Genomic DNA, 144179 nt, shown 5'->3' on the forward strand with positions numbered 1-144179 from the left:
CAAAAAGCATGTAGCCGATCGCTGCAGAGGTTCCCTTGAGTAAGTATAGAGGGATGTACATGTGACACAAGGTTAATAATTTAAGGTACAGTAGTGGCATTTTTCTTCTTCATCAGTAAAATAAACCTTGGAGACTTGTGTAGTGCTTTTTGAGATGGCAACGTTCAAAATAAAGCAAGTATATTCATTGTTTTGATGAGATTAATGACAAATGTGAGCTTTGCAGTTTGTACTATTGCTGAGCTGCTGTTTTTCACTTGACTATGTATTCCAGTAAAATTAATTTCCAATTAACTTTCCAAAAGGAGAGTGAAGCCCATTTCTTTCTTGCTTTTGGTGTTAGCAGTGGGATTGCATCCTCTGATCTGTTAGGGAGCCTCATCTGATTTGGTATGACAGTAATGATCATCATTACAGCTGGCAAAATCAAAAGTGGAGAGCCTTTTTAAACTCCTACTACGCTCCTTTGTCTTCTTCAGTGTCAGAGTCATCTTTGCTATCATAGAGCACACAGTTGTGTCTTATGTTCGGAAATGAGTCAGAAACCCCTGTAATAGGACAAAGCCTTTGGATATGGGTGAATGTTGTAACTATAACTTATAAAGAACAAGATTTTACTGTAATGTCATTATTTAAAACTATTTACTCTATATTTTATACATTGTACAAATAATTGCCAAGCTTCATCTCCAACATACATCTTTCTTGAATGTGCTAAAGAAGCCGAAATGGTGGGAATTTTAAACGGTGCCCTGATAATTTTCTCAAAGTATTAAGCATAGAACATCTGGATCCTCTGCAGTTTGCCTGTCAGACACATACAGGTACAGTATAGGTCTAGAGGATGCTTTCATCTACAAGCTCCACAGAGCCTACTCTCACTTGGACAAAGCTGGCACCACAGACACGATAATGTTCTTTGACTTTTCCATGCCTTTAGCACTATTCTCCCTCATTGACAGGGGAAAAAGCTCGTCTTTCCATCTTGATGCCCCCACAATCTCCTGATTCATGGACAACGTAACGTGATCAACAAATAGTTTATCGGGCTGAGGGACTGTGTGTCAGAAATGGCAATGTGTAATATGGGAGCACCTCAGGGTGTAGTGGTGCAGCTAAGATTCATACCGTCATAGGGACAGTGATTTATTTATTTTTTCAGTGGGGACCCCAGGAACGCAACGAGCCTTGGCCCAGCTTGCACACACTCACTCACATAGACACCATTACATAGCAGATTAAAGCAGTGATAAAGTGGAATAGTAAATGAAATGTAAATATAAATAATAATTATAGTTAACCCTCCCTTCTCCCCTGCAGCTAACAGTAAACAATCCCCCCCCCCCCCCAATAATTCCCAGCTGGAGGGTCTCACATATAACAAAACTCATAAATGACAACAAGCACAACAAACACAACAAAGTTCAGAACAAAGTCCAAATTTAGCGTCAACAGATGAAGATTGGAGATTGAGATGAATATTAAGTTTGCCCTACTGTTTCCTGACATGGCGCAGGATGCGGTGAATGGGAGCGCTCCCTTAGATGAAGTCAGACCATATATCCAACCAGGAACAGTAATCCAAGGCTAATAGAGGGTAATCAACCAGGTGAAAACAGCAATAGAATAGTCAGACAAAAAACAGCGATTCTCCAGCATCTTGCCAGTTCCCCCCCCCCCCCCATTTAAAGAGCCCAATTTCCTCCCAGCAGCCCCCACTTCCTCCTCTGACGGCCAATAGAGCAACAACCTCAGGGCAGCTGGGATTTGCAGTCTATTACTCTGTAGCACTGCTACAAGGGAACTGTACTGTCTCCCTTCCTGCTTACCTTCTACACAACAGACATCCAGCACAATACCAGCGTTTGCCATCTACAACAATTTTCAGATGGCTAGTCCATCATAGGTGGCATTAATAATGGAGAGGAGTCAGAGTACAAGAAGGCTGTGGAGGACTTAGTCTTGTGGTGCAGGGACATCAACCTAACAACCTAAAACTCAACATCAGCAAGACAAAAGAGTTGGTTGTGGACTTCCAGCATGCCAAGGAACCTCTGATACCAGTCACCATTCACAGGAAGGAGGTGGAAGTGGTGCAGAGCTACAAGTACCTGATAGTCCATATAAGCAACAAACTGGACTAATCTGACAACACAGTGGCACCGTACAAGAAGGGCCAGAGCAGATTGTACTTCCCAAGAATACTTTTTGATGTATGCAGCAAACTGCTGGAAATGTTCTACCAGTCAATAGTAGCTAGTGTGGTTCTCTATGCTGGAGTCTCCTGGGGAAGCAACTTGAGCACAAGAAGCACAATGTCCAAACACATTTATCAGGAAAACCCCATTCATCACAGGGCAAACCCTGGACACACTGGAAACTGTTAAGGAAAAGAGGATGATGGCAAAATTGCGTGACATATGAAAAGTCCCCTCCATCCCCTCCAGGAGGCGCTGTCTCAGAACACTTTTAGCTACAGGCTCAGTACACCACAATGTGCTAAGAAGTGTCTCTGGGGGTCTTTTCTGCTCGCTGCTATCAGGCAGTTCAGTGCTTCCTCCCGGGGCACTCATTAAGTTCATTTTGAAATATCTGCACAATATACATTTATTTAATTATTTTCTTATTTTTTAATACACATTCTTGTTTTTTGCTGCAGTATGCATCTGAATTTCCTCATGGGGTGAATAAAGTGCATCTATTCTAATCTGAATAGACACCTTGAACCTTGAGTAGTGTTTTGAATTTGACCTACGTATTCTTGACTGTCTAGTAAATCAGGTGAACTTTTCACTTTGTCCATCTCCTAGTCTTCTCTCATTAAAATTTTTTTCTGATTCAAACATGAGTCAGAAGATACTGTATGTGTGCCAGCAAGAAATGTGTCTGTACATTTGATGATAAGTCAATTTGTTTACAGTGAACATATTACTCTGCTAAGGGTATAATTTGTGTATGTTCCTTTAAAAGCTTTATCAGATTGGATGTTGTAAAAGGATTCATGAAACTTATTCAGATTTTATTAATAAATTCTATAAGTCTGTTGTCAGTGTAAATCTTTGAGAAGTAAGAATGTTCAAATTCTGTAACCTTCACCTTTAATATGTAAATCTTTCTAAGCTTTCTTCATGAAGCTTTGATGTTTTCAGCTTTTATTGATAGAATTATTTGCTGCCCTTCTTAAAACACACTGTGCTGGCTCGTAAACAAACTCACCTTTTACAGATGTTTGCAGCTAAACAGATCAAAGAATACAGTAATTACTGCCATTTTAAGGGGTAAATGTGTAGTGTACAAGAAGAAAGAGGATGCTAGACCCTACTGAAGTGTCAGGAACTCCTCTTTTATTTTTCTTTCCTGCTTTCTCCCTAGCACCACTTTGTCATGCCTCATACTGGCATGGCATCAGAAATACTACACTCTCTTGGGCTGGCTTGAGTTGAACATTAAACACCACAAGTTACTTTCCCAAAATTAGATTTATCCATGCTCTGTGTACAGATCTCATTCTTGGGTTATCAAGGAGAGAAATGTTTGCTTTCTCCATAAATCTTTGGCTTCAGAAGTGGTGGGGATGTATCCAACCATTAGGCAGGCTCCAGGACAGTGACAACAGACCTGACAAAGCATCCAGCTCTCATACATAAAAGCTATGGGGCATCTTTAAAAAATCCTCTTTTTTAGTCTGTGTCATCCTGATTGTCACCTGCCAGTGTTGGGGAATTCCCGCTCTGCTTGCTTTTTCTTTGGATGAAAGTTCTCGAGTCCCCCTAAGATCTTATCTGCTTTTTGGTAGCAGCTCTCAATCACACTCTTCCAGATGCTTAATACTAGAATTACCAGAGCCTACGAGAAAACTCATAAATCCGGCCCACCTTAAATCCTTTCACATTTCTCCGTCAGCATCTTTTGTCCTGTAAATGTGCCGATTAAAACAAGCAGTAAGCAGCCTGCTATTCCATCCCCCACAGCTGAAGAACGTGCACAAAGTTCTCCCAGCTCATGCCTTGTTTGATTATCTGGGAGTGAACTGCTGGAGTTTTAGAGTGGAAATAACAGATCGTTATTTGGAACACATGCATTTCATGTGTGTTCCGTTTCTACAGTAATCTGTATAAACACATTGTTAAAACAGAAACTTTTTCATATTTTAGTAATACAGTGGTGTGAAAAACTATTTGCCCCCTTCCTGATTTCTTATTCTTTTGCATGTTTGTCACACAAAATGTTTCTGATCATCAAACACATTTAACCATTAGTCAAATATAACACAAGTAAACACAAAATGCAGTTTGTAAATGGTGGTTTTTATTATTTAGGGAGAAAAAAAAATCCAAACCTTCATGGCCCTGTGTGAAAAAGTAATTGCCCCCTGAACCTAATAACTGGTTGGGCCACCCTTAGCAGCAATAACTGCAATCAAGCGTTTGCGATAACTTGCAATGAGTCTTTTACAGTGCTCTGGAGGAATTTTGGCCCACTCATCTTTGCAAAATTGTTGTAATTCAGCTTTATTTGAGGGTTTTCTAGCATGAACCGCCTTTTTAAGGTCATGCCATAGCATCTCAATTGGATTCAGGTCAGGACTTTGACTAGGCCACTCCAAAGTCTTCATTTTGTTTTTCTTCAGCCATTCAGAGGTGGATTTGCTGGTGTGTTTTGGGTCATTGTCCTGTTGCAGCACCCAAGATCGCTTCAGCTTGAGTTGACGAACAGATGGCCGGACATTCTCCTTCAGGATTTTTTGGTAGACAGTAGAATTCATGGTTCCATCTATCACAGCAAGCCTTCCAGGTCCTGAAGCAGCAAAACAACCCCAGACCATCACACTACCACCACCATATTTTACTGTTGGTATGATGTTCTTTTTCTGAAATGCTGTGCTCCTTTTACGCCAGATGTAACGGGACATTTGCCTTCCAAAAAGTTCAACTTTTGACTCATCAGTCCACAAGGTATTTTCCCAAAAGTCTTGGCAATCATTGAGATGTTTCTTAGCAAAATTGAGACGAGCCCTAATGTTCTTTTTGCTTAACAGTGGTTTGCGTCTTGGAAATCTGCCATGCAGGCCGTTTTTGCCCAGTCTCTTTCTTATGGTGGAGTCGTGAACACTGACCGTAATAGAGGCAAGTGAGGCCTGCAGTTCTTTAGACGTTGTCCTGGGGTCTTTTGTGACCTCTCGGATGAGTCGTCTCTGCGCTCTTGGGGTAATTTTGGTCGGCCAGCCACTCCTGGGAAGGTTCACCACTGTTCCATGTTTTTGCCATTTGTGGATAATGGCTCTCACTGTGGTTCGCTGGAGTCCCAAAGCTTTAGAAATGGCTTTATAACCTTTACCAGACTGATAGATCTCAATTACTTCTGTTCTCATTTGTTCCTGAATTTCTTTGGATCTTGGCATGATGTCTGTCTTTTGAGGTGCTTTTGGTCTACTTCTCTGTGTCAGGCAGCTCCTATTTAAGTGATTTCTTGATTGAAACAGGTGTGGCAGTAATCAGGCCTGGGGGTGGCTACGGAAATTGAACTCAGGTGTGATACACCACAGTTAGGTTATTTTTTAACAAGGGGGCAATTACTTTTTCACACAGGGCCATGTAGGTTTGGATTTTTTTTCTCCCTAAATAATAAACACCATCATTTAAAAACTGCATTTTGTGTTTACTTGTGTTATATTTGACTAATGGTTAAATGTGTTTGATGATCAGAAACATTTTGTGTGACAAACATGCAAAAGAATAAGAAATCAGGAAGGGGGCAAATAGTTTTTCACACCACTGTAAATGTTACAAAATATAAGCATAAACTATAGAATGTGGGAAGTCCAAAGATCAAATAAACACTTTCACAAACGGTTCAAAGACACTACAACAGCTTCCATGGCATAGCGGTAAGATTTGCTGACGTGTAATCAAGGGACCACCAGTTTGATCCTGACTGCCTCCTGTATTTGCCGTTTTCAGTAGTGAGCTGCTCTTATTGTTAATATTATACAGTACACACATACATTTGGTTTTAACAGAAAACAGAAAGTCATCCACCACGAGCCGCCCGCATATATTCATCCAGTGAACGGCGGCTGGTGACAGAGGGTGGCTGTTCACACAGCATTTGCGGTGACAGAGCAAGCTGAGTGTGGGTGCATAAAGAAATAAGTGCGTGAGAAATAGAAAGCGATTTGTGTGCCACCATTCTTTGTTGTATATCAAGATGTAATTCAAACGGCTGAAATCAGAAAGTGCTGGTCAACAAAACGTTTACCATATGGATAGAAAAATCACAAGTGAGTGACGTTTCAGTTTATCTCTCAGGTGTCTGCTTTTTGTTGAAAGCAATTCACCTGCCACTTCGCACAGGAGAAATTGTTTTTACTTTCTCATATATGAAGTATAGAGAAAGTATAGTAATCATGAAAAAATTCGACCTCGATATTTTGATGAATCTTGATGTTATAGACCTCAGAGTCCAAAAATACTGTTTTTTGGAATTGTGTGTGTGCGTGTGTTTGTGTGTGTGTAAACAAATTAACTCAAAAACGCAACCAGATAGACGGATGGAATTCGGCATGTGCTAGTTACACCACAATTATAGATCTGTATTAACTTTTGGGCAAATTCCATCACCCGGAAGTGGTACTTTACCTGAACACATACTCGATTTTTTTTTATTCATGCAGAGTCCGATTTATTCAACTTTACTTTTATAACAATTGTTCAATATATTATTAATTTGATTTGTTGTTGATGGTTCCTTAATGTACATAATATAAAAATGTAATTAATGTCTTGCGGTTTACTCCTCAAATATCCATCCCCATATCCGAGTATACAATAAAGTCGAGGGGAGACCACTCTCGGTTTTTGAATATAAAACGGCGCTGATCGAGAGACTGACTAGGTCATCATATAAGATCAGCGTATTGTTGCTGACCAATCACTTTTGCTTTAAAAACATCATTTAACAATGAAGCGATACAAACAAAGGTAGAGTCTGACAAGTGATGAAAAACTAAACATACTAACAGGTTTTTGTATTTTTTCTATATTTATGAATTTATCTTTTTTAGTTCCTAGTCACAACTCTAAATACCTGATATTGTGAAAATAATCCATTAGCAGAATTATATTTTAAAATATTTGTCTCCCTTTTTTCAATGTTTTTCTCTCTCTCTCAAATAGATAGTTCTTTTTGTTCTTAACATCAGCCTTATCATACATATTGCACACCAGGGATTTTTCCTGCCTTGCATACAAACCTGCTTGGGTAAACTCCAGATTTTCTGCAGTCCTAACCTGGATAAACAGGTTTAGATAATGTATATGTTGTTCTTAATTTCAGACTTTATGCCTGTCCGTACTCCTATTACCTGCTCTTGCTCTGCTCATTATGGGTTTACTGTCCTTTATGGTGGCCTATTCACGTCTCACAGCCCCTAACCTTGACACTACATGCTTATTTTTCTTTGTTTCCCTCAATACATCTAGATGGGGTCTGCACACTCATTCAAGTCTAAGAGCCCTGTTCTTCCTAAGCCCCTGTGATTTTCATGAGAAAATATTTAAAAAATTATAAAATTGTGTAAAATTGTTCATATTCAGTGTCTAGTTTTGATTATGCTTGTTTTTATCAGACAAAAACAAAACCAGATAGTAAACCAGGCAGTGTAGTAAGCTTCCACTAACATTAAACTCATATCCAGATCTGTTAAGTGTACAGTTCTGTCTGATTGTGACACAAAACTAACTCCGTAGGCGCTCCATGCCATAATTATTAAAACTAAAACTGAAACTAATATATATAAAAATAAACTAGAAATGTCTTTGTGAAATACAAACTAAACTAAAACTGAAAATACATGATGAAGGAAAACTAAAACTAAACTGAATTTCCAAGTAAGGTCAGAAAAAATATAGAAATAAAAACTAATATAAAAAGGCAAAACTATAATAACCTTGATCCTAGGTTAAGAAATGAGGTGATGATTAGTGAGCAGCAGTATGATTTCATGCCAAGAAAGAGCACCACAGATACGATGTTTGCTCTGAGGATGTTGATGGTGAAGTTTAGAGAAGGCCAGAAGGAGTTACATTGCATCTTTGTGGACCTGGAGAAAGCATGTGACAAGGTGCCTCAAGAGGAATTGTGGTATTGTATGAGGAAGTCAGGAATGGTAGAGAAGTATGTAAGAGTTGTACAGGATATGTACGAGGGAAGTGTGACTGTGGTGAGGTCTGTGGTAGGAGTGATGGATCATTCAAGTTGGAGGTGGGATTACATCAGGGATCAGCTCTAAGCCCTTTCTTATTTGCAATGGTAATGGACAGGTTGACAGACGAGATTAGACAGTAGTCCCCGTGGACTATGATGTTTGCTGATGACATTGTGATCTGTAGCAATAGTAGTGAGCAGGTTGAGGAGACCCTGGAGAGGTGAAGATATGCTCTAGATAGGAGAGGAATGAAGGTCAGTAGGAACAAGACAGAATACATGTGTGTAAATGAGAAGGAGGTCAGTGGAATGGTGAGGATGCACGGAGTAGAGTTGGCGAAGGTAGATGAGTTTAAATACTTGGGATGAACAGTACAGAATAATAGGGATTGTGTAAGAGAGGTGAAAAAGAGAGTGCAGGCAGGGTAAAATGGTTTGGAGAAGAGTGTCAGGAATAATTTGTGACAGACGGATATCAGCAAGAGTGAAAGGGAAGGTCTACAGGACGGTAGCGAGACCAGCTATGTCATAGGGGTTGGAGATGGTGGCACTGACCAGAAAGCAGGAGACAGAGCTGGAGGTGGCAGAGTTAAAGATGCTAAGATTTGCACTGGGTGTGACGAGGATGGATAGGATTAGAAATGAGTACATTAGAGGGTCAGCTCAAGTTGGACGGTGGGGAGACAAAGTCAGAGAGGCGAGATTGCGTTGGTTTGGACATGTGCAGAGGAGAGATGCTGGGTATATTGGGAGAAGGATGCGAAGGATAGAGCTGCCAGGCAAGAGGAAAAGAGGAAGGCCTAAGAGAAGGTTTATGGATGTGGTGAGAGAGGACATGCAGGTGATGGGTGTAAAAGAACAAGATGCAGAGGACAGAAAGATATGGAAGAAGGTGATCCGCTGTGGTAACCCCTAATGGGAGCAGCCAAAAGAAGAAGAAGGACTTCAGCCTTCACACATTGTACAGTTCATGTTGACATTTTGTTATTTATTACTAAAACATGAAAAACGTTTGTTTTAACAATGTGATTACATAGATCGTTGTAGACACGGAACACACATGAAATGCATGTGTTCCAAATAACGATCTATTATTTCCCCTCTAAGACTCCAGCATTTCACTCCAAGATAATCAAGGCTTGAGCTGAGAAACCTTTTTGCCTTTTCTGTACTGGTGGGGGGGATGTGATAGCAGGCTGCTTGCTGCTTGTGTTGGTCAACACATTTACAAGACAAAATACGCTGATGGAGAGGTGCAAAGGAATGTAAGGTGGGCCGGAATTATAAGTTTTTTCGTAGGCTTTGGTAATTCTAGTGTTAACTGTACTCTTTCTTCCTCCCACCTCAACCCTTTATTTAATATGTCTCTGATTATCATGTTGCTTAAATGGGGCTTTGACCCAGGCTTCATAAACATACTTGAAATCCTTTATTCTTCCCTCTCTTCTATCCTTCTTCCTAATGCCAACCCCCATGTTTGTGTGTTTCAATGAGCCAGACAAGACTGTCCTCTTTCCCCTTTTCTCTTTGTTCTTTCATTAGAGCCTCTAGCAGTAGCTTTCTTCAACTCAGACAATATTAGTCTCAAATTGATTAAAGATATACTCCAAAAAGTTTCATTGTACGTGGATGTTGTTCTTCTCAACTTCTTTAATGTCCCTGCTGATCTTCAACATATCCTTGATCTCTTTAATATCTATGAAGCCCTGACCTGTTCTAAAATTAACTGGTCTAAATCTGCTCTTTTCCTACTAAATTCTTCCCATTCACATCTCTACATTTCCCTCATTCATTCTCCGGACGGTGTCTTTCAGATACCTGGGACTGGACATCTATGCCAGGGTCCAGGTGTTTGCAGCTGCCAACTTTTGCTGTTGTTCTGAAGGGTGTCAGAGACTCCATTTCTTCTTGGTCTCACCTTTCTCTCTCATTCCAATGAAAACTGGCAATTATTAAAATGAATTTGATCCCTAGAATTAACTATTAGCTCCCATTTAAGTTCTAGCAATATGTAGTCTCTGGTGTCTTCATTCCTTTGGAATCGCAGGTGACCATCTACTAAACATTGCACTTTGATCCACAACAGGTCGGAGGGTGGCGTTTCCTGCTCTGCTTTCAAGCTGTACCACCTTGCCTTTACCCTAAGGTCAGCTCAGAACTGGGTCTGCCCTCCCAAGCATCCTCCTTCCTGGTTGCCCATAAAGAGAAAATATATTTTCCTGCATTGCTCAACTTCATTTCCATTTTTTTTTCTAATAAACCTAAACTCCCTCTCTCCTATTGTTGGCCCCATCGTGGCTTATTCAGATATGGAAAAGTGTTGAAAAATTGATGGGTCCTCTGCCAAGATGGCACTGCCACACTCCTTTATTTTGCAATTCTGCCTTAAATATTGGAGGCCATTCAATTTCCTACTCCCTTTGGTGTCAGTCTGGAACATCTGTGCTAGGAGATACACAGTATTTAATGAGTCAGGGCTGGAAGCAGTTCTTTCGCTTTGATCTTCACATCCTATCCCTTCCATTCTCTACATTTTCTATTTGCAACTGAGGTTTGTACTCGGGACATGTGGCATTCCCCCCTCTTCCAATGCATCCCCTGTACTCGTTTGCTTCATCCCTTTCTCATAAATCCAAACCAGTATCTAGTCTCTGTTCCCTCCTCCACAAAGCTTACCTCAAAACTCTCCCAATAATGTCTAATTGGCTAGCAGACCTTTCCCCATCCACTGTGCTGTGCTGGCAAAATGTCTTTCTAAATTTCAAAAATTGCTCTACAGCACTAGGGGGTTTTACCATTATGAATGTAGTGAGAAGTATGGCAACATGGCTAACTAAAAAGATTACAATATGCAAGCTTTCGAGGTAACTCAGGCCCCTTGCATATTGTAATCTTTTTAGTTAGCCAATAAAAGGAGTCATTTTGCTTGACTTCTCATAAAAATTGCTCTACAAATCACCAGCATACACAATTTAAATTTGTTGACTGTACCCAACTCACCAGAGACAGCACCTAATGGGAACAGAATTACCAGTAGATTCCCTGTGTCTCCTTTGTCCTCTTAAAGTCCCTGGCAGTTTCCCCCACACATTCTGGGAATGTCGTCCGGCTATGCTATGTGGCTGAATCCCTCTCTGCGATTCTTTCTTTCCTATTCCTTTGTCCTCTCAAGCTCTCCTCCTCCTGGACCTTTTTCTCTTTCCCTTTCTCTCTCCCAGCAGAGGCTTTTATAGACTGCTACCCTTGCAGCTAAATTGCTTTTAGCCTGGCGCTGGGCATCTCTTTCCCTTGTCTCTCCTGCAATCTGGAAGTCTTCATTTTACCATTTTTAACTTTCTGCATCCCGGATCAACAACTGCCTTCATGCTGTTCAGTTAGTGAAGAGCTGGTTGGGGTTGCTCCATGACGTAGTTTTTCCAGTTCACATTTCCATGGTTTTGTTTCTTTTTTTTTTGCTTACTTTGCCTTCTACTTCTGCATGGTGTGTGTGCCAGTTTACCCGCTGACTTGCGGTAAAGATCTTCCTTCTTCTCATCTTTTTGTGTTTTTGCTTGAATAGACACCTCAGACGGGGTGGTGTGGGGGTGTTTTGTGTTTGTTCTTATACAGCTCAACAATCTGTTATTTTTGTTGGTTTTCTTTTGTTGTATTCCTTTTATCAATAACAAAAAAGTAATGAGCCTTATCTGGGGTGGTTGTTGGGCCAGTGACAGGGAGTAAAAGTCCAGAGGTAAGAACATAAACGTAAAAAGCTCATTGGCGCAGACCATGAAAGGTAGAGCAGTGGTGATGGTCAGGCCCATGTAAATGGGTAAAAGCGGGCGCAGGCTCTTCAGAGTATTGACAGGATATTAGAATGCTGTTGACGTGTTAGTGCCATTTCTATACTGTGACTGGTGCGGAAGCCAGACTGGAGATTACCAAATAAATTGTGACGTGCAAGGTGAGACTGAAGTGATGTACTTTTTAAGTATTTTAGAGAGAAAGAGTAAATCAGAAATGGGTCAATAAATATTAAATGTATGCGGGTCTAGCTGTGGCTTTTTAAGTAATGGCCTGATAACTGACACTTTTACTTCATCAGCAATTGCATTATTTAGTAATGAATGTTTGATAATGCCAAGAATGGGTACAGCCAGGACATCCTTTGAGCTTTTTACCAGTTTAGTTGGTACTGGGTCTAAGGAACAAGTAGTAGGTTTGATCTTAGAAATGTAAGACTTCCTGTTCCTTTACAAGATTAAGATTACTAAAGTGGTGTGGGCAAAGTGAGACAGGGTTTGCCAATCTAGTACTAAGAGTACACGTGACGCTGAAATCTGGGACCTTATATTGTCTCATTAAAGAAGTTCATAAAGTCTGCACCACTAATGTCTGTAACTATTTTGCACTGTAGTTTAGTATTCTCGTTTGTTAAAGTAGCTACTGTTCTAAACAGCACATGAGGATTATTACTACTGTTATCTATTAATCTAAATTAGAAGACCTTTTTAAATATTTTTAACACTCTGTGCTCATGTAATTTGGATGATCTGCAGCTTTGTTGCTCTCCATCTACGCTGCAGTTTTCAACATTTGAATTTAAGAGCTCGAAGGCTCTCATTAAACCAGGATATGCGTCCTATGTACTTCAATCACTTTTTTTAGGGGAGGCCACTGTAAGCCTCTCTCAAGGTTACATTAAAATTTGATGTTAGCTGATCTAAATTGTTTTCTACAATTACGCTTGACTTTGTCAAAATATCCACAAATTTTAATGCAGTTACAATTAAGATGTCACACTCTCCTTGTTTAAATCTGTTAATGTACTGGTAAGGGGCAAAGCCAAATCAAACATAATTAAGTAGTGATCAGAAATAAATTAATTTAATGGAGTAATATTTAAATGTTGAATCTCAACTCTGCAACTAATAATTCCATCTAATCCATGGCTATGATTATGATTTGGTGTTGACGTTGACAATCTGACAAAATCCTATTGAGTTTAACAAATAAGTAAAATATTTGTTCAAAGTGTCAGTTTCCATTCAAGTTTCCTACCAACAGTATTTAGTTATGATTTACAACTAATTTGGATTAAAGGCTGCAAAATTCAGTCGTGAACAATAAGCATGGCTCTGGTGCTCTGTAGTACTACAGTTATCTGTTTTAATGTCTAACATGAGTGCCCCAAAGGATGTAAAGTCACACATTTTTGGAGGTGGTTTGTAGTTCATCACATATAATTACCTCAAGGCCACCTCCTTGACCAGCATCTCCAGATTTATGAAGGACTGTGATCACTCAGCTAAAGGAATAAGGTCAGATTTACTAAGCCAGGTTTCAGTGAGAAGACCCATAGCATATTTAGTACTTAATATAATTTACCAAAGTAGCTTTATTTCTAAGAAAGCAAATGTTTAGTAAGTCACACTGCAAATATGTTTCTGAACTGGTGTTATTTTTTGTTTTAATTTGAATTAAATTACTACCTTGTTTCCCCAAAAATAAGACAGGGTCTTATATTAATTTTTGCTCCAAAAGATGCATTAGGGCTTATTTTCAGGGGTTTATTTATTTATTCATGCACAATAATATACATGTATCCAAATACAGTCATGCCATCTTCTTCTAGAATATCGTCATAACTCTCCACATTCAAACCCTGAATTTCTTGCTACTCCAGCCGCTTTTAGGATCCTCCAGGATCGATGTGCGCACTTCAATGTTTGATGTGGTGAAGCAAAATGACGACATACAGATGCATTTGTGGTGCTTTGATATCCAAACGTCGCATATTCCCCAAAGTAATGACACGATACATTTTAAAAGTCTCACATACCGTCTTCTGTGCTGTCTTTTTTTTTTTTGCACCTTTACAACACCATAAGAATGTACGGCGGTGTATTTGAGCCACAGAGAAAAAAAAAATAAGGACATCATGAAAATGTCTATTTTGTGATTAAAATGGAAATTTGAGCTTGAAACTCGAAATGTCCACTTTAACCTTGTAGTTTATCATTAAAGCAGACCGTCATAAACGTCATCTTCAAACCGACCCAGTTGTTAATCGCTGGGGTTTCCTCCTGACCTGACAGCAGTGGCAAGGAGCAATAGATCATCACACAGAACACATTAAATGTGTGAGATTCCAGCTCTCTGCACATTTAGAATCCTTAGATTTATACTTGACATCACTTTCATGATGAAATGTATTAAAGTATGTATGTTACATTTTACAGATAAATCGTTAATTTTGTTTAAATAATGAATACTGTTAATAGTTACACATATGGGGTGGCACGGTGGCAGAACGGTAGCGCTGTTGTCTCGCAGGGAGTCGCGTCCCTTGTGATCCCTGCCTGGAGTTTGCATGTTTTCCTGGTGGGTTTCCACAGTGTGCTCAGTTTTCCAGCCAAAGACATGAAGGTTTGGGGATTTGGTGAAGCTACAATGACGCCAGTGTATGTGTGTGCTTGTGTTCACCTTGCGATGAGCTGATGCCCTGTCCAGAGATTTTGTTTGTGTCTTGTGCCGATGCTGCTGGAATGGGTGTATCCATGAATTGATGGATGTAATCATTAAACATCCTTTTCAGAGATATTGTGGCAAGGTGTCCTCGGAATATAATGGGTGTTTCGGGCACACGTGTCATGTCGCATCACGTGAAGTATAAACCTGGCCTTAGGCGCCTTACTTTTCAGCTGACAATCTTGACTAGAGCTTATATTACAGAGCAGCCTGAAAATCATGCTAGGGCTTATTTTCGATGAAACACGGTATTACAAGTAAAAGTCTAATTGTGCTCTTTATTAGATAGATAGATAGATAGATACTTTATTAATCCCAATGGGAAATTCACAATTATTTGGGTATCAAGTGATTTAGATATTGCTTCAAGTCTTAAGATACCCCACAACAGCGGTTCTGGGTAGCAGCTATAAATTAGGAGCAGGTTGGATAAACAACAGCCCGTGATTTAAGATCACAAAGCTGCAACCTGGATGGTGCTCTGATTTGTCAGCCAGACAGTTTTGCTGCCATATTTTGGGATAAAACCAAAGATTCCCTTCAGTTAGGATGAGGACCATCTCTCTTGAAAAATCCAGGCCTTTCCCAAAAATCATCCCAATTGTCCACAAAGGCTATGCTTTATTTGCACACCAGGTCGCTGACCAGCAGTAAATGGAACACACCACTATATAAACTAGGAAAGGAACCAGGGACAATTAAATTCTGACGTTTTCTTTTGGCTTAGTTTCATAAAGATATGAAGTTCCCTTTTAATACCTCAGATTGCTGTAAATATTGTGCCAACATACACCAATACAGTAGCCACTTCATCATTGGGCAGAAGGTACAATTTAGTCTCTATGTCAGATACCTTCACCCCGGGAAGCATTTAACATTAACTGATAGATTAACCTGCGGTGGGTTGGCACCCTGCCCAGGATTGGTTCCTGCCTTGTGCCCTGTGTTGGCTGGGATTGGCTCCAGCAGACCCCCGTGACCCTGTGTTCGGATTCAGCGGGTTGGAAAATGGATGGATGATGGATTAACATAGTTTGGAATTTTAACATCCTGCACTATGGAGTAACCAATTACAAGCATTTTGTTGTTCTCGGCCTCGACAGACACATTGCCAAACAGTGAGAATCTTTTCTGAGTCTGAACTGGTGACCTGGGGGCCAATGGCCTTCTTAGACCCACCTTTTCGCTGTTATCCACTCGCCCTGTCGCTGAATTGGTGCTGTCAGGTTTCAGTCAGCATTTCCACCTTGCTGGGGGTTCAAAGTTGTGTTTCTTGTCTGTTTTGTCTAATTTTGTACCACTTATTTGTATTAATGTGTTTTATTATTATGTGCACTATTCTTTGTTTATTTGTAATCAGTAAATGCCATAGTTATGTCCCATGTGTAAGAGCCATTTGTTAGTTATTTAAGTTTTATTAAATGTTTACCTATATATTACTGCATAGTCTATGGGAGGTCCTTATAACCCCCACAAGCTGAATTGAATTGGTATGTTCTAACTATTTCTTGTCCCTCTGACCACAGACCAGTCTCAGGTAGTGACCTGCCTTGCTGTAGGTGAGGCGTGGAAGGCTCACGGTTTCAAACTGTGCCTTAACGTGCTCAGTTGTATTTGCAGAGCCATACGTTTACATACTGAATGTGAAGTAAAGCATAGTGAAATAATTCATCCTTAAGTATAGAAACAATTTATGTTTAACAAGAAGGAACATTTTCCCTTTTTTTGCGTTTTATTCTATGTGTGCAGCAAATTTTCTCTATTCTTATGTGGACTGTTTGCTTGAATTTTCACTAAACCTTTTTAAAATGAACCTTTTGGCCCATGCTTGATTCTGCCTTACTTACCAGCAGCTACGCCATGTGTTTTGTGGGTCGTCCCTCAAGAGGCAGGGCCGCCTACCAGTCATTGTCAGGAACTACCCTCCACCCTATATATTGGAGGGCCTTCCATAGTTCCTGGTGGTTCATTTCGAAAAAGCTAGGAGGTGGAGTGTTAAATCTGTTTTACTGTGCCTGTTTTGCTTTTGCTGTTTTCTGGATTTGTTGGACCTGTGCTCTATTTTGGATTTGACCTTAGGATTCCGCTTTGGGACTTGGTTTGCTGTGGATTGCCTTGCGCAATTCCTTTTGTGCTCATAGGAGTTTTTTGAACTACACAGATGTTTATTTAAATAAACCTATTATTTATTCTAAAGGTTCTTCTGGACCCTTTCTGTATCTAGTCAGGGTTTGAGTGGCATTTCTCCCCCCTAGACGGCAACTTCTGAAAGTATTTTTGGGTCTTCTGTGCAATGTTATTATAGTTTTGTCTTTTTATATTAGTTTTTATTTCTGTATTTATTCTGACTTTACTTGGAAATTCAGTTTAGTTTTAGTTTTAATTTAGCTTTTATTTCACAAAGACATTTCTATTTTATTTTTTATATCTGTTAGTTTCAGGTTTAGTTTTAGTAATTATAGTATGGTTAAAGATCTACTATGGAGTTTAGTTTTCAAGTTCAAGTTCAAGCACTTTATTGTCATTGTGTAACACAACGAAATTACTTTTTGTGACAGCCCCAAGGTGCATTTAAAGAAAAGTCATCCATCCATTTGCCAACCCGCTGAATCCGAACACAGGGTCACGGGGGTCTGCTGGAGCCAATCCCAGCCAACACAGGGCACAAGGCAGGAAACAATCCTGGGCAGGGTGCCAACCCACCGCAGTAAAGAAAAGTCAAATAATTCCAAATATGTCATATACAGTGTTAAGTGATCAAGTAACCAGAGCAAATTATTATTATTGCTCAAAGTACAGCAGCATAAAATGTTATTGCACCTGTTAATGAATAGTACATTATATATTCTACAGTATATTGTATTACATTAGTATATTGCACATGTTCAATTAAAAATGGTCTCAGACTGAGGAGATTCAGAGTTCAGAAAGTTTATGGCAGATGGGAAAAAGCTCTTTTTTAGTCTGTTTGTGTGTACACGGATTGACCCAAAGCGTCTGCCTGACGGGAGGAGCTCAAACAAAGAATTTCCAGGGTGAGTTTTGTCCTTGAGAATGTTTTTGGCCCTTCTCACACAGCGAGTCTTATACGAGAGTTCGAGTGATGGCAGTTCAGTCCCTATAATGGCCTCTGCTGTTTTTACGACCCGCTGAAAGGCTTCTTTAGCAGCCTTGGTGCAGCTGTTGTGCCAGACCATCATGCAGTTAGTTAAAATGCTCTCTATAGTGCACCTATAGAAATTAACCAGCAGTTTCTGAGGGAGGTCAGCTCTCCTTAGCTTCCTGAGAAAATAGAGGTGTTGTTGTGCTTTGCATATTATAGCCAAGTTGTTGTCAGCCCAGGACAGGTCCTCTGAGATGGTGACTCCTAGAAACTTAAAGCTGGAAACTCTCTCCACAGTATCTGCATTGATTGTTATCGGACTGTGATTGGTCTTTTTAGTGGTCCTAAAGTCCAGAATAACTTCTTTGGTCTTTTTGGTATTTAAGACCAGGTTGTTGGTGTTGCACCATGCTGTCAGATTCTGAACCTCTTCCCTATATGCAGCTTCACTGTTGTCTGTTACAAGCCCAATGACAGTTTTATCATCCGCAAATTTAACAATAATGTTTGATTGGTGGATGGGTTGACAGTCATGGGTAAAGAGTGCATAGAGAAGGGGACTTAGTACACATCCTTGCGGCACACCAGTGCTCAGGGTTAGGGTGGAGGATGTGTGTTTGCCGATCCTGACAGACTGGGGGCGATTGGTGAGAAAATCCAGTAACCAGTTGCATATGGACGGAGCAAGTCCTAGTGCATTGAGTTTTTGGATCAGCTGGTTAGGTATGATGGTATTAAATGCAGAGCTGTAGTCAATGAAGAGCATCCTAACATAGGCGTTGGGCTTTTCCAGGTGCGAGAGGGCAGCATGTATAGCCACACAGATGGCATCCTCAGCTGATCTGTTTGACCGATAGGCAAACTGGTGTTGGTCTAGATCAGCTGGGATGGAGGCTTTGATGTGGATGATTACCAGTCGTTCAAAGCACTTTGCGATGACAGGGGTGAGAGTAACTGGTCGATAGTCATTAAGACAGGTTATCCTCGGTTTTTTGGGAACAGGTACAATGGTTGTGGATTTCAGGCACAAGGGGACTACACCTGAGGAGAGAGAGAGGTTGAATATGTGTAAGTACCTTCACTAATTGGTCAGTGCAGGCCTGGAGCACACGTCCTTGCACATTATCAGGACCTGCTGCCTTCCTTGTATTGATGTTTTCGAGTGCCCGCCGCACATCATGTATGTGTATGACCAAAGGCTGTGAGTCTCCGTTTAGCTGGAGGCTGGTTATTGTCCTTGTCAAACCATGCAAAGAAACTGTTAAGTTCCTCTGCTAGGTTGGCATTGTTATTGGCCAGTGTGTTTTGAACGTCATTTTTCTTTTTGTAATCTGTGATTAATTGGATGCCTTGCCACATCCACTGTGAGTTTGAGTTACTGTCAAAGTCCTCCTCAATCCGTTGTTTGTACATTAGTTTAGCAGACTTGATGCCCTTCTTGAGGTTGGCTCTGGCAGCTCTATAGGCTGAGGTGTCTCCTAATTTAAAGGCTTTGTCCCTTTCCCTGAGCAGTTGTTTGACTTCACTATTCATCCATGGTTTCTCATTTGTGTAGACCTTAATCCTTTTGTTGACAGTGACATTGTCCACACAGTAATTAATATATGACAGCACAGATGAAGTAGCCCATATGTCTCTAAGTCTGTCTGATGAGAAAATATATTCCAGTCTGTTTGTTCAAAGCAGTCCTGAAGTTGGCAAACGGCCATTTCAGGCCAAACTTTAACAGTCTTGCTAATTGGATTAGTACTGCTGATAAGGGCTTTGTGCACTGGAACAAGAAACAAAGAGATATGATCAGATTTGCCGAGGTGGGGGCGTGGAAAGACCTTATAGGCGTCTTTTATGTTGGTATAGACGTGGTCTAAGGTGTTTTCCCCTCTGGTTTTACAATGTACATGCTGATAAAATCTGGGGAAATATCCTTAACCTTTTGTTTTGTGTCACAATCAATCTCACACAGAACTGTAGACTTGATGAATTTGGATATTTTAGTGGACACTTACTCCACTACATGGTTTACTATCCGGTTTTGTTTATGCCTGATAAAAAAAAGCATAATCAAAGCCAGTTACTGAATACGGACAATTTAATACAATTGTATAATTTTTAAGATATTTTCTATGTCATTTGTGCTGAACAAATATGCTCTGATTGTTGGCACTTTTCATCTTTTCCTTTTATTGCTCAGAATGGGTCAATTTGTAATGAAATTTAGGTGAATTTTAAGGTTTGAGGTTTTTTTTTATTTTACTGTAAATGTCTATACCACACAACATATCTCACTCCAAAACAATGTGCTTATAATGAATGCCTTCAATAATCTCCCATACTGGGCTTTTTATTTTCTGCCAGCCATATTGATCTTTGATTCCGTCTCAGACACAGACAATTTACAGACTGAATTTTGACACCTGCAGGCCAGAAAAGATATCAAAAATCAGAAAATGGATTTTACCATGGTCTGACAGGCGTGACCATGAAAATCATGTGGGCTTAGAAAGAACAGGGCTCCTAGGCTTGAATCAGTGTGTAGACCCCACCTAGCTGTACTGGGGGAAACAAAGAAAAACAAGCATTTAGTGTCAAGGTTAGGGGCTGTGAGACTTGAATAGCCCATGCATAAGAACAGTAAACCCTTAATGAGCAGAGCAAGAGCAGGTAATGAGAGTATGGACGGGCACAAAATGACAGAGATAGCATCTGAGATTAAGAATAATATACACATTATTTAAATCTGGTTATCCAGAGCAGGATGGCAGGAAACCTGGAGCCGACCCCTGCAAGTTTGGATGCATTTTAAAACAATTTGGCTACTGGATTATTTTCACAATAGAAGGTATTTTGAACTGTGAGTATAAACTAATAAAAGATAAGTTAATAAATTTAGAATAAATACAAAAACACATTAGTATGTTTAGTTCTTCACCAGTTGGCAGACTCTCTTCATCTACCTGTAGTTCAGCAGAGATATTGCCAACTCAGGAATTTTACAAGGTTTGTATCACTTTGTTGTTAAAAGACTTTTTTAAAGGAAAAGTGATTGGTCCTCAACAATATGGTGATCTTGTATGATGACCTAGTCTGTCTCTCGATCAGTGCCGTTTTATTTTCTGAAAGGATTTCTCCTGTTTGAGGTGGCAGGGGAATTACTTTCAACAAAATGCAGACACCTGAGAAATAAACCAAAATGTTACTCACTTGTGATTTTTGTGTTCGGTCCATACAGTAAAGGTTTTGTTGACCAGCACATTCCGACTACAGGCATTTAAAGTACATCTTGATATATAGCAAGCGCAAAGGTGGCACAGTAAAGCACTTTCTATTTCACACACTTTACATGCCCGTATTCAGCTTGTTGTGTCACCACAGATGCTGTGTGAAAAGCCGCCCACCATCACCAGCCGCCATTCACTGGATGAATATATGCGGGTGGCTCGTGGTAGAGTACTTTCTGTTAAAAGTTACAAGGGTTAAAGACTAATGGCAAGAATATTCATTCAAAAATGAAAACTAAAAATATTTTTAGTATATTATTGTTTTATTTCAGTTAGTCTTTCCAGCTACTTTAATAGTTTTGTTTAACTTTAGTTTTTTGTTTTGGCTTTGTTGTTTTATTTCAGTTTACGAAATTGTTTTTTTTAACAATAGTTTCAGTTTTGATTTTAGTTTTTGTTAACTATAATAAACTTGCTTCTGTGCTTTTGGGACTCCCAAGTCACAACAGGTACTGCTGACTTTGGCTGCGCATTGACTACAGTGGGGCCTGGAGAGACTGAAGCAGATTGTCTAAACAAACTGAGTTAATCCTATTTTCAGTTTGCCTAATCACTATCAGATTTCTAAAATGGTCCTTCAAACTGTGTATTTTCCTCTAAGTTAACTATGAACTTTTGGCAGGTGAAACTGTCTGTATTATTGGTTGGAAAAAGCAAACTGTATATGCTGCCCTGGTAAGGCTGTTTTCCCTGTATTGCAAGTAATCTTTGCCTTCACTTGGGAGATGGGCTTCATCACATTTGACTGGAAAATGGGACTTGTCATACCGATCTGGAAAAGAATGGGTTGTCACCAACTATAGGGGGATAACACTGCTCTTGGTGTTGGGTGAAGTCCTTGCTAGTGTCATCCTCAATCAGATCTATGATCACTTACTCAACTACCAGCGACCAGAGCAGTCTGGTTTTATCTGGCAAAGAGAGTTCTCATGAAGTGCAAACGTGAATATCCAGTTTCTTTGCAGCCTTTGTCAATTTTCATAAAGAATCAACATAGTTGATTGAGCCACCATGTGGGACATCCTGAGACTTCACGGGATCCCTCCCGAAATTGCTGGATACCGGCCTGCACACCGGCACTGTGAGCGCTGTGCAGTGTGGAAGTAGAATCCCTGTGTTTTTCCCATTCTTGATCCTGTTTTTCTCAATTGTGTTCTTACTCCTACTCTGTTCAATGCTTGCATGGACTGAGTGTTGGTCCAGTGGCTGTGGGCTATCTATTGAAGCAGATTCATTGTTCTTGAGCTTGCCGACGATCTTCACGGAGTCAATGGAGGCTCTGATCGGGGCTCTCGAGAGACTGTATGAGGAGTCTGAGTGTCTGGGCTTCAAAGTGTCCTGGATAAAAACCAAGATCCAGGCCTTAAACACTAGAATCCCTGAAGCCTATGAAAAAACTCGCAATCCTCGGCCACCTTAAATTCCTTCGCACCTCTCGTCATCAGTGTCTTTTGTTTTGCAAATGTGTTGATCAGCACAATCAACAAGCAGCCTGCTATCCCATCTCAAAAGACGGAGCTGAACTTCTCCAAGCTCAAGTATGTTTATCTTGGTGGTTATATTACCCTATATAACTTCAGGCCCCTCACACCGAGATAAACGCACTTGAGCTGGAAGAAGTTTGCGACTCTCTTCAGCTCTGTCTTCTTGGATTGGGGATGTGATAACAGGCTGCTTGCGCTGATCGGCACATTTGCTAAACAAAAGACGCTGATGAGATGTGCAAATTTAAGGTGGCCTGGGATTACAAGTTTTTTCGTAGGTTTCAGGGATTCTAGTGTTAATGACCTCTTGGGCACAGCCATCAGCAGTGTGTCTGTCTGCTGAGAAAGTGTCAACCTTGTTGAGAGGTTTACTTACATCGGAAGCGATATTCAGTTCTCTGGTGACTCTTCTTATGAAGTGAATTGACAGATTTTAAGTGGATTGGGAGTCATGAGGTGGCTAGAAGGGGGTGTGTGGCACTCCCTATATCTATGTAAAAGGATGAAGGTTCACATCTTTAGAGTCCTGGCACTTCCTATTTTGCTATATGGTTGTGAGACTTGGATGCTACCCAGGGACATGAGATGAAGATTGGACTCCTTGGGTACTGTTGGTTTGAATTTGTGTTGAATGAGCGGTTGCTCATGGAGTCCCAATTGAGGCACATTACCTGCATTGTGATGGAGCGTCATTTTCGACACTACGGCCATGTGACGCAATTTCCCAAGGGTGACCCCCGCTCAGTGGACCCTCATTCTTGAGGACAAGAGCAGCTGAACCAGGGCAAGGGGATGTCCATGTAACACCTGACTGCGGCAGATACCCGTAGATGGCCATTTCTGGTGGGGGACTGGACCGTGTGTCTACTTGGGGAGTTGCCAACCAAGATCCCAAACTGTGTGGTGGGTGTGGCAATGTCCTGTACCGGTCCATGCTCCTTAACCTGATCTGAAAGTTTTAATTTTGTCTCATTATCAGCCTGGGGCGCCAATCATACCTGCAACATATAAAAGGGATCGGAGAAAAAAGACAAGAATAGAATGGAGGTTAAAGGGAGAGAGAGAGAAGATGGCAGGATGTGGAAAGAGCCAGTGTGTGTGAGCGAGCAGAGGCAGGCAGTTGTTTGGAGAGCCCCTTAAGTGTGTGACCAGTGAGCTGTGGTGATCAGGTGGTGCAGGCAGCTCACCACCAAAGTCCTGGAAGGCAGCAGGAGTCAGAGGTTCAGATTGGGAGCCCCAATGTGAGCGCCGTGGCCTTTGAAGACCTGAGTCTAGGTCCAGAGTGGGAACCTTGCTGTAGTCATGGAACGGCTGGGACACGGACCCGTAGAAAGTCCGCTGTGTCTGTTAGCAGGGTGACTCCTCTGCTGTGAGACCCCGTATGGGATGACCAGAAGAGACTTTAGTATTGAAGGGATGCACTGGGGAGTTTGCATTTTAAAGACAGCTTTCTGCCTGGTTTTTCACCTCATCATTTTTATTGGATTATTTATTGAACTGTTTTTTAACCTCCATTAACACTTGGAGGTTTTATTGGATTATTTATTTATTGAACGTTACACTGCTCAGTTTCTGAACACTGTTTGTTTGACTGTTTTAATAGAAGCAGTGAGCGCTTTTACACATTCCCTTGCTTGGATGTGTGAGTGTCCTCATTTGCTGGCTCATGACTGCTGTCAATGTTGGGTTCAAGAGGCCCCAGAGATCAACAGGGAGTATGGAGCTGTCACTCCATTATTATAGCTCTGCTAGATGCACTGAAACTATGAAGAAGTATCAAAAAAAAAATGCTGACACATGCAAGAGATTAATATTCTTCTGTGATACTGTGGTCTTGGGGCAGGCTTCTCTAAGTGTGGTAGTGGGCTACAGTGGTTAGCACCACCCTCTCATATGTCCAGGATCCAAGGTTTAAATCCTGTGCCCAGTCACAGTCTTTGTGGAGTTTGCATAAAGCCCAAAACATCCCAAACACGCGTCTTCAGTCATGTTATTCCTAAACTGGATCAGTACGACTCTGTTTGTATACGTTGTTGAGTTTTCTGCTATGGACTGGTGTTTTATCCATGCTTGGTTCTGGCCTTGCTCTTGACTGTCCAGGTATAGGATCCATGTGACCCTGAAATTAAGCATATTCACTGACTAATCTTTTAGTCAGTGCCATTCCATATTTGTAAAAGATGCCACATTTCTGTCATTGGTGTTTTTAATATAATAAAGATATAATAAAGGCACAGCAGTAGATTATTTCCTCTAAACATTCTAATTGATATTTTGCATTAAAAAAACTGCTTACTTTAAAACAACTGCATTTTTATGATGGTTATGCACTGGTGCGGAATAAAAAATGCTATGACAATAAATAAGCTGCTATAACTAAAAGAACAGTCAGTCAGTCAGTCATTGTCCAAAATTCAACTTTTGTGCATGTTGTATTCTACCACTCAAAACCATTTTCTAATACAACACAAACCACTAACATTTGTTCACTTTTAACATTCTCCTTGTGTCTCCAATGGTTTTCTCTCCTTACTGCTCGCATCCAGCATGAGTGTTGAGGTGGAATTCATTCCAAGTGTTCCTAAATGAGCCCTGTCAGCAGTTTCAAAATCCCTTTAGATGAAGGCACTGGAGAATGAGGCCTGGCAGACATGGCTGTTGTTTCATTTTGAGACTGTTAGTGCTCCCCCCCTAAAAGCACACAGTCATCAAAGTACATCTTACTCTTACTTAATTTCAGCTGAAACTAAATTATTAATAGAAAAACATTGTTTGGGTGTTGTTTTCCTTATTAGAAGCAAGTATATGTTTACATTTCCAGCATCTGCTTTGATGTCTGAAGAGGGCACAGCGATTCTAATTACCTGATATTTTATTCCCATCGTTCTTGTCTGGATCTTATTCAATAAATAGATCATTCAGGTACAACATCAATCCCTTTATATCATGGTACAGGTTTTCCACTGAGGATATCCAGCTTTTCAAGAGACACACAAGTCTGCATATGTGCTGCTGGCATGCACTGCATCTTGCACTTCATGCGCTTTAATGGTAGAAATCATGTTGTATTTATTAAGCATATGAACACAATTAAAAAAAAAAATAACACGTTTTCTTGTCTCCGATAGAGCATTCTTGATCTTGCTTTAAAGCCTTAAAATACTGATGTTAGCTTAGGGATTTCAGGCTCTCAAATTTGGGCACAGATGCCAAGTGCTTACAGCCCCGAGGCAAGCAGATTTCCTAGGACACGCAGACAGAGTCTTTTTTGTGGTTTCCTGGTCAGAATTCTGGAATAAAAGGAAGAGAAAAAAGACCCAGCCTGGAAAATATTCTCGTAAAAATGATGCATTGCCAACATTAGTTGTGACACTTACAAAAGGCCTGCAATTTGCACCCTACACAATGGTAAAATGAATTGAAAAAAGAAAAAAAAGAACAAACACCTCCTGTGAAAAAATATAAATCAGTCAAAAAAAAAAAAAAAGGATTTTACATGGGAGACAAAGAAGAACCAACAAGTTAAGCATCTTTGATTTAATTAACTTTTTGCTCCTAAATAGAATGCAACAAGATGGAAGCACATTCACAAACTGAAATGTGTTTTTAATTAATTTTTTATCCAAATATTGCCACTAGGAAAACCTCATATTTTATTAATTTCTTATACTATAAGTAAAAGGTAAGTGCTAAAGGAAGAAAAAAAAAAGACGAGAAACCTCTTAAAATGTGTTGGCCATGCTTTCCTGGGCTGCACAACTTTAGCTGGTACTACTTTGTGTGAAAAATACTTTCGGCATTTTGTCCCAGTGGTTATTTTTTTGGCTGTGCACTGCAGATTCACCCTTCAAGACTTCTTTGGTTGTTTGAATCTGCAGTGCACATTTCTAATACCATGCTGCTGATCCAGAGATTTTCACTGATCGCTGCCTGGTCAGTGATTTTGTATTTTACAAAAAAAAACTAATTTTACAGACAATAACTTGGCAAAATGATAAATGCAAAATCAAAGTTACATTTCATTAATACATCTGTCTCTATTCAACATTTCATATCAATTCTGTAGAAGAAATCACACCTGTTTATAACTAATATACTATTTTTTACCAATATTATGCCATTATGTATCTATTGAAAAGCCATTAACTCAATTCAGCACATTATTTTATTTTGTGGAACATTTCCCCCGTGGGTCCTTCTTCCATGTGGTTCATCATTTCCCTACAAAATAAAGAAAAAACAAACACAGAAATGTTAACATTATGAAAGTCAAACTAAACTGGCAAAAATTTGAATATGACATTTGACAGAGGAACTGACCTACGGGGCCCTTCTGATATTTGTACCTTATCATTCACTGAAGTTAATATTCAGTGATTTTTTTGGAAATATTAAATACATTTAATCTTTGAACATTACAATTTTACAGTCTACTGTACATACTAGAGAGTAAGACGCAAAGAAAAACTGATCTGAATACAGGAAACATTTGAAGGACTGTACTATAATGAGTTGTATCCATTTCGATTTCATTCCAAAGCTGCCTGCCTCACCAGAACATGTCTATATAAATTTTTGAGGGTTGTTTAGCTTTAGTAAGCATGCAAAATGCACTTCTGATATCCCACATTATTACAGTATTAAGAAACCTTCTATGGGAGCCATCTCATCATCAGATGTTGATGCACCCCTGTCCTTGAATGGGTGGAAATGTATCCCGGGTTAGAATGGCATTGCAAACTTAACAGAGCAACTGTACTTTATAGGCTGCCTTACCTAATCTTCCCAACACTTGGGAAAGGTCCAAACCAAAGTCTAAGCAATTTAGGACAGCATTCCCTGATGCAGTGTTCCTAAACATCTTTGTAGACGGCGACTATGCTTCTTCTGATTGGGGCAGCGTCCACTCGCTCACAGAAGCAACAAACAAGCTGTTTGCCTCCTGGGGCAGATAGAATATCTGATGGCTTCCTACAAATTTACACAGAGGGTATTTGGAGCTCATGTCTTAAAATTAAAAAAGAGGTGGAGTGTAACCTGATGAATAGGAGTCTGACAAGCAACGAAGAAGAGGAGGAACACATCAGTGTTTCTGGTTTTGTGCTATTAATAAAGCTCTCCATCAGTCCATTGTTTTTTTCGGCACGGAGGTGTGTGGGTTTTATATATCCCTGGTTTGTAGTACACCCAGAACTCAAAATTTAAATCACGAACCCAAGCTAAATCCTAAAGGAATTGAAACTAGCTGAAGAACCCTTTGACTAGAATCTCACTATGTCCTTGCCAAATGACTAGGTGGCACATATGTGTAAAGCAACTTAGTTAAATATTTCAGCATGATGACAGTATAACAATGTCCACATTCTGACCCGTGGAAAGGCCCCAGAACAGCAAATCTAGTTTGCCCCAGTTGGGTTCCTTGCAGTAAACTGCTACAGAGGGGACCAGTGCCTAAACAAAGGACATCCATATACCACCCTCATTCCCACTATTAAAGCAAACTCTCACCCTTTTCCAAAATGTTACCTCTCCCTCAAAAATGTCCTTTCCCAAGAGAATTACTTATATTTTTATATACTACAACTGAAATCACAATGAATCACTACTTGCCAGCTAACTTCTAATGTATTCAGTTCCAGCCAGGACTGCTACAGGACTCCCTCTCCAAGAGTTAGCAGCGATTAACTTCAGAGGATAAAGCAGCAGCCAATTCCTATTGTTACTTGTTCTGAGATTTTAGCTAAACTATGATTTAGTCCTTTGCTCCCTCTCATACACTTCAGTGAGCTCCACAGTGCGATGGACACAATTCTTACTTTTTTCCCCACTGTTCTTCCCTTTATATTTCAGGTATTTCCTGATATTGCACTACATGTATTGTATTTTCAGAGACAGGATATACTGTGGAGTCATGTTTGTGCTGTCCTTTCCTTAAAAAAATCACTGTAGTGGATAAAATCTCTCAAGTGGAGTCTCTTAGGTTAGTGAAATTCAAGTAGTCAAACCAAATTTGGTCTAAACCAGTAAAAGTTTGTCTTGATATCACTTTAAATCAGGAAACCTCGACTAAGATGAGGGGGTTTTTGGAAGGAAGAAAATAGCTATTTTAATCCATCATATGTTTAAGGAAAGAAGTGTGAATGGCTTTTTTATGGATAATCTAGAGCTTAGTGCAGGTATTTTTCTGATACCATTTACTGCATTTTATTTCTCTAGTGTTCTAGGGGAACAAGTACATATTCGTAAGAGCTCACAAAAGATTATACATTACAGAATGAAAAGTCCAAAGTCTTTCTACCCTGCATCCTTCTGCAACCACTCAGTTTAGTGAGACACTTGAACCTCAGGTTCCCAAACATAAATGAGCCACTTCAAGGCCATATGATTGGCTGTGATGGTGACTGGCGATGTGCACAGGTAAATGTCTAATGAGCACACAGCCGACACTACGTTCTGACAGATTTAGTCCACATCTGTTACTCTTTCACCATTAGAAAATGTATGTGCCAACACTACACTAATATCCACAGAACTGAAGTTTAAAATTATTAATAATGAACTCAGTACTCTGGTATTATGTCTTTTTTAAAGCCACCTAACTTCAAAGGACTCTGTCTAGAAACAGAGATGACGGGTGCTACAGTGGCACCAAGAGTCTTTAAAAAAATGGTTTTAACAAGAAACCAAATTCAGAAGCTCTCTAAACTGTTTTCAGTTCATAGAAAGGAGTAACACCTGAACTGCTGCCAACTCGCACTAATCAATACCAATAAGATGGTCCCTTAAGAATTTAATCTGTCAAGCTGAAGTCAGTTGTCAGATGTTTTTTAAGAGGATCTTGTAGACAGTGCAGAGTAAAAGTTTATGAACCAGGATATCATCCATGTACACTAAACATGGGGATGGTATCTCAAATAGTATCTGCACCAACAATATTCATAACACCTAAATAGTATGGTTGTGAACTATTATACTGTATGAAGAAGGCAGAATTAGGCGGAATATTAGGTTATAGAACTACAGTACTGTGCAAAAGTTTTAGGCAGGTGTGAAAAAATGCTGTAAACAAAGAATGCTTTTAAAAATGGAAGTGTTAATCATTTATTTTCATCAATCAACAAAATGCAGTGAATGAACAAAAGAGAAATCAAATCAATATTTGCTGTGACCACCCTTTGCCTTCAAAACACCATCAATTAGGTACATTTGCACACAGTTTTTGAAGGAACTTGGCTGGTAGGTTGTTCCAAACATCTTGGAGAACTAACCACAGATCTTCTGTGGATGTAGGCTTCCTCACATCCTTCTGTCTCTTCATGTAATCCCAGACACACTCGATGTTGAGATCAGGGCTCTGTGGGGGCCATACCATCACTTCCAGGACTTCTTGTTCTTCTTTACACTGAAGATAGTTCTTATTGACTTTGGCTGTATGTTTGGGGTTGTTGTCCTGCTGCAGAATAAATTTGGGGCCAATCATACGCCTCCCTGATGGTATTGCATGATGGATAAGTATCTGCCTGTATTTCTCAGCATTGAGAACACCATTAGTCCTGACCAAATCTCCAACTCCATTTGCAGAAATGCAGCCCCAAACGTTCAAGGAACCTCCACCATGCTTCACTGTTGCCTGCAGACACTCATTATTGTACCGCTCTCCAGCCCTTTGATGAACAAACTGCCTTCTGCTACAGCCAAATATTTAAAATTTTGACTCATCAGTCCAGAGCACCTGCTGCCATTTTTCTGCACCCCAGTTCCTATGTTTTCGTGCATACTTGAGTCGCTTCGCCTTGTTTCCACGTCGGAGGTATGGCTTTTTGGCTGCAACTCTTCCATGAAGACCACTTCTGGCCAGACTTCTCCGGACAGTAGATGGGTGTACCTGGGTCCCACTGGTTTCTGCCAGTTCTGAGCTGATGGCACTGCTGGACATCTTCCGATTTGAAAGGGTAATAAGCTTGATGTGTCTTTCATCTGCTGCACTAAGTTTCCTTGGCCGACCACTGTGTCTATGATCCTCAACGTTGCCCGTTTCTTTGTGCTTCTTCAAAAGAGCTTGAACAGCACATCTTGAAACCCCAGTCTGCTTTGAAATCTTTGTCTGGGAGAGACCTTGCTGATGCAGTATAACTACCTTGTGTCTTGTTGCTGTGCTCAATCTTGCCATGACATGAAACTGTCTTCCACAACCTCACCTTAGTAGCAGAGTGTGGCTGTTCCTCACCCAGTTTTAAGCCTCCTACACAGCTGTTTCTGTTTCAGTTAATGACTGTGTTTCAACCTACATGTGACATTGATGATCATTAGCACCTGTTTGGTATAATTGGTTAATCAGACACCTGACTAGAATCCTACAAAATCCCTGAGTTTGTGCAAGTGTACCTATAAGAATTGATGCTGGTTTGAAGGCAAAAGGTAGTAACACCAAATATTGATTTGATTTAGATTTTTCTTTTGTTCGCTCACTTTGCATTTTGTAAATTGATAACAATAAACAATCATTATTTATATTTCTGAAAACATTCTTTGCTTACAGCATTTTTTCACACCTGCCTAAAACTTTTGCACAGTACTGTACCTGCCAAAAATCACTTGTGAAGTCTAGAAAGGAAAGCAGTTTGAAATGATCTATTAAATCCAGGGACTCACTGATGATATGAATCCTCTTTCACCCTTTGATCAACCATAAAGGAATACAATTTTCCTTCTGGGAAAGAATCAAAGGGGTTGAATGACCTGTTTTTGCCATCTCACAAATAATCCTGCCTCTTCAGCAACAATTAAATATTGCACTAGAAACACCTTCATCAGCCAAAAATATGGCATACATTGCACAGCACTGCACAGATCACAGAAATGGTCACAACAATGTTGTCACACTTTCTATCATTTGGACAGGCCTCAGGTTTACTAACAGATGAATCTCCAGCTTTAGATTCGAGAAAAAAAAGCCACCCTAATTCAACACTGTCTTTTAGACAACTCAAACTAAACCCTCCTGTCTGTAGTACAGTAATAGTATTTCACAACTATAACTTCTTACCACAAATCTATAGGTGCCCCTGTTGACCGAAGGGAATCCAGGTGTAATATGTGTCTATATTAAATCATTGCCTTATACAAATACTACATTTGCAGTTACTTCAAGATTCACTGCATTGAACACTGTTCTGCCTTAGCACCATTTTAATGCTGAACACTTTAAAAGTCGGCAGCTACCAATGTTTTCTTTTGCTGTGGCATTAATAGATCTCTGAAAGCTAGACATTTTGCACCGATTTAGCATTCATTCTCATTTATAAAAAAATAATGAAAAGATATTTGGCTCCAATTACTGTATATCCCTTTGAAACATTTTGTCTTTGTTTAGTTTTGTATTTCTGTTTTGAGTGTTTTGCTTATAAATTCTTTTTTTTTTAATTATAGCTTAATTTTTAGATTATGCTTTGTCTAAGATAAATCTACACTAGTTTATTTTTCTTTACTTTTACTTACTTTTTGAATTTGCTCTGTTATTTCTTTATTTTCTGTATTATTACTTTTTTCTGTTTATTATTAATTTCTTATTTGTTATTGTTTTGTTTTGGTTTTTCATGTAATTAATTTGATTGTCTTTTTATTTGAGCTGCTGGTTTATTCTTTACCAGACTTATATATTAATCCATTACTATAAGCTTATTTAAGTTGCTCTTTTGAGTTGGGGAAGCTTTTCCAGTTTTGGCATTTTTGTCTAGGGAAAAGATCATAGCAGTATGTATTATTGACCACCCAGTAGCAATGTTAATTCACTACTTTCCTAAAGTTGTTTTTTGTTCCCCCTATGAGACTTTTCTAAACTGTTTTTACCAGGCCCAGAGTCAATGAGAGCTGGGCATTGGGAACTTCTAATGACTATACGAATATGTGACACTGAGTAGGTTCTTTCACACTATTAGTTCAATATGGCTGGTGTATGTTTTTTGCTAATGTGACCAGATAGTGGGACAAAGGGAAGCACCAATTGTGTTTTTAATTCTACTGCGGAGTACTAGACTGCTGCAGTGATCCAGAACAGGGCTCCCTCAAGCACAAGTACAAAACAAGTCTCCTGTGTTTCCATAATATCAGAATCAAAAACACAGTGCTGTTGCTCCAAAGTTATACCCCATTAAATGTTCAGATGTTCATAGCTGTTGAATGGTGGCTACAAAGGTATCACCACTTAGCATGAACATTTCTTTGTAATCTTTCTAGTTAGCCAATAAAAGGTGTCATTTTGCTTGGCTTTTCTTTAAGTATTAAAGAAATCAAAATATTATGAAGATTTTCAGGAGAGGAAACCAAATGTTTTGAGGCAAGAAAAGTAAAAAATGTTTCAGGGTAATGTAACTATACTTATTAATTCTGGTATTGGTGAGGAGTAATGTCTTACTTTTGGATTAGTGCATCAAAGCAGGAATTTAACTGCACTCTGTACACATAATAATAATAATGACCCAATAAACCTGTACACTATCATAACAGCAAACGTCCAGCAGGGTGTTCCACCTGGCAGTATTCCACGAAGCACTAAAGAAAAGAAAATTTGTTGGGCATATACTAAACTATTCCTGTGAAGACATCTTGCAACACCTATTCTGCTGCTTTCTCCATCTGGCTGCAAGTTTTTGGTTTTTTTTGTCTACCTTATATTTTATAACTGTACATTCCTACTGTATACCCTAATGCCATTGTAACCCCATATATATTTCTGCATTTTTTCACAGGGAAATACAGTAACACAGGAAATCTGCAGCATATCAGTAAAATCAAATACTGTATATTGTATAACCCCCCCCCATATGACATGCTGCATATATTCCGCATGCAGACACACTAAAATGCACCACTGTGCACATAAGTATGTTTGTTCTGAAGGAATGCACACAACTCAGAAAGCACTTCCCTAGATGTTTCTTAACAAATGGATTTTTTGGTTTCCTATTTCATTGCTAGTGCGGCTAATCACATGCACACTTGTAGCACTGTAGAGGAATATACCAAATATCAGCTCTGTTTTTGATGCTTCTTTATGACTACAATCTCCGTGATTGTTATCATAATTTGCAAAGCAAGGGTCTGTACTAAAAGAACACTGAATCAGGAGGTACATGGATCAACAATACAGGGAATGACTCCAGTATTTTTCTCCCACTATAAAACTTTGTTTAAAAAAATTGCATGCAGTATTAGCACATGAAAACACAAAACACCTCTGTGCATTAAAAGGAGTTAAAAATGTGTGTCAATGCCCAATAAATCACAGGGAAAAAGACACCTGTATTAACATGTGTGTCTACAAAGGTACAGATACAAATGAGCCCTAAAGAAGAAAACTTTGTGTACCCACACTGTGTAAGTCTGGAAAAAGTTTTCAGATGCATAATCCAGTAGCTTATTCCTTTGATACCAATAACCACAGCACTGCTTGATAAACCTTTCTGATATACAGTATATCTCTGTGGTTCTAACGGTGCTATTGCTTTTTTAATGAATTATTATTAATGCATCAAAAATAGTGTTTTTTAATATGGAATAAATATTAGAAAAATTTACAAAAAAAATTGCATTTCATGTGTTTGAGAGAGAGAGAGATTTCCATCCAGTGTAACAACAAATATGGGGGAAATGTATTGGCTTTGGAGGATCTCAGCATAGTTCACATGTTCTCCCCTTGTCCACTTGGGCTTCCTACGTGCGCTCCAGTTTTCTCACACAGCCCAAAAATATGCAGTTTTTGTGTATTACCGTAAACACTTCTTAAAGCAATGCCAAAAATTCTAACATAATTATGTCATTGCCTTGTAAATTAGTGAATATCAAAATAATTTAGGATATTTTATTTACTCAAACTCTTTAAAGGTGCTTTTATAACAGCATATTTTAAAAATCAGGTTTGTCAGAAAATCTCTTTTATCAGGTTTGTGACATTTGCTGTTGTGGGATTGCATCTGTGTTTGGCATTGATGTTAGCTGAGTTAATAACACTTGCAGAAGAGTAGTATTTAAGGGACAAGTAATATCAGCGTGAATCTCAAATGTCAAATTGCTGATTGTTTCATTTTTGAAATGTTTCCCTCCTTTTTTAGATTTTTTTTTGTAACTTTTAGGCTACCTTTGTGAATAAAATGTATCATTGTTATTATATTGAACTCAAAAATACAAAAAATGAGACATAGATGTTGAAGATTCTATTTCAGCAATTAAGAGTTTGGTTCTAACAGCCCTGATAATTATGTGTCTCTGAGATTACGCACTTTTTCTACTGCAAAGCATTACAAGCAGAGATATAAAAATGCCTGAGCAATGTGGACATTTTGATACTGGAATGAACATATGGAGCAGCTCACTCCATCACTGATGTTGATGTGCATGTGGGAAGGTGGAGCCCTTCTCAATAGTGCCTTTCTCACTCCTAATTGAGCCGGGATAGGCACCTGTTCCTAAACTGAATAAAATAGTAAAATAGTTTGGTGGTTGGACTCGAAATTGAAGCCATACTCATAAAAATTTGATGAATGCAAAGTTCATTTATCTGGGCTATGTATGGATCTGTATTATAAGGTGAATTATCTGGCCATCACTTCAACTCCCTCATTCAAATATATGTCACCAGATGACAAAATGACTACAAATGACAGTTGACTGGTCACAGCATTGTGCTTTCAAAGCAAGCACAAATCAGATATTTATTTCTGAACCAATTCCATAAACAGATTGAAGTGTAAATAATGAAATATTTTTTGCGTTTAAAATGAAATCAGGACTGTTATGCTCTAGGAGGTGCAACTGCACAAACTCCTATCTCTTACATGTAGTCGGATTCTCCCTGTTTCTCCCTCTCCAACTTTCTGCTCTGGACTTTTTTTTGTTTTCCCTCTCATACCACCCAGCATCACCACCCAGCTTTATTTTCTCTCTCATTCAAAACAGTAACCCTACGTATACCTTAAGTTAAAAAACCACTGGTTTATATCCTGACTTTTTCTACATCATTACAAAAGTCTGAAGATGCCTTCTAAGCTGATGTAACCACTCTTTTGTTTCAAACTGCGAAGTACAAACTGGTTTGTTTAACTTCTTTTGTAATATTAAGCTAAAATATATGTACTTGCACTGTTCTGCCAGTTATGGTTTAGCTACTGATATGCATTTTTGTTGACTGATTTATTTTCAACTGCACTTTGAAATATCCATGGCCTTGATAGTGCCATATGCTATATAACATGTGCAAAAAAAAAGCAAAAAAAAAACAAAAAAACAAAGTGATTGCACTGTAGACTGTTTCCCAGTTGAGCAGCATGACCCTGAACGTTTTTGCACTGGAAAACTGAGCAAGTTACACAGTAGATTTGAACTGTACACTGTAAATCTTTTACTCAATTAACAGCAGGACACTGGCTGTGTTTAGAGACATTTCAAGCTGAGATGCCCAATGACTTGTACAAGCGGACCTTTTTGCAGAAGGTACACATGACACAGTACAATTAGTTCCATATAACTGCTACAGTAAGGGTGACAGAAATCTGCAGTTATGATTATGGCAAGGACATAGTACTATTTATCTGTTTCACTGTGTGATAATACAGCAGATGTAGTAAGGGTGACAGCAAGAAGGGTTCTTGGCGTGACATCGGGAAAGAGGAAGGAGGAAAAGTAAACCTGGTGGTGGAATGAGGAAATACAGGAGAGTATACAGAGGAAGAGGATGGCAAAGAAGAAGTGGGATAGTCAGAGAGATGCAGAAAGTAGACAAGAGTACAAGGAGATAAGGCGCAAGGTGAAGAGAGAGGTGGCAAAGGCTAAAGAAAAAGCGTATTATGAGTTGTATGAGAGGTTGGACACTAAAGAGGGAGAAAAGGACCTGTACTGATTGGCTAGACAGAGGGACAGAGCTGGGAAAGATGTGCAGCAGGTTAGGGTAATAAAGGATAAAGATGGAAACATTATGAATGAAGAGAACGAGAGAGAGAAGAGGTTGGATGATGTGGAGATAGTGAATCAGGAAGTGCAACGGATTAGCAAGGAGGAAGTAAGGACAGCTATGACGAGGATGAAAAATGGAAAGGCCGATGGTCCAGATGACATACCTATGGAAGCATGGAGATGTTTAGGAGAGATGACAGTGGAGTTTTTAACCAGATTGTTTAATGGAATCTTGGAAAGTGAGTGGATGCCTGAGGAGTGGAGAAGAAGTGTATTGGTGCTGATATTTAAGAATAAGGGGGATGTGCAGGACTGCAGTAACTGCAGGGGAATAAAATTGATGAGCCACAGCATGAAGTTATGGGAAAGAGTAGTGGAAGCTAGGTTAAGAAGTTAGGTGATGATTAGTGAGCAGCAGTATGGTTTCATGCCAAGAAAGAGCACCACAGATGCAATGTTTGCTCTGAGGATGTTGATGGAGAAGTTTAGAGAAGGCCTGAAGGAGTTGCATTGTGTCTTTGTGGACCTGGAGAGAGCATATGGCAGGGTGCCTCGAGAGGAGCTGTGGTATTGTACGAGGAAGTCGGCAGTGGTAGAGAAGTACGTAAGAGTTGCACAGGATATGTACGAGGGAAGTGTGACAGTGGTGAGGTCTGCTGTAGCAGTGACGGATGCATTCAAGTTGGAGGTGGGATTACATCAGGGATCAGCTCTGAGCCCTTCCTTGTTTGCAATGGTGATGGACAGGTTGACAGACGAGATTAGACAGGAGTCCCCATGGACTATGATGTTTGCTGATGACATTGTGATCTGTAATGATAGTAGGGAGCAGGCTGAGGAGACCCTGGAGAGGTGGAGATATGCTCTAGAGAGGAGAAGAATGAAGATCAGTAGGAACAAGACAGAATACGTGTGTGTAAATGAGAGGGAGGTCAGTGGAATGGTGAGGATGCAGGGAGTAGAGTTGGTGAAGGTGGATGAGTTTAAATACTTGGGATCAACAGTACTGAGTAATGGGGATTGTGGAAGAGAGGTGAAGAAGAGGGTGCAGGCAAGGTGGAATGGGTAGAGAAGATTGTCAGGAGTAATTTGTGACAGACGGGTATCAGCAAGAGTGAAAGGGAAGGTCTACAGGACGGTAGTGAGACCAGCTATGTTATATAGGTTGGAGATGGTGGCACTGACCAGAAAGCAGGAGACAGAGCTGGAGGTAGCATAGTTAAAGATGCTATTTGCATTGGGTGTGACGAGGATGGATAGAATTAGAAATGAGTACATTAGATGGTCAGCCGAAGTTGGACGGTTGGGAGACAAAGTCAGAGAGGCGAGATTGCGTTGGTTTGGACATGTGCAGAGGAGAGATGCTGGGTATATTGGGAGAAGGATGCTAAGGATAGAGCTGCCAGGGAAGAGGAAAAGAGGAAGGCCTAAGAGAAGGTTTATGGATATGGTGAGAGAGGACATGCAGGTGATGGGTGTAACAGAGCAAGATGCAGAGGACAGAAAGATATGGAAGAAGATAATCCGCTGTGGCAACCCCTAACAGGAGCAGCCGAAAGAAGAAGATGACTGTGTGATAATACCATAGGGTTCATTATGGAGTGAGCAATTTAGGAACACAGAAAAATCTGTTTGGACCAGGCAGGTTCACATTGGCGTTACACGGCTGTCTTTAGATGGCCTGACCTGTAATGCTACATAACTATAGTATATATCTTAAAGCTTGGGTATGAGCATGCCTACAATTTGGCAGGCCCACAAATAAAGCCGACCTCGGACAGTCTGGCTGCGCAGTGTGGCGGCAGCCAAGATAGGGGTTGGCAGAAAGCAATTCGTGCTGCAAAGTCTCCACCAGCAAAGCCAGTGAAGGGTGAGCCGTGGAGACAGAAGGTGGTGTGCTGAGATTGGGCGAGGAGAGAGACTGCATTTTAACCTCTATTATAACGGCTTTATTTATTATGGATTTTATCCCCACGTTTCACTGGTTTTATGGATTTGCTATTTATTTGGTTACTGTATTTTTCTGAACACTGCACAATGGACACTTTTGGTTTTACTTTTGACTGTTTTTAACAAAAGCACTTGTTGGTTCAACAGACTCCCATGTGGGAAGAGGGAGTCTGTAGGGGACCGGCACCGTCAGAGTATTACGCAGTAACCAGGTACATTACATAGTATTGGAAAAAAAAATAAAACAAGTACAACTTGGCTTGCAGTATTATCCAGTAGTATAGAAACAGTATTCACACATTTGAACATAATGGTTCACATCCGACCTTTTAAAACCAAAGTATCTTCAGACAACAGACACGGCTCCTTTTTTCTGCAAAAGTTCTTCTGGTTCATCATGTTCAACTTTATCGTCTGCTACAGCTTCCGTTTAGAAATGTTCTCTGTCCATTTTCAATGCACAGTACCTCCACTAACGCATGTACTCCGTTGGATGCGCGTTTAGCGGAGCAGCAGTGAAAAAGGTCCCCCCTTAAACAGTTTCCAGCTGCGCCATGTTCCAAACGTTGTTTAGCCTATTTAAACCGGTGTTCCGGTATAAGAAAAATCCATATCATAACAAAAATAAAAAACGTTTTTGGTATGAACCGGTATACCGTCCAGCACTAAGTTAACACAATAGATTTGAAAACATTCGATCAATACTAGAACAACTATTATGATCGTGGCATATTTACTTGGGAATTCCAATCCAGAGACTGGGTCGTGGTTCTTATTTGCACTTCCTACTCCAAGTTACTGGCACACTGACAAGAACCATATGAAATTAAGAAAAGGAAGGGGCTGGTCTATTATTTGGCTAAACACTCGAATCATTGACCAGCTGAACAAGTATACTACGTTAATTCGACGAAACTCTGGAAGGACATGGAATCTAATCCCTACTCCGGATAACCTCATTCATTCTTTGCTCGGAAATCAACCCTTAATTTTGACACAAACTTAACATCTTGTCTGACCCAGAATTGGTGGATGAGGGACCCGGATGAACTTCACTGATTGTGCTGGACATTATCACAGAACCTGTGGTCATTGTCCGAGAATGCCTGTATTGCCTATATAAGCAAAGACAGCAGAAGTGGAGACTGAGATCAAAAGAATGGTAGTTCTTGATGTAATAGAGGAAAGTTTTAGTCCCTGGTCTAGACCTATCCTCTTGGTCCCAAAGTCTGGCGAAAGTTGACGCTTTTGCAATGTCTTCCATCGACTTAACCAAATCTCTAAATTCAATGTTTATCCAATGCCACAAGTGAACTAACTCCACAAGCGGCTTGGAAATGCTTAATATTTGGCCATACTTGACATGATGAAAGGGTTCTGGAAAATTCCTTTAATGGAATCCACTAAGTAGAAGACCGCATTTAGCACCCCTAGCAGTAAATGGCAGTATCGTGTTCTCTCATTTGGGTTTCACAGGGCACTAACAACCTTCCAGAGTCTGGTGGATAGAGTGCTCTGACCCCACAATTCTTATAGTGCAACATATATGGGTTAAGTTGTCATCTATACCAACACTTGGGAAGAACATGTACAGCAGGCTCGTTCTATAATCCTGGCACTGAGTGAAGTGGGCCTCATGATCAATCCCAAGAAAAATTATTTTGGACTGACTGATGCAAAATATTTAGGCTACTTAATGGGTAGGGGTACAGTCTGACTAAAATGTGCCAAAGTTGATGCCATCATGAAATGACCCCATCCAAAGACCAAGTATCAGGTCCAAGACTTTTGAGGTTTAGTGTACTACTGCCGGTTTCTCCCTCACTTCTCCGTGAAGGCAGCTCCCTGGACTGATCTTACAAAGAAGTGGGTCCCTAACACGGTAGTATGGGATGCTAAAACAGAAGCTGCATTCCATGACTTAAATCAGGCACTTATGTCAGCACCTATATCGATGACCTCTGACCTTTCTCTGCCTTCTATTTTACAGACTGTTGCTTTGTACACAGGTCTCAGTGCAGTGCCGGCCAATGGATGGCGCTTCATAAGGAGTTGACTCCATGAGTCACCAGGTGGTTCCTGGACCTTCAGCCATTTTGTTTCAAAGTCCTCCATTGTAAAGGCTCTTATCATGCCAATGTCAAAGTGCTCTTTCGTATTCATGACCTTATGGTTCAGGCCGTCTGACTCAATGGGTCTAACCTAAGGGGGGTGTCTTGTCACGCATGTGTGCATAGGGGACAGTTTAAGAGCTCCGGTGATTGTAATTATCTGCCGCTCCAGGGGGTGGTGCTGTGTTCTAATGCCTGTTCTTTTCCTCCTTCTGGAAATTGGATGATTGATGGCTGTAAAATCTCTGACATCGCTTCTAGTGTCCGTCTGCCTAGACTCACCTTTTTCTGCCGGAAGGACATATAATGGAAGTTCGACCATTTTGAGATCAGTTCACTCTGGAACTCCAGTCTGAAAATACATTCTCTGCAATTATTGTTTGTTTTTCTGTTTTTCAATTATACATGGGCGTCGGGTGGTGCCCCAACTCTTTATCATGGCCCATCTAATCTCTTAAAATATACATATAAAAAAAACAAAAAACCCTTCAATTAAGGACATTTGTAAATAAACCCATCATTAACTAGATCTAATTTAAAGCCTTTTTTAAGCAGGCAACAAAAATATGATGCACAATTGAAGCTAAAACCTTATCCTTCATTTGCTGTTAGTACCTCTACAGAGAAGACAAAGAGTGCTTTAAGATTTATTTAATTATGTTTTTTTTACCAAGTAACTAAACTGAAAAAAGCAAACCATTTTTTCAAGGAAACGTAGGATTTTGTTTTATTTTCTTATGTATCATATATGCCCTCCAATACCTTCCTTTAATAATTTAAAAAATTAAATAAAGTTGTGTGACAAAAAACGTTTGTGTTGTAATTTTTTTTTATTTTAAATTAAACTCAAGTACTGTTATTGATAGGACCCACACATATTACACATGCATAACATTGGTGCAGATTGAAAGAGTAAGCAATTTCTAAATTAAATGAAAACTAAAAATATTTAAAATTAAAGTGCAAGGAATTTACTTTCAATTTTGCCAAAACATATTTCAGATTAACATGATTGTGTTTTAAATATATACAACAAAACTTAAAAAATCAGGACCTACCTGGCAGTTTTAGCCACTTGGGCACCTTGTTGGAATCGGTAGCATTAGGTTTTGAAGCTAGTCCATTTGGGTGAGAATTATCAGGAGCGGAGTTTTGTGCACTGGCTTCCAAGTCAGTCTCCAAAACAGGGAAAATTGTTGCTTCCGAAGCTAATGAACTAGATGATTGGGTTGGTGACCTTGGAATACAACTGAAGGGCAAAAATATATTTAGAAAGAAAAAAAAAAACCCACCAAAAACTAAAGCTATCAACAGTAAGACATCAATAAATCCCATTTATGGATCAACTGCCACCACCCCACTGTGAACATTTAGATGAATGAGAGTATGCTAGAGACTAATAATCTGGTTACATAACACAATGCATTCTAATAAGAAAAGGTTATTAAATTAGTTTTGGCTAGTTTCTAAAAATAAAATTGAGTTTAATCAGATGACGTCAAAGGAAGAAAACATTTTCCTGTTTGAATTAGCAGCACTGAGTGGACCCTGCTGGAGTCTAGACAAGTGAACAGTGAGTAGGTATATCAACTGATTTAAGTTAAAACATCCACAGTATTTTCAGGTTTGAGCTTAGGTTAGGGCTCTTCCAGAATATTTTGAAATATTGTACAGAAAATATGTAATAACCTCCGTAAGTCTTTGGAGGCATAAAATCAAAATTGTTATGTTTTCACTGTATATTCAAGCAATCTGACTTTATGATGAAAAGATAAACCTGGGACAACTTGGCAGAATGAAATTTTATATCAGCTTACAAATGGTGACTTTTTTTTACATAGAGTTTTATGGAGAAGCATTATTTAAAAACTAGTCATTTAGCCTGTTAAAATAATGGACGCTAGAACAGTAGTGCATAAACATTAGTAGGAACAGTCTATATTAAATGGCAAGGGACTTTGACCTCATTCTTTTTGTTGGTCGTATTTTTCTTTCTTTCAGCCTTTCTTTTGTTGATGTTTACTTGCTGAGCCGACCGTTCTTCATGGGCTGCCGCCGTGTATTGTGTGTCTTTAATTTTCTGTGACAGTAATACTGTCTTGTACGGCTCTATTCAATAAGGGCGCGCACAAAAAGGCGAGCTTCAAAAGGGTGACCTCAATTGAGTGCGGTGAATAAAGGCGTCCGTAGATAATTTAGTTCAAATGGCTCTGGAATATGTGAAGAGCAACAAAGGTGCAGATCTTTATTTACGCGCGCCTTTATTCGCTGCGCCCAATTGAGGTCGCCCTTTTGAGGCTCGCCTTTTTGTGCGCGCCCTTATTGAAGGATACTGTCTTGTACGTCCGCTGGCTTGTACGTCCGTAATATACCTTTAATTTTCTCTGGCGGTAATACAGGCGTTCGCGTCGGTAATATGCCTTTAATCTCCTCTGACAGTAATACTGGCTTGTATGTGGCTGTAATATGCGTCACTGTATTGTGTACCTTTCATTTCCTCTCGCAGTAATACTGGTTTGTATTTCCGTAAAACGCCTCTAACTTTCTCTTACAGTAATATCGCGCATCGCACCGTGCCCCGCGCATGCGCACTTCACCAGAAGACACCCACACACGGACACCTGGACGCACATAGGGATTTTATATATATATAGATTGGTAAATAATAGACAAAAATGTTATCATACTTTGTTAGTTGAGTTAGAAAAGCTAATTCTTTATCAAGTGACAGGAAAACTAGTTTTTGTATTGTGTTTCAAAAGCTTGAAAATGCATTAACTTGTAAAATACTCAGGAGTTTCTGGTCTTGAAAGGTCTATGCTTTGTCACACATGGACAAGAAAGCACATAATAGTTCTTGCACAATGTATGAAACACTCTTCCACCATAGCCAGCACTTAGATAAAACCAGGACTAAGCTCAGTAAGAAGCTAAGGAATTGGTTCCAAGTGTCTGTCCATTAGAAGGAAGAATGTTAAACGAGGTATTACATGTAAGCCAGTACGCTTATTGTTTTGGACCTGAACTTTTTAATATTGTTCTTAATTCCCTTTTTTGTGTTAAAATTTTGTTGATACAAAATGTCAGTGTCTTTTAACCCAATGCCACTCATGAGACAACAAGTAGCAGTTAAAACCTTACCTTCAGAGTGTTGAAAGGGACAAAAGGAAGGAAGTGGAGGTGAAAAACACTCTAGTTTAATGGGGAACTACATTGGTGGTTTAACTGGAGGGTGAATTCAAGTTGAAACAAGACAGAGGGTGTATACTCTTTTGTATAATTCTGACAAGGACTCCCCTTTTCCTGACTTGTCACAGATTAGAAGGGAGTAGTTAAAGGAGTTTTTTTCAGAGGAAAAAGGAAAACAAGAGACCTAATCTCAAAGCAATATTTAACAACATGGGAAATTGGACAAATCGCTGTCTGCTAAAAAATTTGAACCTCACTTTACTGCAACACAGTAGGCAAAATAGAGCGTAATGAGAAAGCATATGATTATTGGGTTACCTAAGATGGTGAAAAATACCACTAAGTCCAAACCATGAGATCTTTGCAGAAATCAAGCTTGGAGATAAACAATATCACATATTTGAACCATCAGTATAACTATAAGCAAAAAGAGCTGAAGGAAACAGTAATGGAACTTTGATCATCACTATAGGAGTGACAAAAATCTTTCAGAAAAGGTGGAAATACAGTGCATTATAAGAGAATGTCAGAATTGGCCATCATTAAATGAAAGAATCAGTGACCTCAACATTGTTAATACCTCCTTGAGATAAGTCAAGTACAAAGAGATGGTTGCAAACCCACTTTACATGTTTTTATTATGTGCATCATTAAACTCCTGGCCTGGGTGGTTTCTTGGCTAATTTGGGAAATGGATCAATTTCTTGGTCTTCAAAAGTATAGATTACAGATTTTCTGGGATTCATTAAAAAAAACTGTACAAGAGTCAGCAAAATTAATAAATCTAATTTATTATAGGCCATGGATGCAATGAATTCCCAATGTGAAAATATTCCACAACATCTTTCAGTATCTGTAGAGAAACCATGATGTCTATGAAATATACTTGACCACGGCTTCTTAAAAAAACTATGATTACTAGCCTCTGCATTTTCTTTAATACTAATAATGAAAGTATTATTACTTCAATTCATGTTCTATAGGAATTTAATTCCTATTCTGTGGGAAAGTATTAATTTGGAAGACAAGGATGCAACTTAACATTCCAGTGCCTCAGAGCCTGAATGTGACTGTCATGGCAGTGACCATGTTCTACATTGTATTGTGGTCTTTTTTTTTTTTTTTTGCCCATTTTTGAACTCATTTAAATCAATGCATCATAGTGTTCTTGGATATTATTAAGTTGGAGTCTGTCTATATGGCATGGTCTTCTTGGAATTTAAGTTAGGAGTATGTCGGTTTGTCTTTCTGTCCAGACAGATAGACAGATAGACAGATAGATAGATAGATAGATAGATAGATAGATAGATAGATAGATAGATAGATAGATAGATATGGATGACTGGATGGATGACCAGCCACTCAAGAACAAAACTACTTCATGTCTGTGGAGAAGACAGTTATATTATACTTATTTTGTGTCTTCCTCCAGGAAATTGTCTTTATCGGGAAAGAAGTATTATTATAGGACTACCTGGCAGCCAATATTACTGAATGCAAAGGTAAGTAAATTAAGGTTTTTATGTCTAGTTATGTGTAGAAATAAGTATAAATAGCATTATGAAAATCAGTTGGCCCCACAGACCTATCCTAATATGTTTCCATCTACCACCAAGAATCTTGGTGTCCCATGTAGCAGGATATATTTTTGAAGGCACTGGTATAGCTTTAACATACCATTAGTATCTAAACCACAGCTAGAAAGTATGTTTTCTATAGCAGATGCTGTAGTAAGTCTGAAATGTTGTCCAGGTTTCTTTTAGCAAAGGTCTCTAACTTGAATATACAGTATAGTTGAGCTATACCACATGCAGCCATGGCAACTCAACATGCTCTTTGTGATGATGCCCTCTAACCTCATCTCCGTTGTGGTCTTATTTGTGTTTTTTTTTAAAGATCTTTAAAGGTCCATAAACAATCTTCAGATGGCAAATTGTTTCCAGTGTAAAAAGGTGCTATATATGCGCCCGACCCAACACAGATTGGACATGGAGGCACAAGTATAAAATAAATTAACTTTTATTTTCTTTAGCTGGAGGGCACATCTTCCCCGTGTCCCCCAGCCCCAACACAGTCCCAAAAGACCGACGCACAAAAGCAAACCACTCATCCTCTGCACCACCACTCCTCCCAGGCAACCTCGTCCTCCTCCACCTGACTCTGGCCACTGGCTCCTTTTATTTGGCACCCAGAAGTGCTCCAGGTGCTTGATTGCCGACATCTGGCTGCACTTCCAGGTGTGGCGAAATTAGTGTCCAGAAGGGTCCAGCAGCTCCTGCTGAAGCACCCCCTGGCGGCGCCTACGGAATCCAACAGGGCTGCACAAAACTCCAACTCCCATGAAGCCCTGGGGGAGTCCGAGGCACCACTGCAACCCAGGGAGGCTGCCATCTAGCGTCCAGGGGGAGATGTTGCGCTTCCCATGCTTGCTCGCCTGGTGCATATGCTGCAGGGGAGTCCCGGCCGGGCATCAAAAATCAAAACTAAAATGATATTAAAAATGCCTACTCCAAAACTTAACTAAAATAAAACAAAATGCACAAGAATGAAAATTTGCTGTTTCTATTTTTAAATAAACCAACTAAAGGTAGTGTACTGTTGACAGATATTCCATCTAAGTTGTACACGTGTGTGGGGTCAAATAAAATCTCATTTTGAAAATTTTCAAAGGAAGGACTGTAAAACATCCCTTATGCCGATAATTATGAAAATTTGGTATGTAAAGCAATATGGGTAAATACTTCAAAAATAGATACTGTATTAAAGTGACCTAATTAGTTTGTCTTGTATTGCTCATGCTCTTTTTGTAGATAATTTGGTTTGAAGTAACTTTGGCTTGTGAAACACAGCAAGGCAAACCTTGATGACCAAATATTTCAACAAATGATGCTAATATGAAGATGGCATTTATGTCTGATCTCATTTAAGCTGTTAAGTTAAATTCAATTAAGTTCAATTCAGTATATTTTTGTATTGTGTTTTTCACTGAATGCAGGTGCCCAGCACTGTGACAATTTCTCACATTAAATGCAAATACAGACTTAACATATCACCGATTACATAATGAGTACACTTAAAGACAAATTTGATTAAACAGACAGGAAAACAAACTTGTTTGAAACTGATAAACATATATGAAACCCAGCAATATCTGTCCAATAATTAATTGTTGAACTATGGTCAGTTGGCAATGGATGAGAAAAAAAAACCAAAAACTCCAGTTAGCAGCATCCCTGATGAAAACAAACCTCTGGAGGGTCCATAGTCAATTATAACAGAGAAAAGTAAAATATATAGTAACAACCCCGGAGACCTAGGCCAACTGGCTCCCCACCCCATCGTGGGTGTCAAAGACATCATCAAGTTGAAAAAAAATTCAACAATCACAATATTCTGAAAACTCATGCTGATTTTTACTCATAATGATATGAAGTGTACCTGGTTTGGCATAGGAGGAAAAGCCCCTTCCTATAAAATGTGCAAACACAATGTACAATGGTGTGTGTATACCAATAGATATTAGTAGTACAGACTTTATGAACTTCTTCAATGAGAAAATTAAAAATATAAGATCCCAGATCTCTGCATCACACTACAAACCAAATACTAGCTTAACAGACCCTGTCTCACATTGCATTCATCCATCCATCCATCCTCTTCCGCTTATCCGAAGTCGGGTCGCGGGGGCAGCAGCTTCAGCAGAGATACCCAGCCTTCCCTCTCCCCGGCCACTTCTTCTACCTCTTCCGGGAGAATCCCGAGGCATTCCCAGGCCAGCCGGGAGACATAATCCATCCAATGTGTCCTTGGTCTTCCCCGGGGCCTCCTCCCAGTTAGACGTGCCCGGAACACCTCACCAGGGAGGCGTCCAGGAGGCATCCTGATCAGATGCCCGAGCCACCTCATCTGACTCCTCTTGATGCAGAGGAGCAGCGGCTCTACTCTGAGCCCCTCCCGGATGACTGAGCTTCTCACCCTATCTTTAAGGGAGAGCCCAGACACCCTGCGGAGAAAACTCATTTCAACCGCTTGTATTCGCGATCTCGTTCTTTCGGTCACTACCCATAGCTCATGACCATAGGTGAGGGTAGGAACATAGATTGACTGGTAAATTGAGAGCTTTGCCTTAAGGCTCAGCTCCTTTTTCACCACGACAGACCGATGCAGAGCCCGCATCACTGCGGACGCTGCACCGATCCGCCTGTCGATCTCACGACTCCATTCTTCCCTCACTCATGAACAAGACCCCGAGATACTTGAACTCCTCCACTTGAGGCAGGATCTCGCTCCCAGCCCTGAGAGGGCACTCCACCCTTTTCCGGCTGAGGATCATGGTCTCGGATTTGGAGGTGCTGATTCCCATCCCAGCCGCTTCACACCCAGCTGCGAACCGATCCAGAGAGAGCTGAAGATCACGGCCTGATGAAGCAAACAGACAACATCATCTGCAAAAAGCAGTGACCCAATCCTGAGTCCACCAAACCGGACCCCCTCAACACCCTGGCTGTGCCTAGAAATTCTGTCCATAAAAGTTATGAACAGAATCGGTGACAAAGGGCAGCCCTGGCGGAGTCCAACTCTCACTGGAAACGGGTTCGACTTACTGCCGGCAATGCGGACCAAGCTCTGACACCGGTTGTACAGGGGCCGTACAGCCCTTATCAGGGGGTCCAGTACCCCATACTCCTGGAGCACTCCCCACAGGACTCCCCGAGGGACATGGTCGAATGCTTTTTCCAAGTCCACAAAACACATGTAGACTGGTTGGGCAAACTCCCATGCACCCTCTAGGAACCTGCTAAGGGTGTAGAGCTGGTCTACTGTTCCGCGACCAGCACGAAAACCACACTGTTTTTCCTGAATCCGAGGTTCGACTATACGACGGACCCTCCTCTCCAGAACCCCCGAATAGATTTTTCCAGGGAGGCTGAGGAGTGTTATCCCTCTGTAGTTGGAACACACCCTCCGGTCCCCCTTCTTAAAGAGGGGGACCACCACCCCGGTCTGCCAATCCAGAGGCACTGTCCCTGATGTCCATGCAATGTTGCAGAGACGTGTCAACCAAGACAGCCCTACAACATCCAGAGCCTTGAGGAACTCCGGGCGTATCTCATCCACCCCCGGGGCCCTGCCACCAAGGAGTTTTTTGACCACCTCGGTGACCTCAGTCCCAGAGATGGGGGAGCCCACCTCTGAGTCCCCAGGCTCTGCTTCCTCATTGGAAGGCATGTTAGTGGGATTGAGGAGGTCTTCGAAGTACTCCCCCCACCAACCCACAACGTCCCGAGTCGAGGTCAGCAGCGCACCATCCCCACCATATACAGTGTTGACACTGCACTGCTTCCCCCTCCCGAGACGCCGGACCAGAATCTCCTCGAAGCCGTAAGAAAGTCATTCTCCATGGCCTCCCCAAACTCCTCCCATGCCCGAGTTTTTGCCTCAACAACCACCGAAGCCACATTCCGCTTGGCCTGCCGGTACCTATGAGCTACCTCCAGAGTCCCACAGGACAAAAGGGACTGGTAGGACTCCTTCTTCAGCTTGACGGCATCCCTCACCGCCGGTGTCCACCAACGGGTTCGGGGATTGCCACCACGACAGGCACCGACCACCTTACGGCCACAGCTCAGGTCAGCCGCCTCAACAATAGAGGCACGGAACATGGCCCATTCGGACTCAATGTCCTGCACCTCCCTCGGGACGTGGTCGAAGTTCTGCCGGAGGTGGGAGTTGAAGCTACTTCTGACAGGGGGCTCTGCCAGACGTTCCCAGCAGACCCTCACAACACGTTTGGGCATACCAGGCCTGATCGGCATCCTCCCCCACCATCGAAGCCAACTCACCACCAGGTGGTGATCAGTTGACAGCTCCGCCCCTCTCTTCACGAGTGTCCAAGACATGTGGCCGCAAGTCCGACGACACAACCACAAAGTCGATCACTGAACTGAGGCCTAGGGTGTCCTGGTGCAAAGTGCACACATGAACACCCCTATGCTTGAACATGGTGTTCGTTATGGACAATCCGTGACGAGCACAGAAGTCCAATAACAAAACACCGCTCGGGTTCAGATCGGGGGGGCCATTCCTCCCAATCACGCCCTTCCAGGTCTCACTGTCTTTGCCCACGTGAGCATTGAAGTCTCCCAGCAGTACGAGGGAGTCCCCAGAAGGTATGCCCTCTAGCACCCCCTCCAGGGATTCCAAAAAGGGTGGGTACTCCAAACTGCTGTTCGGTGCATACGCACAAACAACAGTTAGGACCCATCCCCCCACCCGAAGGCGGAGGGAGGCTACCCTCTCGTCTACCGGGGTAAACCCCAATGTACACGTTCCAAGTCGGGGGGCAATAAGTATGCCCACACCCGCTCGGCGCCTCCCACCGGGGGCAACTCCAGAGTGGTACAGAGTTCAGCCCCTCTCAAGGAGATTGGTTCCAGAGTCCAAGCTGTGCGTCGAGGTGAGTCCGACTATATCTAGCCGGAACCTCTCAACCTCGCGCACCAGCTCAGGCTCCTTCCCCTTCAGAAAGATGACATTCCACGTCACAAGAGCCAGCTTCTGTAGCCGAGGATCGGACCGCCTTCGGCCACCACCCAACTTGTATCCGACCTCCTTGGCCCCTCCCATAGGTGGTGAGCCCATGGGAAGGGGGACCCACGTTGCCTCTTTGGGCTGTGCCTGGCCGAGCCCCATGGGTGCAAGTCCGGCCACCAGGCGCTCGCCATCGAGCCCCACCTCCAGGCCTTGCTCCAGAGGGGGGCCCCGGTTAACCTCTCTGGGCGAGGGAAAACGCCGTCCAAATTTTTTATTCGTCATAGGAGGTTATGTTGAACCGCACTTTGTCTCATCCCTCACCTAGGACCAGTTTGCCTTGGGTGGCCCTACCAGGGGCATAAAGCCCCGGACAACAGAGCTCCTAGGATCACTGGGACATGCAAACCCCTCCACCACGATAAGGTGGCAGTTCGAGGAGGGGTGAATTCATAATAATAATTTTAATCGTGTAACTGAGCAAGAAGTCTTAACTTTAATTTCTAAAATGAAGCCCACTACTTGTTCCCTAGATCCAGTGCCAACAAAACTAGTAAAAAGTGCAATGGATGTTCTTGCAGTGCCAATTCTAAACATTATCAGTAGTTCATTATTGCATGGCACAGTACCTGATGCACTAAAAGTGTCAGTCATTAAACCATTACTCAAAAAGTCAGACCTAGACCCACATATACTAAATAATTATAGGCCTATTTCAAATTTACCGTTTCTCTCTAAAATACTAGAAAAAGTTGTCGCCAGTCAGCTTCAGTCACACCTTACGCATTACAATTTATTTGAGAAATTCCAGTCTGGTTTTCGCACTGGTCATAGTACAGAAATGGCACTAACATGGGTTGTAAACAACATTCTGATATCCTCTGATGAAGGAAACTCCACTGTAATTATGTTGTTGGACTTAAGTGCAGCATTTGACACCATTGGCCATTCTATTTTACTGCACAGGCTAGAAAATGATGTTGGGCTTACAGGCACTGTGGTCGCTTGGTTTAGTTCTTATTTATCAAATTGATTCCAATATGTATAGAAATGTGCTGACAGTACTCTATCATTATACACAGAAGTTCAATATGGTGTCCCGCAGGGCTCAGTACTGGGACCTTTATTGTTTTCACTTTACATGCTTCCACTGGGATCTCTCATTAGGAAACATAATGTTAATTTTCACTCGTATGCAGATGACACCCAGTTTTACCTTTCATTTAAATCAAATGAAGTTTCTCCGATGTTGTCTTTAATTAGTTGTGTTAGTGAATTAAAGGAGTGGATGAATGAGAACTACTTGTCTTTAAATACAGATAAAACAGAGATGTTAATTGTTGGAGGGAATGACGCTGATCACAACAATATTTTGTCATCATTTAACTCAGTTGGAATCCCCATTAATTATACTGAATCAGCCCGCAATCTAGTAGTTATCTTTGACTCTAGCATGTCATTTAAAGCGCATATTACAAAGTTGTACAAATCATGTTTCTTCCATCTTAAAAATGTTAGGAAATTAAGGTGCTTTTTAAATAAACAGGATTCTGAGAAAATAATTCATGCATTTATCTCTAGTAGGATTGACTACTGCAATGTGGTGTTCACTGGATGTTCAAACTGTTCTCTGTACAGCCTCCAGTTAATCCAAAATGCGGCTGCAAGAATTATTACAAGAACAAGAAAATACGAACACATAACTCCAGTTCTTAAATCCTTACACTGGCTCCCGGTTAAGTTTAGGGCAGATTTCAAAATCCTCCTTTTAACATATAAAACTTTAAATGGCCAAGGTCCGGCTTACTTGTCGGAACTTATCATGACTTACACACCAGAGTGCACATTAAGATCTCAAGATGCCGGTCTGCTTATGATTCCAAGGATTAATAAAATAACAGTGGGAGGTCGAGCTTTTAGTTACAGGGACCCTAAACTGTGGAATGGTCTGCCTGCTACTATAAGAGATGCCCCTTCGGTCTCAGCTTTTAAATCCCGGCTGAAGAATCACTACTTCAGTTTAGCATATCCTGACTAGAGCTGCTGATTAACTGTACAGACTGCATCTCTGTTGTTAGTCATTAGCACTAAAACATAAGTAACATGATAGTTAGAATTGGATACTAACCCTCACCTATTCTATTTCTTTTCTCTGTACTCAAATGTGGCACTTGGTGCCACGGCCCACCTGTCAAGTTGTTTTGCCTGCCTAAGGTAAAGTCATCCCTGATGGAGGATCGCAGGAATCGTGGGAAGGAGGGGTCCTTTCATCGGATTGGCTGGCCCAGCGCTGTTTCAGCCATGGAATGGCCAAATGGCGGAGGCAGCTTGATGGATGAGGTCTCCAGGACTCTAAATATATACAAATCTTCTTATGTGATATTATCTACTGTTAAATTCTGCTCCGTACTTCTAAAATTTTATTTTTATCCTGTATTGAGGATTTGTTCTCTTCTGTGTATTGTATTGTATTGTATTGACCCACTTCTTTTGACACCCACTGCAAACCCAACCTACCTGGAAAGGGGTCTCTCTTTGAACTGCCTTTCCCAAGGTTTCTTCCATTTTTTCCCTACAAGGGTTTTTTTTGGGGGGGAGTTTTTCCTTGTCTTCTTAGAGAGTCAAGGCAGGGGGCTGTCAAGAGGCAGGGCCTGTTAAAGCCCATTGCGGCCACTTCTTGTATGATTTTGGGCTATACAAAAATAAATTGTATTGTATTTTATTGTATTGTGTAAAGCATGGTAAATAATATGAACTGTAGAATTTGCTACATTATGAACTTTTCTTTAGGGTAAACCTAAATATTTTCTTATCCTTACTATCTAACATTATTAAATGCTTTTTATTGTTGGAGCATTATTTGCACTTCATTTTTGCATCCATGGGCATGTCCTGATCTGACAGGCTAAGGAAATTAAACCTCTTAAGTATTTAGTGCAAAGTATACTGGGTCCTATTTCAGGTGTTCAAAATTCTCAAATGCATTAATAAAGTGAATCTGACAGAATTCTTCCAACTAAATAACGAAACAGATACTTGAGGACAAAAGTAAAAATTAAGGGGAAGTGTATTTAAGATTGAAGTAAGGAAGCACTTCTTCATGAAAAGAGTTTTGTGAATCTGGAAATAATTATCAAATCACATAGTTGAAACAGAAACCTTTAAAATAACCTGGACCAGATATTGGGGCAATTAACCTACTAAAGAGACAAATGAGATAGACGGAATAATCTCCTCTAATCTGCCAAATTTCTTATGCTCAAGGAAGAGACCAAAACACGAGCCAGCTACGTATGTAGCCATGTTTCAGCATTCAAAAATCAAATCAATTTGCTTAAGACTTTGAGAAAGAATTAGTCATTTCATTTTGAGAGCTGCACTGAGCTGATCCACCAAATAAAATTAAGTGGCTGCATTTTAAACTCTGATCATCTTGTCCCAAAAATAGAAATTCATACTGATACTTTTGAGACCAGGTTTCAAGGTTCGTATTTATCAAGTGTCTCAGAATTACTCCCAGGAATTGCACTAAAAGTCACTCTAAGATAAGAATCTGTTCAGGAAGGCTTTTAACTTAACCTGACATTCTGCCCCTCTTTCAGTCTTCCTCTCTGTTCAGATGCTCAGTATAATGTGTGTGTGAGTGCTAAATCACAAATGATGTTATTTGCAAGGCTTTCTTTTAGTATTGTATGTAGTATTTTACACCGGTCTATTGTGTTTTATTCTGATTAATGCCTTTGTACATGCTGTATCTATCTGTTTTTTATGTTCTATTTAGGAAACATCTGTTTCCAATGTTACACATACCTGCTGTTTCTTTATGAGACTCTATGGAAACCCTTTGGGCATGGGAATGGCGATATATAAATAAAATGTATTATTATTATTCTCAGGTTTTTAATAGATTATAGATCCATACTGCATGCTACCACTGGAGTGCCTCTGTGCATGCTGCTTCATGGAAGGCACGAGTACAAAACTCCAGATTCTGAATTGACCCAGGTCTGCAACTCATTGTGATGTCTTGCTGGAAAGATTTAAGGTAAAACAATAATATTGATCAGTAAATATATTGATAATAAAAGGGGTTCAAACAAGCTAAGTTCACATTAAGGGAGAAGTGAAAGTAATGAAACCCTGCAAGGTTGGAAACATTGAGTGCAGATATATAAAACCAAAAACTGTGGTAAAAAAACTGGGTGAGACACTTTAGCCTTTTAGAACAATCTAGAGGAGAACAGGCTATTCAGCCTAAGAAAGCTAGCCAGTCCTATCCATTTAATTCTTCAAAAAAAACCCACCAAGTCTAGTTTTAAAAGTCCCTAAAGTTCTACTCTCTACCACACTACTTGGTAGCTTATTCCATGTGTTTATGGTTCTCGTGTAAACAAAATCTTTAATGTTTGTGAGAAATTTACCCTTGACAAGTTTCCAACTGTGTCCCTGTGTTCTTGAGAAACTCATTTTAAAATAACAGTTCCAATGCAATGTACTAATTTTCCTTCAACATTTTAAACATTTCAATCTTGTCTCCTCTTAATCATCTTTTGCTTAAACTGAAAAGGCTCAGCTCTTTTAATCTTTCCTCATAATTCATCCCATGTAGCCCTAGAATCGGCCTAGATGCTATTCTTTGGACTTTTTCTGGTGCTGCTATGTCCATTTTTAAGCCTGGACATGTACTCTACACATTGCGCTATATAACCTAACATTTGTTAGCCTTCTTAATGGCTTCTAAACACTGTCTGAAAATTGATAGTGCTGGGTCCACTACGACTCCTAAATCCTTCTCACAAGGCGCACTTTCGATTTTCAAACCTCCCATTGTGTATTCAAACCTAACGTTTTTACTTCCTACATGTAGTACTAGGGTGTTGTACCGTGTTAGCCATTATGAATGTAGAGAAAAGCCAAGCAAAATGACACCTTTTATTGGCTAACTAAAAAGATTACATCTTGCCTGAAGAAGGGGCCTGAGTTGCCTCGAAAGCTTGCATATTGTAATCTTTTTAGTTAGCCAATAAAAGGTGTCATTTTGCTTGGCTTTTCTCTACTTCCTACATGTAATACTTTACATTTACTGACATTAAATTTCATCTGCCATAAATTTGCCCAAGCCTCCATGCTGTCTGAGTCCCGCTGTAATGACTCAATGGATTTCAAATAATCTCCCAATCCACATATCATGATATCATCTGCAAACTTAAAGTGCGTGTTGCTTAAATTCCTATCTAAATCTTTTACATATATTAAAAATATCAGAAGCCCCAGAACTGTTCCCTATGGAATACCACTCTTAATTTCAGACAATTCTGATTTGGTTCATTGTACCATAACCCTCTCCTTCTTGTGTCAGAGCCAATTCTGCACCCACTTACAAACAATACCCTGAACTCCCACTTCTTTTACTTTGATGCCCAACCTTTCATGTGGCACCTTAACAAATGCTATCTTAAAGTCAAGATAAATAATATAAATGCTCCGCTTTGATCATATCCTTTTGTTGCATCCTTATAGAAATCCAGCATTTTGGTAAAACACGACCTCCCCCTTCCAATCCCATGTTCAGTAAAACTCCTGTTCTTGCCATGTGTTGCTAAATGTTTTTCTTAATAATTACTTCCATTAAATTTTCCTGTGATGCACGTTAAGCTTACTGGCCTATAGCTGCTTGGATCTTGCTGGTCACCCTTTTTATATAATTGGATAATGCTTGCCATTTTCCAGTCCTTCGGAATTTCCCCAGTGCACAGTGACTCAAAATATGAGTCAAGGGTTTATATATATACTCGCTAACCTCCTTAAGAACTCGAAAGTAAATATTAACTGGTCCTGGTAATGTGTTTGATTTCAGCTTATTTAATCTAAGCAGTACTTTCCCTCTAAATTTCTAAATCACTCAGTACCTTCTTAGTAGTCCCTTTGACCGCTGGGAGGTTATCTACTTCATCACATGTGAAGACTTCAGAAAAATGCAAGTTTAGAACATCTGCTATTTCCTGGTCAATATTTTCTAAATCTCCTTTACTATACCTGATGCACTTCACCACCTCCTTGACTGCTCTTTTACTACTAAAATACTGACAGAATCTCTTTGAGTCATCTTTTTCCTTATCTGCTATTCCTCTCAAACTGCCTTTAAGCTTCCCTAATATACTTCTTAACAGTTGCTCTTATGTTCTTATACAATTCACATTGGCGTCATTAATCTTATAAACCTTATACAGCTGTTTATTCCTTTGCAACTTTTTTTTAAGTCTTTATTAATCTACTGCAGTTTTTTAAATTTCTCAATAATTCAAAATTTAGGTATGTACCTGTACTGCATTACATGTAAAATCTTTTCAAATCTGTTCCACTACTCCTCGACTGTCTCCACACTTAAAAGCTTATCCCAGTCCATCCCCACTAAACTTCTCTGCATCTGCTCAAAATTTGCCCTACCAAAGTCAAACTTAATAGTTTTAGTGTTTGCATCCACACTCTTCTAAAACGCTGAGAATTGTATTATATTATGATCATTAGATCCTAATTGTTCAATCATCTCTACACACTCAATTCTATCTTGATTATTACATAATACTAAACCTAGACAGGATTCACCCCACTCTGGTGCTCAAACATAGTGTTAAAAACCAGTTGCTGATTACTTCTAAAACCCCATATTCTTGTGCTCTGCTATTTGCAAGGTTATCCCAGTTAATGTTCAGCAGGTAAAACCCCCTGTGACTATAATATCCTCCTGTAAACTTGCCTTTTAAATATTAATAAAAAGATGTGCATTGAAATTACTGTCTGCATTGGGTGGTCTATAACATTCTCCTAAAATAAGACCTCTTTCCCTAATGCTTTACAGGCAAAGCAACATGTCCTCACTAAGATGGGGCTCATCATCCAGATGAATAGGACTTGCATTTAAATTCTGTTTGAAATAAACATCAATCCCAACTCCTTTTCTGTTCTGTCTATCCTTCCTAACAATGTCTATCTTTCTATGTTATACTCATGCCCATCTTAATTATTTACCCAGGTTTCTGTTATTGGTATAATATCATAATTATGCTCCACTACCCGCAACTCCAACTCACTTGCCTAATATTTGATAGTTCTTGTGTTACTCATTGTACTTTTGTATTTAAACATTGGGTTAGAATTTACATTTCTATGCATTTTTATTTTTACACTATTGCTTGTTCTTTCATGTATAGTTCTAAACCTGGCCCATCCTAAACTCCTTGCTCCCCCATACCCTAGTTTAAACAATCCTTGACTAACCTGCTCATATGCCTCCCCAACTCATTGGTGCCCCTCCAGTACAGATGTATCCAGCTGTTTCTAGCTTTGCTAGAATGTTTACCCAAAAACAATCCAAAGAAAGAGCAACCTGATGGCTATACTGACACTATAAGACAAACATCTGAAGATAATGACCAATAAGAGATCAAATCTAGAAAATCTCCTACATATACTGAAGACTATGAAATATAACTGAATTACTTTAGTTCTAGATGGTTACAGCTATGGAGAAGGACACTGCTGTTTTGTATATTTATTAAAACATTAACTACAAGAAAGGTAAGCAGACATACTGTAGCAGGAATACAATAAATGCTATCCTAAAAGTTCCTCCACTTGCAATTCAGAGTGAAACCTAAGATTTGGCACTACCAATATTTGGCTTTGAGTTTCCTCTGACAAGGTGCTAATCAAGAATGAGCCAACGCATCTACAGAGTCTTTCACGTAAAAAAGTGCCCAAAAGAACATTTCTTTCAAACTTGTAACTGCAAGCTGAAATCAGGCTGAATTTGATGGACAGAATACCACACCTATAAACAGAAGTAAAGGACAGTACACACAGTGAACGAATGAAAACAAGACTACATCATGGACAAAGACAAAATCAAGTTCTCCACTTGAATTCAGAGATACGCATTGGCCAGTTGTTACTTTACAATTTGTTCTTCATTAAGAACAGGAAAGCAAATACAGTGCGGATCTTGACACTGTATGGTCAGGTCACCAACATAAATTTACAGATATCTAAAATATTGAGACAGATTATTTCAACCAGGAGAAGGAATAATCTTTTTTGGATGCTTCCCTTTTTTTTTTTTTACCCTTGCCTGGTAGATGCTTGTGTAAAGCAACATATGTGAAGGCTAACAAAATGCAATGGATATGTGCACACTACAAAATCCTTAACTACAACCCAGGTAAGGGTTTACATGGCCACATAACCAGGTTACTCACGGTTCATTCTATGTGTCAATGTCAATGTCAACTTTATTTATATAGCACATTTAAAACAACATATGAATGCTGTGGCCAAAGTGCTTCACAATAATAGAATTAAAGAAAAACATATAATTAACATGAATAACATAAATAGAAATAAAATAAATGAACATAAATAAAATAAATAATAAATAGAAGTAATGTTACATAATCACAATGAGGAAACCATCAGTATTAAAGTCAAAGTGAACTTTATTGTCATCTCAACCATATACAAGTATACAGATAGACGAAATTGCGAAGCTCAGGGTCCACAGTGTAACAACATGACGTGCAAATAATAATTTAAAAATAGAATTAAAATTGAAATTAAAATTTAAAATTAAATTAAAACACAAACAAGACATTGTGCAAAGACAAGACAAAGAAGTAGCAGCAATATCGATGAGTAAGATATGTAATATAATAAATAAATAATAGATATAGATAATACAGAAATTATTAGTGTATGATAATAGTTGTTTAAGACATGTGTAAACAATGATAGGACAGAATGTTTCACAGCAGAACGATAACAAGAGTATCAAAATACTTAAAGGTCAGTAGGAGATTTTCAGTTCTTTTCTCCATGCACACTCGTCTTTACAGGACAGTGGCTTGATGTATAAAAGTTGTTTTTTGAGGTGGTTGAGGCCATGTGGAAGGTCCCAGTGGGCAGCCTGGTGTTAAGAAGTCTAACAGCTTGGGGGTAAAAACTCTCCTGCAGCCTGGCAGATCTGGCTTTGATGCTGCAGTATCTTCTCTTGGATGGCAGAAGTGTGGAAAGTCCATGTGAGGGGTGTAAGGGTTCCTGCACAATGCTGCAGGACTTGCGGACACTGCGTTTGTAAAATATGTCCTGTAGTGAAGGGAGAGGCATCCCAATAATGTTCTCTGCTGTCTTCACTATCCTTTGCAGGCACTTGCCGTCGGATATGTTGCAGTTGCCATACCAGACAGTGATACAGCTGGTCAGAACACTCTCAATGGTGCCTCTGTAGAACATGGTGGGGATGGAAGGGGGAAGACATGCTCGCTTCAGCCGCCTCAGGAAGTGTAGTCTCTGCTGGGCTTTCTTGATTAGTGATGAGGTGTTATGTGTCCACGTAAGTTCCTCAGTTATGCACACCGAGGAACTTGGTACTCCTAACAGTCTCCACATCTAAACCGTTGATGCTGAGTGGGATGTGGGCAGGACGTGATTTTCTGAAGTCCACGATTATCTCTTTTGTCTTGTCGACATTGAGAGATAGATTGTTGTCTTCACACCATGCGGACAGCCGTTCCACCTCATCTCTGTATGTTCTTTCATCATCCCTCTTATCAGTCCCAGCACCATCGTATCATCCGCAAACTTGATGATGTGGTGAGTGTTGTGCATGGCTGTGCAGTCGTGAGTCAGCAGGATGAACAGCAGTGGACTAAGCACGCAGCCCTGTGGTGCTCCAGTGCTCAGTGTGATGATGCTGGAAGTGTTGCAGCCTATCCGAACTGACTGGGGCCTCTCTGTCAAGAAGTCCAGGATCCAATTGCAGAGGGTGGTGTTCAGGCCCAACCTGCTCAGTTTTACAACCAGCTTTTTATGGATGATTGTGTTGAAGGCACAGCTAAAGTCTATGAATAATATCCTGACACATGTGTCTTTTTTATCCAGATGTGTCAGGGAGAGGTGAAGGGCAGAGCATATGGCATCCTCAGTTTACCTGTTTGAGCGGTATGCAAACTGAAGAGGGTCAAGGGAGGCAGGGAGATTAGTCTTTATGTGTGACCTGACTAACCTTTCGAAGCACTTCATTATGATTGGCGTGAGTGCAACTGGTTGGTAGTCATTCAGGCATGTCACTGATGACTTCTTCGGCACTGGTATGATCGTGGTCGACTTGAAGCATGCTGGGACTGACGACTGGCTCAGAGATGTGTTAAAGATGTCTGTGAGGACACCAGCCAGTTGACTGGCACATTCTTTGAGCACACGACCAGGTATGTTGTCAGGTCCTGCAGCCTTGCGTGGATTGACTCTGGATAGAGTCCTCTTCACGTCACTTATGGAGAGACATAGTACCTGGCCAGTGGAGGGAGGTGTTGCTTTTCTCGCAGGCTCTTTGTTCTGCATCTCAAACCGTGCAAAGAAGTTGTTCAGCTCATCCGGAAGGGAGGCATCATCATCGCTGCTGTGTGGGTTGGGCTTGTAGTTTGTAATTGTCTGAACGCCCTGCCACATACGACGTGTGTCTCTGGTGCTGCTGAACTGTTTGTTGATCCTCTGCGCGTATGCCCACTTAGCTCTCCTTATAGCGTGAGACAGGTTGGCTCTGGTCAACCCGAGGACGGCCTTGTCTCCAGATCTGAAGGCTGCGTTTCTGATCTTGAGCAGCTTGTGCACCTCTCTTGTCATCCAGGGCTTTTGGGTGGCTCTTGTGGTAACATCCTTGGTAACAGTAATATCCTCTATGCATTTGGAGATATAGCCAGTCACAGAGTCTGTGTACTCCTCCAGATTGATGGAGTCACCATTCATAGCAGACTCTCTGAAAATATCCCAGTCTGTCATTTTGAAGCAATCTTGGAGAGCTGAAACCGCACCATCCTGCCACACTCTGATGCTCTTGTGGGCTGGTTTAGTGTGCTTCAGCAGGGACTTGTATGCAGGGACCATAAAAATGCTGATATGATCTGAACAACCGAGGTGGGGGTGGGGTAGGGCTTTGTAGGCGTCAAGAGTGCTCTTGTAAACATTGTCCAGGCAGATTCCCCCACTAGTAGCAAAGTTCACATTCTTGTAGAATTTTGAGAGAAATGACTTCAAGTTGGCATAATTGAAGTCCCAGCAATAATGAAAAATGCCTTGGGGTGCGTCGTTTGCAGTTTGCTGATGATCTCGTAGAGTTCCGCTAGCGCCTGGTTAGCATTTGCGCTAGGCGGGAGATAGACAGCGGCCACCAGCATGCAACTGTATTCCCTCGGCAGGTAGAAAGACCGACACCTTACTGATAAAACCTCTATTAGTGGGGAGCAGTGTCGCGCAACTGAGGCAGTGTTCGTACACCACTCTCTGTTCACATAAACACACAGTCCGAAGTAAGCAAAGGCTACGGAGCATCTGTCACCTCACAGGATATTTCAGCGCAGTTTCTTCAGAAATCGAGCAAGATTTGCCGCGCGTAAATTTATGTCTGCGTACTACTATCACTTAAATCTACTTTTTTACTTATACTAGTTGACAAAGACGAACAAAGATTAACACTAAACAACGCGGACTCGGGAGCTCTGTAAGCCGCAGCCTGCACGGGCGCCGCCATCTTGTCGATAGGTTACTGAAGGTCACGGAATGCAAGTGAATAGAAATGAGTCTTTAATCTTGTTTTAAACAGTTCAATTGTAGACGGCTCCTTTATGTGATGAGGTAAAGAGTTCCACAGGTGAGGAGCAGCAGCTGCAAAAGCCCTTGGTATGAGGGACAACCAGAGACAGCTGACCAGAAGATCTAAGCACTCTAGATGGCTGGTGTAAAGCACACAATTCAGATAAATAGGCAGGAGCAAGCCCATGTAAAGATTTAAAAACTAGCTACAAGATGTTAAAATCAATTCGAAAACTGACAGGCAGCCAGTGTAAAGAAGCTAATATTGAAGAAACAGAGTCATACTTTCTTGCCCCAACCAGAAAGCGAGCGGCAGCATTCTGGATCAACTGTAACTGTAACTCCTATGTATAGGAGATTTGCTAATCCCAGAATACAAATTGCAGTAATCAAGGTGAGAAAAGATAAAAGCACGAGTAGCTTTCTCAAGATCCCTAGAAGATAAAAAAGGCTTGATCTTACCTAATAGACAAAGCTGGAAAAAGCAACTCTTGACTACAGAATTAACTTGTTTCTCAAAAGAGAGGTTACTGTCAAAGATAACACCTAGATTGCGGACTTGAGGTTTGCAAAAGACAGAGAAAGAGCCAAGAAGTCCAAGACCAATTTGGGCTTTAGCTGATGGACCCACTATAAGCACCTCCGTTTTATTTTGATTCAGATCAAGAAATTATTAGCCATCCAGGATCTTAGTTCAGAAAGATAGTTGTGTAGTTGATTTATTGCAGAGTTGCAGACGGGAATATAAACCTGTGGATCATCAGCATAGCAGTGAAAAGAAATGTTAAATTTCCTAAAAATAGCTCCAATAGGGTGAAGGTATATAGAGAATAAGACAGGACCCAAAATGGATCCCTGAGGAACACCACATTTAAGAGGAGCAGTAGATGAAAAAGAGGAATTTAAAGTCACTGAACAGTGTCTACCAGTTAGATATGACCTGAACCAGTTAAGAGCAGCCCCTTTAAGCCCAACAAGTTGTTCAAGCCGCAACAGCAATATCTCATGGTCAATAGTGTCAAAGGCAGCAGTCAGGTCCAGGAGGACAAGGACCGCAACACCACCTGAGTCAGTAATAACAGAGATGTCATTGAATACTTTAAGGAGGGCCGTCTCAACACCATGATAATGCCTAAAGCCAGATTGGTAGATCTCAAATAAATTATTGGAGTTAAGGTGATCAACCAATTGATTATAAATAATTCTAATATTTTAGCCAAAAATGGCAATTGGGAAATCGGGTGAAAATTGGCTAAAACTCCAGGATGTAATTCTGCCTTTTTTAGACCAGGACACACTGCAGCATGTTTAGAAAATGAAGGCACAACCCCCGCACTAATAGAATCATTGATAATGGCTAGTAAAGGTGGGCCCAAAACATCAAAGGCTTTCACTAAGAGGCGTGGTGGTACAATATCAAGAGGACTGGGAGCTGGTTTAAGGGTGTCAATAGTTCTTTTTAGCTGTGAAAGTGAGACAAGATCACAAGATTCGAATACAATACCATGATTAACATTAGGAAGTTCATAGTCAGTTGGAACAATACCACAGCAAATTTTATCAATTTTACTGACAAATGCAAGTTGTTAGAGACCAATACCCTGGTTTCTATAACTGGAATAAGGGTATAGATGGCATTTTTTAAACCATATTTCTGTGAATAACCATTTTATTAAAACGCATGTAAATGCATTCAATGTTTGTACTTTGTAGGTATCCAAGTTGCTTCTACAGCTATAGGAGGTATAGTATAAATAGTCTTTAGTTTTCAATATTTAAAATGTATTATAATATTTATATAAAATATACTTAATACAGTATATTTTGGGTGTCAGTAAAATCATCCCCAATAGCAACCTCAGTCTGGGAGGACTGCTGCGGCCGTGACCAGGACTTCGTGATGGTCGTGCCACTCCTTTGAAAGATTAACATGCAAAATTTGTACGGGTTTCCGCTGCCTGGGAATTCTGACTTTATCATTCACTGGGGACATATGCTCTTCTATCACTGCCAGCCCTTGCCATTCAGCCCGAAATTTATGTGGATCAAATGGGATCAACACTAGCATGTGACCCACTTTTTAAACTCGTGGAGTTTACTCGTCTTGTCATAATTATGTTTTTGTGCCCCCTGCTCACGCTGCTGATGTTCCACCGTAATAGAGGACAATCTGGCAATCTCGGTTGACAAACCTCCCCCAAATGGTTGTCTTGCGACTCCCCATTCATTCATCCCGAAAAACGTGCAACACGCTGTGCGGTCGCTGGGCAAATAATAGTTCGAAAGTGTCTCCCCTGAAGGTCTGTGCCGGCTGGATCGAAATCGGGGTTAAGACTGGTGTGGACGCTAGAAGCGCTGTTGCCCTGCTGAACCAACCAGACAGACGTCCATGACACACGTGTAAAAGCACCAAGAAGATTTCTTTAATAAATTCTTCAATACAGTGCACAAAGCACCACACACTCCACAATTCTCCAATACTTATAATAATAAACAATAATCAATACAATAATCAATCCTTCACTCCTCCCAGCAGCTCCGTCACTCTACTACCCAACTCCGGCTCTCCCTGCTGGGTTTTGACCAGTCCTGTAAATAGTCCATGACCTGGAAGTATTCCTTCTCTGGGTCACACACCACATCATCCTTTAAGTAGCCCGGAAGTACTGTGGGCTTCCGTCCTTGTGACTCCAAAGTACTTCCGGGTTGTCGTAATAGTAGGAGTCCCCAGGTATTTTGTGAGCTCCCCCTGGTGGCACCCACAGCACCCAACAGGGCTGAGGAAATGGACTCCACATCCCAGGATGCTTTGAGGAAATCCGGGGAACCGTTGCCGTCCAGGGGAGCTGCCACCTAGCGTCCCGGGGGATGCAGTGCCCTGAAAAGCCTGCTCTTCCTCCTTCTTTCTGTTTAGAGACGTCTCGGCCAGACTGGCCGTCCATCACACTGGGTAGTCCCTGTATTTCCACCGGGCTTACAGCCGTGCGGAGGAGGAGCTGTTACTTCAGATTGTCATAATCATCAAGCCTTATGGGAGGGAGATTCTGTATGGCTTGGAGGGCTTTTCTGGTTAAAAATGGCACCAAACTAGCTGCCCAGGCTCCTCTGTCCCAGCGCATCAATGTTGCCAAACATTCAAGACAGAAGAGGAAACACTCAGGGTCATCTGAGAGAGCCACCTTCGTCAGCACATCTTGTGGCTGCGCCAAGGCTGGGGCGGCCACCGGAGCCTCGTCTTGCTCTGGGGTTTGCTGTACTTCTTAGGGATCCATCGGTGCAAGGACCCCACTCCTGGTACCATGTGGCGTGTGAGTCCCTGTTTTGCACCCCAAAACATGAGGCTGAGTCTCAGTACTTTAGCAAAACCAGCTTTACAACACTTGAAACAGGAACAGCACAGTTATTTATTGTAACGGGATCTACCACTCTCCTTTACACAGACATAGAAATCAGGCAGGGCCGTGACCAGGTTAGTAGCCAAGTAATAATGTTCCCTGCATTTATAACATTCCTTGCATCATCCATCGACAATGGCACTTACAGTGCGACCACAGTCAGCTCAGATTTGGTTTTGCGGTGAGCCACTGCTGCGCTAGGAGCCTGCAGTTGCCCTAGTAGCCTGCAGTTGCCCTGGCAATGGCTAAGCTGTCTTACACAGACATGGTGATCGTGCTTCAGGATGCTCTTCAGCATGTTGTCCCGTTTGGGGGTGGGGCAGTCCCAAAAGAGTTTAGAAACCTTACAATATATACACCTTACAACACAGTGCTTGATATGTTATAATATCCATTCATCAACTTTATGACTTGTGCATTTAAAATAAACAGTACAGCACTGGTACTACAATGATGAAAAGCCTAACAAATCACACAATAATAAAGTACTTTATTAGCAAAAAAATGTCTACTCTGAACCAGACTAGCTTTCATTTTTCAGTCCCTGGTAAAGTGACTAATTAAAAAGTTGCGGGTTTTGGGTTGGTGATGATATTGTTCTTTGTGTTTACAGCAGACATCATTGTAGCTAGGTATACAACTAAGCCTTTGAACGTGGAATAGGAGTTAGTTGTAAGAAGCACAAAATTATATGCAGTGTCAAAGCAGAGTTTTAGTACTATAGTAACATTCATATCCATTACATTATTATTAATATTAGGTGCAATTCAGGAGTATTATTTTTTACACTTGCTGTTCCATTTCACAAGTCAAAGTTGTTTAATCTGGGGGTAGCTATGTATTTTATCTTGATTAGAACCATCTTTTAAAGTAGAAGCTACACACTAAAGAAGGTAAAAGAGCCTTACTGTTTTCTTATTTTGAAATCCTTGTTCACATAAAGAATTTCTTTTTTTATTACCATTTCATAGTGAGTTTGACAGTGCTGTTGGTTATATTGTGGGAAGGTATCGGACAGAGGCAGACAGGAGTTTAGCCAAAGATTATATCACAGTTTTATAGCACTATAGTATCAATTTTTTTTTTTTTTAGCATTTTTAACAACAGAAAAGCTAATATAGTAGCTTACAATAAAGTTAAATCACAAACTGCTTAGCAACAGCAAACACAAGAAACTAAAAAGAAAAAAAAAAATCAATAAATTAGAAAAGATTTGAAAGCTTTTGTTAAATTAATTAAAGTTAATAAGGGCAAGTCAAAGCTCAAGGCCTTCAACTGAATAGTCAAAGGGCTAGGGCTTTAATCATCATCTGCTTCCCATGTGGTGTGTCTCATAGTGTTGCCTTCGCTGTTATTGTTGCGTTCTAACTAGGCCTCCTGTGGGCTTAAACCACATGAACAAGTCGGCCCATACTCACATATACATACATGATTACAGAACATCCTGACTTCCCCACAAGCTTAGATGAAAGCACTTTCCTATAGTCTCTACATGCTTCAAGCTCCCTGTTGGGATTTCCTGACATGATGCCTAGCTGTTATCTTGAATATTCTGTGAATGAAAGGAAAAAAAATGGCTTGGCACTGTAGATTGTAAGGGTATTTCTGAGTAAAATAATTAAATGTTTCTACTGCTGCCTTCTAAAAATAGATGCTAATCCGTTAAACTATGTAAAGAGGCAGGAATTTTAACAGGCTTTTTTCTTCATTTCAAATGCCAAAATTAATTTATTTTACTCCACTTTGGATTCACTCAGCTTGACTCTAGTGAAGATAAACCACTGACATCATGTGGAGCCCAAAGAATAGATATGTACATGGATAGACATCTGGTTTATATACTGAGAATTGGCATAAATAATGTAAATAATCTAGAAATTAGTAATTCCTAGCACATTATTAATTGCTACATTCCAGGACTTTGAATTTCATAAAATAATAATCATAACAGAATTTATATATACTGAGAAGAACGCAATTTCAAATTAAACTTTTGAAGGTAAGAGGGTAATTTAATTGATCAATTTAATTGAACTATTTAACTATTAATTCGCAATATTTCACAATATTCATCATAAAAATAAAGAAAAAAGTGTGGCACTTATCAAAACTACATAAAGTATGGTGAGAATGTTTTGAGTATGTTTCTTAGCGCTAATACAAACTTTGCTATCAGTTTTTTGAGACTTTCGAATTTTAGTACTTTCATAATCTCTGCATGTATATTGCACCAATCTTTCTGAAACTCTTTATGATGTTCTACTTTGTCTTCTACTCTTAGTCTTTTACTTCTGACCTCACTTGGAGCTGAGAGTGCAGGAACTATGTCTGACAATAGCATTCACATGAATGAGAAGTGACTGGACCGCGGGCGTGGTTGTAAATGTTTGAGAGAAGGGCCGGACTTGTCTTGTTATTTTTCAAAAGGCTGACTTTTGAAAAGGATCTTTCATTAACTTACAGTTTTATAATTCGATTTCATTGAAAATCACAAATCAAAAGTAAAACTGATTTAAAGTACCTTATGCAATGTCACAAATAAAAATGTGTAATAACTAATTAAAAAAAAAAAAAAGAAGCATGAAATTAAACTTTGGCTTTGACCAAGATCATTTAATCAGTACTTAGGATATATCTATCGCAGGTACAAAAATGACATGGAAAATACATTGTACTCTGACCAGCATCACTCAAAGCTGCCTCTTTTCATGACATAAAATGCCTGTGGAAGTTTTTGTGTGAAAAAACTCTGTAGCTGTGATTCATTGTGTTCCTTCTGATAGCCAATTCTTTTAAAATGCATGCTGATCAAGGCATCCTTTTATGGAGGAATATTTCTGATAAAATTAAATAAATAAATGTGTAAATAAATAAAAACTGCATGAAATGTGAGCATAAATGAATACCTGTATCACAAAATATGTTTTCTGTTGTTTATTTATTTAATTAATTTTGTCCATAATATGACAAATTTACCTGCCCTGGACACCCATCCTTTGACATTCCAGCTGTGTCAAAAGAACACTTTTTTATGCGGTTTAAAAGTATCACAGCTCGCAGCCCTATATGGTGTATCAGAGAAGACGATCACAAGGCGAATGAGCCAGTGTGAGATATGGTGAAATGCAACTGACTCAGTTTAGGCACTGACATGGAAATCCCAAAGCGGCACCAACTAATATTTTGAACAGAATATGTGACCCTTGTTCTAGGAGTCTAAAGTCAGGTGCATATTCGCAGCTACTTTTTCAAACAACTTTACAGCTCTGATCAGTGGCAAACATGATACTAGTCAAATTACCTTGCACACACTGCTTAAATTGCACTGCGCCATCTAACTTGTGACAGTGTTCTGTTAAGAAGTACATTTTGGTTAAATTGCAGTTGGTTGTGGGTGCCATTTTCATAAAACTACTAAATGTCTGATGGCTAAATGAGATTAAAATCCTTTACAGTGCCTGCTAAATATCACAGTTTGTCATTGATCAGAGCTGTAAAGTTGTTTGAAAAGTAGCTGCAAATATGCACCTGACATTAAACTCATAAAAAAAAAACAAGGGTCAAAAATTCAGTTCAAAATATTAGTTGGTGCTGCTTTGGGTTTTCTGTGTCAAAGTGCCTAAACTGATACAGGTGCAGCTCACCTGGCTCATCTGCCTTGTGATCGTCTTCTCTGATACATCATATAAAGCTCTGCAATCAGACATACTTTTAAACCATATAAAAGAAAGTATTCTATTGACTCAGCCCAAATGTCAAAGATATGGCGTCCAGGGCAGGTTATTTCGTTACCTGAACTGGAGTGTAGCCTAGTGTGTTGCACCAGTTCTTTGATGTTTTCAAAAATACTTTCATCAATATCATAGTCTAAAAGGGCCAACAACATTGTAATTTCTTCTGATAAATCTTCAGTTTTCTCTCTGAAATACGTGATAACTTCAGCAGAATTCATTTCATTGGCATTAGTAAGGACTTTTCTAAACAGTTCTCGTGCTCTCTCATTTACTACCATCTCCTGCACTGACATATTGAATTAGACATGAACAACTTACAGAAGACAATTCACCAATCAAAACACAGTATGTGCTAGAGCTCACCCCCTCAGCTTTGATCAGTGAAAGTGACGGTTTTATTTCAAGCTGTATTTCATGGTGTGTTTGGAGGAACATTATGGACAAAATTAAAAAAAATAAATATGCAACAAATAACATTTTGTGACACATTTATTTTTTCTCACATTTCATGACACATTTATTTACTAAATCTCATATTTCATGCAGAATTTATTTATTTAATTCTGAAATATTCCTCCATATCCTTGTGTTGATCCCGGATGTCTTGGTAGCACTGCTACAGCTTCATCCCAATTACATTCTTGTTCATTGTATATTTAGCAACACCATACAAAAACAGCCTAATACATCTGATGACTTCAATTTCCAACTTTTACAGGTCACAGAAACCAACAAAACAAATACAAACTGGAAACAAGATGTGGCTACCCTCACACTGTTCCAAACATTAATATTTTTAGTATAATTGTATAAGCAATCACCATCACAATCTTTATCATCTAAGTCTATACCTTCTGTCTCAAATTCTTCTGATTAAAAGGATGTGCTTTCCCCCTCCTTGCCAGATAAGTTGCTTTCAGTCAGCATTTAGCCTCCATCGAGTTTGTGAAAGATTTAGATTTGCAGATTTAGTGCCTTCTAGGTCTGCCTGCGAAAAGCTTTCTGCAATCACATTCAATATTTTTCAAATTCATAAATGGGAATTTAGTGATAATTTTAACACTAAAACAGATTTTAAAAATGTATTTTCATGGCCACTGCCCCCATATTTTGGGTGGGTGCAGTGTGTCTACAAACTTAATAAGTGGGGTAAGGACAATTTTCCCTCTTATTATTAGTACCGACAAGCGGATGTGAATAAGATATGAGCTGGTACTTTCTGGAATGACAAGCTGCGGGCAGGTTGTTCTAAAGTGCTGCATGGCACCTGGAAAAAAGCTGAATGGCCATGCACCCATGCATCTTAGGGGGAACACAGATCATAGCACATTCCTTGAACTGCTCCCAATATTTTCCTGGGACAACTGGCATGCCACATAAAGGTTGCAAGACCTAATAGTCTACTATGGCTCTTTACAAAACCAATAACACTTGAAAAAGTTCTATTCATTTAGAATGCAGACCATAAATTAAAATAGGACACTGCTGCAGGCATGGGTTGCCAAATATTTCTTCACAAAAGTGAAGCTGACATTGTTCTCAGAGCTAAGTAGGCCAAGCTAAGGACTGAAGAAGTCAGCAAGCACATTTAGATATTCAAGGAGTAGGCTTTGCAATCCCAGACAAAAGCTTCAATGTCATTACCGATATGGAAGGTGAAATCATTTATATGCCATTTAAATGTTACACACAGAGTAAACTTGAAGCTGTATAATGTATTGTGAGATACTCGGCTATAGGTGTACTCTACTCACCTGTAAGGGGTTAAATGTATTGCCTTTTGGGCATATTAGAAATTAAATGCAAAGCACATTCTACATTGTGACTCATGCAGCATTTGAACCTTTAATAATATATGTACTTTGCCTCAGTGAAGTAAGCTTTTATTCATTGGTTTGTAAGTTGGCTAAAATAATATGATTGTTGTGTCCTGAACTGTATAAATACCACTACTGTAATTCTTGTTTCCAACAATGTGCTGCACCCTTCACTGGGGTTATATAAAACACTTTGAAAGCTAAACTGCTGTGATGTCCACTCTTAATTCTTCTATGCTGATCAACACAGGGCCACAATACCTGTTTATGACACAGCTATTTCAGATAAGATGGGATTTTGTAGTTCTGCAGATATGGCATTAGAATACTCTGTCATAATGCAGAAGTTATTACAGATAAATTACTGACTGTTAACTTTACAGAATTTCTCTAGATGAAGAGAAATTTGTGAGGGTTACCCAACAGTGAGATAAAGGTGTATAACTTCACAAAGGGAAAGCTTGTGTGCTAGAAATAACCATAAGATTTTAATAATTCTAAGTCAGTTAAGGATTTCTAATTTCTTTCTATACTAGATAAACCTGACATGGTATGACAGCATTAGCATTGTCTCAGTGAGGGGAGAAGTGTAAGTTAAACCTGTAATATTGGGGAATTTCTGTTAAAATGTTTCTAAACAAGAAGGTGGCCAGTGCCTGTCATAGTCAGCAGATTCATAAGTACTTGGAGGTCAGTACTGAAAATGAAGTGTCTACCATACAAATACATACAGAAACCGGCTCAAATTCAAACCAAGGTTTTGCGCTTTCAGTTGAATATTTCTGTCGGGTGGGTTGCAAATTACAGTAATCCAAAAGAAGAGGCCCCCCATGGATGTTCTGCATTTTTGACAGCCTACACCAAGTAACATACAAGAATAGTAATATCATACCAACATACGTACTGAATGTGGGGGCTAGTTACTGCAAACAGCTGAAGGTGCAAATTTATCAATGACCAAAGTGAGCCTTTTTGTAGTAGCAATCTTATTAGGATGGTTGAGGCATAAGAATTACTGTAGACAGAAAGATCATTAGTAGGCAATCCAATTTTAGAAGTTCACCAGAGGACTTTTGTGTATCAAAAATTTTGTGTATCAAAAATACTCCAATATTTGGAGTTTAAAGAGCATGTTAGTACATATGTGGTAGTAGTAGCAGCAGCATTAGTAGTTTTGTCCTGTGTACATAGTGTAATGACTTCTTATTTGCATATATGATTATAGGGAGTATGAATGTGGTTTTGCCCCTTGTCTTTGAATTCTTAGTATCCAAACACAGAATTAACTGTGGAGAGCCTTCACATAACTCCAGTTTATACAATATCATAGATCCATTTAAAGTTGTAGCAAATTGCTCAACAGATGATATTGGGAAATCAAAGGCAAATGACAGTGTCTACTACCTATGGTGGTCCTAAAGGGAAAAATGCAAAAGCAAAAAAAAAAAGATTGTGAAATTAACACTAAAAAATGAGAATGTGAACATTAAAACATAACAAAATGAAATTAATATTAAAAAAATGAGAGTGTGAAATTAACATTAAACATTCAAAGAGTGAAATTAGTAATAAAACATTAGAGGGATGGTGACCATTGTAGTTCAGTCTCCTCAAGTCCAGAATCAGATCCTTTGTTTTCTTGGAACAGAGTGCAAGGTTGTTTTTCTGGCTCCAACTCTCCAGATTCTCAACCTCTTCTCTATAGACTACTTTGTCATTATTGCCGATTAGGCCCATCACTGTGGTGCCATCTGCAAACATTATAAAGATGTTAGTATCATGGGTAGGTTTGCAGCTGTTTGTGAAGAGGGAATAGAGGAGAAGGCTCAGTACACAGTCCTCCAGTACCCCAGTGTTCAGTGTTACGGATGAATAGAAGTGCTTACCCATGCGCATAGTTTGTGGATTGTTATTGAGACAATCTAAAATCCAATTACACAAATGTGATCTGAGACCCAGATTGTTTAGTTTGATAGCCAGTTTATTGGGGGAAGTATTGTTGAAGGCAGAGCTGTAGTCGATAAACTGCATTCGCACATACCTGTCTCTCTGCTCTTGGTGTGACATGGCAGTGTGAAGGGCAAGTGAGACAGTGTCCTCAGTTGACCTGTTTGCCCCATAAGAAAACAGGTAATGGTCCAGGGAGTTGTGGATGTTTCTCTTAATGTGTCTGAGGACAAGTCACTCAAAGCACTTCATAACAATAGGGGTCATGGCCAATGGGTGATAATTGCTCAGGGACCTCACCACTGCCCATTTTGGAATAAGGACAATTGTAGGCATTTGAGGCAAGTGGGGACAGTGGCCTGTTCTAGAGAGATATTAAACAGCCTGGTGAACACTGCTGTCAGCTGTTAAGCAAAATGCTTCAGGACACATCCAGGAACCCCATCAGGGCTAGCTGCCTTATTAGAGTTAATGTAGCTTAGAATCCATCTCACCTCATGTGCATTCAGTGCCAGAGTGCTGGGGCCTCTAGCTTGGTTAGCTGGTGATTGGTTGGTTGTTGTCCTTGTCAAAATGTGCAAAGAAGTGATTGAGGTCATCAGGAAGAAATGAGTTTCCAATGTTGGTTGAGTAGGTGTTACCCTTGTAGTTTGTTATGGACCTAATGCCCTGTCACATGCTTCAGGAGACAGAGCTGTTAAAATGTTCCTCTCTTTTTACTTTGTAGGAGCACTTTGCCTCCTTAATGCCTTTCCTCAGATTGGACAGAACTGTTTTGTAGGCTTCTGGGACTCCTATATGGAAAGCAATGTCATTTGCCTTCAATAGGTCTTGAATCTCCCAGTTCATTCAGGATTTCCTATTAGGAAAAGTATGGACACTCTTATTAATAGTGAAATTGTCCATACAGAAGTTAATGTAGGATAAGACAGAGGAGACATAGGCATTTAAGTCCATGTGATTGTTCTTTGTAGCTGCCTGTTTGAACAGTTCCCAATCGGTATCACCAAAGCAGTCCTGTAATTCAGTTATGGCTCCTTCAGATCAGACTCTGCCTGTTTGCACATTAGGCTTTGCCCTTGCAATAAGGGGTTTGTATGCAGGAGACAAGAACAAAGAAATGTGATCAGACTGGCTGAGGTTGGGGGAGGTTGACGCTGTATAAACATTCACAATATTGCAGTACATGTGATCCAGCATATTATTCCCTCTTGCTGGGAAATCAACAAAATGATAACATTTGGGGAGCACAGTTTTAAGTTTGGAATGATTACAATCACCCACTATGATAAACCTGAATTATTATTATTATTATTAAACCCGCCGTCTGGATGAATATTTTGCTGACCGTTTGTGGCATTGTGCAATTTAGTCAACGCCAGCTTGACATTAGCTTGTGGAGGGATATAAACTGTGGGGAAGAACAGAACTGTAAGTTCCCATTGCAGATAAAAAGGTCTGCACTTCAGCGTTATGAATTCCAAATCCAGAGAACAATATTGTTCAGCAATGACCATGGAGGTGCATCAAGCATTATTTACATATATATTGGGGAATCCGCTAATCGGGAGCCGGGATTCCCGGACATTTTTAATTCCTGCGTTCCCGGGAATGAAACTGCTGTAACTCCTGGGAAAATGGGAACGACCAAGCTCGCATATATAGCGTGTAAAAGTGTAAAAATCGATCAAGAAATAGCAGAGTTATAGTTGAAAATAATTAAGGTGGCGCCATTGCTGCAGCTTGCACTTCATCAGACAACAGCTTTGAACAGCAACTTGAAATTGCAATGCGTCAGTCTGTTGCATCCCCATTATTGGTGCCAAGAAACTTACCATCACAGAATGATGACAAGAAACTGGATGCATCAGTACAAGCTGAAATGGCGGTGTTTCAGAGCAACGGCAAGCGCAGGCGTTGTTTAGAACAAGTGTATCAGTATCTGATGATTGTGCCGCCTACTTCAGTGGAGGCAGAGCGTGCTTTCTCAGCGGCTGGCGTACTTCTGCACGAAGGTGCGCTCTCGCATGGACGACCGCACGCTGGACACATTAATAATAATTCATTACATTTATATAGCGCTTTTCTCAGTACTCAAAGTGCTATCCACATAGGGAGGAACCGGGAAGTGAACCCACAATCTTCCACAGTCTCCTTACTGCAAAGCAGCAGCACTACCACTGCGCCACCTGTGAGGACGTTGTGCTTTCTATGCTCTTATTACCGCAACTAAAGATATATGTACTTATATGACAGCATGAACTGCTTGTAGATAAGGTTAGTCTTTTATTTGTGTCAACATATTGCAGTAGTTTTATTAAAAATAAGTGTCGGTCATTCTAAAACCGTTCACATATGAGATGCCCGTGCACTGTGTCATCCCTGAGAGCCCGGGATTCCCGGGAATGGATAAACCCGTCCGGGAATGGATTCCCTAATATATATGCACACCCCACCATCTTTGTCCTTAGTGGATTTAGCAGTCTGATCCGAGCGGTAAAGAGTCCGATCTGCAAGCTCATCAGCTGTATTGGGGATGTTAGTGTTCAGCCAGGTTTTGATGAAAAAAGAGGTGCAGCTGTTCATCCTGTGGGACGAAATCCACAGTCCCCATTCATTGATATCGTTAACTATAGACTGGGTATTTGCAACAAACAGGGTGAGTAGAGCTGGGTTGTTTAGGGAGTTCTTTAGTCTAGCATGAATGCCGGCTCTCTTAACCAGTCTTCTGCTTCCTCTCTCATCTCCGCCTGCACCTCCATCTCACTGAAGTGGTATTCCAGGTTGGCACTGATGTGCTCAGAAGCTTGTCCAGGATATTGGGATGTCATGGTAAAATAAAGCGCTTTATTCCAATACCCAGTATTTCTTGAAAGCTGTATGTTATGTGAACTGTACTAGACTGGGTACAGTTGCTCACTGTGCTTAAAAGTAAAATTAGCGAAGATAAAAAAAAGAAAAAAGTGAAATCGAAACAGAAAGCTCCAGGCCACTGCATCCATGCACGGTGGCAACCCTTCGACCTATTTCAACCAATCCACATCCAGACCGCAGTGTAAGTGTCCCCTGTTGGTTTTACCAACACTTCCTTCAGCAGCAACCCAAGCTTTTCCTAGATGGTCTGCACGTGATATGGCTACACACCTGTTTCTTAATTCCACTTGACCTTATATTGAAGTATTTACTAGCAAAGGGAAAACAAGTACCATGAGAATAGTGTTAACTAGATCAGGAAATGCCCATGTGCAACAGAAACTGTGATGAGTCACTGTCAAAAACTAACACAAGTTATTTTCAAAAAACAAAGACCTAAACTATGAGCAAAGTCAAAACAAAGATTTGTCAAGTCCAAGGTGTTAAAACCATAAACAAAGTATAGAAGTAAAATGCTAAGAGTCATGAACTGGAAGACATAAAATAATAACAGTGCTAGAATGAAGTTATTCAGGGGATGTTATGCTGTGGGATTATAAAGCAGAACATCTGTGATGAGGTATATACTGCCTTCTGGGATGGAGTGTATTGTGTGCTAGCACCATGACAACAAAATGCAGAGATGGCAAAATAATGCTGCGACTCACTAAAAAATAAAAGATAATAAAATTATATTAACTTGTAATTATATCATTAATGTGAAACACCCACATATTCCTATTATCTAGCAAATGAAATGTTCAAGAACACACAAGGTGGCAGAAGAAAAAAATATTTAAAATAAAGAAACTTATTTTTTGACAAGGTGTCCAAGTTACATACATTACAATATTGTACTTGTCACTAGTAAGACTAGTTAATATATAGCCAGAAAGAGCAATGCTTTGCAAATTTCGACAGACAGGGTCAACAAATCAATGACAAACTGAAAATATAACAACCCTAGTAGTAGCAGTTACTAGTATTGTTACATGTTCAGAGAATTATAAAACCTTTACTCACATGAAACATGTTTCCACTCTCATGAAAAATAGGAAAATTTCAAAAACCAGGAACAAGCAAATATGACTGCCTCAAAATGGGTAACTCATATTTCAGCTAAATCAATGTTCTGATAGGAGTTAATGCACTTACTATTAGATAGGTAGTGATAATGTAGAATAATAATGGGCTTGTTTTCATATGCAGGGCCAGTGCCTGGGTAAAAATACTCAGAGTCAGAGTTTTATTTAGTTAATTGATATTTTTATTACCGTGTTAGTAACCCAAGTTCCTCTAACATACCAACATGCAACCTCTTTGAGCACAGCCACAAGCAGTGTGTGGTGCTCCCAATATCTTTGCTAAAGGAAAAGGGTCCAAGTTTTTAGAGTCCTGGGGCCTCCAGCATAACGCCGTGTGTAGAACTCACACCAAAACATGGTGTACGGGCAAAAGTGGAAATGTGCGTATGCACAAAAAAATTCAGATGCACAAAACTGTATGTAAGCCAACTTCCACAAACATCAGCTCCATAAATCCCGGTCAGTGTAAAAAGTAACGCACATGCATGCGTCTACCGTCCCTCCCTGACTTCTCACACAATTTTGCATATTTTAATATGCAAATCAATATAAATATCACCTTCCCCATTCAGTGTTTGTTTAAAAGACAATGGCAAAAGCACGTGAAAAAATAGAATTTCAGTGAATGCGAAGTGGATGCAAGGAAAAATGTACTATTTGTTGGCGTAAGCAGTGGTATAAACAACAAAAGAAAGTTGATTGAGTGATGCACAGTGGCGGAGACACTCGAAAGTTTAAGTTCACAAAGTCACATGGTGCTCGAAATAAAAAAAAAGAAGTGGTCAGATATCAAAGTCGCCATGAAAAGGCGACTCGTAGCCCACCTTCTTAGTGTCATATGGAAGTATATCAGAGTACAGAGAAAAGAAAAAAAAATACGGACACAGTGAAGAAAAAGGTTGAAATGTCGACTTTAATTTTGAAATTTCCACTTTAATCTGGCAGTTTATCATTAAAGTAGAACGTTGTAAACTTCTTCTTAAAATCAAAGTTTAATTTACTAGAGTTTCTCAGATCCCATCAAAACTAAAGTAGCACGTTAAATGCTTCATATTCTATGTGTTCTGTGTGTGTGAGTTTTACATGCTTTTTAAATGGGCTCTCTCTTACGGCACTGATCGCCTCTTATAATACATTATATTCAAGATATTACAGCTCTCTGAACATTTTAGAATACTAAAATGTATACTTGATATCATTTACATGATGAAATGCATTAAAGCACGTATTAAACATGGGGACACGGTGGTGTAGTAGTAGCGATGAGCTAGATAGATAGATAGATAGATAGATAGATAGATACTTTATTAATCCCAATGGGAAATTCATATTCTTCAGCAGCAGCATACTGTTACAATAAATAATATTAAATTAAAGAATGATAATAATACAGGTGAAAAAAACAGACAATAACTATGTATAATGTTAAATATTAACGTTTACTCCCCCGTCTAGGGATTGTTCCTGCCTCCTGCAAGATCCTTGCTAGGACATGTGCAACTCTCGATGAAATAATTTATTGTAGCAGTACTGTGTCTGTCAAACATTCCAACCCCCAATTCCTGTCCTTCCTTTTCTTTCTCCACATAACCAATCACCACAATAAGCTCTGAAATGTCAAACCAAATCTTCAGAATACATCTATCCGTCACTACCGCCGAGCTGCCATGTCCAAATATTTAATTATTAACAGTATACATTATTTAAATTAAGTTAAAAATGTATCTGTGTAATGTAGCATGCATACCTTAATGCATTTCATCTTAAAAATGATATCATGAGCTCCAAGAAAATAGCGCTTGGAAATCTAAATTGACTTAGAATACAGTCATCATCATCTGTAAATACGTGCTCTCTTCTATTGATTTGAATTCCTTTATTGTTATTGTATGGTACAATGAGATTCAATATGCAAATCAACCATAAATGTAAAATAATAATAATAATAATATGATAACAATGAAAAATATACAATAGGAATGCCTAAGTACAATACACATGTACATATAGTGCAGATAGTGCAAATGGTTCATAAAGTGGCCGATGTGCAATATTACAACTGCAGTGAGGTAATTGTAATTACAAACAGTTCTACCAGAGAGCACTTGATAGACTGATTGAGTGCATTTATAGCTCTTGGGATGAAACTGTTTCTGAACCTCGAAGTTCATTAAGGAAAGGCTCTGAAGCAGACAGAAACAGACTGTGATCATGGCTGAGGCATTGTGTGCTATAAATGTTCTCCAGGGTACATGCTGTATCCCCATAATCCTCTGTACTCTCGACATACCATAAATTTACAGCCTGTTACAGACTCAAATCAAATGTATGTTTTTATTCTATAATAGCAAGAATAAGAGCAGCTCACTACTCAAAACAGAGGCATCTAGGATCAAATCACAAACGTCTTGATTACTAGTGAGTAGTTCTTACTGCTACACCACCAATCCGGTTGTATTAGGAGCATGTCAATGTCGCACCCTAACGTGAGTTCTTTTTCTGATGTTATATTCTTGAATAAAAGCACACTTGTTTTGTTATACTTATACCTTTTGTGAAAGTGTACATTTGATATTTGGACTTCAGGCTTCACAGATTATACATTTCATGTCTACATTTTGTGAATTATTACTAAAACATGAAAAATGTTTCTGTTTCAACGATGTGTTTACATAGATTGTTGATGACTCAGAAAAAACATGAAATGTATGTATTCCAAATGACAATATATTATTTACCTTCTACAACTCCAAGATAAACACTGAGCACTGGGAACCTTCTTTGCGACTTGAACTGTGGCAGTGGGTGGGGGGATGGGATAGCAGGCTGCTGCTTGCTGCTTGTGTTGATCGACATATTTAAAACACAAAAGACGCTGACAGAGAGGAGTATTACACATAGGAAGAAAAAATGTTAGATTTGAATACACATTAATTAGTATGAAAACTGAGAAGAATTTAAGAGTTCGGTGGACTTCTTACTATCAACTTCCAGTGAGTGTTCAGAAAAAATTCAGAAACAATTAAGAAAGCTAACAGAATGTTAGGTTATATAGCACAACGTGCAGAGTACAAGTCCAAGGAGGTTAGGTTGAAGCTTCACAATGCACTGGTGAGGCCTCATCTGGAGTACTGTGTGCTGTTTTGTCTCCAGGCTACAGAAAAGGTCTAGAAGCACTAGAAAATGTCCAGAGAAGAGCGACTAGGGTTGATTCCAGGACTGCAGGAGATGAGTTATGAAGAAAGATAAAAAGAGCTGAGTCTCAGTTTAAGCAAAAGGCAATAAATGTGTCTTATCTTAAATAGCTTTGATTTTCAGACAACCTAGCACTTTTTGCACCACATGCCAAAGCACTTCAATTATGGATGCAGGAATTATCTATAGAAAGCTTGAAGATGGGCCTAAAAATGAAACTAAGTAAGACTATTGTGAATCTAGAGAACTGGGGAGGCTAGAGAAGTAAAATGAGATTACATGAAAAGCTTATATACACTTTTGTGGCCTGCATACTAGGCCAATTCAACCCTGCTTGTAGAATAGGTAACTATTTGAAGATAAAAGTTTTAACATTTTGAAATACTGATCAGCAACATGTTTCACAATGAGTATACAAAACACATTGCCCTAACACAATGGTAAAACATTCTTTAATCAGTTAAAAAGAGATTTCTTTGCCAGCAACTAACATACATTATTAGTAGATAGACCACAGCTACAAACATATAGAGAACAATTTTGAAGCAGTGTGTTAAATTTGGTGTAATGAACATCCCATATTAGACTAAAGGGTTACTGGAATACTGTAGCTGAAATGTAAATTAAATTTGAGTGATTACATTTCAGGGCTTTAGATTATACAGGTGCTGGTCATAAAATTAGAATATCATGACAAAGTTGATTTCAGTAATTCCATTCAAAAAGTGAAACTTGTATATTAGATTCATTCATTACACACAGACTGATGTATTTCAAATGTTTATTTCTTTTAATGTTGATGATTATAACTGACAACTAATGAAAGTCCCAAATTCAGTATCTCGGAAAATTAGAATATCAATTAAGACCAATGCAAAAAAAGGATTTTTAGAAAAGTTGGCCAACTGAAAGGTATGAACATGAAAAGTATGAGCATGTACAGCACTCAATATTTAGTTGGGGCTCCTTTGGCCTGGATTACTGCAGCAATGTGGCGTGGCATGGAGTCGATCAGTCTGTGGCACTGCTCAGGTGTTATGAGAGCCCATGTTGCTCTGATAGTGGCCTTCAGATCTTCTGAATTGTTGGGTCGGGCGTATTGCATCTTTCTCTTCACAATACCCCATAGATTTTCTATGAGGTTAAGGTCAGGCGAGTTTGCTGGCCAATCAAGAACAGGGATACCATGGTCCTTAAACTAGGTACTGGTAGCTTTGGCACTGTGTGCAGGTGCCAGGTCCTGTTGGAAAATGAAATCTGCATCTCCATAAAGTTCGTCAGCAGCAAGAAGCATGAAGTGCTCTAAAACTTCCTGGTAGACGGCTGCGTTGACCTTGGACCTCAGTAAACACAATGGACCAACACCAGCAGATGACACGGCACCCCAAACCATCACTGACTGTGGAAACTTTACACTGGACCTCAAGCAACGTGGATTCTGTGCCTCTCCTCTCTTCCTCCAGACTCTGGGACCTTGATTTCCAAAGGAAATGCAAAATTTACTTTCATCAGAGAACATAACTTTGGACCACTCAGTAGCAGTCCAAAGAGAGACGCTTCTGATGCTGTCTCTTATTCAAGGGTGGCTTGACACAAGGAATGCGACAGCTGAAACCCATGTCTTGCATACGTCTGTGCGTGGTGGTTCATGAAGCACTGACTCCAGCTGCAGTCCACTCTTTGTGAATCTCCCCCACATTTTTGAATGGGTTTTGTTTCACAATCCTCTCCAGGGTGCGGTTATCCCTATTGCTTGTACACTTTTTTCTGCCACATCTTGTCCTTCCCTTCGCCTCTCTATTAATGTGGTTGGACACAGAGCTCTGTGAACAGCCAGCCTCTTTAGCAATGACCTTTTGTGTCTTGCCCTCCTTGTGCAAGGTGTCAGTGGTCGTCTTTTGGACAACTGTCAAGTCAGCAGTCTTCCCCATGATTGTGTAGCCTACAGAACTAGACTGAGAGACCATTTAAAGGCTTTTGCAGGTGTTTTGAGTTAATTAGCTGATTAGAGTGTGGCACCAGGTGTCTTCAATATTGAACCTTTTCACAATATTCTAATTTTCTGAGATACTGAATTTGGGACTTTCATTAGTTGTCAGTTATAATCATCAACATTAAAAGAAATAAACATTTGAAATACATCAGTCTGTGTGTAAAGAATGAATCTAATATACAAGTTTCACTTTTTGAATGGAATTACTGAAATAAATCAACTTTGTCATGATATTCTAATTTTATGACCAGCACCTGTACAGTAAAATTCTATTGTGGAAAATGGTTTGATGAGCATGACTAAGCTAACTGAGAAAGACCCTGTTGTATGTACTAAATCAGGTTAGAACAAATTAAATATTACACTTTGAACAGATACATACCTTGCAATAAGATCATCTGCTTCAAAAGGTGTAACAGCACTGTCCAATAGTTCCGTCTTCAAATAGCAATCTAATGGAAAATGTTAAAACAGCATTTTTTATGTTTAATGTTTCTGCACTACTAAAATAAAATTCAAATATTCATCTAAATGAAGTTAAATTTACACAGAGCTTATTTAACACAAAATAATAAAAAAAAAACATTAATTTTGGATCGTACAGGTACAGCCATGGTTTATCATTATTATAATTGATAAGTTTGTTGTTAAGAATACAAAAACGTATGTTAAGATTAAACTGTCTGTGTTCTCGTCTAATTCATCAGAGGCATCTCTGAATACCTCCCAGACAGTAGAATCCAGGCCGTCCTGTAGTTTCTCCAAATCCTCATTAGTCCATTTACAGTATGCACTGTTTTTATTTCTGGTTTAGCTAATTTAAATTTCTGTCTATAAGAAGGGGCAAGAAATATCATAATGCTCATAATCTCAGATGTTGAATCATGTTATTTCTACATTCATTTTGTAATAGGTGTGGTTGAATGAGCCTGTGCTTTAAGCTTCATTTGAGATAAGCAAGACCCCTTCCACTGAAATACTCCATAATCCAATACTGTACACAAGATCTCTGAGCACATACCAGTGCTTTCCACATTTACCCCTTTTTGTAACCTTTTTAGATGTCTTGATTTTTCAGGTGGCCTTGATAAAGAAAACACAAAACTGAATACTGTTTCAGTTTTGAATGTGCTTGTTTATAATATGCAGGGTTAATTCCTTTACACTGAACTGTGAATAGCTAATTTGTTAAAAGCTATTAGGAACTGTAAAGATGAAATTGTTTTTCTAAGTTGAAAAAAAATTATTGTATGGGTAGGTTAATTGTTCATATCTAAAATAAAGAATGGTGCTTTCAGTCCAAATGAACAGCATACTTGCAATAGATAATGTTGAAAAATATTTTAAACTATTTATTTATTTGCATAATGATATGTACTCTGAACAAAAGAATTTAAATAAAAAAGAAGAGTGCAACTGTGTACTCACTTCATCCAAACTTCCATTGAATATGTTTTCTTTTGATTAAGTATTTTGTTTTGAAACCGAACTTTACTATATGAAAGTAGTGTTCCCTTTAAAATGTAAATAAATAATAAAAAAGGAACAGCTCAAACAAAGAACATTGATTTTCAAATAAATGTAAGTAAAATAAAGCCAGACAGTGAAATAGCGGATGCTCTAAACTCGCATTTTCCTCAGATCTTCACATGTGAGGAAGTAGATAATCTCCCAGTGGTAAAAGGCACTAATAAAGAGGTACTGTCGGATTTGGAAATTAGTACTGCTTAGATTAAATAGTCTGAAATCAAACAAATCAACAGGATCAGATAAAATTTACACTCGAGTTCTCAAGGAGGTTAGCAAGTACATACTGTGGCATGCAAAAGTTTGGGCACATTTGATTAAAATTTCTGTTCCTGTTAAAAGTTAAGTGAGTAGAATATGAACTAATCAGCCAAATGGCATAAAGTTAAAGATGACACATTTCTTTTTAGCATTTTATGCAAGATCAGTGTATTGTTTTTGTTATGTACAACTTTATAGCGAATAAAGGAAAGAAGAACCACGCAAAGGTTTGGCCATCCCAAAATATTTGAGGTCTCCTTAGGGCTATGGCTTTTTCACAGTCATCGTTAGGAAACACCAGGTGATGCAGATTGCAAACCTGTATAAATTCTCTGACTCCTCAAACCTTGTCCCAACAACCAGAAGCCATGGGCTCCTCTGAGCAGCTGCCTAAAACTCAGAAAAATAAATTATTTGATGGTAACAAAGCAGGAGAAGGCTACAAGAAGATAGCAAAGCATTTTAGGTAGCTGTTTCTTCAGTTTGTAATGTTATTATGAAATGACATTTAACAAGAACAGTGGACTTCAAGTTGAGGACTGGAAGACCAAGAAAACGTTCTGAAAGAACTGCTTGTTAGATTTCTAAAAATCAACTAAAAACTACTAATTGACTGCAAAAGACCTTCAGGAAGATTTAGCAGACTCTGGAGTGGTGCTGCACACTTGAACAAATATGGTGGAGTCAGCACAAGAAAACCTTTCCAGCATCCTAGCCACAAAATTCAGCAACTGAAGTTTGCAAACGAACGCCTAAACAAACCTGATGCATTTTGGAAACAAGTCCTGTAGACTGATTTTATGATAGCGATTGCACTTCATACTTAGCCCCATTACGCTGACTCAAAAGGGCAAAATGCCAAAAAACAAAATAAAACCGATACAATTTAATTAATTAAACAACAACATGCAATTAACAATAAAAAGTGAGAGCACGAAATGAACAAATTAACGGCAGTGTATTTTAAATTTTACATGACCTCTTAGCCAAGTGTCCAGATGTTTGATGTTGCGGAATGTTCCCAACCTTCGTTTTTATTTTTAACTCTCACGATTTTACTATGGAAACACTTAGTTAGATTAACGACTGAGTGTGGAGAATGTTATGCCCTTATAATGGAGGAATACTTAGGACAAAAATAAGCAAAATAAATCAAAGAACTGTGAAATATGACAATAAATACATAATAACATGAAATATGGGAGTTTGCAAGATCTCCCCGTTTCTGTGGGGGTTTCCTCCCATGGTCCAAAGACATGCAGGTTAGGTACTTTGGTGGTACTAAATTGTGTGTGTATGTATGTTTGCCCAGTGATGGACTGGTGCCCTATGCTGGCTGGGATAGTCTCCGGCAGACCCCTGCGATCCTGTTCAGAACAATGTGGGTTTAAAAATGACTGACTGACATAAAGGAATAAGGAAAAAAGGGGCATATTTCCTGACCCATTTAATTATTTATACTTGCATTATTTACATGAAAGGGGAGTCAAGCTAAAGGTAGAAAATGGGAATTATTAGAAAATGGAACGAACCCTAACAAATTTTATAATGTTATTTCTCAGTGTAGTCTCCACCCTACTCAATGCACTTGCGCCACATGCCTGAAGTCCCTGGATTCCAGCAGCATATAAAGTTTTGTCCTGTCCTTGCAACCACTTGTGCACCCGAGTTATTGTTAAACACTACACGCCGAGGGGTACTACAATCACTAGTGAAAGTTACTGTGACTTGGTAGAGACCAATGTGAAGCCTGCTATTCAATCCAAATGGCGGGGACTGCTGTCTCAAGGAGTCCTTTTGCTGCAGGACAATGCCCGCTCACACACTGCTAAGAACACCAAGGCTTGTCTGGAGAAACTGAAGTTTGAAGAATTGCCACATCCTCCTTATTCTGCAGATTTGGCACTGTTTGACTTTCACCTTTTTGGACCGCTAAAAAACATCTGGGTGGTCGTCGATTCAAGGCAGATGACAACGTGAAGAAAGTGGTGCATGAGTGGTTGCGAGGACAAGACAAAATTTTTTATTCTGCTGTAATTCAGGCACTTCCAGGCAGGTGGTGCAAGTGCATTGAGAAGGATGGAGACTACATTGAGAAATGTCATTATCAGTTTTGTTAAGGTTTGTTCCATTTTCTAATAAATCCCATTTGCTAATTTTAGCAACTTGCATTTCATATTATTTATTTAGCGTCACATTTGACAATACTTTTATTTATTAATTTGTGCATTTATCCATGCATCCATCCAATTTCTAAACCCACTTTATCCTGAGCAGAGGCAGAGTCACAGGGAAGCTGAAGACTATCCCAGAAAGCATAAAACTCTTTTCTTTTCTTTGTGCCTATTAAATATCACATAAATCTCATTCATCAGATTACAGTCTGCCAATTTTGCCAGTCAGTAAGACTCATGCAACCATGCTGGGCCAAGAAAAACTCAACTGAAATTTTAAAAAGGCATCCATCCTGTCACAAAGTTATTAAAATTAGGGTGGCCGAGTGCCATTTAACCCTTTACAATGACAACTGAGCATCACAGTGAAACCTATTCATTGGACATGGCAAGTCTGCCAGCCAATTTGAACCATGAACTCACTTCCGGTTGAGTACGCTGTGCGCGTTTGGCTGCCGCTTCTTACCAGTGTTGTTGCATTTGTTTTGTTTTGTCCTGTCGGACTTGACTGCTCTTTTCGAATTTTATTTACGAATGCCACTGGTGGTTGCCTAGATCATACCTGCTTCAGTCCTGTGCGAGCTCTCCTCCTTCTCTCCTGTTACTGCCTTTGCGGTGAATCTACTTTTGCTTCGTTTGCAGTCGCCAGTCTGAACTGCGAATGTGCAGCCTACCCGCTGTGCTTTTCCTTCTCTAGCTGGTTATGCAGTGAGATCTGGGTTGGCTAACGTGTGTAGCTGGAGTTAGCATGGTGTTGTGTGGCATTCTGTTCGCTCTTGGAAGTGTCCACTGCTATCTGGATATTCATAGCCTGTTCTGTCTCTGGTTTGGAGTTGTGCTGTGTGTTGTCATTTCTACTTTTTTGGCAATGCAGCTCATTTATTCTCCATATGAACTTAAAAATCTTGACTGTCATCCATGATTGGTCTCCCTGAATTATAGTTTTTGCCAGTCACTTGGAATTACTCGGCATCCTTGCTATATTCACCGTTCTAAAAGAGGCCCCTCGCGGATCTATGGCTCAGATGCGTCGATTCCAAGTATATTGACATCTCACCGTGTTCAATGGTGTAATGCTAGGGCTGTCCGAGGAATAAACATGGGCCATCTTCCTCCACTTCAGGAAGTGTCTGCGCCCTACTCTCCTGGCTGTTCCAACTTTAGGCTCGGCCTTTCGAACACTCGCTCCATCACAGATTAACAACCTCATCTCCCAGAAGCAAGTGGACATGTTTCTTCTTACAGAAACTTGGCAACAACCTGGTAACTATTTACATTTAAACTTGCTGTCTCCACCAGGCTATAGCCACATATCTAAACCCAGGTTAACAGGAAAAGGGGGTGGCCTGGCTGTGGTTTATAGATCTACCATGACAATGAAGGAACTCTCCTTTTCTGAAGTCACATGTTTTGAATATATAGCTGTTAAAATGGTTTCATCCCCTCCTGTACTGCTGTTGTTAGTTTATTGCCCTCCCAAATCTGTGGTGAACTTTATGTCTGAATTTAATGAACTTCTGTAATCACTGTAATCTAATCCATTTGCCCTGCTGTAATTTTACTTGGTGATTTTAATATTCATGTTGATATCAACTGCTCTCTTACAGCTGAATTGATCTCAACTTTGGATTGTTTTCACGTGACACAGCATGTGGATTTCCCCACTCATACTCAGGGTCATATTCTTGACCTGCTTTGTTCAAATGGCTTGTATAATGTCTCTGTCTCAGGTTCACTCTCTGGTATTTCTGATCATAAGATTATTGAATGTAACTTTAGCATTATTACCACTAAGTCTGTCAAGAAAAAGTCTGTCTCCTATCGCAACATTAGGTCTGTTAATTCTGATTTGTTTGCTGCTTCCCTTCTGTCTTCGTCTCTTTCTGAATTGCATAGATTGCATAGTCTTCCCTTTCCTGAAAACATGGTTTCCCTTTATAACAGCTGTGTTTCCCAACTGTTAAATAACTTTGCTCCCTTAAGGACTAGACATGTTCCAGCCTCCCGCTCCTGTACACCGATGAGCTCAGAGCTATGAAAGCCACTACCTGAGGTCTTGAACGGCTTTATAAGAAAACGGGCCTCATAGTTCATTCATAGCTTTACACTGAGCACATACTTAAATATAGGGATGCCCTTAACACTGCTCGCTCCAACTATTATTCCTCTGTCATAAATGGTGCTAAGTCTAGGCCTAGAACTCTTTTTAGAACTGTTAATAAACTCCTCCAACCCCCTCCTCTAGCATGCCCCAAGACAGCTGAACAGTGTCAGGCTTTCTTACATTTCTTTAACACTAAAATTGATCAAATCTATCACAGTTTCCCCTCCACACCACAGTCAGTCACTCACTCATTCTGATCTGCCATCTCCATCATCAAGACTTGCTTGTTTCTCGCCTGTTGACTCTCTTGCCATCTTTGAACTTATTAATAAGTCTAATGTCTCCTCCTGTGTGCCTGATCCTGCCCCCACTTCTCTGCTTAACACTAGAATTACCAGAGTCTACGAAAAAACTCGTAGATCCGGCCCACCTTAAAACCGTTCTCACCTCTCTTTTGTCTTCTAAATGTGCCGATTAAGACGAGCCAGCAAGCAGCCGGCTATTCCATCCCCCACCGTCGCAGAACGTTCACTAAGTTTTCCCAGCTCATGCCTTGTTTGATTATCTGGGAGTGACTGAACTGCTAGAGTTTTAGAGTGGAAATAATAGATCGTTATTTGGAACACACGCATTTCACGTGTGTTCCATTTCTACAGTAATCTGTGTAAACACATTTTTAAAAAAGAAACATTTTTCATATTTTAGTAGTGAATGACAAAATGTAGGCATAAACTATATAATATATGAAGCCTTAAGTCCAAAGATCAAGTAAACACTTTCACAAAAGGTTAAAGAAAAAACAACAGTTCCCGTAGAGTAGTGGTAAGATTTGCTGACTTGTAATCAAACGTCCCCGGTGTAATCAAGAGTCCCCGGTTCAATCCCGACTTCCTCCTATATTTGCTGTTTTCAGTAATGAGCTTCTCTTATTGTTAATATTATACACTACACACATACACTTGGTTTGTGTCTGTAACGCACGGTGTACATTTATAGGACTTGTAAAAGTTTCCATTTTTTTTCACTTTTATTCTCTCTAAATCACGATCACGATACATACTAAGTCGCGGATAGTTGACACAGACTACTCAGCCAATCAGTGCTTAGCAGGCCTGTTGCGCCTTAGAGACTTGAGTTCGATTCCCCGCTGGAAAGAAAGTGTTATTTTTTTTTCTTTTTAACCATATAAAGTGGTATGCACTGTCAGTCAGTCAGATCGTTGTATTTTCATGTGGGATGCTCCTTTTAAAATATTATTTTTAACAATTGAGACTTCAATTAACATGAACAAATGTCTTTATAACTGTTATTATAATATATATATAAAAACAGCTAAGGGGATAGATAAATAGCTATAGCGCGTCTTTATTTGATCCAAATAAATAACATGCGAGCTGATTTATTTACTTATCTTCCTAGAGCATAAAGTCACAAGTGAACTGTTGAGCTTCCTCTGTTTGATCGTCAAGGGAATGCTCACAAATTACACGTGTAATGACACGAAAAATACCTGCTGACACTTTAGTACGCGAGCAATGGTACGAGAATGCAGTTAGACTTTTTTTGGGCACATACATCACGATAGTGTTTAGATCTGGACGGTCATCGAACCCAGAAGCTTGATTGGGAGTCAGCAGTTGTGTGTGGGAACTGTTAACATTTGAATCTGATGATTATATATAAAACCGTGCCAGAACTTGTGCGCGAACGAGACTGGGAAAACTGTGGACGTGGATGTGAGTGGTGTGTGTGACTGAGAATGACTGGTGTTAAGCCTGAAGTCCAAATATCAAATAAACACTTTCACAAGTACAAGTATAACAGAACAAGTGCGCTTTTATTCAAGAATATAACTGAAGAAAAAAGAAAGCAGGTTGCGGTAACCGGTTGATGCGACTGCTTGCGTGGTGCAATGCTAAGAACTGCTGACTCCCAATCAAGAGCTTCTGGGTTCAATGCTGACAGTTTCTCAAGTTTGCCGTTTTGAGTAGAGAGCTGCTATTATTGTTAATATTATACAATAAAAACACACATTTGATTTACGTCTGTAACAACTGCGGTAAATTTACAGTGCTTGTCAAAGTTAGCATTCACGCTCGCCCCGATCTGACACTGCTGTTTTCAAATAAAGACGCGCTATAACAGAGGTGAACTCAGATCGGAGAAAACAGAAGCCATCCCTGCAAGAAACGTCCCCTCACATATAAGAACAACGCAGCTGCACCAGGCGTCAAGGCGCAAGTCCGGCGTCATCCTGCCAATCACCTGTCCTTCAAAGAAACAGCACGGCTTACAGAGCTCGCCAATGCTACACCGTCCAGATCTAAACACTAGCATGGTGTATGTGCCCTAAAAAAGTCTAACTGCATTCTCGTACCATTGCTCGCGTACTAAAGTGTCAGCAGGTATTTTTCGTGGCATTACACGTGTAATTTGTGAGCAAGCCCTTGATGATCAAACAGAGGAAGCTCTGCAGTATACTTGTGACTTTATGCTGTAGGAAGATAAGTAAATAAAGTAAAACTAATAAAACGTGAAGCGTTTTAAGGTGGGACGGATCTACGAGTTTTTTCGTAGGCTCTGGTAATTCTAGTGTTAAGACATGCTCATGCATAATTAGTATTCCTATTGCCTCATTGGTAAATGCATGTTTCATTTCAGGTTCTGTCCCTACTGCCCTCAAAACTGCTGCAGTTACCCCAATCCTTAAAATCCTGACCTGGATCCTTTCTTTTTCTCCAGTTACAGGCCTATCTCTAATCTCCCTTTTTTTGGCTAAGGTGATGGAACCCATGGTCGCTACACAACTCCATGCTTTTCTTCTAGATAATACACTCTATGAGCCTTTTCAGTCTGGCTTTCATATACAGCACAGCACTGAGACAGCTCTTTTCCGTGTAGTCAATGATCTTCTCCAGTCTACAGATTGTGGTTCCCTTAATATTCTCCTCCTTCTTGACTTAAGTACAGCATTTGACTAATAGGCAACAGTTTGTCACACTCGGCCGATATAAATCCTCCACCTCACCTGTGTCGCATGGTGTCCCTCAGGGTTCAGTCCTTGGGCCATTACTTTTTCTACTTTATATCCTTCCTTTGGGTCAGATTATTCGCAGACATGGCTTTAACTTCCACTGTTATGCAGACAATATACAGTTATATCTTAATACAGACTCCCCTACAGTTTCACCTCCCAGCACACTCACTGAATGCATCATTGATCTTAAAGCTATGGATGGAAAATAACTTTCTCAAACTTAATGCCAATAAAACTGAAGTGTTACTGGTAGGTCCAAAATCCCAACTTTATAAGGCATTCAATTTCTCTATTTCTGTTGAAGGTACACTTGTCAAACCTGCTCCTGTTATCAAAAATCATAGTGTTTTGTTTGATTCATCACTTAACTTTGAGTTACACATTAGGTCTTTTCCCAAAATTTCATTCTATCATCTCCGTAACATTGCCCGCCTCCGTCCATTTCTGTCCTTGTCTGATGCTCAAACTCTGGTTCATTGTTTCATAATGTCTCGTATTGATTACTGTAATTCCCTCTTCATTGGCCTCCCTGCAAAATCTATACAGAAGCTACAGTATATTCATAACTCTGCAGCTAGAGTCCTCACCCACACAAAGCGTTTTGCTCACATCTCCCCAGTTCTCTTCCAGCTTCACTAGTTACCGGTTCCATCAAGGATTAAATTCAAGATTCTGCTTCTCACCTTCAAAGCCCTACATATCCTTGTCTCCCTCTATCTCACTCAGCTACTAGCTCCTTACACTCTCTCAGGTCCTCGAGCAGTAATCTCCTTACTGTCCCACGCACCAGACTCTCCACCTTGGTGCTATAGCACCTCAACTCTGGAACCTTCTTCCTCAGTCTCTCTGAGACTGTTTCTGCACTTTTAAATCGCAACTGAAAACTTTCCTCTTCTATAAACTTTTGTCATCTGTGTGTTTTTTTTTTTTTTTTACTCTGTATGTAAAGCGACCTTGGGTTTGTGAAAGGCACTTAATAAATGTAACCTAGTATTATTATTACTTTGGGCCAAGTAAATCTCTAAAACTGCAACATAAAAAATGAATCTTGTCACAAAGCTATGAAAATGAAGGGTGGCAAAATGCTGCACAACCCTCTACTGCACCTGTTAAACATCAAAGTTAATCCTAGTCATTAAAAATGCGAATGTAACAAATTTGCCAGTCGATTTGAGACAGGTACTCGCATTGGACTGTGTTAAACTCAACTGCAACTTAACAAAGGCATCTGCCCATTAGACATCACAGTTAATTTCATTCATTGCCAGGTTTGACAGTCAGTCTGACCCATGTAACTGCGTTGGGACAGCAAAGCTCAACTGCACTTTAACAAAGGTACTCACTTTTCTCTGAAAATCAGAGTGGGTCAACGACATACAACCCTGCATAATGCCAGGTGAACATCACATTGAAATGTGTTCATTAGATATATGGGAATATGACAAAATTGCCAGTCCACCTGACCCATGTACCCAAAGTTCAACTGTAATTTAAAAGGCATCTTTCTTTTCTCAAAACTAGTGTAGCCCAATGCCACGTAACCCTCTGCAGTCCCCATTAAACATCTAATTCCATTTACTAGATATGGGAATGTGCCAACTTTGGCTGTCAATTTGACCCATAAACCCAACATATATAACAAAAGTATATGTGAAAATGAGGACTGTCCAACCTCACCTAATGCTTTACTGTGCCCATTAAACATCAGAGTACATCTTACTCATTAGATATGACAGTGTACCAAGTTTGTCAGTGTGCCAGTTGGGTAAAACTGAACTGCCATTTAACAAAAAACTTTGAAAATTAAGTTGGTCCGATCAGGTATAAAATGTGGAAAACTGATTTCTTTTTTTCAAATAAAGGGCCTTTTTTAGTGACGCACGTTAATATCTTTTTATGCTGCAGAATATTTTGACTGGATCTTAATGCTGAATAAGTAACTGCTTTGAACAAGTTTTATAAATAAGAAACAGGCTAGAAGAGAAAAACTTCAGGCTCACGTGAAATGGTCACATTCTCCCCATATCTCTGTGGGCTTTACACCAGGCCTCCCAAAAACTCGCAGGTGAAGTAAATAGAGGGTCAAATGAAGCACCTCCTGTGATGGATTAGCGCCTCAGCCTGGGCTGATTGCCCATGCACATTCAATAAATTCTGCTAAGGAAAACTCCGGGCTCCGAGACCTCTAGTTATATCAAATATGCAACACAGAGGCGGCAACTGAACCGACAACTAAAGCCTTAGCCTGTATATATGGAGTAGGATCACTGTCAAAATAACACCCATTTTTCCACCTTTGTGGCACATGCGCAGTAACAAAAATCAATTGTTTCTTCTTTGATAGAGAATGTCTTGTGCATCCAGTGATATATTTTTGACAGTTTGCTCAAGCCTGAGAACTGTACTCAAAATTTTCAGAAGCAAGAGTAACTTTCAGAAGTGCATGCATAATTGACATGTGTGGGATGTAAATATGACTTAAATTATTACAAGTTATTTTTGACTGTGATCTTACTCCATAGGAATTATTAAGGATAAGATTGAGCAACATACGGCAACAGTCAGGCATGAGTTCAGAAGAGGGAGATCATGTTTAACTAGCATGCTGGAATTCTATGAGGAAGCAACAAAAGGACATGATCAAAGTAGTGCATATATTATTTATCTTGACTTTCAGAGGGCATTTGATAAGGTGCCACATGAGATGTTCAGCATCAAAGTAAAAGTAGTGGGAGTTCAGGGTGTTGTTTGTAGATGGGTATAAAATTGGCTAAGACACAAGAAGCAGAGGGTTATGGGGTAAGGAACCCTGTCAGAACTGGCTGATGCTAAGAGTTGTTCCAGAGTGGTCGGTGCTAGGGCTGCTTCTATTTTTAATATATATAAATGATTTGAATAGGAATATAAGTAACAAGTTGATTAAGTTTGCAAATGATACCAAAACAGGTGGATTGGGAGATAAGCTCAAATCCGTTGAGTTATTACAGAAGGACTTGGGCACATTTATGGCAGATGACATTTAATATTGGTAAATATAAAGTACAGTGATCCCTCGCTATATCGCGTTTCGTCTTTTGCGGCTTAACTCCATCGCGGATTTTAAATGTAAGCATATGTGAATATATATCGTGGATTTTTCACTGCTTCGCGGATGTCTGCGGTCTACAGTACGTTGCTTCCTCAGTTGATTTGCCCATTTGAATTCAAACAAGGGACGCATTTGAATTCAAACAAGGGACACTATTGGCGGATGGCTGAGAAGCTACCCAATCAGAGCACGCGGTTAAGTTCCTGTGTGCTGCTGATTGGCTCAGCGACGGACTGCTGCATTAACCAGGAAGTCTAATCTCACTCATTCAGCATTAACGTGCCCAAGCGCCAACAGAAGATGCAAATGATTGCAGAAAAGGTAAAAGTTTTGGATATGTTGAAGGAAGGAAACAGCTACACCGCTGCAGGACACCATTACAGCATAAATGAGTCCACGATTATTTTTATTTAAAAAGGAGGAAAAGCATATAAGATCTACGGCCGCAGTGTCCTTTAAGCAGGGCGCAAAACGAGTTGCAAGTGGACATGATAAGGCAGTAGACTGGATGTAATCTGCTTTAGGGATTTGGATTGAAGAGTGATGGAAGAAGAAGAACGGCGGTGCTAAACAGTCGCCTGAAGAGGCTCCTTTAGAAGAGCTGTAACGCTATCCTTTGTCGTGCAGTAAAATTAAACTCATCGTTATCGGACAAGTCGTCGTGTCATTGTTGGTGAGTAACCATAATTAATTATTTACGTACAGTACTTATTACATGTACATAGTTTAGTGTCACTGTACACACATTTTACTGTATACAATTTTTCTTGCATTGTACGTATTTATTGCTGGTGGCCTGTCTGTCGTAATGGCTGTAACATATGTGATATCGGAGATGCTCGATATCTTTAAAATAATATTTAGGTTTTACTGTATGTAAACTGTGTTTACATACATAATTTCAACGAAGCTTACCTAATATCTAAGAGAATACAAAGGGTTTATGCTGCATAATTGTGCGTGAAATGTTTATAATAGTATGGGAGAGTTTATAAGGGCTTAAAATATATAAAAATAACCATATAAACATATGGTTTCTACTTCGCGGATTTTCTTATTTCGCGGGTGGCTCTGGAACGCAACCCCCGCGATGGAGGAGAGATTACTGTATTCCACATAGGAAGTAAAATTGCTAGCTTTGAATACACAATGGGAGGTCTGAAAATCGAAAGTACACCTTATGAGGAGAATTAAGGAGTCGTAGTGGACTTGACACTTTCAACTTCCGACAGTGTTCATAAGCCTTTAAGAAGGCTAACAGAATGTTAGGTTATATAGCACGATGTGTAGAGTACAAGCCCAAGAAGGTTATGCTCAACCTTTATAACCAGGGGTACGCATAACTTTTTCAGTGAGTTACTCAGGTAAGTACCAGGGGATGGTGTTTGGTAATCACCCCATATGTAGAGAGGCCTTAGTAAGCGCAGTCCTCCCTGGTGTCTACCTCATAGTCATCTACCTCAGCTTCCTGTATTAAAGACGATGAAGATGCTGTAAATGCACCTCCGTGTCCCTGGTTGAGCTGCCTCTTAGCTGACTCCATCCACAGGTCAACAGCTGGCATTGGGTCAAATGTCTCTGTGATCTTCTTTAACAGATGAATGTGCATCAGGGCTATGAGGCAAGGATGTGACAAATGAGAGCTGTACTTCTTTTTTATTATGTTTAGATGTAAGAATTTCTTCTCACAGGCTGCACTGCTCAAAGGCAGTGTAAGAGACAGTTTAACCACATTGATGATATTGGAGTAAGCATCTAGATTGCTTGTATTTATTATGTGGACCAAGCCATACACAGAGGATGTTGCCAAATATGTTCCTACTTGCTTTAAGTGCATCCATTCTTTCACTGTGGTGTCTCTGCCGAGTTGCAATGTGGCATCATATTTCTGAAAAATGGTACAAACTGTTGTGTTGCCAAAATGGTGGAGGTCTTGCTTTTCCTGAGGCCCAGGTTAAAGGATCAAATACTAAGAAATGATCATATGACTTGAGGGAGTCATATCTGATTTCAAACTCTTCAATTAACCCCCTGAGTAGGTTTGTCGTCTCCCTGTCAGCATCAGCATTAGAAACAACGTATGTCCTATAGTGTGTGAACGGTCCATGGCTACCATGAGTTCATCCTTACATTCTCCAATGATCAGCTTTTCCTTCTGAGACCTAACAGATGTAGTCTTCAAAATGCTGCCAATGTCAAGCATGTTGGCCAGGAAACATTAAAAATGTCCTGTGCAGACATGTTGCAAGTCACTGCTATCACTTGTGGACAGCTGCATTTTAATGGCTGGCAATAGCCTTGATATTCTTTAACAGTGTGTCATGCCTCAATGCAGACCATCTGATATTATGAAACCTACCCAGTTTCACAAAGGAGATCTCATTCTCTTCACACAACTTCTTCAGCATTATTGTGTTTTTGCTCTACCTTTTTGTAAATAAAACTGCAGCAGCTTGACCAAAGACCGATTAAAGGTCTCACAGTATGGAACATTGTGATCAACTGATTTTGCGCAGTTTTCCAGGGTGTGCAGTGCACAGAATATGCACAAGAGAGTCTCCCCACTGCAGCTAGTTGCCGTAGTTTTGGCACAATGCCGTTATACATACCAATGTTGACAGCAGCCTCATATATGCATACGGTGACCAACTTTGTCATCCAGTCATCCAAGAAGGCGTCCTGGAAAAGCTTCACAAGTCCATTCATTATGGCCTATGCAATTCTGTCAGTACTGAGGTCAGTCAGTCCAAGGAAGACCTTTGTAAACTCTCCATTGCTGGACACAGACAAAATATAAACGATCTCCTGCTTGGTTTTAGTAATGTCCTCAGATCCAACAAAAATCAGTCCCCAGAATTCAACAGACTCCAACCTGGTTCTTAACTCCCTGCTGATAGAGTGTGTGATGGTCTGCATGATCCCTGTTCCCCCTTTACGTGAATGACACGCACCTTCAACATTTACTCCTAGCTGCTCCAGAAAAGGAATATCCTCAGCAAAGGAAGACATGGAACGTGTGTGTTTAGCTATATTAAAGGCGAGGAGAAAAATATTATAAAGAGCTTGTTGTTGTTCTTCATTCAGCTTGTTTCACCATCTTGCCAGTGGGCACCTGGATATTTCTTCTTGACTAGCTTGTTTATTAGAAATAGACTGAATCACATTCAAGTGCTCCTTGCTTTTTTCATGTTTGTCAATTGATGATTGAAATTCTCTGAACTGGTGTAAAATGCACTAGTTTTGTCTGCAACATGTGGATGCGAGTGGCATATTTTGCACCACATTTCCGTGTGCTCATCATCAAGCCATGGCACATCCTGGATCCATTTTTCAGAAAAAAACTTTTTTTTTCTGCTCCGGCTCAGTTTGCTGTTTCTTTTCATGTGGCAAAAAGCCAAAGCACCTGCTTAATGTCTTTTGGACATATTGTAAAGAAACACATGTAGATGCGATACAAGGTGTTTATGACCTGACTGTGAGGTATGCAAAGGCGCCGTAGTGACACAAATGATGTTACACATTCATGATTTTATTGTGTATGCATACCTGCATACCAGTTAAGTGCATACTTGTTTATAACGCACTGGTAAGGCCTCATCTGGAGTACTGCACACAGTTTTGGTCTCCAGGCTACAAAAAGGACATACCAATGCTAGAAAAAGTCCAGTGAAGAGCAACTGGGCTGATTCCAGGGCTACAGGGGATCAAATATGAAGAAAGATTAAAAGAGTTGGGCCTTATCAGTTTAAACAAAAGGAGACTAAGAGGAGACATCACTTAATTGTTTAATATTATGAAGGGATATTAAAATAATATATTTAATATTATGAATATTATAATAATATAATATTATAATAATATTTTAATATTATGAAGGGTTTATCTTAGGCTAGGGGGTTGGAAACTTATTAAGGGTAAATTTCACACAAACATTACAAAATTTTTTTATACACAGAGAACCAAAGACACATGGAATAGGCTACTAAGTGTGGTAGACAGTAGGGACTTTTAAAACTAGATTTGATGTTTTTCTTAGAGCGATTAAATGGATAGGACTAGCGAGCTTTCTTGGGCTGAATGGCCTGTTCTCATCTATATTGTTCTAATGTTCTAATTCTTATACAAGACCTCCACGGCTAATCAAACACTGTATGCTTAACAAGAAAATAATAGATAATGAGTGGATTAGGTCAGTGATGTGTTTTTTCCTCTTACTGTATGGGAGGATTTAAGCATTAATCTAGTTAAAGTAGCCAGAATTCATTCAATTTTGTGCTAAATTCCAGGGCTGCATTGGTACACATGTAAATGTTAATTAAAAGAAATTGTTGTTAAAGAACGACAAAGTCAAAATTACATTATTATTTAAACACTAAGTGGCTATTAAAAATATACTGGCTTGTACTGAATAAAGTGGATTGATTAAGTAGTACTGCATTATAATATAGCAATAGGAGTATTAACAATCTATTTTTATATAGTGCATTTCTATTGTGAACAACAAATCAAGTGTAACATATACGTACAGAGACACAGTGACATGCTCAAGATTACAAATTGAGTCAAACCTATGAAATAAACTGACAACCTTGAGATTTGGGATCCAGTACCTTAGCTACTACACCACACTGTCTGCCTAAGGATTATTACACTTACAACAAACTTGTGTCCTGAAAAAATCATAACTTAACATAAAGAGAAATATAAATAACTCCAGGCTTAAATGTATCACTTAAAAAAAAAATGTTAATACAGATAATGAGGATTTACACTGTACACAAAATTTGAATCACTAGACATATACATAACAGAAAATGATTGCATATGAATCTTACCTTTTGCCTTCATATTGAACCACAGTAGTACAGTATTTACTAAAACATTAAAATGCTGAGATACATACCAGGTTTGTCAGAGGATCCAAAATACACCAGGGCTGCAGGAAACAAGTTGGCCTAAAACAAAATACACCGTAATTAACAGATGTGTAAATAATAAAATTTAATAAGTTCAGCTACTTCTATAGTAGCTACTTCAGTAACAATATATTCTGGCCAAACGTTACACACAAATTCACATAGTTAAATAAAACAATCATGAAACATTTGAACAATGCAAGGTGTAATCTCTCAAAATAATTGACATAAAAGAAATGAATACACATGTGAACAGCAATGTAGATAATAGATATTTTGTGAATCACTGTGACTGTCTATTTAATAACATTTGAACTTGTACAGCTAGTCTGCATATGAAAAAGTATTCTTTAATATACAATAAGCATTTTTTTTTTTACTTATCATTATTATTTTTATTTTACTTTGACAATTTGGACAGCACGTGGAGTTTGCATGTTCTCCCTGTGTCTGGGTGGGTTTCCTCCGGGTGCTCCGGTTTCCTCCCATAGTCCAAAGAGACATGCAGGTTAGGTGCATTGGCGGTCCTAAATTGTTCCTAGTGTGTGCTTGGTGTGTGTGTGTGTGTGTGTGTTTGTGTGCCCTGAGGTGGGCTGGCGCTCTTCCCGGGATTTGTTCCTGCCTTGCACCCTGTGCTGGCTAGGATTGGCTCCAGCGGACCCCCGTGACCCTGTGTTAGGATATAGCGGGTTGGAAAATGACTGACTGACTGACTTTGACAGTTTTACTTTCATAAGTCTGTGGGAAGGTACTCCATCGTCTCTACCAGCTGAAACACTAAAGCTCATGGTTAGGTACTAATTGGTTTACTGTACTAAAAGAATATTATCTTAAACTTATAAAAAAAAAAGATACCCTGCCCCGGTAAACCCCCACCACTGCTGAAATCTGGACATGCTGGAGCATCACAACCGTTGCTCTGCTCAACCCTGGGACTATTGAATTGTAGCCCTTTGTAACCATCCCCTCTCCTGGCTTCTCTACAACTGCTCTGATGGCACCTGCAAGGACAATGGCCAGTGCACCAAGACAGCTTCAGTTAACAAAGAGAGCAAGTGAGAGAGAATGTACTGACCACTAGGGCAACATTCACCATACCATTATTTAATGGGGTCTCTTAGCAGAGCCTGTTGTGGACTGTACACTGAAAAATTACTTAACACAAGCTTAGCACCAAAATTATTATTTATGTCATGATTGTGCCAAGACTAGGGCATGACTGATATGGATTTGTTTTCATTAATTACAATATTGATATGTATGTGGCAAAGATTACCAATTAGTGATGCATATTGTAACAAACATTGCTGGTGTGTAAGTATTAGGTTTTCCTAAACAAAATCTGAATGAATAGACAATTTTATTACATGTATGATGCTCTCACATGAAAATATTTAAATCAACATTTAAAGGGTTTAAAAGATAGTTTTCTTATGATCCCAAAAGTACAGAATCATCTTACATTTGTCATTCTCTCTTAAGCGTAACTGTTCAATTGACACTTAAATAGATAATAATAGTTCAGACTGTAGCCTTGAAAACAAGAATAGTAAGAATCAAAAAAGAAGTCACATTTGAATGCTTTTTAACAACATGAACTACATAAGGGCACGAATTGCAAGTTATAATATTGGAAATTTTATTTCCATTTAAAAACAGTACTTATCCTGAATAAAAAGCTGTTTGGGAGCCAACAAATTCATGTTTTGGTCATAAGCTGAGCCAGATGACTTGATTTACTGAAAAATATCAGCATGCTCCTTCAACAGTCTAAGCCTTTTTATTATTATTATTATTATTATTTTTGCTTGAACAGTTGTCTGCATGTACAAACCTTTTCTAATCACAACACATTCATCTATGCAAGTCACAAAGCTTGTATGGCAGTTATTCTCACAGCTTATATAGGGCCAGTAAAGACCACATAATACCAATAAAATAAAATAAAAAAACCTGTAAGACATTTTCTTCATTACAGTTCTGTTTAAAAGAAAACATAACTGCTTTGTAAGGGTGTTTTAACATATGAAGATTTATTTGATGCATGCAAAAAAATGTCTGTTTATCCAATTAAATTCACCATCAGCAATGCATTTTGGGATGCTTCTTATTTGGTTATGAAGTGTGGTTCACTCAAGAGTCAGAGTAACATATGTGGGCCTTCAGAGTAGCAGTTCCTTTTCCCAAAATGTATTTTTGAAAAAACTTTGCCAGTTCACAACAAACACAGCATATTGGAGCACATTTACTGGCAAAAAGTGAAACCTCTTCTGAAGGATGACAGACGGTGCATTTCTAAAAATCAGACTAAATAAAGACTTTTGATAAGAAAATTGATGCTGTAATAGTGGTTAATTCTTATTTGGAAAATCTCACAGTGTAAGTCTCTATCATGCAATTGCTGTGGCATACAGATACAAATGTATAACCATTTCAAAACTAAACTTATTCAAACTGTTTCAAAGCAAAAGGTGCAGTGGCCATTTTGGCAGGGGTGAAAACCAGTGTGGAAACATGAAATACAGCATTTTAACAGAAACAGGAAAATGGTGAACTTCAAGTATAACAGTAAGTAAGTGAATAACTTTATGCATTCTCTGTAATTGCCTTATTGACGGTTCCAGGAATGTTGAATGAAGGCAAAGTTTAGTGTTTTATGGCACATGGAGTTATTTAACATGTACACTGTTAATGCTCAGTTTGTTATTGTCATTGTACATGTCAGTCAAAGTCAATGATTTTTTAAACTGTGGTCTTTTACATAGGAAAAAAACTTAATAAACATGCTTCGCTTGGAAGAGTTTCAGCATCATAATATCAGCAGGTTCAAACGACACCCATGGTATATGTAGAGACCAAATTTTGGTGCCCAATTTTTTCTTGGCACTAGTCAAGACATATTGATTGCATTGTTTCCTATCCTTAAATTCAGCTTGTGGATTTTCAAACCTGAGGAATGAACACCTTGAGGAAGTTATGTGGACCATACCCTAACTGAACAACAAATTATTTTGTTTTCAGTTATAGAACTGGGATGAGGTGCTGCCATAAGTGGAGGAGTTTAGGTATGCTATCTTGTTCACAAGTGAGGGAAGAAGGGAGTGGGAGAACGACAGGCAAATCAGTTTGCAGTTATTGTACAAGTCAGCTGTGGTGAAGATAGAGCTGAACTGAAAGGTAAAGCTCTCTATTTATTGGTCGATGTAAGTTCCTGCTCTCAAACAATGGTCATAAGCTTTGGGCAGTAACCTAAATCACTACATTATTATTACAAATGGCAGAAATAAACTTCATCTGTAGGGTGTTCTGGGTTCAGCCTTATAAAAAAGCTGTCAAGTCTGTTGTTACGGTTCTGCTTTTGTCCAGGAACGGCTCCATAAGCATTACGACCACAGACTTGGAAAGTCTTTGCCCTGGGTTGTAACTCAGGACACAGTTCTCAACAAAACGTTGCCAGATGTCCAAATCGCAGCAAACCTGACGTTTTTCACACGTTCTGCACGGGTATCTTTGTTGTCAAAGGGCAAATGCCACATGATAGTTTGATAGTGGTCATGGGACATCGTATCTTTGACTGCTGGTACAGCAAATAGTTCTGAGCAGGCATCAACCACAGCAGCAACTGTGGTCATCGCTGCTGTTGTGAATAATACAAAAAAGCACCAACTTTTACAAGTAGCCAAAATTTATACCGGGTGTTACAAACTCAAATCAAATGTATGTTTTTATTAAATTATGGTAATAAGAACAGCGGCTCACTACTCAAAATGAGGAGCATGAGGACTGGAACGCACTGCTTTTTGGTTATAAGACAGCAGTTCTTACCTCTGTACTATCCAAGAATCCATATCAAGTTTGTGCCGACTGACATTTGAGCTTGGATTTTTAACTCATTGACAGCAACATGTAAATTGAATGATTTTCTTTCCTTTGGTTATATTCTTGAATAAAAGTGCATGTGTTCATTTGATATTTGGACTAAATCATACATATTGTACACTTCATTATTAGTATAACATGGAAAAGGTATGTGTTCAGCATTTCATGCCTCGCATTTCCTGTCTTCCTACATTTACACGGATCATTGTAGACACGGAATACACATGAAATGTATGTATTCCAGATAATGATATAGTATTTAACCTATCGAGCTCTGAGAATTTTGCGACTGATTTCAGCTCCATCGGTGGGGGATGGGATAGCAGGAGCTTGCTGCTTGTGCTGATTGAGTGCAAAACAAAAGACGCTGATGGAGAGGTGCGAAGGAATTTAAGGTGGCCCTTTTTTTTGTAGGCTTCAAGAATTCTACTGTTAACAATGATCTCCTCTATTGGGTCACAGAACACGAGGGGGAGGTACAATCCCTACTCCTAGTCCCATAGACCTTCTGGTGGAAGATCTGTGAACTAGCACACACACACCTCCTAGGTGCCTATCTGGGAACAGAAAAAACTTTAGAGCTCGTTAAGCTCCACTTTAATTGTCCCAGGATTAATGAGGAGGTCCGCTGCTTTTGTAACTCATGCCCAGAGTGTCAAGTGAGACAGATTCCTCTAGTCCCCCTTCCACTAATTAGCATTCCCTTTGAATGCATTGGGGTAGACCTCGTTGGACCCCCTGAACCCTCTGCAAGAGGACATAAATATATCTTAGTCGTCATTGATTATGCCACCCAATTCCTGGAGGCTGTTCTCCTGCGCTTAGCCAACTCTAAGACTATCGCACAGGAACTAGTTGAGCTCCTTGCATGAGTCGGCATCCCTAACGAAGTCCTAATGGACCAAGGGACACCTTTTACTTCAAAAACGTTCAACGAGGTGGCCAAGTTACTGAGAATAAAGAAGTCTAAAGACCATGGTATATGACCTCCAGACTAATGGTTTGGTTGAGAGATTCAATCAGACTCTCAAGCAGATGCTGTGGAAGGTGGTCAGTGAGGACAGAAGGAACCAGTTACTTCCCCTCATTCTATTCACCTACAGGGAAGTACCACAGGCCTCCATGGACTTCTCCCCCGTTGAAATGTTTAGAATATCCTAATAGAAGGATGGGAGGAGAGGGCTCTCCCGTCTACAAATATATTGGGGCATATTGCGCAATTACACGATAGATTGGAAAACATTCAGGGCAATATTAAAACAGCACATGGAGAAGGCTCAAGCAGCACAGGCCTGTTGTTATAACCCTATGGAAGTTCCACCTGGGGGACCGAGTCATGGTCCTTGTTCCCTCTCACCAAATTACTCAGGGGCTCATCGACTGTTTGGTGAAACAACCGAATCATTGGCCGAGTGAATGGATATACCACATTAACTTGCTGAAACCGTGGAAAGACAGGGATCCTGATCCCGCCTCCGAGCAGGACTGTTCCCCCTTCGTTCAGAAAATTAACCTTAACTTCAGCCCCAATTTGACACCCTGAAAGCAACAGGAGCTAGAAGCATCTATCAAGTTGACCCCAGAAGTGGAGAGCAAAACACCTGGACGGACCTCGCTGGTTGAGCACGACATTGTGACTGAGCCCGGGTGATCATCACGGAGTGCTCTTACCATCTCCCCAAGGCAAATCAAGCAGAAGTCGAGCTTGAGATCAGATGTACACTGGACCTACGGGTCATTGAAGACAGCCACAGTCACTAGTCCAGCCCTATTTTCCTGGTCCCTAAGCCTGATGGAAGTTGGAGATTCTGTTGGGGATTATCACATAGTCGGTAATTTACTGACCATTTTTCTTCATAAAATCCTTGAAATGATTTCTAAAGATGACTCACATATTTGAACTGAAGCATAATTCATATGCAACAAACAAAGTTTACATCTCACCATACTTTTTCAGCATTAACACCCTGCAGAATTCTTTCATGTTTGTTTGAATGTAATATTTTTAACAGATAGTCAAGTTCTATTACAAACCTTAAAATGAAGAAGGGTGAACATTTAAGTAGTCACTGTCTTCATTTTAAAACACAGTATGTAATTGTGAAACGGTTTCATAATACTGCAAGACTTTGTGGTAAACTGTAAGATTTGCATTGTTAAAAGAGGTGCTTGTGTCCTTTTAACAATGGGTTTTCTGCCCCTTTAAGACGTCTTCAAAGAGTGCTGTACGGTCTTCACCAATTCTTAGTTGTTATGTGGATGTTTAAATGGTGTGCAGAAGCTAGTGGGGGGGGGTGGATGTGTCTTTTTTTTTTTTAATTCTGTGTCATAAAGGAGAGGTAAGAATGCAGTGAGAAGTTGCAGTCATGTCAGGATGACACAGACCAACCAATAAAAATACTGGAGTTGAAACATAACGTGCATACCTTATTAGACAAGCAGGTCCACTTGTCATAATATTAATAATATTAAAATGGAAAGCATTTTTAATGTATTAATAACATAACTATAGAAGGTACACAAGACTCCAGTAATCCCTCGCTATATCGCGCTTCGACTTTCGCAGGCTTTACTCTATTGCGGATTTTATATGTAAGCATATTTAAATATATATCACGGATTTTTCGCTAGTTCGTGGGTTTCAGTGGACAATGGGTCTTTTAATTTCTGGTACATGCTTCCTCAGTTGGTTTGCCCAGTTGATTTCATACAAGGGTCACTACTGGCAGATGGCTGAGAAGCTACCCAATCAGAGCACATATTACGTATTAAATAAAACTCCTCAAATATATTGTGAGCAGGGGGGCTATTCGCACCCCTAGAGGATACGGACGCTCCTCAAAAAACGCTGAAAGACTTCCTTCACATCACTCCCTTACTTGCTGGGTTTACTTGTTACTTTGTTGCACGATATGCTTCCAGCACGGTGCTTCACATACTTAAAAACCCAAACAGCACCTATTGATTTTTGATTGTTTGCTTTTCTCTCTCTCTCTCTCTTGCTCCGACATTCTCTGCTCCTGACGAAGGGGGTGTGAGCAGGGGGGCTGTTCGCACTCCTAGAGGATACGGACGCTCGTCTAAAAAATGCTGAAAGACTACCTTCACATTGCTCCCTTCCTTGCTGGGCTTACTTGCGGCTGCTTTGTCAAGCGATATGCTTCCCACACGGTGCTTTGCATACTTAAAAGCTCGAACAGCACCTATCGGTTTTTGATTATTTACTTTTCTCTCTCTCTGACATTCATCCTTAAAAGCTCAAACAGCACCTATTGATTGTTTGCTTTTCTCTCTCTCTGACGTTCTCTGCTCCTGACACGCACTCCTTTGAAGAGGAAGGTATGTTTGCATGCTTTTAATTGTGAGACGGAGCTGTCATCTCTGTCTTATCATGGAGCACAGTTTAAACTTTTGAACAAGAGACAAATGTTTGTTTGCAGTGTTTGAATAAAGTTTCTGTCTCTCTACAACCTTGTGTGTTTCTGTGCAAATCTGTGACCCAAGCGTGACAATATAAAAAAAAATCATATAAACATATGGTTTTTACTTCGCGGATTTTCACCTTTCGCGGGGGGTTCTGGAACGCAACCCCCGCGATGGAAGAGGCATCGCTGTAATATGATTTTTATTTCCAGCTGTATTGGTTTAAAGGAAAGATGGCTGATTCAAATAATATCCGTATACTAGAGACATAAAACCACTGAAACAAATCTACTCCTACTAAATCTTTAACTAGGATTAATTTAAATAAAAATATGGAGGAAAATATTTGTAATTTGCTTGAATTAAATAGAAAAAATCCTCCTTTTTATTTTCTGGTTGTCATAATCCATAACATTCTAAAGCAAAAATATAACTCTTAATTTAACTGATTTATACAAGCCAACCAAAAGGATTTAATAAAAGTTCAAAACATTCCCCGTTTCTTTGGAGGGTATGTTTAGAAGAGGAAGGTTACTAGCTAACACTCTTACAACTGGTAATTGAAACCATTTTGAATTACAGTATATTATAGTGTGCTATGGTTTGGTGATCAAACAGAAAGCTACAAAGATCAGAAAGATGATTGTTAAATAAGAAGACTGAACAAAAAAAAACAATTCTACTTTATATTTTCATACAGTAAAAATAAGTGTTTTAAAAGAAGACAAAACCAAAGCTGCACCAATCAGATGAAATGAAGAAAAAAACACACCATTGGAAGTTTTAAATTTATCTAACCAAAGAGCAGGCTCTTCAATAAAAAATAGGAATGTTGACGTTTTTACATGGTTACTAAAAACATACACTGTTTCAACAGCTTAGCGGTACTTGATCAAATGAGTACTGCCCAAACAAAAATATCTTAAAGTGATCTAATAATTTAACTGGATGTGTGCAAAAATACAAATATGATTCTGTTATTAACTAACACATGAAATTTATATTGAATGCCAATACAGGTCACATTAGTAACCAGCAGAGTTAACATAGTCAATCAAAGGGAGTTATTCATTACAAATCAGTAACTACTTCTTCTAAATTGTAATGGGATTATTTTACTCATTACCATGAAAACACTGTACTGTATGTACCAATGGGAAGGTACAAAGGATGACAAACAAATGCCCTTTTAGCATTTTAATAATGGGGAAAATAACAAGAACAGTGAAACATGGAGATGGCAAAAGATAAAATCATGTAAGCCAGCTAGCTGCAGTTTTTACTGTGTAACATGACAAACATGTCTATGTCTCTTAAGTCTTGGTGATGTTTTCAGTATCAAAATAGCACAATGTGATCAAAAAGAAAGCATCTTCATTTGATAATAAATTATCTTACACACAGTAGAAATTAAGGTAAAGAATGATTTACAAGTACACACACACTTCTTTTTTTTTTACAGGAACATTAAAGAAATGGGAAGAAAAAATTGAGATTAATGTCGGTACAGACAGAGTGATGCTTACAGTATTTTCATTTTATTGGCTATCAAAGAGTTGTTTTTGCCTCTGTAAATCTTATTACTTATGAGCACTTTAATCAAGAGGTTGGACATTGCATCACAATGAACAAAAATATTTACACGTGTAATTAAAAAAGTTCCTGGAGACATACTGTGATTCTTTTTGCTCCATCTTTGTTACATCAGTATAAACTGTTCATCATTAATCAATTTCCTTCAATGCACTGTAAAACTGAAAAGCTGTTCTCTCTCTAAGTAGAACTCAAACTTTTATTTCTTACTAAAAACAAAGTTGACCTTAATGGAATCCTTAAGTAAAATGAATCATCGTGCAGTATCGTAAAAAAGCACACATCCAGTACAGATATGAGAGCATAGTAAAATTCAATGAACTCTATGCCTGCAAACAAATAGTTCACATGATCCGTTCAAATTGAGAAGAAGGTGCAGATCAGCTAGTCACACTCGCCTCTTTGAATATTATGTAGGACAGAATGCCTGACCTTTAAAAAATGTGTAATATTTACTAATCATTTGCTTAGATATGTGTATAACACAAGTAACATGATTCTAGTTAAGTAAATTCAATGTGATGTGATTGGAACAATTAAAAATGTAAACCATTACACCTCTTTATTACTGGGAAATGTAATTAGATTACAGAAAGGTGTATGGTACAAGGTTACCATCAACTTGTGTCCCATACAAAATTTGTTACATATTATGCTGTCATATTAGGTCCTGCAAACTTGTATTAGTGAATTAAATACAATTAAAAAACACTAACCTGAAAATACTCTGGTTAAGGTTAAAAGACAGACTATAAAATAAATAAAGAGGACCAGATAAATATTTAACAGTTTTAAATAAATGGTCCAAAATAGGATCTGAACTGGAAAGGCACCAATATGTTATGGGAGACGTTTTAGTAGTTTAGTCGAGGATTGCTTAAACTAGTGAATGGTGGAGGCAGGGAGTTCAGGACAGGCCAAGTTTAGAACTGTACATGAGGAGACAAACAATGGTGTAAACCAAAATATGCACAGCAACATATTTTCTAACCCAAAGCTTAAGTGCAAAAGTAAAATAAGCAACACATTAAGAATAGTTTTCCTGAATGCTGGAATTAACAAAAATAAAACATGTTAATTGAAGTTGAGCATAATTATGATATTACAGTGATCCCTCGCTATATCGCGCTTCGCCTTTCGTGGCTTCACTCTATCGTGGATTTTATATGTAAGCATATTTAAATATATATCGCGGATTTTTTGCTGCTTCGCGGATTTCTGAGGACAATGGGTCTTTTAATTTCTGGTACATGCTTCCTCAGTTGGTTTGCCCAGTTGATTTCATACAAGGGACGCTATTGGCAGATGGCTGAGAAGCTACCCAACTTACTTTTCTCTCTCTCTCTCTTGCGCTGACTTTCTCTGATCCTGACGTAGGGGGTGTGAGCAGGGGGGCTGTTCGCACACCTAGACGATACGGACGCTCGTCTAAAAATGCTGAAAGATTATCTTCACGTTGCTATCTTCTGTGCAGCTGCTTCCTGAAACGACATGCTGCACGGAGCTTCGCATACTTAAAAGCTCGAAGGGCACGTATTGATTTTTGACTGTTTGTTTTTCTCTGTCTCTCTCTCTCTCTGCTCCTGACAGAGGGGGTGTGAGCTGTCGCCTTCAACAGCTTTGTACCGGCAGTGCTTCGCATACTTAAAAGCCAAATAGCCCTATTGATTTGTTTGCTTTCCTCTGTCTTTCTGACAGTCTGTGCTCCTGACGCGCACTCCTTTGAAGAGGAAGATATGTTTGCATTCTTTTAATTGTGAGACAGAACTGTCATCTCTGTCTTGTCATGGAGCACAGTTTAAACTTTTGAAAAAGAGACAAATGTTTGTTTGCAGTGTTTGAATAACATTCCTGTCTCTCTACAACCTCCTGTGTTTCTGCGCAAATCTGTGACCCAAGCATGACAATATAAAAATAACCATATAAACATATGGTTTCTACTTCGCGGATTTTCTTATTTCGCGGGTGGCTCTGGAACGCAACCCCCGTGATGGAGGAGGGATTACTGTATAGTAATAAGAGAAACCTGGCTAAATAACAAAGATGGGGATGAGTATAACATAGATGGGTTTTTAAGAATGATAGACAGCACGGAAAAGGAGAGGTAATTGTTTATTTCAAACAAAATTTAAATGCAAGTTTATTTATATTTTCATACAAATGATGTATCTAGCTCAAAGTTCTTTACAAGATGATGAAAGAAAAGTTTATAAAAATAAAAATATAAAAATAAGATTAGGCAATACTAAATAACAAAGGAATTAAGGTCCGATGGCTCAAAGGACAGAACAAAAAACACTCCAGAGGACTAGAAAAAAAAAAATCTGTGAGGGCTCCAAGGCCATGAGACTCCCAAGTCCCCACTGGGCATTCTACCTAACATAAATTATCTAAATCGGTCCTCATGGTTTTCATCTTCATGTGAAAAAATGTGTCAGACAGTGCAAAGTTCATGTTTATCAGAATAGGGAAGTCTCCAAAGTTCATTAAAATTTAATAAACAAATGCTCAAAACAGCTCACAACAGTGCATAAAAAGGAAATGCAATAAACGGTTAAAACAATTAAAAATCCAAAGGTTTCTCTCTGTGTCCTTTCATGCCTTAAGTCTCCCAATGAAACATTCTCACACTTGCCGAGTAACCAGCAACCAAATCTAGAAGACCACATCACTTAAATCTCTACCTTTTCTAAACAAAAAAACAAGCAAGGAACTGTTCACTCTGCTTACGCTATTCATTTACAGAGTCTCCATTGGCCCTGCCCACCGTATTTTTTCTACTAAGCAAATCTCACTCCTCTCTACTGCTATACTGCAAATCAGTAGCCCTGATGCCATTCTTCCTAGAACTCAGCTGTGCTTCCATCTCCGTCATTGCCACCTCTCATCAGTATTTTGCAGCCTCAAGTCAGTACCTGCAGAGTTTGAACTGTATCACTGTCTGCCCTCTCAACGATCCTATCACAGGTTAGATATTGCTCATTAACAAGAAACTACACGCTGCATGAAGATTGATCAGACCAGTCTCGCTGTCTGCATCTTGCAATCCTCAGTCCCAAAAAACTGACCTCCATCATCCTCCTATTTTATCAATTTACCCATGATATGCCGGCACTGTCCCAAGTAATCCCTGCTATAGCTAAAAGGGCACAACTACACAGATCACTTGATTACACGTGCATATTAGGCAGCCACTCCATGTCAACATGTCTTTGTCAGTATTGTCTAACTTCATAGAGTGGCACTGTCTTTTAAAAACCACACCTGCTGTTTCAAAATAGCCTTGTGTCACAGAATGTCACATTCTGTCAAAAAACATACATATTACATCTTTGGCCAGTGTGTAGTTTGAGGTGACGAGGCAATCACCTCAGGCTACACTTTGTTAAGGGCAGAATTTTCATGAGATCTTTTTAAGCATTATAAAATAATAAAACATGAAAAAAGTTGATTGTGAACATTAAGGATTGCATATCTAGGAGAACGTCTCTCAATTCTGCTTTGCAAGTGATTCAATTCTGTGTGACTGTGTACTGATAAGTAATCTAAAGTTTGAAAATTATTACTCTTTTTTTAATTGATTTTAATTAGAAGAAGATAACATTCCATACAATCAAGTCAAACTTAAAGCAAACCCCCACCAAACAGAAAGAAGGAGAGCCAACAACCAAACCTATTCTTTAAAAGCAGCATGAAGAGTATCCTTTTTCCTGAAATGGAAGCTTATTCCACAATGTTACTCATTATAACCTGCCATATTTTACAAGAGTTTTGAGCACATCCTCTAAATGAGAATGAGGTAAAGTCAATTATGGTTTGTTGTTTTCCTTCTCCACTTTACGCCTGTCTAGAAGTACACCAAACACAGTTGTTAGTGGATTTGGAGTGATTGTGACACCAAGGCTGTCTGATAGGCCTTCAAAAGATTATTGTCCAAAATGTTGTTAATTTGGTGCACGCTCAGAACATGTGGCCCAGTGAGGCTGGAGCTCAATTACAACGTTCACAGGTTGAATGGTTTGCGCAAATTGAGCTAGAATGTATTCTGTGCATGGCTGCCTTCCACTCCTTTTCTGAAATATGCAAGTGAGCATATAATTAATTAGATACCAATAAAATAATTGAAGCTTAAAAAAAAAAAACCCAAAAAAAACAGATGGCTGAAAAGGAAATAAAATATAATGTTGCATTACAAATGGTCCAGGTTACAATCTTCCAAGTGGAATCTTTTTTGCCAGAACATGTTGTGACTCATGATTGTGCATTTCAAAAGTATTTTAGGATCAGTCTTCTTAGCTCTTTATCTGCTTTGTCCAGAGAACTAAAAATTTAAAACTGATCTTCAATAACCACTTTCAGTTTGGCAGGGTACAAGAGACTATATCTGATTTCAGCTCTATGTAGACACTGTTTAATGCCGAAGAATGTGGTGCATTTAGCAGCTGGTGCAGGGAGGAAATGTGGGAAAATGCAGTTATTTTCAAATATAATCTCCTCTTTCAATTTGAGAAGAGACATCAAGTTTTCTTTGGTCTGTAGTTTGTCTAAATGGACAATCAGGCTTTTCAGTGTAGATGCATTCAAACCACGTATACGGTAGGTTGCCGAGATCAAGATGTCTGATTTAAGGTCATCCCCAATTATTTTAGAAAATAGTTCAGCTATGAATTTCACTGGACAATGAATTGGTATTTCCCATTTATCAGGAAGACCTTTGATTTTGATGTTATTTTCTCTATCTTCCATGGCAGCCAGTTTGTCAGTGAACACTTTGCATTCTGATTTTGCTTTTTCATCCACTGCAGAAGTTGATTGCTCAAATATGTGAACATGAGTCAGAAATGTTTGCTTAACATCTTTAAGCTGAGCAAGAAGCACTATAATGTTACTCTATACAGTGTATCACTTTTTCCACATTTTGTTACGTTACAGCTTTATTCCAAAATGGATTAAATTCATTTTTTCCTCAGAATTCTACACACAACACCCCATAATGACAACATGTAAAAAGTTTACTTGAGGTTTTTGCAAATTTATTAAAAATAAAAAAATTGAGAAAGCACATGTACATAAGTATTCACAGCCTTTGCCATGAAGCTCAAAATTGAGCTCAGCTGTATCCTGTTTCCCCCGATCATCCTTGAGATGTTTCTGCAGCTTAATTGAAGTCCACCTGTGGTAAATTCAGTTGACTGGACATGATTTGGAAAGGCACACACCTGTCTATATAAGGTCCCACAGTTGACAGTTCATGTCAGAGTACAAACCAAGCATGAAGTCAAAGGAATTGTCAGTAGACCTCCGAGTCACAAATCTGGGGAAGGTTACAGAAAAATTTCTGCTGCTTTGAAGGTCCCAATGAGCACAGTGGCCTCCATCATCCGTAAGTGGAAGAAGTTTGAAACCACCAGGACTCTTCCTAGAGCTGGCCGGCCATCTAAACTGAGCGATTGGGGGAGAAGGGCCTTAGTCAGGGAGGTGACCAAGAACCCGATGGTCACTCTATCAGAGCTCCAGAGGTCCTCTGTGGAGAGAGGAGAACCTTCCAGAAGGACAACCATCTCTGCAGCAATCCACCAATCAGGCCTGTATGGTAGAGTGGCCAGACGGAAGCCACTCCTTAGTAAAAGGCACATGGCAGCCCGCCTGGAGTTTGCCAAAAGGCACCTGAAGGACTCTCAGACCATGAGAAAGAAAATTCTCTGGTCTGATGAGACAAAGATTGAACTCTTTGGTGTGAATGCCAGGCATCACGTTTGGAGGAAAACAGGCACCGCTTATCACCAGGCCAGTACCATCCCTACAGTGAAGCATGGTGGTGGCATCATCATGCTGTGGAGATGTTTTTCAGCGGCAGGAACTGGGAGACTAGTCAGGATAAAGGGAAAGATGACTGCAGCAATGTACAGAGACATCCTGGATGAAAACCTGCTCCAGAGTGCTCTTGACTTCAGACTGGGGCGACGGTTCATCTTTCAGAAGGACAACGACCCTAAGCACACAGCCAAGATATCAAAGGAGTGGATTCAGGACAACTCTGTGAATGTCCTTGAGTGGCCCAACCACAGCCCAGACTTGAATCCGATTGAACATCTCTGGAGAGATCTTAAAATGGCTGTGCACCAACGCTTCCCATCCAATCTGATGGAGCTTGAGAGGTGTTGCAAAGAGGAATGGGCGAAACTGGCCAAGGATAGGTGTGCCAAGCTTGTGGCATCATATTCAAAAAGACTTGAGGCTGTAATTGCTGCCAAAAGTGCATCGACAAAGTATTGAGCAAAGGCTGCGAATACTTAAAGTCATGGCCGAAATTATCGGCACCCCTGGAATTTTCCCAGAAAATGCACCGTTTCTCCCAGGTTCTCAGTGTTTATCTTGGAGTGAATTGCCTGGAGTTTTAGAGGGGAAATAATAGATTGTCATTTGGAATACAGTGATCCCTCGCTATATCGCGCTTCGCCTTTCGCGGCTTCACTCCATCGCGGATTTTATATGTAAGCATATTTAAATATATATCGCGGATTTTTTGCTGGTTCGCGGATTTCTGCGGACAATGGGTCTTTTAATTTCTGGTACATGCTTCCTCAGTTGGTTTACCCAGTTGATTTCATACAAGGGACGCTATTGGCAGATGGCTGAGAAGCTAGATTGCTTACTTTTCTCTCTCTCTTGCGCTGACTATCTGTGATCCTGACGTATGGGGATTGAGCAGGGGGGCTGTTCGCACACCTAGACGATACGGACACTCGTCTAAAAATGCTGAAAGATTATCTTCACGTTGCTATCTTTTGTGCAGCTGCTTCCTGAAACGACATGCTGCACAGTGCTTCGCATACTTAAAAGCTCGAAGGGCACGTATTGATTTTTGACTGAAAAACAAACTCTGTCTCTCTCTCTCTCTCTCCCTGCTCCTGATGGAGGGGGTGTGCGCTGCCGCCTTCAACAGCTTTGTGCCGCGGTGCTTCGCATACTTAAAAGCCAAACAGCCCTATTGATTTGTTTGCTAGAGATTGTTTTCTCTATCTATGTGACATTCTGTGCTCCTGACACGCACTCCTTTGAAGAGGTAGATATGTTTGCATTCTTTTAATTGTGAGACAGAACTGTCATCTCTGTCTTGTCATGGAGCACAGTTTAAACTTTTGAAAAAGAGACAAATGTTTGTTTGCAGTGTTTGAATAACGTTCCTGTCTCTCTACAACCACCTGTGTTTCTGCACAAATCTGTGACCCAAGCATGACAATATAAAAATAACCATATAAACATATGGTTTCTACTTCGCGGATTTTCTTATTTCGCGGGTGGCTCTGGAACGCAACCCCCGCGATGGAGGAGGGATTACTGTACATGCATTTCATGGGTTGTATAATGTGAAGCCTGAAGTCCAAATATTAAATAAACACTTTCAGAAAAGGTACAAAAAACTTTAATACTACAGCTATCGTGGTGCAGTGTAAGAACTGCTGACTTGTAATCAAGAGGTCGCCAGTTCGATCCTGGCAGTCTCGCAAATTTACCGTTTTGAGTAGAGAGCTGTTTTTATTGCTAATATTATACAATAGAAACATACATTTGATTTGTGTCCGTAACAGGCATTGTAAATTTACAGTAATTTAAAGTACTTGTTTTTTTTCCGCTTTTATTCTCTCAGTCACGATCATGATACAAACCTCCCAACCCAAGATCTGGCACTGTTAGTTTTTATTTGAAACTTGCACCTTTTGTGAAAGTGTTTATTTGATATTTGAACTTCAGCCTTCACACATTATACGGTTCATGTCGACATTTTGTCATTACTAAAATATGAAAAACGTTTCTGTTTTAACGATGTATTTACATAGATTGTTGTAGACACGGAACACACATGAAATGTATGTATTTCAAATAACGATCTATTATTTTCCCTCTAAAATTCCAGCTGGAAGACCTTCTTGCCATTTCTGTGGTGGTGGAAGGATGGTATAGCAGGCTGCTTGCTGCTTGTGTCAGTTGGCACATTTACAAGACAAAAGACGCTGACGGAGAGGTGCGAAGGGATTTAAGGTGGGCCGGATTTACGAGTTTTTTCGTAGGCTTTGGTAACTATGTGACAATGCGGGTTCGACTCCATGCTCCCAGCTTCTGTCTGGGAGTCCTTGAACTCTGCACTGTCGGTAATGTTACCGATGAGCTCACAGTGAGGCACAACAATGGAGCAAGGGGATGGTATAAAAAGTGCAAAGTGCTTTTATTTAAAACAACAATCAAAAAGAAAGTGTTCAAATAAATAAAGTGCAGTGTCTTCCAAACAGTCTCCAAATAAACAATCCATTAAAAGCAAGTGAAAAACAAACATGGAGGTTAAAATCCATTAGAAAAAAATCTTTAAAAACAACGAGGTTAAAACCATGCAGAAAGCAGTCTTTTAAAAGAAAACAAGCCTGGTATCTCCTTTCCTCTGGCGGCGCCCCTGCTTCTCCTGTTTGGGCTTCTCAATAGGGGAGTTGCCCTACCTGCAGCTGGCCTTCTCTCCACTGTCATACTGGTTGGTTCACCTTACCGATCCCTGGCTCCGGTAGGCTCCACCAAACACTGACTTGGGATTCCCCAACGACCAGGGCTCTCATGCTGGAGAATCCACGTCCCAAGTCCCAACTTCCGCTGCCTTTCGCAGAGAGTCATCCACCTTTCGGTCACTCCCGCTCTTCACTATAAACTCAGCAGGAGCAACCACTACGACTACTCCTGGGTGTCAGCCCAACACCCAGGCTACCTGCTCAGCTGCACGAGAGCCTGCACTCACTCGCTCTCCTCCACCGGCTCGCTCTCTCTCTCTCTCCCTCTCTCCACTTCCTGCCTTCTCCTGCAACCTCCGTTTCTTTCAGTCTTTCTTTCCCCCCCTTAGCCGCCTTGCGCTTCTATTTATTAAGAGGATGTGGCAGTTGTGGCAAATCAGCAGCCCTGAGAACAATCACAGATGTGGACGGTTTCTCACCTGTGCAGTTAGGTGAGAAACGCCCAACATCATGAATCATCCCAGGAGCTGCTTCAGCCACACAACCACCATTCCCCCTTGCTAAGCCACGAGTGCGGTGATTATTTATTTTAAAACTGGCTTTAGAACGGGAGCTGTGGACCCGCTATACCACACTCTAGTGTTAACAATGGTCACGTAAATCGGCATCTAATACAGATAAAGCAATAGGACCATAAAATTCACCCCTGATCATTAGAGATGCAGGTTAGGGCAAGATTGGGGGGGTGTTTGGGTGGAGTTGGAAACAGTGGTGGGAAATGGGTGGTTTTAAATTTACCTTGCCACAGGCAGAATTTTGTAACACACTAACACTGATTACACCCTTTCCTAGTGACACTGTAACCTTACCTGACCTGTCAAAAACTGTATTGCCAATGCAGCAATACTTTATAGAGGGGGGAGAAATGTAAATACCACATGAAAAAGGAGTTTAACTTTGATGTAAATAAATCAAAGTCACAAATACTGCTGCAAAGGTGATTCATATTAAGTTGATATCCAATTACAACTGTTAACATAGAATGACAATTAGTTGGTTTTGCATATGGGTTTTCAAAGGACCATGTGGCAACTAACAAAAAGACCAAATAATTGGGGTTGTAATTACAGGTACATCACTCACATAAAAACTTGAAAATTATTCCATGCATCAAGTGGAACAGTTTCAAGAATAATGATTGTATATGACCAAATGTGGACAAACTGCATTGGAGAACATTGGAGACAAGTCAAAATTCACTAATAGGACAGGCCTCATGAAATTTACACAAAACAGTGCCATCCACTCTGTGACCCAATCTCAAAAAATCCTCTACATCATGAGCTGCACAAAGGTGGAATTTACTGGAAGGCTATCTTTTGGAAAAGGCTAATTTGATGATGCAATGGGATAGTGCCACTTTCTCACAGAACATGTTACCTGGGTTCACATTCAAACCTTGTCAATGCCTGTCAGACGTTTGCACTTTTTTACCCTCATGACTTTACTGATTATTATTATTAATTTGACTAATTCCTGAAGTATTTGAAAATATAAACCAAAACGGAAGCAAATTTTTTAACATATAATCAATTAACTTAGCCTGACTGTCAAGAAGAAGGCTTATTTATAACCCTGTCTTCAAAATTGATCAACCGTAACAGGAGATTTTCATCAGAAAGCCTGATCAATAGATTACCAAACTCTTCTGTATGGGAAGTTAGATATTCTTAGATCACTTCACACTTACTCATTTCAGTATAAAAAACTTAGACATGTCATCGCCCTAAATATTTTCTTGTTTCTATAGGCAATTCAATCTGGTCCTTTATGAGTGTAATATTGGGTGTATGCATGGATAGGGCCTTTGGTGGACTGGTGCTCAGTGCTCCCATGATAACTTGAGCAGTACCCTTCAATTTTATGGTAATCCTCAATTTCACTTAGAAGTAAAATCTAATAGAACTTCTTTGACTATGTTATTAATTAACTGTTTATTGAGATGAAACAATGAATCAGTGACAGTGTTGTTGGGAGGTTCTAACTGCAAAAATTAAAATGAAAATGAAAATTATAAAATGAAAATTCAATCTCTCTTTTGCCATTTCATTTTCAAAGTCTGGGCGCAAAAATTTAAATTAAAATGAAACAAACCCATTTGCAATTTCATTTTTAACCTGAAACGCAATGAAAGTGCAAAAATGAAAAGTAAAACGCAAATAAACACAGGTGCCACCTGCTTCTCATTGAAATTTAATTTTCCACTTTGCATTTCCATTTTCAAGCTCTCAAAATGCAAATAGTGAGGATCAATGGGCAGTAGGTGCAGAGCCACTATGATCGATAGAATACTTCTCACTTCAACTGTGTTTAATTGACGTGATTTTCATCTTTTCACCCCTGTACTGTGAACTTCATCTCACAAAATCTGTAGACCGCACGGTACTCTGTGCTGCTGCTACACTATAATACTACAAAAATACAAAGTGTCCCTTTTCTACTTCAGTGTAAATAAATGTAAATTATGACATAATAAAGACAAATTTCTGTCATGTTAAATATTGTAATTAAATTGCATATTAATTACTACAGAGTCTAACACCTGGTGTAAATTTTGGTTACTTGTAAAAGTTAGCGCTCGTTTTTTTTATTACTCAGTGACGTTCACGTGGTATAAAGAACTTGCCTTTCCCTCTTTGAGTTGATGGCATTTATCTCCAGTCTTTTCACAAGAGCAGCACTGTGGCTGATGCCTGCTCAGAACTATTTGTTGTACCAGTAATCACAGATACGATGTCCCGTGACTGCTATCAGACTAGACAAAGGCAGGACTGTAGCAACAGACAGCTTCTTCACAGCACTTTCGCTTGCTAATACAACACATTTGTTTTATATTTAATACTTTTAAAATCAAGGCTGCAATTTTTAAGGTACTGCTAATTGTATTTAACCTATTGGCCATATGTGTATAACTTCAAAGATATCTTTTTTATATTTATTAATATTTAATTCTGGCCTATCTTAAATTCCCTGTCCCTCCTTTGATTAGCCTACATACATGCCTCCCCAAAGTATCAGTGTCAATCTGGCTCAAATGCAAGGCCTCCTGGCAGTACATGACTCATCTGTTTCAAAAGGCACTCAGATGTTCCATAAACATATACTATTCTGTCTTGTACCAATTTTTTTGTGATCAATTTTTTTTTTAATGTGGTCAAGGAAAAAATAACAAATGTGTTTATAGTATTTTTAGCAATAAAAACATCCACCCCATACTGTGATAAATCTGAGGGGTAAGGCGAAACAAGAACAAAGAAGGTGAAGCTGTGCAGGAGTGTATTAATTGTGAACCTGTGCTACAGGTAATTATAATAATCTAAGATTAAAAAATGAGGCTTTTTAGATATTTAAGGATAGCATATCAGGAAATTTTCAGTAGGAGACTAAGACCAATTTAGCAGTACTGTACTCAGAGAGAGAATAAACTGCTACAAGAAGAGAGAGACAGAGAGCAGAACAGTCCTAAAGAAAAAATGTTTCAGGGTATAAAGTACTTTTTAGGAAAGAATAGATTGGAGAAACTTATGCACAGTATGTCCAATTTAGATGAGAGACTGTACATCAAAAAACCAAGACAGTAGGGCATTCCAAGAACATATGCAGTAAGGTACCTAGGGACTTAGAGGAAAAGAGAAAACATAAGAGATCAGCTGAAAGGCCTGTAGCAAAACATCTGTGAGGAATTGTACAAAAATGTACACATTTAAATTGGGTATGTTGGTGATTGAGATTCTTATTATAGATTTACATTCTGAAAAATTATATTCTGGGTAAGAACTGTGAAAGAGGGAACACCACATTCCTAAACCAACTCAACTGACAGTGGCTTAAGAGGGAACCCATGATGAGTTGCAAACAGTGCAAATTTAGGTTTTGTTTTAGATGGCAAAGGCTAAATAAAGAACAACAAAAAGAGAGGAAAGAGGAGATAACAATGGGACATAAGAACAGATCTAAGATAGAAGAAAATAGAGAAGGATGGTTTAGAGAGCCCTCACCTCTGTGCCTGGAACATTCATAGCCCTGAGTTCTTAAAAACATTGCAACGTTCGGTGATAAAACACTCCACCCATGCTGGGAAAGAAATACAATTGATCCAGATAAGTAAAGCCAAATTGACATACAAGTGTTAGGAAACAGAGGCATGGGCAAGGACCTAAATGTTTCTCTACCGTTTACCATATAGTAAGCATACTGTAAACTAATGGGCCCAAATTAAGTGAGTGTAGTTTCATCCTCAGAGAGGTAAAATGAAAAAGAGAAAAAACATCCAGGAGAAGTCAGGTTGTTTTCAACTGGGGGTAAGATGGGAGAATACCAAAGGGTTCCAAGCTAGCACCAGATAGATCTAAGCATGAATGCCAAATGACACAGCCTTATATCTGCAAAAGCAACTCCAGAACTTAACCCATCAAGGATTAGGGGCAAATATTTGATGGAGGGGTTATGTGTAATTCCAAAGAACTCAAGCCTATTTCAAGACTTCAGGCATATATCAAAATTTTATCTTTTAAGTCTTACTTGACCTGCCGTGTTATACAGGCAGAACTATTGAGAAGACCATCTGATCAGTTCTCCTCCTCAGCTTAGTGCCTAACTCCTTAATTTGGATTCTGGAACTCAACGCCTGCTTTTGTCAATTGTTGCAACATAGGCAATGACAAATGAATCTACAACAGCTCTGGCGATGAGCCTATACACACCCCCAAGGATGTCTTTGCAAGACACCTAGAAGACATCTCACGATACAGGACTACATGTCACTGAAGCAAAGCTGTGTGTGTGAGTCACTGTAATGACTGAGTCTCCTACTATTATTACTTCCTTCTTTCTGGGTCTGGCATAAAGGTAATCTACTGGAGCTTCTCTTCCTTGCCTGTTATCTGAGCATTATCAGAGTTTCTGTTCAGCTCCACAAGGTTCTGAAAACACTGGGACACACTCAGCACTGGGGTTAATTTCCTTGGAAGAAACTGTGTAACTCTTACTTTTTCCTTATGTCAATCTATGATCCCTCCTGTCTCTGTCTCTTCAGAATGAAGCATCCTCTATCACCACTTTAGGGAGCACACTATCTGTCTAATGGGCTCAAGAACAAAGTCCCCCAAATCTCTACTGCAATGCAGGTTAACTAATGGCTCCATGAAACAAGTGAAATTGCAATGGGCCATGCTAACAGACAGCTTCAGAATCAAGAAGCAAGATAAATTTTGTAAGGGGGCCAATGCCCCCTCCCAGAGTTAAGGAGCACAACTGAATATAAACTATGCAGGTCGTCATCTCAGTCAACTGCTGTGGCAGCAGCACCTTAATTGTCAGTCACGCTTAAATGCTCAGAACTTGAAGGAATTTTTCTAATACTACAAGAGCTCAAGTTCAAAGTAGAAAGGCAACACCAAACAACATCTAATGTAAGTGTCGACACCCCAAGTGCCAAGCAGGTTTTGTCAGTTCATGAAGAATAAAACCGAAACTCAGAAGTCAGTTGCTGAAGATGGTAGAATGTTAGTCCAGCAAAGAGATAAGCAAAATGAATCACATGCATCATGTACTGAAATAACACAAAGACACGTCCCTTTATTTTCAGGTGACCCACTGGCTTACTCAGACTTCTTCAGGGCCTTCGATCATGCTGTAGGCAATGTGTTAGAGAACCTTCAAGATAAGCTAGATTACTTCATACACTATAACAAAGGCTCCCCTTAAGACATGGTTAAAGGATGTGGCCGAATGCCACCAAGGCTAGGCTATGAAGAAGCCAGAAAGCTACTTGACAGTTATTATGTCGATCAGATATACATAGCCACAAACATATCTGAACAAAGCATTGAAATGGCCTTAAACAAAGTACAATAATGGAGCGGCTTTGAGAGATTATGCAGCCTTTCTCGTTAGTTGTATAAATGCCATGTCTAAGGTAGAGAAAGGTGAAGAATTCAACAGTAATTCAGATATTCATACTGTAATATCGAAGCGCCCTTTTCTCCTACAAGATAAATGGGAATTATTTGCCTACAAACTCCAAAAAAAGGGTAGACAGAAGGGCAGGCATAGCTGATCTAATTACCTTTTTACATCAGCAGGCCAAAATATTGCAGCATCCTGTGCATGGAAGTACATCCCAAATCCATGTATTCACAAAGAAAAAAGAAAGGACTGAAAGGAAAGTATCCCCTGAAGTGCAGCCAGAGAGGAGGAAGCACCTCTGCTATAGGTATCATCTAAAGAGTATTTGACAATACTTCAAGAATGTCAAAAATGGCTTACACCAAGAAGAAATTTTGAACCACTGGACATTGTTTTAATGGTAGACGATGCTGCACTAATGGGTAATGAATCGAGTCATCAAGACTATACCAGATGCCAAAGGTGCAGTCAGAAGGGTTTGTGTCCAGACCAAGACCAGCCAATTACCTGGACGGGAGACTCATAGTGGACAGACAGGCATCTCGGCCAAGGAGGAGAATGGGATCAGACCTGGAAGGAAGGACCAGATGGGATAGACGGAAAGCCCACTGAAGAGGGAAGGTGTTGCTGGGGGATTTTTACTCCCCCAACATGATAGATGGCAGCAGTCCTGGATATCGGTGCCCAGTGGGAAGCCAGCAGGGCATGCCGGAAGATGTAGTCCAGCAGAGTAGCCCTGCTGGGGTCACTGGGTGCCGCAAGAGGGCGCTGCAGGAAGACAAGCTCCCTGCTGTAATGGACTTTCACATGACCTGGACATACTTCTATTGGGCAGAGGCCCTGGCATCGGAAGTACTCCTGGGTCCTTAAAAAAAAAAAAAAAAAAAAAAAGGGACCTCACTCCTTTATTCAAACGAATCGGAGCTGGGAGAACATGGAGGAGGGCAGTGTGAAGTATTGAGGAGAGACAGAAGAGAATCTTGTGCTTGTGTTAACTTTGTGCTGTACTGTGTTAACTTTCTGGAGGAGTGTGTGCAATAAATGCAATGGTATTTGAACCCAGGACTCAGTATTATCGTGTTTGGTGCTCGCTGACGGCCCTCGCTCTTTTACAACAGTAGACAGACCTACATACTCTGGCAGTGTGACATTCAGAAACTTTCTATAGATGTTATGTAAGCGGTCAACTTTATGAAATCTTGGTTGGGCAGACTTTGCCAACAACCTAATGAAACACTCCGTATGATAAACAAACTAGCATCTGAAAGCCAAGGGACAATGTCCTTTAATGTTGGAAGAATTAAGCACTCACCTACCTGCATAACAGCTTGATTTAGATGCTTCAAATCAACACAAATTCTGACAGGGCTGTTATTTTTAACCTGTGGTACCATAGTGGCAAATCATTCTATTGCCTCAGTAACTTCATTGAATTTCCCTATTAACTATATTTTACGTATTTCCTCCTCTACTTTAGGCAGCAAGAGAAAGGGAATTGTTCATGGAGTGGCTATGCCGTATGCTATAGCATCTCACTTAAGCTCAGTTTTGCCTGGTTTACAGTTCAGCAAGCCAGTCTCTCCAAAAACAACTGTGGAGATTTCATTCATTCTCTGCATTAAGATTCTTTACCCTTCCACAACATAAATTCAAAGATTTTTTTTTCTCCATCTTTGCAAGAATATTCCAGCAGAGTTTACTTTTCTTCCAGGATTTCGGATGTTTATACACATTTCATCCAGTGGGCGATATTAGCATCTGTATTAATTTTAAACTTGACTGACTTGCCTTGCACGGGTAGAATAATACACCATTTCTCATCATTGTCAGTCTTATCTACTATAGGTCCTGATCAAAAAATATAATCAAGTCAAAGTTAACAAACCAAAATTCAACCCCTAACCAAAAAAAGAGGACAGCCAACCAACAAAGCAAATATTTAAAAGCAACATGGAACTGTATCCTTTTTAGAGGATATAGAAGCCTATTCTAAAATGTTATTGATTGGATCCTGCCATGTTTAAAAAAAACATTTGAACAGATCCTCTAAGTGAGAATTAGATTTTTTCCAATTTCAAACAGTATAGGACATCAGTTACCCACTGATTTAAAAGTGGTGGGATGGGATTCTTCCAGTTGAGCAAAATAATTCTATGTGCTAGTAGGGAGGTAAAGGCAATTATGATTTGTTTGTCCTTCTCCACTTTAAGCCCATCTGGGAGTACATTAAACACAGCTCTTAATGGGGTTAGGATTGATTGTGACCCAAGGCTGCTTGATAGGTCCTCAAAGATTTTGGTGCATGCCCAAAAATGTGGTCCAGCGAGACTGGAGCTAGATTGCAATGTTCGCAGCCTGAATCTTGCCTTGGAAATATTTTGGATAATTTTAAATGAGATAAGTGCACTTGATAGAAGATTGTGTTCTTTGTGCAGATGGAGGGAGAGTGTATTCCATCCAAGGCTACCTTCCAGTCCATTTCTGAAATATTAAGTAAAAGATCACTTCCCCATTGTATCCTGGGATCTTTAAAAGGAAGGGACTTTAAAATGTTTTTATAAATTGTAGAGATGCTATCTGAGTCTTCAAGACTAATCAATATTTCTTCTGGAGTAGATATTGGTAGAAGGTGAGGAAAATTGGGCAGGTTCCATTTAGTAAAGTTTCTAGCTTGAAAGTAGTGGAAAAATTGTATTGAGGAGAAGTTAAATTTGAAGCTGAACTGCTTGCACGATGCAAAGACATTATGTATGTAGACGTTTCTAAATGTTTAAATCAGACATTTTCCAAACATTAAATACTGTGTATGTTTGAGGGGGTGGAAAAAAATGGTTGTCATGTAGAGGTGCAACAGATAAGAGTTTCTCTGTCTTAAAGTGCTTCCGGCATTGGATCCGTATTCTGAATGAATGAAGGATAATTGGATTATTAGTGTATTGACGATGGTTTGTATTTACTGGAGCACAGAGCAGGGAATATAAAGAAGTACTGCAAGATTTTAATTCTATTGCAGGCCAGGCTTGTGTATATTCATCAATATGTGTTACTGCCAAGGTCTTTATGGCCTGTATATTTGCCACCCAATAATAAAATTGAAAGTTAGGTAGTGCCATGCTCCCTTCTGCTTTAGGTCGTTATAGAGTCACCCTTTGGATTTGTGGATCTTTCGAATTCAAAATATATGAGGTTATGATCGAAACTAACTTCTTAAAAAAAGAATTGTTAAAGTATATGGGAATGTTTTGAAATAGAAAATGAAGCTTGGGAAGGATGTTCATCTAAACAGTTGTTGATTCTCCCTGCTAATGTGAGATGGAGAGTGAAGGGTCTAGTTTATTTTTTTCCATGCAGACAGCAAAATTTTGTTGAAAAAGAGCTTTACATTTTCTTGTGATATTTTTGCGTTTGCCAAAATGTGCATATAATCAGTGGAAGAAATTTCTATATATAAAAAAAAAAGATTAGTTGGCCAAAAAGGGAACAATGTACGGTTATGGCAAATGTCACATTACAAATGGTCAAAGTTGCAAGCAGAATCTTCTTTGCCTTACCAGAACATGGTATGTGTTTCAAAACAATGTCAGGATCAGTATTCTTAGCTCTTTTTCAAGTTTCGTCTGAGTAGACGAATTTTAATACTTTCGAATGCAGCATGTTTAGCAGCTATTGCAGGGGAAAAATCTAGGAAAATATGAATGCAATTATTTTCAAATATCATCTGCTCTTTCAGTCTGAGAAGGGACATGAAGTTTTCTTTACCCAAACAATTGGGTTTCTCTGATTTGAGACATTCGATCCATATATACGGTAGGCTGCTGGGATCTCGGTGTTCAATTTGAAGTCCTCTCCAGTTATTTCAGAGTTCAACTGTGAATTTCACTGGGTTTGGACTTGCACGTTTTTCATGGAGACCCTTGATTCTGATGTTATTCCTTCTATATCAATCTTCCAGTGCAGGCAGTTTGTCAGTGAGCACTTAGTGAGTAGTAAATGTTTGCTTAACACCTTCAAACTGAGCAGCAAATATTCTAATTTTACTCTCCAACTTACTTGTATTTTCCTCTATTTTTCCATCAATTTTTTCTTGAATTTCTGTAAACACTGTAGTAAACTTAGTACTTAAATGTTTCTCCAGAGTCCTCATGTATAACTCCATGCATAGAATTCACACTAAAACATGGCCTACGGGCAATACTGGAAATGTGCGTATTCACAACAAATCCAGATGCTTAAAACTATGCACACACAAAGTACCACGCACTTCCCCTTTATAAATCCAAATGAATGTGAAATGTAACGCACGTGCATGTGCCTACAGTCCCACCCTGACTCCTCCCAGAAATTTTAATATTTGAATATGCAAATCAATATAAATAGCCCCTACTGTTCAGTGTTTTGTTAAAAGACAATGGTAAAACCACATGGAAAAAAGAAGAATTTCAGTGAATGTGAAGTGGAGGCAAGGAAAAACATACTATTGGTTTGATGCATTCACTGTCAGCATGGCACTGCCAGATCTAAACTCTAGCATGGAGAATTTTGCATGTACTGAAGAGAATTGAGCTGCAGATGGAAGTTCCCGTCCCATTTTACTTTATAGTGCCAAGCAGAGTTGTGTTGTGGTGCAGCAGTCTATTAGCCAGGGAAAGTGCTATGCAGAAGCTGTCTGTTGTTATGGTTCTGCCTTGGTCTAGTCTGATAGCGGTCATGGGGCATTGTATCTTTGATTGAGGGTACAATAAATAGTTCTGTGCAGGCATCAACCACAGCACCCACTGTTGTCATCACTACTCTTGTGAAAAGAATGGAGATCAACGCCATCAACTCAGAGAGGGACAGGCAAGTTCATTGTACTACGTGAACATCACTGACAGAAAAAAAACTGAATAAAAAAAAAAAAAAAAAGCGTTAGCTTTTACAAGTAGCCAAATTTTACACCGGGTGTTACAGGCTCAAATCAAATGCATGCTTTTATTATATAGTAATGACAATAGCAGCTCACTACTCAAAATGAGGAGCACACGGACTCGAACCTGCAACCTGTTGGTTATAAGACAGCAGTTCTTATCACTGCACCATCTATGTAAGAGCCATTTGCTAGGCATTAGTGCATAGTGACTGTGGGAGGTTCTTATAACCCCCTCAAGTTGAATTGAATTGGTATAATCTATTTCTAGCCTCTCTGACTATAGATTAGCTTCAGTTAGAGAACTGCCTTGCTGAGTGTAAGGCATGGGGGGCACATGGTTTTCTACATGAAAGACAACGTCCTCTATTGAACGTGCAGTGCCCTACATTTAGAACATACTGAAGACGAAGTAAAGCAACTTTAAGTATAGAAACAACTAAAGTTTTGACAAGAAAAGCTAGGGTTAGAGAGGATTCATTTTTCCAATTTTTTTGTTTCCGCTAGTAAAAGAAAGCCTTCTCATGTATAACTTTCTACTTGTTCAATATGCTTTTCAAATTTACTGACAACAGCCTTCTAAATATTTGCAATAGAAGCTTCTACAAATATGAATGCACTAACCTTGGCATCTTTGCCCATTGCATATAGGATTGAATTCAATTGCACTTCACCTTCCCTATCCTTTGCTTAGCTTTATAGCAACATGGAAATAATTGAAACTCTGAACCCATATCAGCCATGATGCTGTTTGCATGAAATCAAAGGCCTCCAAATGCATTCAATTTGGATATTTTTCCTTTTATTCCAAAGCTTTGTGGGTGTGACTAAATTTCTGACACAACACCTCACGTGAAGGGACAACTGAAAAAATTTTGTTTTAATAACTCTTTAACCAAACCCTAAAAGCTCCATAACACTGCATGTGAAAAACAGTAATCATCTGAACTAGTCGACGCCTGCCGTAGCATACGGCAGTGTAAGAACAGGAACGGAAAACGGCGAGAAAGGAATTCAGAAATCAAGAAGAAATAAATACTTCTTGAAAGACGCCGTGTGCATATAGAATCACGGCCAAGCAGGATTACATGTGAAAGTGATAAATAAATCAGACTTTCCGAATTTACGTACTATGGCCATGGCATCCTGATAGTTCTGTTGCATGTATCTTGGACTTCCTGGAAATGTAGACGGTAATATGATAATTTTGCCTACATGTATGTTGTTATTTTCAGCGTTTGCATGCAGTGCGTCTGAAAGTCATTTGTATTGTTCCATGCACAGATCTTGTTGATGTAATCTGAGATAATTGAGACGTGCGCCTTTTGTTTTAACATGCGCATCTACGACGTACTGTTGGAATAGTTTGCCGCTGGAGTGCAAAATACTATATGTATTCCTCATTCCTAATCTGTACGCGTAAAATTGGCATTGAGTAAGCCTCATTCGCTTGGCGGTTCTTTTATCGGGAACATGTTGTAAATCTTTGTCCCAGCCAATGTCTCCATAAGGGAATAAATGTGGGTAAACCATAGGATCGCAATTCATATTGAGCGTGGAAATCTGTTTACAGGAGTTGCCTATGGGAGAGATGCAAATGTCCCTTTTGGCAGACGTTTCGCCATCTTCTCCAATGAAAATCGCTGCAATGTCGGGGCATTGTATCGTCGTTAATCCTGCCTAGGGGTTGCCTTGAAAACCATTTGTACAGATGCTGTTGGATTGGACTGAACGATTTCATGCATGTATTTGTATGATTTAGCGAAGGGGTTGATGGTTCTGAGCATGGAATCTAGCTGGAGAAGTACATTTTCGCTGCATGCAGAATTTGCTTTATTTTGTAAGCGTACTTCAGTAGCTTGCACTATGTCAAAAACATACGACTGTCCATATCCTGGAGAGGTAGAAGTGTTAGCGTATAGTGGAGAGATTTGGTGATAAATTTGCCCGTGTATTTTAAAACACTATGGTCCGTGGCCAGGAGGTTGAGTTATCTGTGCACCCATGGAAGCAAACGCTAGAGTTGTATTCTCGAATGTGTTCATGATAATTTTTAGTTTCTGATGTTTGCTGTGTAAGAAGCTGTTGTAAAGACACAGGTGGCTCCCGCAAGGGTGGTAAAGCTACTTTACCGTCGTGACAGCACCTCGAGTACTTGTTGGATGTATTACGCTCAGCAGGCCAGTATAGTGCATGACGTGGAAGGCGACGAATAGGAATCGAGAAATGCCATGTTGGCTGCGTGTGGGCGGGACTGGTTTTGAAGTGGAAGCAGGACGAACCAGAAGAGAAATACAGTTAGGTCCATAAATATTTGGACAGAGACAACTTTTTTTCTAATTTTGGTTCTGTACATTACCACAATGAATTTTAAATGAAATAACTGAGATGCAGTTGAAGTGCAGACTTTCAGCTTTAATTCAGTGGGGTGAACAAAACGATTGCATAAAAATGTGAGGCAACTAAAGCATTTTTTTTTAGCACAATCCCTTCATTTCAGGGGCTCAAAAGTAATTGGACAATTGACTCAAAGGCTATTTCATGGGCAGGTGTGGGCAAGTCCGTCGTTATGTCATTATCAATTAAGCAGATAAAAGGCCTGGAGTTGATTTGAGGTGTGGTGCTTGCATGTGGAAGATTTTGCTGCGAACAGACAACATGTGGTCAAAGGAGCGCTCCATGCAGGTGAAAGAAGCCATCCTTAAGCTGTGAAAACAGAAAAAACCCATCTGAGAAATTGCTACAATATTACGAGTGGCAAAATCTACAGTTTGGTACATCCTGAGAAAAAAAGCAAGCTCTGGTGAACTCAGCAACGCAAAAAGACCTGGACGTCCACGGAAGACAATAGTGGTGGATGATCGCAGAATCATTTCCATGGTGAAGAGAAACCCCTTCACAACAGCCAACCAAGTGAACAACACTCTCCAGGGGGTAGGCGTATCGATATCCAAGTCTACCATAAAGAGAAGACTGCATGAAAGTAAATACAGAGGGTGCACTGCAAGGTGCAAGCCACTCATAAGCCTCAAGAATAGAAAGGCTAGATTGGACTTTGCTAAAGAACATTTAAGAAAGCCAGCACAGTTCTGGAAAAACATTCTTTGGACAGATGAAACCAAAATCAACCTCTACCAGAATGATGGCAAGAAAAAAGTATGGAGAAGGCGTGGAACAGCTCATTATCCAAAGCATATCACATCATCTGTAAAACACGGTGGAGGCAGTGTGATGGCTTGGGCCTGCATGGCTGCCAGTGGCACTGGGACACTAGTGTTTATTGATGATGTGACACAGGACAGAAGCAGCCGAATGAATTCTGAGGTGTTCAGAGACATACTGTCTGCTCAAATCCAGCTAAATGCAGTCAAATTGATTGGGCGGTGTTTCATGATACAGATGGACAATGACCCAAAACATACAGCCAAAGCAACCCAGGAGTTTATTAAAGCAAAGAAGTGGAAAATTCTTGAATGGCCAAGTCAGTCACCTGATCTTAACCCAATTGAGCAGGCATTTCACTTGTTGAAGACTAAATTTCAGACAGAAAGGCCCACAAACAAACAGCAAACTGAAAGCCACTGCAGTAAAGGCCTGGCAGAGCATTAAAAAGGAGGAAACCCAGCATCTGGTGATGTCCACGAGTTCAAGACTTCAGGCTGTCATTGCCAGCAAAGGGTTTTCAACCAAGTATTAGAAATGAACATTTTATTTCCAGTTATTTAATTTGTCCAATTACTTTTGAGCCCCTGAAATGAAGGGATTGTGTTAAAAAAAAGCTTTAGTTGCCTCACATTTTTATGAAATCGTTTTGTTCACCCCACTGAATTAAAGCTGAAAGTCTGCACTTCAACTGCATCTGAGTTGTTTCATTTAAAATTCATTGTGGTAATGTACAGAACCAAAATTAGAAAAAAGTTGTCTCTGTCCAAATATTTATGGACATAACTGTATATATAAGAGATGCCCATCCCAAGGCAATGCGATTATAGCTTAAAAATACTCACGTCTTACTGGCCAATAGGCACATCCATTTCTAACACAGCCTTGGTCTTAAGCTGACAACCAATGAGAGGTGTCTTGGAATATGGAAACAGAAGACAGGCTTGTGTGTCTGATGGAAAAAGCAATGGCCAAGATTATGGTGGAACTAACCAAGGCACTCATACAGACTCTCACTGTCATGCAGCACTTTAATATGTTGTCAAAATGCAACAAGTTTGCAATAGTTTAGGAATTTGAAACTGTGCTGAAAAGTTATGATGCAGTTGTAAAATCCATTGTCCTCTGTGATTAAATAGTTGTGTAATCAGATGCTTTCAAGGTGACAAGATCCAGCAACTGCAGTTATTATATTTAACCTGCTATCTGAATATACAGGATACTCATATAGTATGCCACCAAATATAAGGGGAGGGTTAAGTCTTGGATATTCATGCATGCTTTCAGACCTTTAAACATTGTATTCAGTCCCAGGTTTTACTCAAAAGATGGTGTTTTAATAGGGAGGCCCTATATGGTGTCTATAATCGTTTCTCAGTTAGCTTTCAGCTGTTAAGGAGTCTCAAAGTAATGTTAAAAAGCACACCACAAACTGTCTGGAAAATAACAAGGCATAAGATTAATGTTTTCAAAATGAGAATGAATTCTGAAATGTGTAGTGGTAGGGCACAGAAAAACTTTACTGATAAAAAATTCTTATAAAAGTTGACAGTTCTTTGTTCTTTTGGTACCTTGCTATCTGCCTGTGGTTTCTTATTTACCAAATACATAAATAATGAGAAAACAATGCAGGAAAAAAAATTACGAATCACGTGGTGCGGTTTATTTTTGTGTTTTGTGAACCTCTGGATCACAAGGTATTCTGTTTTAAGCCATTTCAGAACAATCATTTAGTATTTTGAAATAACAGAACAAATAAAAATATAAAACCAATTCTGCCAAAACAAAACAATAAACAAAGAATGTTACATTCTTTAAATCTTCTTTGACTCTAATTTAGTTTGAAGCAATTTTAACATTTGGTGTGATGGAGCAACTAAATGTGACTTAAAGTTAGCAAAAGTTACATTCGGTACACAAAGTCTTTTTCTATACCTTGTGATTTCAGCATAAGGTTCTGGATATGTTTCATAAATTTGGAAAACTGACATTTACAAACCACATAGGAGGATTATGAATGACAACAAAAATAGCCTGGAGGAAGGGAGGAGAAATTAAACATCTTATTACTGGAGCAAACAACAAGTGATGAGATAAGCACTTATTACAAGATGATAAGATGAAGTTTTTGTGGCTTAAGGCACATTTCAATTATGTCTACCATCACATATACCATAAAAAGTAGTCTTTTCCATATACAAAAGTATAACTTACAGGAATGACAACATTTATCAATGTTATTCACAAAAACAGATATTTTTATTTACAAAAGTAAAACCTTCTGTTAATATATAAAAATACAAATCTGATATTTAAATAGTTTTCTAACCAAATTAATGACTCTAGTCTAAAGATAACAATGTGGAGGCACTAGCACCATGAACGATAACATCAAAATGTTCAAATCATACAGGAGTCATAAAGATTTGAAATCCATCTCTGATTCAAATTATCCCTTCAATATAATCCTCTTAGCTACGGTGAGGGTTGCGGGTTGACAACAATGAGCATCGCTTTGAAGCAGTTGAAGTGAAGATGGTGTCAACAACTAAAAATAACAAAGCTGAAGACAGGAATATCCATTTCAAGTAGTCCTTGGGGGGATTCTTACAGCATGGGATGAAAGCTTCGAAACAAACTGGTAGTCCCAAAATATACGGCTATATGTACAGTACCTATCATGTCCTATTCAATCATGTATCTATTTGACAATCCTTATCCTTTATGTGTCTTATAAAGGTATTTATGAAATGGTCTTATGTGAAAATGTATTAAGAAATGTACACAAGCAATTTTAGACAAAGATAACATTCTTCCTGTAAGAGCCAATCATGGAAAGTTAATGCTTAATATTAAATTCATACAAATGTTTGCTTAATTCCAATAGAATATAATTTTCTCATATTATAAATATAGAATATGGTATAGCCCTTTAACCCCCTATAAGTTAACATGAGATTAAGCTTTGTTAGCTATATCCGTAAAACAGAGTGTTAATTAAGCCAGTTATGAGATAATCTTACTGCTAGCATGGACTGTTAGATAAGTTTGCAAATAAAGTAAGATTGTTTGACTAAACATAGAGAAAAGAAGCAAGATAAATAAGCCTTAAACAGAACTTTTCTTAAACAAAAAGTTTTCTTTTATGTAATATTAGTTTTTTCTCTATTTTTTGTGTGAACTTTTTGCTTTGAATTTTACTAAAACTTTTAAAACAAAGATACTTGGGCTGTGGAATTATTTCAACACGTGTCACACTACTGCCAGAACCATCCTGTGAAGCAAACTAAAAGCTGTGGAACTTTGGTAATTTAGGAAAAATGCAGCTGCACTTTCAACTACTATTCTGATCCAACTGAGGGTCACAATTTAGACTCCTTCTCCCAGAACATCTAAAACAAAATATGAGGAAAAAAATATTGTATAAATAATTCATCTAGCTTTAAGCTCATTCATGCTTTTGTGACGTCTTACCGGGACTGTATGTTGGGATATCCCGTATGACACTGTCTGCTAGAGTTTTGACCAGCAGTAACAAAAGGGATTACATCGCTCTGGTGTTGGCCTATCTTCACTGGCTCCCTATTAGCTACAGGGTGAATTTTAACATTTTAGTGCTTGCTTTTAAACCCCTACATGAGTCAGCTCCATCTTATTTAGCTGCTGTTCTTAATCCATACTTGTCAGCCAGGCAGCTTAGGTCTTCAAATTAGCTATTGCTTACTGTCCAAGGTGCATGATTGAAGTTGGGAGGGGTTAAGCCTTTGTGGTGGCTGGTCCTAAACAGTGGAACGGTTTGACCTTAGAAATAAGGTTGGTTACTACAATTCATAGTTTTAAGTTTTTGCTAAAAAAACACTTTTATTCACTTGAGGACATAATGATTTAAAATAACTGCATTTGTATTTTTCCAGATTTCTCCCCTGCAACAACTGCTAAACATGCCACATTCCATAGCATTAAACAGCGCCTGAGCAGAGCTGAAATATACAGCGTCTTGTACCCTGCCAAACTGAAAGTGGTTATTGCAGATCGGTTTTACATTTTTACTTTTCCGGATGAAGCAAATAAAGAGCTAAGAAGACTGATCCCAACATTCTTTTCAATACATGATCATGAGTCACACCGTGTTTGGGCAAAGCAAAGAAGATTCTACATGAAGCTGGCAACACGGACCGTTTGTAATGTGACATTTGCTGTAACTATATATTATATATTTTTTTCTTTTTCAGCCATCCCTTTCTTTTTTTATAGGCTTCAATTATTATACTGACATGTCTTTCATTAATTATATGTACAATTTGGCTACTTATGTCTTATGGCTACATTTTGGATAAATATATGTACATTTTTGTTACCACTTAGTAACTAGGTATTGACATATTTTTTTTTGTGTGTAAGCTTCGGTTATTATATTGAAATTTCTTCCATCAATTATATGTACGCTTTGGCTACCATAAAGTAACCAGCTTTTTTTTATTATTTGTATTGGGACTGTTTAAGATCATATCCTTGGTTTATTATACAGTATTACCTTCACAAGATATCTCAGTTTTAACCTTCTCTTCTCTACACCACTACGGGGAGTTTGCTTCGCTCTAGATATGCTCTGCTTCTTGGTTTGTCAGAGGACTTGGATTTTGCAAAGTGTCGTTTGCCTCACTTGCACAGGCAAAATTTTGTGTGGGGGCTGTTTAGGGGAGCTAAATGAGAGAACGAGCACAATGCTATTTCTTTTTTATCCCTATTAACACAACGCCGGCTTTATCAAATACACTGAAATTAACCGCATATTGTTCATTAGTTTCAGGCATCTGATTGTAATTAACCTGTAACAATATAATGGTCCACAGAATGGCCAAACTATTCTAAATACCATAGCTGCTTTAGTGTTGTTACTCTCACTGCACCTTCTTCTACTTTCAGCTACTCCCGTTAGGGGTTGCCACAGCGGATCATCTTTTTCCATATTACTCTCACTGCACCACTCGGAGCAGCTGATCGGAAAGAGAATTACCGGTATACAGAATCAAGCATATGCTACCTCAGCCATTCGCTATTTGAACTGCTCTCATCCGACAAACGCTTCAGAGTCTTTCCTGTATGGACTTCGCGGTTCAGAAACAGTTTCATCCCAAGAACTATAAACGCACTCAATCAGTCCATCAAGTGCTCCTTGTAGAACTGTTTGTACTTAGAAGTACAATTACCTCACAGTAAACTTGCGACACAGTTATAATATTGCACAACCTGCGCCACTTTATAAAGCGCGTATTTACAGATGATGACAATATCATTTTTAAGAAGAAATGCAGCAAAATATGTTTATTACATTATACAAATAAAATGTTAACGTCATTTGAATAATTTATATTGCTAATAATTAAACATGTGAGGACACAGTGGCGCAGCGCTAACTAGTTCAGGGATAGTTCCAGCCTCGCGCTGTATTCTTGCTGGGGCTGGCACGACACTGGAAAGACAGATGGACAGAATAATTAAACATGTACTACGAAGATATTTCAATGTTCCTTAAAGGTTTTGAAGAATCGGCGTTCTGAGCTTACAGATGGCTTAACATCTATTACAGAGCTGATTGTGTGGCGATTGGTTACTTGGAGAAAGAAAAGGAAGGACAGGAATTGGGGGTTAGTACGTTTGAAAGAAACAGTACTGCTGCAATAAATTATTTCAACGACGGTCACAAGCGGCACAGCAAGCATCTTGCGGGAGGCAGGAACAATCTGTGGATGAGGCGTCTGCTCGTCACTATCATTGTGCCACCGTGTTTTCCCATGTTTAATAACATGCTTTAATTCCTATCATCATGAAAATGATATCAAGTATACATCTCAGTATTTTAATTATTCAGAGAGCTTTAATATCACGAATGTAATGGATTCTGTGTCCTGTCGGAGGAAAAGAAAGTCAGTTTAAGAACCATGTAGTGGTTCACACACATAGAGCACATAGAAGATGCAATACAAAACAAAGCATGCTACTTTAGTTATGATGGTATTTGAGAAACTAGTAAATTGAATGATTTAAAGATGAAGTTTATGATGTTCTACTTTAATGACAAAATAAACTATGTGATCGAAGTGGAAATTTCAAGATTAAAGTTGGCATTTCGAGCTTTTTTTTCACTGTGTCCCTATTTTTTTTTTCTTTTCTCTGTACCCTAATAAGCTTTCATATGACACTCAGACAGTGGGCTATGACTCGCCTTTTCACAGTGACTTTGATATCTGACCGCTTCTTTTTTATTTCGGGCACTTTGCATCTTTGTGAACTTGAGCTTTCGAGTTTCTCTGACACTCTGTCACTCGATCAGCTTCCTTTTTTTTATTATATCACTGTTTAAACCAACAAACAGTAAGTTTTTAATTGCCTCCACTTTGTATTCGCTGAAATTCTTTTATTTTCCCCCGTGCTTTTGCAATTGTCTTTTCATAGAAGGCTGAGCTTAAGGGCTATTTATATTGATTTGCATATTCAAAGACGCATAATTCTGGGAGGAGTTGGGGCGGGACAGCAGGCGCATGCATGTGCGTTACTTTTCACGCTGACCGGGATTTATGTAGCAGAAGAATGTGGAAGTTGCCATTCACACAGATTTATGCATCTGGATTTTTTTGTGTGTACGAACATTTCTGCTTTTGTCTGTACGCCATGTTATAGTGTGAATTCTACACACGGCGTTATACATGAGGCCCCAGGTCTCCAAATGAAGCACTTTATAGGAAAAGACAGATTTTGCAATTAAAATTTAAAACTCTTTACTACTAAAGAAACACAACAGCACCTCCTTAAATCGTGATATCATTATTATGAACACAGAGAGAAGGCCAATAAGATCTTAGCCCTACAAATCCACAAGTAGGAAGTCAGCAATGCAATAACAGCAATTACTAACATAGACGGAGATACAATTATTGACCAAAATAATATAACTTACACATTTAGAAAGTACTACACGTCCTTATATTATACTCAGTTTAAATAAGATAAGACACAACCCAATGATTTTTCTGATTCTTTACAAATATCACAACTAGAAACTCAGTGCTGAGGAATTGAATAAACTCCTGACACTTTCAAAATTACTAGATGCCATAAACTCACTTCAAAGTGGGAAAGCAGCAGCCCTGACAGCTACCCAGCAGAATTTTATAAAAAAAAAACAAAAAAAAAAAACAAACAAAAAAAAAACATTCAAATAAGTTAGCTCCACTATTATTAGCAACATCTATAGAAGCTAGAGACAACAAAATGCTACCTTAAACTTTTCTCCAAGCCATTAATTACCATCTTCCCTAAGAAAAATAAGGACTTAATACAATGTGCATCATACAAACAAATCTCATTTCTGAATAATGACATTAAGATACCTTTCAAAGTTCTAGCCAGAAGTATTGAGAAAGTGCTTCCTTCTGTAATATCATAAGACCAATCTGGACACTTAACTTCTAATTAACTTTTTTTTCAACAAAATTTTGCTGTCTGCATGGAAAAAATTAAACAAGACATGAACAGATGATCTACCCTCCATCTTACATTAGCAGGGAGAATCCACATTGTTAAGACGACCAATCCTTCCCAAGCTTCTTTTCGTATTTCAAAACATCCCCATATACATTGAATCTAATTTATTAAAAAATGATTTGTTAATTATAACCTAATTTATTTGGAAAATCGAAACATTCATGCATTCAAAGTACGGCCCCACAAAGACCTAAGGTACAAGGTGGCATGACTCTACCTAACTTTCAATTTTATTACTGAGCAGCAAATATACAAGCTGTAAAGACTTGGACATCGACACAAATTGATGAACATACACAAGCCTGTTCTGCAATGGAAACACAATATTGTAGTAGTTCCCTGCTGTGTGCCCCAGTTAATACAAATTATTACCAATACACTAATAATCCAAATTCCCTCCAATCTCTCAGAATATGGAATTAATGTAAGAAGCACTTTAAGACAGAGAAGCTTTTATCTGTTGCACCTCTACATGACAACCACCTTTTTCCATCCTCTCAAACATAAACTGTATTTAATGTTTGTAAAATGTCAGGGATTTAAACACTCAGAGACTTGCAAAAAGATCATTTCTTTGTATCCTACGAACAATTACACTTCGAATTTAACGTCTCATTAACACAATTCTTCCACTACTTTCAGTCTAGAAGCTTTGCTAAACAGAGCCTGTCCAGTCCTCCTCACCTCTCACCTAGTCCTATTCCAGAAGAAATACAGATCAGTCTTGAAGACTCAGATAGCATCTCTACAATTTATAAAAATATTTTAAAGTCCCTTCCTTTTAAAGACCTCAGGGTACACTGGGGAAAAGATCTTTCACTTAATATTTCAGAAAAGGTATGGAAGGCAGTCATGCACAGAATAGACTCTACCTTCATATGCCCAAAGCATTCAATCATTCCTTATCAATTGTCCAAAATGTTTCCAGGGCATTATTCAACCTGTGAGTGTTGTACTCAAGCTCCAGCCTCACTGGGCCACATGTTCTGGGTGAATCATACCACACCACTTTCACATCACGTATATTTTCTATATATGAAATATATAGAATTTCATATATATATATATATATATATATATATATATATATATATATATATATATATATACCGTATATATGAAATTCTTTATTAGGCTTTTATTTCTTACTTATTCTATGTAAAGCACTTTGGTCAACTTTTAGTTGTTTTAAAGGTACTATATAAATAAATAAACAAACCTAAACCTAAGTTGAGATGTGTGGAAAATTATGTCCTGCATTTGCGATCTTTTGAAATACATTTTATATTCTGAAGGGAAAGTCTAATAGGAAAAAATGATGATTCAGGCTGGCAGAATTTTTAAAACTTGAAAGAAAGTAAATCATTTATCATTAAAGATGTTAGCCAAAATCATATTTTACAACCATATCACTCAGAAAATGGAAAATGTTTACACTATATGGTGGAAAAATTCATATACAAAAATAACCCAATATTTTCTTAATTCAATATTTTAGGCAGTGACCCATGATTGACCATATTTATTATGACAATAATAAAGTAACTTAAATATTTTTGATTTAAACCATAAAAAACAAGTCTTATAGCCAAAGCGGCACAAATGTTGACATATTGTATAACTAAATATGAAATGTGAGTCTTCAAGACTCTGAAGAGCCTAACAAATTCCTCCATTGAAAAAAGGAAATTTGAAAGATCAAAATTAGTAAGTGAAATGACAGCCACTAAAGTGAAACGCTGTCAAATTATATTCTGGGGTATTTATTGTTCTAAATAATACGTCTACAACTCATATCCAAATTCTTAAACAAAAATTACTTGGGGGCTGTATAGTCGGGATACAGTTAGGTCCATAAATATTTGGCCAAAGACAACTTTTTTCTAATTTTGGTTCTGTACATTACCATAATGAATTTAAAATGAAACAACTCAGATGCAGTTGAAGTGCAGACTTTCAGCTTTAATTCAGTGGGGTGAACAAAACGATTGTATAAAAATGTGAGGCAACTAAAGCATTTTTTTTTAGCACAATCCCTTCATTTCAGGGGCTCAAAAGTAATTGGACAATTGACTCAAAGGCTATTTCATGGGCAGGTGTGGGCAAGTCCGTCGTTATGTCATTATCAATTAAGCAGATAAAAGGCCTGGAGTTAACTTGAGGTATGGTGCTTGCATGTGGAAGATTTTGCTGCTAACAGACAACATGCGGTCAAAGGAGCTCTCCATGCAGGTGAAAGAAGCCATCCTTAAGCTGCGAAAACACAAAAAACCCATCTGAGAAATTGTTACAATATTACGAGTGGCAAAATCTACAGTTTGGTACATCCTGAGAAAGAAAGCAAGCACTGGTGAACTCAGCAACGCAAAAAGACCTGGACGTCCACGGAAGACAACAGTGGTGGATGATCGCAGAATCATTTCCATGGTGAAGAGAAACCCCTTCACAACAGCCAACCAAGTGAACAACACTCTTCAGGGGGTAGGCGTATCGATATCCAAGTCTACCATAAAGAGAAGACTGCATGAAAGTAAATACAGAGGGTGCACTGCAAGGTGCAAGCCACTCATAAGCCTCAAGAATAGAAAGGCTAGATTTTACTTTGCTAAAGAACATCTAAAAAAGCCTGTACAGTTCTGGAAAAACATTCTTTGGACAGATGAAACCAAGATCAACCTCTACCAGAATGATGGCAAGGAAAAAGTATGGAGAAGGCGTGGAACAGCTCATTATCCAAAGCATACCACATCATCTGTAAAACACGGTGGAGGCAATGTGATGGCTTGGGCGTGCATGGCTGCCAGTGGCACTGGGACACATTGATGATGTGACACAGGACAGAAGCAGCCGAATTAATTCTGAGGTGTTCAGAGAAATACTATCTGCTCAAATCCACCTAAATGCAGTCAAATTGATTGGGCGGTGTTTCATGATACAGATGGACATTGACCCAAAACATACAGCCAAAGCAACCCAGGAGTTTATTAAAGCAAAGAAGTGGAAAATTCTTGAATGGCCAAGTCAGTCAGCTGATCTTAACCCAATTGAGCATGCATTTCACTTGTGGAAGACTAAACTTCAGACAGAAAGGCCCACAAACAAACAGCAACTGAAAGCAGCTGCAGTAAAGGCCTGGCAGAGCATTAAAAAGGAGGGAATCCAGCAACTGGTGATATCCATGAGTTCAAGACTTCAGGCTGTCATTGCCAGCAAAGGGTTTTCAACCAAGTATTAGAAATGAACATTTTATTTCCAGTTATTTAATTTGTCTAATTACTTTTGAGCCCCTGTAGAGAAAAGCCAAGCAAAATGACACCTTTTATTGACTAACTAAAAAGATTACAATATGCAATCTTTCGAGGCAACTCAGGCCCTTTCTTCAGGCAAGATGTAATCAAGGGGCCTGAGTTGCCTCGAAAGATTGCATATTGTAATCTTTTTAGTTAGTCAATAAAAGGTGTCATTTTGCTTGGCTTTTCTCTACATTCATAATGGCTAATACGGTACAACACCCTAGTACTTTTGAGCCCCTGAAATGAAGGGATTGTGTTAAAAAAATGCTGTAGTTGCTTCACATTTTTATGCAATCGTTTTGTTCACCCCACTGAATTAAAGCTGAAAGTCTGCACTTCAACTGCATCTGAGTTGTTTCATTTAAAATTCATTGTGATAATGTACAGAACCAAAATTAGAAAAAAGTTGCCTCTGTCCAAATATTTATGGACCTAACTATGAAAAACAAAGTTCAAACATGGTAAAATATTCACCTATACAAGAGATATCCTTCTAATATTCCACTGGGCATCAACATAACAGATTTAATCTTTAAGAGTAAAGGTAAAATACTGTACCTTCAAATTAATTGAAAATGATGACAAAATTAAACTCCTAAACGGATAAGGCCAGAAAATAGTACCCAGCATGAGAAGGCATGTTGGAAAAACATCAGTCGTCTACTAGTAGAACCGAAGAACTCCATAACAGGTTTAGACCTTAGATCTTATATACTAAAAGTGGACTATATTTATTTCTACATTGTTGGCACAGTTATGAAGGTTTCCCTTTTATTTAGGTCTCACCTAGCTGGAAGGAAAAGTTCATGTATATACCAAGTAGCCACTCTTGAAATGTGAACCAAGGACCTCTGAATTACAAAGACACAAATATACCCTTCTCATAGCAGAAAACAAAACTAGAACCTTCTGTTCCCAAGCAGATAGTTACAGATTGTAACCTGCATGTGGTGTACTTCTGTGTCTCCAATCTTAGGCTGAGCTCTATCCTAGCCTGCTCCTACACACACTGTCAGATGGTTACATCTAACCTTGCCAGGGTGATTTCTTAGACTAATGAACCATTTTACTCTAAGGAGGCCTTTTTCATCTGCTCTCGCAAGATGTGCTAACACAATTTCTGCCCAGACTATGTTTGTAATCCATTTTAATGTGTTTATTTTAGCTGGAGTTTGGATATGTTTATTTATTTATCTGTCTATGTTACTAGTTCATCTTGATGGTTCTGCATGTACCTTTTCTATGTTGGCTGAAGAAACAGTGTAATTGCCCAGTGAAAAAAATAAAGTCAATCAATCTTGTGAGATATCAATCTATCTAGATAGTTTTAATAATATGAAGTAGGCTTCTAATGTTATCTGATTCAAGTTTTCATTCAAATACTGAAGAAAAAGGCACTGCAATAAACCAGTCTAGAAGAAACAAAGTCATGTATTAATGTTTCAGCATCACACAAATAAAGAATAGATTGGATTCTTTCAATATTATAAGATGAAAAAATACTGTCTTGGTAATAGCCCTGATGGGAGACTGTAATGTGAAACAAATATCAAAAATCTCTCCCAAGATTTTTGATGGTTGAACTTTCAGGAATATAACAGCCATCAATACTAACACTCAAGCACTCAATTTTCCATATTTGGTTAGTCTAACAACCAATAACTCTGTTTTATCACCATTTCAGAGCTGAACGTTTATACCCATCCAATTTTTTTTTATTTTCTGAAAGACATGCCTCTAAATTTAGGTATATAAATAGCTGTGTTACAAGATCTTTTTTTTTGGTTTTTGTCAGGATTCTAGCTGCAGCATTCTGAACAAGCTGAAGACTTCTAATAGCACAATAAGGAAGGCCAGTATAGAAGAAACAAATACATGAATTAATTTTTCAGTGTCATGCAAAGATAGTTCTTGCAATATTACTAAGATGAAAAAAATGCTTTCTTGCTAACAGCCTTGATATGAGATTGGAACGTGAGACAAGTTTCAAAAATCACTCCAAGATTTTTGATGGTCAAACTTTCAGAAACACTAGAGCCATCAATATTAAAACTCAGGTTCTCACACAAAAGTGTATCTGGTGCCATTGAACAAGTTAGAAAAGACAGTTGCAAATACACCCCCTTTCTTGCCTTGTCTCTCAGAAAATAAGAAGCTATAATCTGGAGGAGAAGCCTTAATAAGTGAAGCTGAGACAATGGATGAGAGCCAGCATTCAGTAAGAAACAGAAAATGTAGACAATATTAAGAAATAAAACCACTAATATAAAAGCTCTTACTAGAGAGTGATTTTATGTTCAATAGTGTAAACTTGGGCGGCACGGTGGCGCAGTGGGTAGCGCTGCTGCCTCACAGTTGGGAGATCTGGGGACCTGGGTTCGATTCCCGGGTCCGCCCTGCGTGGAGTTTGCATGTTCTCCCCGTGTCTGCGTGGGTTTCCTCCGGGCGCTCCGGTTTCCTCCCACATTCCAAAGACATGCAGGTTAGGTGGATTGGTGATTCTAAATTGGCCCTAGTGTGTGCTTGGTGTGTGGGTGTGTTTGTGTGTGTCCTGCGGTGGGTTGGCACCCTGCCCAGGATTGTTTCCTGCCTTGTGCCCTGTGTTGGCTGGGATTGGCTCCAGCAGACCCCCGTGACCCTGTATTCGGATTCAGCGGGTTGGAAAATGGATGGATGGATAGTGTAAACTTCATAACAGACAAGGAGGGAATGGAGTGTGCAAAAAAATTAAGCTTCTTTAAGGTGATGTGCACTACATTTTTAGGAGGCTAGCTGGTTTTGC

At 39.3% G+C, this 144179-nt stretch overlaps 1 long non-coding RNA gene across 1 annotated transcript; it reads right to left on the reverse strand.

Annotated features, from left to right (window-relative positions):
• Positions 1–26102: 26102 nt before the first annotated feature.
• LOC127530144 (uncharacterized) lies at positions 26103–99179 on the reverse strand. Its single transcript, XR_007936651.1, has 4 exons — positions 99122–99179; positions 82410–82479; positions 41647–41837; positions 26103–26801 (listed from the first exon to the last, which is right to left on the reverse strand). It is a non-coding gene; the product is annotated as an uncharacterized LOC127530144 (long non-coding RNA).
• Between the last annotated feature and the right edge of the window lie 45000 nt (positions 99180–144179).

Source organism: Erpetoichthys calabaricus, chromosome 14 (genome assembly GCF_900747795.2).
Source record: "Erpetoichthys calabaricus chromosome 14, fErpCal1.3, whole genome shotgun sequence".
Lineage (NCBI taxonomy): Eukaryota > Metazoa > Chordata > Cladistia > Polypteriformes > Polypteridae > Erpetoichthys > Erpetoichthys calabaricus.